This window comes from Salvia splendens, chromosome 9 (genome assembly GCF_004379255.2).
Source record: "Salvia splendens isolate huo1 chromosome 9, SspV2, whole genome shotgun sequence".
Taxonomy (NCBI): domain Eukaryota; kingdom Viridiplantae; phylum Streptophyta; class Magnoliopsida; order Lamiales; family Lamiaceae; genus Salvia; species Salvia splendens.
Window position 1 is genome coordinate 25352534 of NC_056040.1, and position 104140 is coordinate 25456673.

At 37.9% G+C, this 104140-nt stretch overlaps 9 protein-coding genes, 3 long non-coding RNA genes and 1 pseudogene across 16 annotated transcripts; 9 read left to right on the plus strand and 4 right to left on the minus strand.

Annotated features, from left to right (window-relative positions):
* The first annotated feature begins 9554 nt into the window (after window positions 1–9554).
* On the plus strand, window positions 9555–13261 carry LOC121747600. 2 transcript variants are annotated; one of them, XR_006039230.1, is made up of 3 exons: window positions 9555–9673; window positions 10828–10932; window positions 12478–13261. It is a non-coding gene; the product is annotated as an uncharacterized LOC121747600 (long non-coding RNA). The 2 variants fall into 2 exon arrangements; XR_006039231.1 differs by having other exon boundaries at window positions 12999–13261.
* A 3398-nt stretch (window positions 13262–16659) lies between these two features.
* Window positions 16660–17341, minus strand: LOC121749340 (annotated as a pseudogene).
* A 16103-nt stretch (window positions 17342–33444) lies between these two features.
* LOC121749697 (triacylglycerol lipase SDP1-like) lies at window positions 33445–37737 on the plus strand. 2 transcript variants are annotated; one of them, XM_042144288.1, is made up of 4 exons: window positions 33445–33805; window positions 33937–35412; window positions 36136–36279; window positions 36530–37737. In XM_042144288.1, the coding sequence occupies exons 2-4, from the start codon at window positions 33982–33984 to the stop codon at window positions 37541–37543; spliced, it is 2589 nt and encodes an 862-aa protein (XP_042000222.1). In that variant the 5' UTR covers window positions 33445–33805; window positions 33937–33981; the 3' UTR covers window positions 37544–37737. The 2 variants fall into 2 exon arrangements, with proteins under 2 accessions (XP_042000222.1, XP_042000223.1); XM_042144289.1 differs by having other exon boundaries at window positions 33941–35412.
* A 3977-nt stretch (window positions 37738–41714) lies between these two features.
* Window positions 41715–43624, plus strand: LOC121749341 (translation initiation factor IF-2-like). The gene is made up of 2 exons (XM_042143917.1): window positions 41715–42387; window positions 43617–43624. The coding sequence occupies exons 1-2, from the start codon at window positions 41715–41717 to the stop codon at window positions 43622–43624; spliced, it is 681 nt and encodes a 226-aa protein (XP_041999851.1).
* Window positions 43625–45141: 1517 nt separating this feature from the next.
* LOC121749539 lies at window positions 45142–50518 on the plus strand. Its single transcript, XR_006039638.1, has 2 exons — window positions 45142–46006; window positions 50325–50518. It is a non-coding gene; the product is annotated as an uncharacterized LOC121749539 (long non-coding RNA).
* A 4518-nt stretch (window positions 50519–55036) lies between these two features.
* On the plus strand, window positions 55037–55903 carry LOC121749646 (probable calcium-binding protein CML36). The gene has a single exon (XM_042144229.1). The coding sequence runs from the start codon at window positions 55193–55195 to the stop codon at window positions 55802–55804; it is 612 nt and encodes a 203-aa protein (XP_042000163.1). The 5' UTR covers window positions 55037–55192; the 3' UTR covers window positions 55805–55903.
* A 12484-nt stretch (window positions 55904–68387) lies between these two features.
* Window positions 68388–68985, plus strand: LOC121749500. The gene is made up of 3 exons (XR_006039629.1): window positions 68388–68559; window positions 68626–68725; window positions 68808–68985. It is a non-coding gene; the product is annotated as an uncharacterized LOC121749500 (long non-coding RNA).
* A 74-nt stretch (window positions 68986–69059) lies between these two features.
* Window positions 69060–72391, minus strand: LOC121749499 (L-galactono-1,4-lactone dehydrogenase, mitochondrial-like). The gene is made up of 6 exons (XM_042144066.1): window positions 71462–72391; window positions 70951–71201; window positions 70535–70720; window positions 69958–70369; window positions 69742–69882; window positions 69060–69547 (listed from the first exon to the last, which is right to left on the minus strand). The coding sequence occupies exons 1-6, from the start codon at window positions 72047–72049 to the stop codon at window positions 69389–69391; spliced, it is 1737 nt and encodes a 578-aa protein (XP_042000000.1). The 5' UTR covers window positions 72050–72391; the 3' UTR covers window positions 69060–69388.
* A 739-nt stretch (window positions 72392–73130) lies between these two features.
* On the plus strand, window positions 73131–75063 carry LOC121747074 (lycopene beta cyclase, chloroplastic-like). 2 transcript variants are annotated; one of them, XM_042141055.1, is made up of 2 exons: window positions 73131–73257; window positions 73472–75063. In XM_042141055.1, exon 2 carries the CDS (start codon window positions 73476–73478, stop codon window positions 74976–74978), a length of 1503 nt encoding a protein of 500 aa, XP_041996989.1. In that variant the 5' UTR covers window positions 73131–73257; window positions 73472–73475; the 3' UTR covers window positions 74979–75063. The 2 variants fall into 2 exon arrangements, with proteins under 2 accessions (XP_041996989.1, XP_041996988.1); XM_042141054.1 differs by having other exon boundaries at window positions 73137–73257; window positions 73457–75063.
* A 97-nt stretch (window positions 75064–75160) lies between these two features.
* Window positions 75161–77886, plus strand: LOC121747073 (putative UDP-glucuronate:xylan alpha-glucuronosyltransferase 5). 2 transcript variants are annotated; one of them, XM_042141052.1, is made up of 4 exons: window positions 75161–75302; window positions 75601–75779; window positions 75867–76609; window positions 76840–77886. In XM_042141052.1, exons 2-4 carry the CDS (start codon window positions 75769–75771, stop codon window positions 77691–77693), a joined length of 1608 nt encoding a protein of 535 aa, XP_041996986.1. In that variant the 5' UTR covers window positions 75161–75302; window positions 75601–75768; the 3' UTR covers window positions 77694–77886. The 2 variants fall into 2 exon arrangements, with proteins under 2 accessions (XP_041996986.1, XP_041996987.1); XM_042141053.1 differs by having other exon boundaries at window positions 75164–75302; window positions 75731–75779.
* Window positions 77887–80302: 2416 nt separating this feature from the next.
* On the plus strand, window positions 80303–82356 carry LOC121747000 (mitochondrial fission 1 protein A-like). The gene is made up of 5 exons (XM_042140975.1): window positions 80303–80515; window positions 81249–81387; window positions 81733–81854; window positions 81973–82036; window positions 82122–82356. The coding sequence occupies exons 1-5, from the start codon at window positions 80435–80437 to the stop codon at window positions 82199–82201; spliced, it is 486 nt and encodes a 161-aa protein (XP_041996909.1). The 5' UTR covers window positions 80303–80434; the 3' UTR covers window positions 82202–82356.
* A 232-nt stretch (window positions 82357–82588) lies between these two features.
* Window positions 82589–84818, minus strand: LOC121746456 (DNA-directed RNA polymerase V subunit 5A-like). Its single transcript, XM_042140295.1, has 4 exons — window positions 84450–84818; window positions 83381–83554; window positions 83044–83157; window positions 82589–82969 (listed from the first exon to the last, which is right to left on the minus strand). The coding sequence occupies exons 1-4, from the start codon at window positions 84723–84725 to the stop codon at window positions 82844–82846; spliced, it is 690 nt and encodes a 229-aa protein (XP_041996229.1). The 5' UTR covers window positions 84726–84818; the 3' UTR covers window positions 82589–82843.
* A 12323-nt stretch (window positions 84819–97141) lies between these two features.
* On the minus strand, window positions 97142–98689 carry LOC121749606 (uncharacterized protein At5g39865-like). The gene has a single exon (XM_042144179.1). The coding sequence runs from the start codon at window positions 98453–98455 to the stop codon at window positions 97349–97351; it is 1107 nt and encodes a 368-aa protein (XP_042000113.1). The 5' UTR covers window positions 98456–98689; the 3' UTR covers window positions 97142–97348.
* Window positions 98690–104140: the final 5451 nt, after the last annotated feature.

The window sequence follows — 104140 nt, forward strand, 5'->3', positions numbered from 1 at the left end:
GGATCCTGAGGAGCGCAGTTCGCACCACTCTGCTTTTTATTCTTCTTTGGCTGCTTGCTTCGGTATTTTTTCAATGTCCCTGCCTTCACAAGAACATCGATACCTGCAGCCAAGTTTCTGCACTCCTCAGTATCGTTACCGTGGTCTTGATGGTAGGAGCAGTAGCTATCCTGTGGTCGGCGCGCGGCTGATTTCGTCATCCGCTTTGGCTTTTCGAATAGGTCAGAGTGCAGTTCGAAAATTTCCGCTCTCGGCTTGTTCAGCGGTAAGAACTGAGCGGGCGACTTCTCGGGATTGAGACGAGGTCCCAATCTGTCTTGCACCGGAGCCCTTTGAATTCTTTCAAATGGAGTCCGGCGAGGATGCCCCTGATCGCTATGATCGGGCTTCCTTCTGTCTCCTCGGGACGATGAGCTGTCTAACGACCGTTTGCGACGGTCTGCCTCATCGGCCCGGGAGTACTGGTCCGCAATGTCCCACATTTCCTGAGCTGTCTGCGGACTGCACTCAACGAGCTTCCTGTAGAGAGCTCCGGGCAGGATTCCATTTTGGAATGCCGAGATGACAAGCAGATCGTTGAGATCGTCTACTTGCAGGCATTCCTTGTGGAATCTTGTCATAAAGTCGCTGATTTTTTCGTCGCGACCTTGACGAATGGAAAGCAGCTGAGCCGAAGTGATTCGGGCTTCCGCTTTCTGAAAGAACCTCCTGTGGAAGGCATCCATTAGATCTCGGTAAGATCTGATGCTGCCCTGGGGGAGGCTATCGAACCACCTTCTCGCGTTCCCGATGAGCAGCTCGGGAAACAGCTTGCACATGTGGACCTCGTTGAGACCCTGGTTCGCCATGTTATATTGATAGCGCCCCAAGAAATCGTGAGGGTCCACGAGCCCGTCGTAAGTCATCGACGGAGTTCGGTAGTTCTGTGGTAGGGGAGTTCGGGTGATGTCGTCCGAGAACGGAGTCTTCAGTGCTCCGTACACGGCGAATCCGATATCTCGTCGGTATGGAGGAGATTGAGTTCTCCTGTGATTCCGGTACCGAGGAGGAACAGGAATATGTCGGGGTTGAGGATTCTTCTTCCTGGAAGACACGGCACTACTGCGGTAGTGACTTTCATGTCTGGATGAGGAAGGAGAATCCTCCGTTTTCGTCTTCGGCTCTTGGCTCTTTTGCAGGAAGGCTAAGAACTCATCCTGCTTCTCAGCCAAGAACAGCTTGACAGCCTCATTCAAATCAGGCTGCTGGGAAGACTCAGTGGGACGATTTTTGGAGCGGCCTGTTCCTTCGCCATGAGAACTGGTGGTGGATTTATCCCTAGGCTGTTTTCCAGACCTATGGGATGGATTGGCTTCCTCCTGGTTCTCACGGGCAGGAATACGGGTACTCTGCGATCTGGTATGCATTTTTTGGGTGGAAAAAATGGATCAAAAATTCGCTTTATCACAAATTTTGTTCTCTGCTTCCCACAGACGGCGCCAGTGATGGATCCGCGAATTTCTGATGTTAGTAAATGCTGGTAGAGAATGAAAACTACAACACACAGAATTTACGTGGTTCGATTTACTGAAGTAAATCTACGTCCACGGGAAGAGGGGAGGGCAAGATTGTATTGCTTGATCTGGGGTTACAGCTTACAACACAGACTTGCTATATGATTTTATCTCTAGAGAGCTTAACCTTCTTCTATCTGATCTAAGTTCTATTTATACATTGAACTGAGATCGTGGCTTGCATCACCACTAAGTCGTGGATGTCGTGCAGGTCATGGCCTAAGATCGTGGATGTAGTGTAGGTCATGGCCTAAGATCGTGGCCTGAGTTGACACCACGTGGTAGTGGGTGTGTTGGAAGTTGTGGAAATCCAGTATGGGTCCAATAACTCCTTGTTCGGTCGAATGCTGAGACCGAACTGCTTTGGTTGCCGATCTGAGAGTAGAGCTTGATGCCGACCTGAGAGCAGAGCTTGATTGGTTGGCTTTTACCGAGCAGTAGGCTGAGGCCGAACTCTAGCTTGATGCCGACCTGAGAGCAGAGCTTGATTGGTTGGCTTTTACCGAGCTGTAGGCTGAGGCCGAACTCCTTGGTAATGCCGAACTCATACTCTTCCTTTGGGCTTGTTTAGTACGCACCCCATCACTATCACTGTTAATTTTTCAAATTATTTACAAAAAATTCATTATTTGTCTGGTCACATTATATGGTGCAAAGCATACTGAATTTAAAAATAAGATATCAAATTATTTTTTGAATTAGAAACCCGCAATAAAGATGTCATGCCACTATTTGAGTTGGAAAATTCTGAAAAAAGTTTGTCTAGGTTGAGACTTGAGTGCATAAAGAAAAGTGCTCTTAGGGGACATAATTGCCTACTACATCTTCATATTTTATATTTTTTGGACGCACTTATTTATTCTTAATTTTAGTTAAGACATTAAAAGATTAAAAATATAATTAAAATGTGCATGATAGTATTTAGAAATACAAATTAACATTATTAATTGAATCATGTTTTATTAGTCGTAATTGAGCATCGGTTTCCAACAACAGGAAAAGAGTAATTGTTCAAGGCCACTTGCTACTTGTATTTAATCACTCCTGTCAAAAAAATTGAATTATTTTCATAATTATATCTTAATTGTTTTGTAATTGTGAGTAAAAAATAGTAGTACTTTCTCCGTTCCAAATAAGTTGAGTCCAAATTTTTAGGCACGGAGATTAAAAAAATGTGTTGAAAAGTAGAAAAGATGAATGAAGTAGAGAAAATAAAAAAAGATTAAAGTATGTAGTAAAATAAAGTAAGAGTAATTTGATTTTTTTTGTCAAAAAGACTCAATTTAGTTGAGACATCATAAAAATGAATGCGAATCAATTTAGTTGGGACGGAGGCAGTGGCGTATGCAGCTAAGAACAAGTTGTACCCCCAAAATAATGTGTTCTTATTTTAATATTTATATTAAAGTTTCAAATATGTTGGGTGCTCTAGTGGTTGCTGAAGCACTTCCACACTAGTTTTAGCCGAGTTCGATTCCTCATCATGGCATTATGGCTTTTTCCCTGCCCTTTTGTTAAAGTAGTAGTAGTATAGTTTTTTTTTGTTTATTATATAATTTAGGTACAAGTACTTATCTTTGCTGATTTTAGGTTGGATTTATAAGTATTAGGTAGTACTACTATATTTGATTATTTTTTATCTCTCATTTATATTTTTAATGTATGTGTATGAATTTGTTTTTTTCTATTTTTCATTTTAGATATTGGTAGTTTCATTTTATTTATTTATAATGAACATTTTACTTCTTTAGTATAAATTTAGAAATTCAACTAGTCACACTTTTTATTTTTTGTTCATTGGCTATATTAACTCTAAGTTTAGTTAAGCTGTAAAATGACTTTAAAATTTGAGTATTATTGTAAGATGCTATTTTAAATAATATTTTATTTTAAATATGTTATACTCTCTCCGTTCCATAATAGATGTCATACTTTTATTTTCAGTTTATCCCAAAAAATGTCACATTTTCTTTTTTAAGAAAAGTTCTTTCTCGCATTAATATAAATATATTATTTTCTCTTTCTACTTAACACTTAAAATAACATCCCCTAAAAATCCGTACCATTACTTAAGTGTGTCATCTACTATTGAACAAATGGAGTATTTTACATAAAATTCGCACCCTCAATCCAAAAAGTATGCATACGCCACTGGACAGAGGATGCATCAGACAGGGTAGCTCGTACAAACTTTGCACGTGAAAATAAATTTAATTTAAAGTCAAGACGCGTCGACGCGAGTCAATAATTAAGTTTGCAATTATATGCACCACTTCTTTTTATAGTTTACGCGGTCTGGTGCATTTGTTTTTTTTTTGTTTTTGTTGGGACATAAATATGGAAACGTATGGAATAATAAGCTTTTAAGTATAAGTCTATATGGACACATTTTTATTATTTTTATACTCGGCACATTTTAAAAACCAAAGAAAAATAGATGAAAAAGTTATTGCAAGATAAGTACTCCTCCCTCTGTCCTACTTAGAGTTTCAGGTAAATTATTTCATAAATAGTACTTCCTCCGTTTCACTATAGTTGAGTCATTTTTCTATTTCGGGAAATTTCTTCATAGTTGAGTCATTTCCATATATGGTAACTTTTTTCCTTTTCTTACTTTACTATCTCTTACTTTATTCTCTCTACTTTTATTCACTTTATACTTTATTATATCTATCTTTTTCCTCTCTCTTACTTTTTTAACTATTTATTTAATACACCCAACATCCCTTTCTTAGACTCCGTGCCCAAAAGTTCCGCCTCAACTATAGTGAAACGGAGGGAGTAATAAACAGTGGCGGAGCTAGAAATTTTATGGTGCGGCTCAAACTACCATTGAAATTCGTTGATATGATTGTGTTCAGTGCTAACGACACAGAAACAACTCGGAGGTGAGCAATATAAAAAAGCACGCATGAGAAATGGATGAGGAGAAAATAAATTAATTAATAGATTTTTTAGAGCATAATACCGATTTTACTGATAATATATGATATATTTACATATTTATTGGATCACAAAGAATTACTTTTCTATTCCAGATTTTTTATAATAAAGTACATCTCATTAAAATTGATTTTATAATATCATATACTCCCTCCGTCCCAACTGGTTGAGTCGTATTCTTTTTTTTATGTCACAACTAAGTCGATTCATTTCCTTTATTCTTACTTTATTTCATCACATACTTTACTCTCCATTTAACTTTCCTACTTTGTTCCTCTCTCCTATACTTTTCAACACAATTTCTTAATATTCGTACCCAAAAGTTTTGACTCAACTTAGTTGGAACAAATGAAATAATATTTTAAAATATTTATAGAAACAAAGAATTATTTTTTATTCTTAAATTACAAAAATCACTTTTTTATGAATATAATTAAAAATGATTTATACAAAATTACTAGTAAAAAACAAATCAATAAAAATTTATAATGTAAGAAAATCCACGAAATATAAATGAACACGAGAAAATCAACAAAAATTACTAATTTGATAAGGAAAAAAAAGCAAATGAAGTACATGCATAGCTTTAAATTTATATTGCTAATTTTTAATAAAAAGAATCTGAAGTAGAAGGAAAATTACTTAAATATTAGATGCTGCTCCAGGTGAGAATCGACCCTGGCACCTCTCAAACAAAGGGCAGGAGCTCTGACCAACTACACTAGGACGTAATATGTTAAATTGTGTATACATATAAAATTATCAGAATGGCTGAGGGGCCAAAGGCCCCCCAATGGCTCCGCCCCTCAGATCATGTTTATCGGCAACCACCCAACCCAACCCAATCATCCACTTTTTCAATATATAATATATTTTTATCTCCTCCACATCATTAATATTCATTCAACCCAACCACACATTTTTTTCATGGTTTATCAATGACCACCCAACCACACTATTATATATTTATTTTTATATTATTTTTTAATACTATTATTATTACATGAAATACTTATTATTATAAATTTATAGAAAACGTAATAAATGACAAACTAAAAATTTTAAAAATAAACAAATAAAAAACATAAATCACAATCATTGAAATACGAAATTGAAAATACATAATTGGTGCTCATACATAAGATGAAAATTAGACATTCAATTGCAATTGCCGAATTTTTCCCATATATGCTCAACCAAATCGTTTAGCAGAGCTTTGTGAGCTTCTCTGTTTTGAAGTTGGGCTTTATTTTTCATGTAAGAAGCTAGACTCGCAATCCTATTCGTAGAATATATGAAATCATTATTCGCATCTCCATCTTCATTCTCACGACTACTTTGTCCAAGTCGATCTTGAATAAATTATCCTGGATCACAATAGTTCGAATACGTGCTTCTTTCGTCTTCCACTATCATATTGTGCAAGATTATGCAAGCAATCATTATTTTCCCCATAATATCACGATCCCAAACAAGACATGGACATTTGATAAAAGCAAAACGAGCTTGCAAAACACCAAAAGCTCGCTCAACATCTTTTCGCGCGGACTCTTGATGTTGAGCAAACAACTTGTGCTTCATCGTTTGTGGACCTGGGATAGATTTGACAAATGCCACCCATTGAGGATATATGCCACCAGTGAGATAATATCCTATATTTTTTTCGTGGCCATTTACTATGTAATTGACCTTCGGTGCTCGACCTTCCAAAATATCATCAAAAATAGGAGATTGATCAAGCACGTTAATATCATTTCTCGAACCTGGAGTTCCAAAAAAAGCATGCCATATCCACAGATCTTGAGATGCTACTGCTTCCAAGATGATTGTCGGACTCCCGCTTCTTCTGGCATATTGTCGGGCACATGAAGTGGGACAATTCTTCCATTCCCAATGCATGCAGTCAATACTGCCCAACATGTCTGGAAACCCACGTTGTTCTCCAATATGCAGAAGTCTTGTCAAGTCTTCTTCGTTGGGATTTCACAAGTACTCATTGCCGAAGTTAGAAATTACACCTTCAACGAACTTGATGAAAGATTTGCGAATGAGTTGTGTGCTCATTCTCAAATATTCGTCGTGCAAGTCGGCCGCTGCCCCGTAGGCCAACATCCTCATCGCTGCTGTACATTTCTGAATTGCAGACATACCAAGTCGACCACTAGCATCACACTTTTGCACAAAAAAGTTGTCGGTGTCGATGAGCTTATTGATTATTTTTTCGAACAATGGTTTTCGCATGCGATACCTTGTTCGAAAAAAATCCGGATGATGGATAGGATCTTCAACAATGTACTGCTCGAAAATAATATCATGACCCTCTTCACGTTTCCTTTCAAGGTATCTCCTTTTAGCTCTAGTCGTCTGGATTGCAGGTGGTGAAGGCAAGGTTGTTGGCCAAATAGCTATATCCTTGATTAGTTGATCAAATTGCTGATTTTGTTCAATAATTTTTTCTTCCCATTCATTGTCTTCAAGAAGATTGACGGCTTCAAAATTAGAACTTGATGACATTTTTTAGGGAGAGTTGGCTCAATAATTGTCAGAAGATTTGTGTGTAATTTTCTTGAAGCATATAGGTAAATATATAGAACAATTTGTTGAGCATAGGATTCCACTACTATCATTTGTGAGCACATGGCATAACTTTGGATTCCACCACCACTTGTGAAAAAAAATGACCTGTTATGTAGTCATTCTTTGATTTCCATAATCACATGGGATGTCATTGGATTCCACCACCACCACCACCACTTGTGATTGAAAATGACTTGTCATGTAGTCATACTTTGATTTTCGTGATCACATGGGTTGTCATTGGATTCCACCACCACTTGTGATAGAAAATGACTTGTCATGTAGTCATACTTTGATTTTCGTGATCACATGGGTTGTCATTGGATTCCACCACCACCACTTGTGATAGAAAATGACTTGTCATGTAGTCATACTTTGATTTTCGTGATCACATGAGATGTCATTGGATTCCACCACCGCTTGTGATAGTTAATGACTTGTCATTTAGTCATTCTTTGGTTTTCTTGATCACATGGGATGTCATTGGATTCTTCCACCACTTGTGAACACAATTCATATGTTCATGCTTTAATTAAAGGGCTTATTACATAAACTGGAAGTTACATAAGCAACAGAAATTAAAGATTACATAATAAGCAACGGAAATTGAAGATTACATACTAAGCAACATAAGTTGAAAGTTACATACTAAGAAACATACATTAAAAATAGATAAACTACGATCATTTCCCAAACAATTCTGCAATGAGATTGCGTTTCAGATCTTCTTCTTCTGGAGTTAAGTCCCTCCTAGCCATCAGCGGAGTAAGGATAGCTGCCTTGATGTTCCGTTCCTGAATATCACTAGCTGCTTTGATCTTCCGTTCCCGAATATCACAATCCATTTCAAGCGTGACTCTCATTTCACGCAGTGCTACAGTGAAATCAATAGGAATTGTATATGATGGTGTTGCAACTTCTTTGCCTTTTCTTTTAGCCTTAGCCTTAGCTTGATCTCTTCCAATAGGACGTTGCAATGTTGAAGAACGACTCTCAGGAGTGGAGTCGATTTGAGGTCCTCCTTCCTCACTAGTCCTCGACCTTTTTTGAGCTCCCATGACTTTCTTCAATACTATCTTCATCTGGTTGGAAACGCGTTGAACCGGTGCTATTCAATTTCAATTCCCAGTTGGGATTGAATCTCATCACCTCCTCAAACACCTTATGGTGAGTAAACTTGCTCTTACCATACAGTTGTTGAGCGGCTTTCTCAATGTCCTCTTTAGACTGGCCACTCGTAGCTCGATCATGCGGTTTTTTATATACACCAACCCATTTTGTGACATTTGCGTTGAGTCGTTTGTAGCGTTGTTTCAATGACTCCAAACTTCTTTGTTCACCAATTCTTAGATTTTCTTTTATTGTCTGCTCATATAGTTTAAGAACATTTTGCCGTAGATGGATACTAGTTTAGTTGGTGCCAACAACTGCATTCGTGCTCACGAAACACCAAGCAGACATTAATGCCATGTCTTCTTGCTCACTCCAACCATGTGGAGTGTTTAAAGCACTCATGTTGGTTTGTGATATGTCTTGGCTTGAATGTTGATTTTGAAATGAACTTTGAAATTGTTCAGAATTCGAAAAATCATCAAAGCTAGGGAAATAATCTTGAGAAGGATTACAATTTTGAGAAGGGTTGAACTTTTGGGAATGATAGAAATTTGGAGAATCGGAGAATATATTATTCTCATCATCCTCCATAGTTAGCAACAAAGGAAACTAAAAAATATGAAATTCTATTAAACAATAAGGATTATAGGAGGAGAAAATATGATATTTTTTTGTATGCAAAACTATAGCAAATGTGGTCTCTATTTATAGAGGAAGAAAAATTATGAATTTTGATATAATTTTTTAATATAATATATTAAAGATATATAAATTATTAAAAAAATAATATCAGCCAATGAAATTGTGCCATTTGGCACAATCTCATTGGCTGAGTGGTGAAATGGGAGGAGAGATGTAACATCCCGAATTATAGGGCTCGATGAAAGGTTGGGATATGTGGTGAGGAATAGTAGTTAAGTTAAATCGTAAGGTATAAATTTGATACGAAATGCCGATGAGTCAATTTTCGGCAATTTCTTTTGTCGTGTAAAATCATAAATCGAAGCTAAGGGCTAATAATTTTATAAATTATAAATCATGGCCTAGAATAACTGTAAATAATGTAAGGAATTATTTTGGGCCATTTGAGAGTAATTGGAATTTTTATCACCGATTATTTCGGTTTTTCGCAAAATCGATCATCGAAACATTTAAGGTTTCGGACGGGAGTAATTTTAGATTAAACTAGAACTAATGTGATACCAGATGGTATATAGAATTCATAAATATGGAATCATATGATATGGAAATAAATTAGCACAAGAAATTAAATTAATTTAACTAAGTAAATAACTAGAAATTAAAAGAAATTTCTAGAAAAGTTGTCACCTATTATTATCTATTAAGTTTGACTTTTCCTTTATTGGGGAAAGAGGATGAAAATCAGAAGCCATGGGAGAAGAGAGAACCATGAGTTCTCATGGAAATCCTATGTTTAGATTTTTCGTTGAAATATCGATCCAATCGCGTAAACGTTATGAAATCAAGTAAGGCCTTTCTTCTTATACTATTTTTATAGCATAAAATTCAATATATATTAAGGTTAGAAATCTGAAAATTTCGAGCTCCATAGGTGTTGATGGATATATGGTTTTATGTTCGATTAATTGTTGAATACGTAGTGTAGGGACGTCGTATGCCACGTTTTGATGGGTAATTTCAAAGTTACATTGCCATGGTATGAACTTGATGTTGAGATTGAAAATATACTTTAGGGTTTATGGTTTGGTGGTTAGATGTTCGTTATAGATGAAATAAATGATTTAAGAGTTGATTTAACATGAATTAAAGTAGAATCTGATCAACAAGGTTTAATCCCCTGTTTTTCAGTGACCAGTTCCGAATTGTTTGGAATGAGTAGAATAGTTAACACTTTGGTATAATAATTTCTATAATAACTATAATGGGTCTAGAGGATCCCTGATATTTATGGAGAATTTAGGATTTCGTTTACTATGTGTATAAATTGTTTGAACCACATGACCATAAACTGTCGAAATTCTAGTAAACCGCCTTATTTTCGTATGTTTTATTTGAATTATTATGGGTACTTTAACAAGAGTTAAAATCGAATAAATATTGTTTATATTAACTATATGGTGTCCAGGTGTTCTGGGAATTTTATGATAAATTAAAGAGTACAAACACCATTTATAAAAATTATTTAGAAAATACTGCCAGAAATTGTCTGATTTTGGTAGTCTGTGGGGAAATGGTGGTATCTCTTAAACCATTAGGAATTTTTGAATAAATCTTGTTGGATTATAAACTGGACTTCTCTGGGTACTTAAAAATATTAGGTCAAGCCTTTAAATCCTTCTGAATGAATATAGAAGTTTTATGACAAATTAGTCCAGTGCAGTTGGTATAAGTGAGATATTAAGATAATAGAGAAAATGAATTCATTTAAGATGTTTGATCATGAAATTGTGATTTAGAATGAATATGAGTGTTAATGTAAATTTTGGGAACTTTCTAATTGAGGTTAGCAATTTTAATACATTAATTATATGATTATATACTTTCTATGAATAGTATTCCGTGAATAGTAACAGAATACTTAGTGATTTTATTTGGAAGACTTAATGAGTTGAAGTTGATGAAAATAAGTATATGTTACTAATATTTACGATATTTATAGTATAAGGCATAGAAGCTTGTAACACGAGTCGTGCAAAAATGAATGGACCTGGAAGATAGCTAAGGGTCGAAAGGTGAAATAGGCTTATGTTCATAAGCCTGCGAGGTAGCGTATCCTCTCTATGGTTTTCGATTCCTTGGTTGAAATGATGTGTGCTATAATGTGATTATTTGTGCGATAATAATCAAACAATGTGCTTAAATATGCTTATAATTTAATATGTGGATGTTGTGATACTTATTAATTTTATTATGAATGATCCGTAGAAATAATGGTACGAATATGAATAAAAGATAATGGATATGATATGCAATGAAATGTAATAAATTATGAAGATCTGAATAATGTGAAATATGTCTGAATAGATTATGAAAAGATATCTGAATGTATATGAAAAAGAAGTGATCTGATAGGTAGAGCCTGAATAAAATGAACACAAGAGAATAATATGAAAAGGTTATAAAAGTATATACTAAAAGAATGTCTGTGAATTCAATAAAAATGATTATATGAAGTGATATTTGGAAATGGAATAAATGTGAAAAGGAGATTTGAAAGAAGAATATGAAATAAAACATCCTGTTTGCTTGGTCATATGTGTTGGGTACAATTGGCATGGCATAGGACAGCAGCGCTGCATTATCTGTTATCACTCGTCTTTTGGATAACCGAAGCGAGGATCGTCTGTTATCTGATGGGCCCCTATCTGATCTGTCTGATATGCACCCTCATGGGTGGTCTGATTATCTGATATGCACCCTATGGGTGGTCTGTGCGGAGTCCTCTCGAGGACAAAATCCGCATCTGCAGCTGATTATGTTTCTGATCTAGTCCGTGCACCCTACCTGAAACCAAGCAGATATTGGGGCTATATGATAAGATGAGATAAAATAATATTTGATGACTTCTGAATAAAGGATCTATAATCTGTGCTATATGATAAAGATAAGATAAAATAATATCTGATGACTTGTGAATAAAGATATGTGATCTGTGACATATATAAAATAATATCTGATAACTTTAAAATAAGGATCTGTGATCTGTGATACATAAAATAATATCTGATAACTTGGAAATAAGGATGTGTGATCTGTGATATATATAAATAATATCTGATGACTTAGGAATAAGGATCGGTGATATGAGATATATAAAATAATATCTGACGAATTGTGAATAATGATCTACGATCTGTGATATGTGATTTGTGAAAAATGATATATGATGATATGCGAAATCTTGAGAAAACCAGAACTATAAGATACAATGAAAATGTGGTAGTATAGGAAGAAATAAGTGAGTCTGTTATCAGGAGACCATAAGCCAAATATGACAAGAAAGATATGATGAATATGTGTGGGTATCTGAACAAGTATGCTCTGGCGTGAAAATTATGAGAATTTGGAATATATATATATATAGGGTAGTGATCTATGGCAAACACCTCTTAACCAAATAACTAGAGAACAAATAATAGCCACAAGATCAAAAAAATCAAGGGCTGGTATTAATTTTTGAATTTAAGGAGAAATTAGTTCCCTCAATCACAAATTTAGTCCATAATAACAAGGCGGGGGTATTATGGTCATTGCATAGAAAAAATAGGTTCCCTAAATTCTTATCTCTCGATCTCTTCTGCAAATTCAGCGGCCTAGAGCAATCCGAAAACAACGTAGACACATAGGGCGGCGGAATCCGGGAGGAAAACCGACTACAGAGCCGCGACCGCAGCGTAGCCGGAGGAGACGATCAGATGGTGCGCGAGGCGGTGGAGAGGGGGGAAACTGAGCGCAGCGGCGCATGCGAGGTAGTTCAGGGCGGAGGTGGCGACGGCGACGCGCATTGCGATTGGATGCGTGGCGAATGGGGACTGGCTGGGATCGTGAATCCACTGGGATTTGAGCTGGAGGAAGGCTTGGAGCTATTGAACTCCTCCATCTACAAAGTCATGTCCTATTAGCAACCTACCAGCCTTTCTGGCTTAATTGATCATATTAAAAGAGAGAATTATTCAACTTGAACTCGATATCCCTTTGTTCTTCTGGAAAAATACTACTCCAGTTCTCCTCTCTCTTGGGAGAGAAACTGAGAAAATGTTTATTCTTTTAATAATTTTTCTGATACAGTGGCGAGCTTGTAGTTGAAGAGAATTTCCTCGGTATTTGCAGTAAGGAGTCGCTTGCTAGAGGAGGAGAGCTCTTGAAACGAACGCGAAAGGGTAAAGAGCGAGGATTGCGGAGGTGGTGAGCTCGCTGGAGTGCGGGCTGGGGTGATCGGAGATGTAGCATTGTGCGGCGAGAAATGCGGCGGCGAATTTGCCGGAGATGGAGACGTAGAAGGCGGAAAGGACTCGGAACGACGTCGTTGTTGGTGTGGTGTTTACTGCGTTTCGTGGCATTATGCGTGTGTTAGAGAGAGAGAGATGGAGGAAGGGAAGATTAGTTGTGTTTAAGTTTGAGATTATGATGTTTCTATTCTATTTTTAATACTGTTGATTTGGAAAGTTCCAATATGATCTCTCATTTTTTATTTAGCATTTTTAAAGTGTAATTTTAATTAGGAGTGATGTGTTTTGTAAACAAGAGTGAAATAAAATCGTAATAAAAGTGATGTATTTTGTAAACAAGAGTGAAGTAAAATCATGCTAAGAGTGATGTATTTTGTAAACAAGAGTGAAGTAAAATCATAATAAGAGTGATGTGTTTTGTAAACAATGAAGTAAAATCGTAATAAGAGTGATGTGTTTTGTAAACAAGAGTGAAGTAAAATCATAATAAGAGTGATGTGTTTTGTAAACAAGAGTGAAGTAAAATCATAATAAGAGTGATGTGTTTTGCAAATAACAGTGAAGTAAAATCTTAATAAGAGTGATGTGTTTTGTAAACAAGAGTGAAGTAAAATCACGCTAAGAGTGATGTGTTTTGTAAACAAGAGTGAAGTAAAATCTTAATAAGAGTGATATGTTTTGTAAACAAGAGTGAAGTAAAATCATGCTAAGAGTGATGTGTTTTGTAAACAAGAGTGAAGTAAAATCATGCTAACAGTGACGTGTTTTGTAAACAAGAGTGAAGTAAAATCATAATAAGAGTGATGTGTTTTGTAAACAACAGTGAAGTAAAATCATAATAAGAGTGATGTGTTTTGTAAATAAGAGTGAAGTAAAATCATAATAATAGTGATGTGTTTCATAAACAACAGTAAAGAGTTTTTATAGTTTGGTGTTGTCTCAGATTGAACCAATCAATAACTCAACAGGTTTTTTATCACTCTCACCCTTCGTTCCACAATAGAAGACACTCTTATTTTAGACATGAATTTAAAAAATGTAAAGAATAATGGATTAGAAAAGTTAGTAGAAGATAGTTCCACTTTTCTGTATTGAGTTCCACAAAGCTTAAGAAATTTATAAGATAATATGAAATTGTTATATCTGTATCATATTAATTAATATAATATGAATAATAAATTGACAAAATTATCTTTAAAGAAAATTATTCAAATGATGTACTGCCCCAAATTGAAGTCACATATTTTTATCGGTTGCTCTATATCAATTTCAGGAATCAGTTGCCCTTCTGCGCAAGCTAAGAAACACGCACGGCACATAGTAAAGCTTCGATCTTTTCCTCACCATACTCACCCGCTACCATGCAAAATCTCTCTCAAAAATCACAAACACACGCAGAGAGCTGAATTGAGTAGCTCCGCGTCAATGGCGTCAAGCAGCTACACTTCTTTGTGTTCTTCTTCCCCATCTCTCCCCACCAGACTCTCGCCATCCCCAAAACAAAGCGCCACATCTCTGAAGCTCAATCACACCAAATCCGCCTCATCTCATCGCATCACCCCTGCCAAGAGTCTCCAATTCCTTGAATCCCAGCTCCAGAAATTGATCCCATATTTAAATTTCATAATATAATTTACGAAAATACCCTTTGCCTATTTTATATTATTAAAATAAATAATATTGGTTCCATTAAGATGTGTAGCTGAGATTTGTTCTCTAGTTATATGCTTAAGATTAGTTATATCTTGATCACTACCCTATATATATATATATATATATATATATATATATATATAGGGTTGTGATCAATGTCGAACCAATTTTAAAGACCGAACTAGAGATCAAATCTGGGCCATTAGATCTAGTTTATTTGATGAGATGTGCTGCTGTGTAAATTTTTCGGTCTTCATTACAAGTCCATTTTACTTCATTGTATAGGTTTATTACTTCATTCCATACGTAATACCTTGAAACTACAACATGTTTTTACTTTCTTCCGGTAGGTTTTGAAATGATTCAACATATGTTTCATTTGAATTCATTGACCTGAGTTTTTACTTTATTTACATTAAAAAATGCAATTTATTCAAGTGCGTTTATTACTTCATTCAGAAACGTTATTACTTCATTGGATAAGGTTTTTACTTCATTCCAGTAGGACTTCAAATGCTTCTACACATACTTCATTCCAATAATTTATTACATCATTCCATGTGTTTATTACACCATATCAGCGTTGTGGCGGTGGTGATAGATATTGTAGAGAGAAAGAACGGCACGCGACGGCGAAACCGCATTTACGTACTGGAATGAAGTAATAATCCTACTGGAATGAAGTTAAATCTTTGTAACATGTTTGTATGACTTATTTACCTTCGGGTGAATTAAAATAGGCTCGTGATGAAGGCGAAAATAAATGATAAATTTGTGCCTCTCATCCATAAAAAACTAGATCAAAAAACCCTAATTTGGTATGGTTCGGTGGTTCGGTCTTTAAGAGTGGATTTGTGAATAATGGGACTCTATATATATATATATATTGGGTCCTGTTAGGTTGAGATTATTTAGCTAAATTGAGAAATGAGATGCAATATCAGCCACTAATCCACAAGATTAACTAAATGTCAACAGCTATCACATTATGTCAACACAGGGGTATAAGTGTCATTTTATTTCAATAGTCAGAATATCAAATGTCAACAACTCGTATTAAAATGTCAACAACTAAAAGATAACACTTACAATTCACGTATCAATACCGAGAATATCAAATGTCAACAACTCGTATTAAAATGTCAACTAAAAAATAACACTTACAATTCACATTTGAATACCGAGAATATCAAATGTCAACAACTCGTATTAAAATGTCAACAACTAAAAATAACACTTTTAATTCACATATCAATTACGAGAATATCAAATGTCAACAACTCGTATTAAAATGTCAACAACTAAAAAATAACACTTATAATTCACATTTGAATACCGAGAATATCAAATGTCAACAACTAAAAAATAGCACTTACAATTCACATTTGAATACCGAGAATATCAAATGTCAACAACTCGTATTAAAATGTCAACAACTAAAAATAACACTTATAATTCACATATCAATCACGAGAATATCAAATGTCAACAACTCGTATTAAAATGTCAACAACTAAAAATAACACTTATAAGGATTCACTGAATGCTTCGATCTGATCCACACAAGCAACAACGTCACCAAATGCTTCGATCTGATCCAACAAGCAACAACGCTTTTGCGGAGCTTCAATTCCAAATCTATTTGAATTTCTTACAATTCAATTACCATTCCCAAACGTATGATGAAATTTCTCAATTTTAAAATTACCAATTCAAATTTGTTTATTTTTAATAAACAGCAGCTTTTTTTATAGCACAATGCAAAACAAATTTTTCGGCAGTGGGAATTGAAATAGAAAATTGAGCTCAATTGAATCACAAATTCAGATTATGAACTGCATCTACTCATCTATTTCCAAATTCAGACGAAATCGACCAGAAATCAAAATTCATTTACCGCACAAAATTAGTCGATCGAAATTTCCTCTGCATCGCGCTAAAATGAAGATCTTCGCGCCGGCCTCCTCGAGCTGCTTCTTCGCCTCCTCCTTCGTCACTCTTTCCTTGAATTTCTACGGCAATCCTTCAATCAATTTCTTCGCCTCCTTCAGCGCCAGGCTCGTCAGAGCCCTAACCACCTTAATCGTCGCGATCCTTGAGTTGCTTGGCACGTCGTCGATCACCACGTCGAAGGGGGCGAAGGAGGCGGCGGAGACGCCGAGCTTGTCCTGGAGGTACTCGACGAGCTTCTGAGTGTCGGCGAGGGTGAGGTTCGAGATCTGGTCGCCGAGCTCGACGACTTTCTCCGGAGCATCGACGACGGCGAAGGGTGGAGGTGTGTGGTGCGGCGGCGGAGGGGGGAGGTTTTGAGGGGAAATTCGATGGTGTGGCAGGGAATGTGGGGGTGGGTGAGCGGTAATCTTAAAAAAATATAGAATTACTATTCTGCCCTTTCACAATTAATTAATGTAAAAATATTTTCTATGTGGCAAATTCTTGACCACTCATTTAATAAAAATGAGTGGCTGAGATTGCATCTCATTTCTCAATTAGCTTAAAAAATCTCAATTGATCATGAACATATATATATATATATAGGGTCATGAGCTATGACAAACACCTCTTAACCATATAACTAGAGAACAAATAATAGCCACAAGATCAAAAAAAGCAAGAGCTAATATTAATTTTCGAATTTAATGAGATATTAGCTCCCTCAATCACAAATTTACTCCATAATAACAAGTTAGGGGTATTATTGTCATTGCAGACCGAATTAAATCCAAAATCATGTTAGGTGCAAAATTGAATTCATTGAGAAATTCATTGAGAAACGGCGATGAGAGGGAAGGCGAGTAGGAGGATGAGGCTGCGGAGGAGGCGGCTGACCTCGATCGCCACGAGCATGAAGTAAGGGAAGGAGGAGCGGGAGATCAGGAGCGTTCCGTCGAGATCCGCCGCGATTGAGTGGCGGTTCGAGCTGTAGGTGGTGGAGCCGTAGACGATGGAGGTGCAGTCGGCGTAGACGGTGGCGGCCCTCTCGATGAAGCTGATCGGCATAAGCGGCCTTGAATTGAGCGGACTTGGCTTCAGCTGATCCATTTGATTTTGGTTTCTGCGAAAGCTGTGTACAAATTAGTTTTTAATTAATATCGTAATAGTATTGTTGATACGCTTAACCATATTGTAATTGAAGTCACTTTAGCTATTCATAAAAAAACATGAAAAACATAAAAACACCAGGTGCGAAGAAGCGAAAATCTACCAAGAAGAAGAAGGAATATCAAATTCATTCCAACAATCACTTTTGTAAACAAGAGTGAAGTAAAATCATAATAAGAGTGATGTGTTTTGTAAACAAGAGTGAAGTAAAATCAGAATAAGAGTGATGTGTTTTGTAAACAAGAGTGAAGTAAAATCAGAATAAGAGTGATGTGTTTTGTAAACAACAGTGAAGTAAAATTAGAATAAGAGTGATGTGTTTTGTAAACAAGAGTGAAGTAAAATCAGAATAAGAGTGATGTGTTTTGTTAACAAGAGTGAAGTAAAATCAGAATAAAAGTGATGTGTTTTGTTAACAAAATCACAATAAGAGTGATGTGTTTTGTTAACAAGAGTGAAGTAAAATCACAATAAGAGTGATGTGTTTTGTAAACAAGAGTGAAGTAAAATCAGAATAAGAGTGATGTGTTTTGTAAACAAGAGTGAAGTGTTTTCTGAACAAGAGTGAAGTGTTTTGTGAACAAGAGTGAAGTAAAATCAGAATAAGAGTGATGTGTTTTGTGAACAAGAGTGAAGTAAAATCAGAATAAGAGTGATGTGTTTTGTGAACAAGAGTGAAGTAAAATCAGAATAAGAGTGATGTGTTTTGTGAACAAGAGTGAAGTGTTTTTTGAACAAGAGTGAAGTGTTTTGTGAACAAGAGTGAAGTAAAATCAGAATAAGAGTGATGTGTTTTGTGAACAAGAGTGAAGTAAAATCAGAATAAGAGTGATGTGTTTTGTGAACAAGAGTGAAGTGTTTTCTGAACAAGAGTGAAGTGTTTTGTGAACAAGAGTGAAGTAAAATCAGAATAAGAGTGATGTGTTTTGTGAACAAGAGTGAAGTAAAATCAGAATAAGTGTGATGTGTTTTGTGAACAAGAGTGAAGTGTTTTATGAACAAGAGTGAAGTGTTTTGTGAACAATAGTGAAGCTTGGTTTTTCTTTCTTTCTTTTAAATAATAATTCTTTTATATTATATAAATAAATCTGTAGAAATCATTTAATCTAAATTGAAGTAATCACAATTCACATATAATAATTGATTGCCTTCATTTCATACATAATCAAAACTAATGCAAATAAACCTGAATGCCTCAAACTCAGAGCAATCAAAACTCACTGCCTTTTGTGAATTTTATGAATCAACTTTAAACTAAGCAAAAAAAACATCATCTCATCATCATCGCCCGCCCTAATTTCCAGCATCTCCGCATCGAGATCGGCCAGCAAATTCGTTACAAATCCACAGAATTCGAACTCCACGCCTATTGTTTAGCTAACTGCGCCAATTTCCACCCTACCGCTGCAAGGCATCGCAGTTATCGGGCACCGGCGAGTGCCACGGCGACCGCGGAACTGGCGACGGCGTTGCTGCTGATGATGCATCAAAATCCGCAACTCCTCCTCCAGGCTGCTCCGGAGCTCCCTCTCTAGCTCCACGTTTCTCTGCCGAAGCTCCTCCGACGCATCACGGTGGCGGTCAGAGATCGGCACACGGTGGCGGTCAGATTGTGGAGTAATTTGATCGCATATTTGCATGTTTTGATCGCAGATTTAAATTAAGAAAGCAATTTCCAAAATTACCCTCAGCATATTTTCTATAATTAAAATAAATAATATTTGTTCCATTAAGATGTGTGGCTGAGATTTGTTCTCTAGTTATACACTTAAGATTAGTTATATCTTGATCACTACTCTATATATATATATATATATATGGATGTATTCATTTCCTTTTTGTATCTTTTGTTCTATTGTTCTTTTTAATCTCAGCCTCACAATTTTGTCATCCGACGGTTAGATTGATGCCATGTGTCATTTAATAATGCAGATTTTTAGTTGAATAATGCACACCGACTATTAATGCACCATTATAGTGTAATAATGCAGATTTTCAACTGAATAATGCACACCGACTAATAATGCAGATCATCACAACCATCCAATTCAAGGATCCAAGGGCTGTGATTGAAAAGAAGCTTGGACTGAAAAGCTGCGAAGGACCTTAACACACCCATATATATATATATATATATATATATATATATATATATATATATATATATATATATATATTGTAACAATAAATCAAGATGATAAGGAAATGATAAGAATGAAATATCTGAAGAGACATAAGTAAGAAATATGGAAAAGTTGTATGACGAAAGTACAAATAAGTTTGATATGTGAGATTGTAAGAAATTTTTGGAAATCTGTGAAATTGAAATAAAAACAAGCAAAAGATTAAAAATGAAATAATATAGTTATTATAGTTACTATTGTCATAACTGATAGGGTTGGATTCTATAGTTTGGATATTGCTACTGGGCTTTCGAGCTCACTCCCCCTCCTTTTTCCCCCTGCAGGTTAGAGTTGATATTCTGTCAGTGGTCTTGAGCAGCTTTGCACATCTTTGACGGGTCACTGGTGGTCAACTTGGTTTAGTAGTCGTGGCATGTTGTGTAATAGTTAAATCTTTAATTTTCCGCTGGATAAATATAAGTTTTTTTAATGTAATAGATTTTAATTATTCTTTTAAGCTAAAAAGAAAAAGGAAAACTTCAGCATGGGTTTTCGATACTGAAACGTGACATCACTTATTCGTTGGGTTTACCTACCCGGTAAGGGGTGTTACAAGAGACCGTTCGGTCGGTTCAACTCAATCAGCCGACCTATGTCAAAGAGAGAGAGAGACCCCATGGATTGATATATATATTTTTTTAAATGCATTGCTGATGTGGCGGTCGGCCTGAGAGACCGATAAACTTGGTCTCATAATAGGTCTCACATTCTACCAACTTTTTTTCACTCACATTTTATTATTAAATTAAGTATATAAAAATATGACTCACATTCAATTATCTTTTTTCACCAACTTTTTTCTTTACATTGCTTAAAATTCATGCCGAACTCAAATGAGACTCCTAAAATGGGACGGATTGAGTAATAGTTTTCTTCACTAATTAATCTATACATGAGTGTGTTATATTACTAACTCACTCTTAAATTATTAACTACAACTAAATGATTGATATTGGATCATTAAATCAAGGCACAAGATCATTCACCTATGGGTATCAATACAATGTACAAAAAATGTCAACTAGAGATGTTAATGTCAACTAACAAAAAAATAGTTATAACTAACTTTTAAAAAATATTGCAAAACTTTAAATGAATATAACTATCTCAATGTAAATTATTTTTTGCACAACATATCAAAATAAAGATAATTTTATAAGAATTTTAAGGAGATCTCACTTGCATATGTTCTAATGTCAAAATTTAAAAAGAATTCTTGAATTTCGTATTTTTCAAGAAGCAGTTTAATGTCAACATAGCTATCATAATATATCAATATAATACATGTACAATGTTAATGTTAAATTGTGTTGACATATTTAATGAATCGTAATAATATGTTTAATACAGTATATTGACATTTTGATCCAAACCCTAAATTTTGTGTAATACCCCAACTTTTTCTACCTTGTTATTTGTTTTTGAAAAGACATCGTTTGTGCATCTGATTAACTTTTGGCCTTTATTTCTTTTGTCAAGAGACGGATTTTAAAATTTTGGGCCTATAGAATTTATTCAATTCTTTTTCAAGAAAACCCTTTGTTATGAGCCCAAGACATTTATCAATTTTTCATCTTTGAGCCCATTTTGAATATCAGGATTTAAACGCATAATACTTTCACAAATTTTCTGTTCCATAAAATCCCGAACAAATCAGTTTCTACCTCCCATGATTCCATGAAATTAGTTACCGTCACATACATATAAGCCCACAACTCCACGTTTATCTCATTCACAATTTGGAGAGAAACCGATAGTTGAGCGAAGAATTAAAGAGAACAAAGGTTTGAATGCAAATTGAGAGAGGTCAGTAAGCTTGGAGTGGAAAGAATCCCCAATCCTATCTCACAAATTTCCTAGACACCGAGCAGCTGCGGCAGAAATTGAGACGGAAAAAATGGAGAGCAACAGCGGATTCCGGCGACGGCTCTAGGCAGAGAGCAGAGTGAGATGGATTCGGTAATACTTGGATTTCGGGCAGATACTGCGGGGAATTGCAGCGGCGATGAGAGAAGAAGATAGGTGGAAAGCTGAGCCTTCGAGTTAGCCGACGACGACGATGGAGTTCAGATCGGAGGAATTGAGAGATGAAGGAGGGAAGCGAGTTCTCTTTTAATTTTGGATCGGAGATGTCGACAAATCTGAGAGAGGGGTACGCCGGATGCAGTGGCGCTGATGGAACAAAAAGAGAGACAGAGAACAGAGAGTGAACCGGAGATGGAGGGAGAGATCGACTACGTGGCGGTGACAGTAGGCGGAGACACCGGCGGTGCTTGCTGCAACAGTGAACAGTGGCGGACAGCAGCTTGCGTCGGTGAAGAACGGTGGCAGCGGCGATGCTGAGTTTTGCCGGAGAGAATGAGTTTTAGAGCGGGAATGGCGTGAGCAAAAGAGAGATGGGAGTCAGATTTGTTCCTGATTGGAAGAAGAAAGTGAAGGATTTGAGATTTTAATTTGGGGAAGAAGATGATAAAGGGCTCGCTGTTTTCATTTTACAAAAATGAGTTGATTCATTTTGCATTTGGGCTGCTCTATCATTTCTTTGATTGGGCCACTATACTAGTTTTTATTCGGACCCTGAGTAATTATATTTGTGGGTTGTGGCTTAATTATTTGGTATTGAGTGACATAAATGGGAACAAAAGAAATGGATCGAGAGGATGGGAATGAAAGTGCGAATGGCCTGCTGACGTCGTCGCGACGTCTAAGGCGTTCTCGAAAATAAATGAAAGAGAAGAGCAGCGTGGACTCAAAGGAGGGGTTTTCTCTGCAAATAAAATTAGAGTCGAAGTAAGGAATTCAAATTCAGAAAATTAAACGAACGAGGTGGGCTTTCGAACTAAAGTATTTTTAAGAGCTTCGATTTAATATATTGGTTTGAGCATCATTTTATATGACGAAATGCATGTGATTGTGATTATTATTAATTTAACTTCCATGATTATATGATTTATGTGCTTAAAGTGAAAGTGATTGTCATGTGTTGCGCTGTATAGTTTTTTGAGTGGTTGTGAATTGCTCGACTTGTTGAAGTGATGTGAGATGATGCTCGACATTTGCAGAAAAATTATTTATGTTTCAAATATGTCTTATAAGAAAAAGGGAGTTTGCAAAGGGTATGTCATGCCATGTTTTTGTTTTGAGAAATGCCTATCTGTTTGTTTAGCAAGGGAAGTGTCCCTACTAGACCTATTGAAATTGAGTTCGTGTATGACTAGGGAGTGAGTCCCTACTCAGGCTAGTGTACACCATTGGGGATCGTGAGCCGTCTTATGGGTCGGCCGGTCTAGTGAACGAGTTTGAGGCCATATTCTCGTTTCACATGATGTTGAGGTTGTTGAGACGTTGAGGTTGTTGAGATGATGATGTTGATGATTTCTTAGTGGGGAGCGAGTCCTTACTATGAGTTTAATCGAATTCGGGTCCTAACAAGGGTGCGTCCCTAGTTGGACTAGTGTACATGATGAGGATTGTGAGTCATCGAATGGGTTGATCGGTTTTCGTGCTCGTGGAAAGTAGCCCCTTACACGGCACCCTAAAGAACAGATATGGTAGTTTCTTAAATAATTCAAGGAGAAATGGTTGTGTTTTGAAATGATGAGGAAAAAAGATTTGAGGATGAGTTGAAAGTTTGTGTTTGAGATAATTTTAGTGTCTCGGGTCTTTTCAAGTTAAAACCCTGAGGTCACTCAATGGTGGCATGACATAACTGTTTTTATAAGATTGTTTTGGCATTTGTTCACTAAGTACATCAAGTACTCAGCCCTGCATGTGCTTTCTCTATGTGCAGAATGAGCTTTGACGAGCGCGGTGGTTGTTGAGCATATAAGTGAAGAATGTCTATCAAATGTTCAGAATATGTTGTGTCTTCATACATAACATTATTCTACTCTCGCAATGCTTCCGCTGAGCAGTTATTTTTCTTTTGAGTTCTGGTATTGTTGAGATAGTGTTCTTTTTGAGTTGTTGTTTGTTAAGATACTCTGATTTTATTCGAGTTATTCCCATTTATTTCGAACTATGGTCGAATTGTGTTGTTTTCCCCTTTCTTTCCCGCTTCTTACTAGTCGCGATTAACCGTGTTATCTATCCTTAGGAAATGTGAGCGTGACATTTTGGTAGTTTCCTTATCTTATTAAATTTAAATAAAAATAAAATAAAATTACACGTGACAATTTATAGACCATTGATCTCTACAAATCTTATGATTTTAAATTAATTGTAATTAGTAATTAAAGATTGAGTTAACAATTGCTCACACCATTACATATATAAAGGGGGAGTTGGGGAAATAAAAAATCATTATTGACTAGCTTTATGTTTTATAAGCTATCCCACAAGTGTATGGACTAATGCGTTGTGTCAACTTAAGTCCCATAAACCAACTTCAATTACTCTCTTGACAATCCAAAAGGGTTTTTGTTCTAAAACTAATACTTTAACGAAATTCAGTTAAAAGCCATTAAAACTTCAAATAAAACAAAAACAATGTAAATATGGTTTGAAAATATCATATAGAATTGATGCAGAATTCTAGGATACAATGCACAACAATAAGTTATTATCCAACTGATGACCTAACATCATCTCCTATCACTAAAGTCACTATGTGGATTTAAGAAGACCATGAGTAAGTTCTAGAAACGTATAACACAACTAATAATATAGCACACATGAAAAGATTAAGGATCAATTCTCACTCATATAATAACATGAATTAAGACAAACAAACAATTCATTAGTTATGCACCTATTATTCTAACTCTTTAGTCAATGATCATGATAGCTTAAAAGATAGATAGTTTTCATATCATTAGAAACTACTCTTTACCTCAAGAATTTCAAATTTCAGCAAGTTCAATTTCAATTTGCAACCAACCCAAACCAATGCAAACTCCAGTGGAATCCCAACAAAAAATAGCAACAAAACAAAAGCAAATAACAACTAAACTAAAACAGTCCAAAAACCCAAAAATAAAAAATATAAAAAAACAAAAAATAAAGTTGTAAAGGTATATCATAAGACTCACTTTCCACCATATCACCCCTTACAGCTATGCAATGAATAAGTTTAAAGAGTTGGCGGAGAAGTAAGACTTACATCACTCACTGAGGTGGTGGGCGCAGGGGATAATTGGAGAAGAAGTGCTCTAAATATGGAGCCGGATCCTCTGCTGTGATAAAAAAAACGTCATTGTTTCCCTCCATATAAAATAATGCATTTTATTTAGTTTTTAAATCCCTCCAAATCTGCCAACAAAGCAAAAAACGTGGTTACGATTTCTTTCTTCTATCTATTTATGGACATAAACTGTATATATTTTGCATTCCCTGTCCTTGTAGATGATTGAAGGCATCAAAATATTTTTTTCCAAAATTTTGCTAAAGAACACCCATCAATTGCTCGATGAAATGACTAAGACAGAAGATACTTATTGTGAATTGAGTTGGGAAATTGAAAACTTGGTGCTGTATTCAAAATCTTAATTTTGATCTTAGCAACTTAAAATTTACTTCATATATCTTGCTTTGTATCTAATAATTGTTTGATGAGTATAAAATAGTTTTGACAGCTTATGCATTATAGATAAGATTGGCTACATATACTTAGCAGTAATTCAGTTTTTACTAAATTTTTTATGAGCATAAATTGCTTTGACAGATTATGCATTGTAGATAATATTAACTGATATAGTTAGTATTAATTCAATTTTTTATCTTTAAAGGCAACGACAAACATGGCTACGGCAAGGACAAAAAGAATACCTCTTCAAACTAAAAATAATTAGATAAAAACATCAGCAAATATAATCAGATAAAAACAATCCAAAAATACATTAAAGGGAATATCTATGCTCTCATTTCTCCAAAACAACACTGGCAAAAGGGAATATCTATGCTCTATATGGATATGTAGTGATTGAGTAGTATGAGCTTCCTTGTAGAAGGTTATGTAAGGGGAAGATATCATTGTTGTTAATGTTCCAACTATCTATCGACCAAAAAGGAAAGAGTTTCTTTTTTTTGAAGGCGAATGGAGTATATAAGAATATGATTCACCTTCCACTAATTTTTTTTACCCAATTTTCACTACATTTTTTAAAACATGCGCCAAGTTAAATGATGTCAATTAATGAAAAACGAAGAGAGTATGTCATAGTATCAATGTTTTAAAAATCGGACAGGCAAGCGAACCGGCGACGTTACTGGTTCACGGTTCAACCGGTCCAACCGGTCGAACCACCGGTCTAACCGTTTTACTGTTGCAAATATATATAAAAATATATTAAATTTAGTAAATGATTTACAATTAATAATATATCACAAAACATTAAACCTTATAGATAATTAGTGATGTATAAATATAAATAATATTAAAATTTAGTAAATATATTCGGATATATATATTTAATATTAGTTAGTCTAGATAAAAAATTTAATATTTCATGTATTAAAATAAATAATGTTTATATTAATTTAAGAAAATTTATTTCGTAAAATAATATATAATTAAATACGAATTAAGTACTTATTAATTAGTTTAGATAAGATTATTAAGATTATTCATTAATGTCAATAGCTAGGGTATATAAATTAAGTATGTAATATAAAAAATTTATTTATAGTAAATAATGAATCTTATATGGTACTAATAATAATATAGGTGGTAAGTGGAGCATCATTAAAATATAAAGGATGCTAATTATATATATTATAATTAACAATTATATTAAAGAATAATAAAATTAAAATGAATTATTAGTTTTTGTAGATAAAATTAATGGTTACTGTATAAAAATATTTAATGTTAAAATTGTTCAATGAGATCATGTGGTGGAGTGGTAGAGGTCTTCTTAACTAGAAGAGATGTCATGAGTTCAACCTCTACCAACAACAAATTTTAAAAAATTTTGAAAAAAAAAAAAATAGAAAACCGGTTTCCGGTTCACGGTCCAACCGGTCCGACCGGCCGGTTCACGGCGGTTCAATGCGGTGGTGGTTTAAATGGGTGAACCGGACCGGACTACCTACCGGTTCGCGGTCCAACCGGTCGAACCGGCCGGTCCGGTCCGATTTTTAAAACATTGCATAGTATCAATGACATGAACCAAAACTAAGAATCTGTCTACAACCCTCTATCATTGTTAACATATCTCGGAACTAAAGTCATCTGTTTTTTCATGGATGCATCACACGCATCAATCAAAAGTGAGAACTTATGAATTTTAATACTCCCTCTGTCCCAAGTTACTTGAGTCGTATTCCATTTTAGGTTGTCTCAAGTTACTTGAGTGAGTCATTTATCTTTTTGACTAAAAATAAAACATCTAATCATACTTAATTTATTCTTTCTTTTACTTTACCCTCTGTCCTCTCTCTTAATTTATTCTCTCTTCTAGTACTTTATTTAACTCACTAAACACAACTTTCTTAAATCCCGTGCTGAAAAGAAACGTCTCAAGTAACTTGGGACGGAGGGAGTATTGTTCAAATAATTTTTGTGATTTCAATTAGGCCTTCTTATTCGGCCGGTTCCGATTCTACCCGGTCCGGTTGACCAGGTACCCGGTTACAAATTTTCATGAATCCTGGAACCGGAACTGGAACCGGTTCGGAACTGGTTGGGTAAGAACCGGTCGGTTCCGAACCGGAACTGATTTATAGTTTTAATTTTAATTTATTTAAATAATTTAACATCTAGAAATATAACAAATTAATGCCAAAAAATTTAAATAAACGCACAAAAATACAAATCAAAATATTGAAAATCTAAAATAATACAGTAACTTTTAACATGGAGTAAAAATATAGTTCTTGACCACTAATCATGTTATTTATGCCCAACTACGTCTCAAAAGTGGTATACAAATTAAGCCTAGTCCACAGATTATGGAATTTCAATTCTTTAATATCTTTATTACATTATTATTCGTATTCACTCAGCAAAATGCCTTCCAACAAATAAAACTTTAAGAAGGAAAAATGAGTCATGAAATTGATTACTTCAACGATTGAGATATTCACAAAACTAGTAGTTTTGTTATTTTTAATTTTCTATATGCTAGCCTATTTTCACCCACGTATATGTATATAGTCTATGTGTATATAAGGCTTATAAATCAATATAATTTCAAAGTAGTAGTATTTGATTTTGTCGTATATTTCTTAACGATATATATGTGTATCAAAATATACAATATATATGTTAATCGAAAAAAATTTGATAAACTATACAATATGTTAGTAATTGAAAGCATATCAAACAAATTTATATTTGAAGCACATTCTTTTGATGTATTTCTAACTCAATTGAATACAAAAAATGAGGAGATATCAAATGAAAAATATGTACTCCATAGTTGCTGTTGCTGGCTAGAAAGTTAGGATTAATTTTAATTTAAGTAAAAAAATTAAATTTTATTAAAACTAAAATTAATGATCTGAAATTATTATATTATTCGGTTCCGGTTACCCGGAACCGAAAATTTTGAAAAATATTAGAACCGGTTCCCGGTTCCTCAATTACCCGGCCGGTTCCGGGTATCCGAGAACCGGAGAACCGGTTAAGCAGGCCTAATTTCAATAACGCAACAATTTGTTATTTTTTTAGTATGAGATTAATAATCTGATTATTACTATTAGCTTTTTAATGTCTACTACGACTACATCAAATTTATATTCACCATATCAATCTAGTGTCTCTATAGCTTAGTCGTATTCTTTTTTGGGTTATCGCATTGTAGTTAAGTCATTTTCTTTATTTGGTAAAAAACAACAACTTTTCTTTTCTCTTACTTTATTTTCTTTTACTTTACTTTTTCATCACTTTCCTACTTTTTTCTTTTCTATTTTATTATCCATTTACTTAATAAATTTTTCTTAAATCCCGTGCTGAAAAGAAACTCCTTACTCAAACAATTTTGATATTGTCATGACTGGACTAATAAGTAAAGACAAAGTAATTATTTCCTTCAATAAATGCGAGTTTCTAAAAATTTGACTCATACCAACTTAAACCCAACATATCTTAAATTTTTTACTGAAATAAACCGAAACAAATTATTAATACTCCATTTGCAATAAATTTGAAGATCTAAAAACTAGATTTTCGAGCGATTGCCCTTCTATATTAATTTCATCACTACATTTTATTATTTTATCGAAAAAATAATGCTACAGTCTCTGCAGATGAAACGAACCTATTGAAATCGAAGGAGTAATAAAAACCGAGCCTTTTCAACAATCACATACCAATTTCTGTTATATTCGAAACTACCAAATCCAATTACAAACGAAGGAAGATAAACGAAGAATTAATAAAGACAAATTGCAATAGATATGTCTACGCATGCACACGGGTCGGAACCCGCCGGTTCCGGTTCATCATTCCCATGAACCGGAACCAGCCCGCCAAGGGTCCCAGCGGTTCCGATTAAAAAAACCGCCCGTTTTTGGCCTGAACCGCCGGTTCCGGGCCGGTTCGGCGGTTCGTCAATTTTTTATTTTACTTGCATTTTTTTATTTGTTTATCTATGAAATGTGCGTAAATAAAATTCAAAAAAACACGATGAAAGTTGCAATTTTATTGAGATTACAAGTTACAACAATTACAAATCACAAAAACTTTGAGGTCTTGAAGTCATAAACAAAAATTTAAATACAACGAGACTACTAGTCAACAACGAAGCTAATTACAAATTACAAAAAAGACTTAGAAGTTCTGAACAATAAATTAATAAGTATATATACTCTTAGTCGGCGAAGGAGATGTTTCTACATAACTAAATTGAGGACACATTTAGCAATTCAACTTTAAATGTTGAGTTTAGTCTAACAATCAACAATTATAGTAGAATTGTCAAAAGTTTCTCGGATTTAGCCTTATAGAGAAATCTATTTCATCGACTAGAGTATATACAAATACAATTATTTAATTGTATTTGCATATTTTTAAAATAGAAACAAATGGGAAAAAAGAAATAAAGGAAAAATGACTTGAGCTCAACTTAAATTTAGTTCCTACGTATCCCTAATGCTCATTTGCATTAGGGAAACAAAGCTCACGTAGTTCTCTTACCTTACTTACCTATTTGGCTTGGCCGGCGGTTGACGGTTGGCCTACGATTCATCCCTGGTGAATTCTTCTTGTGATCCCTCTTGACGATCATCCCAATCATTTTCTTGTTCTCTCACGTCAGCTTTGGCCCAATCATCAAGTAACATCACGGCTTCCATATTTTTCGCGGAGAGCTTACTTCTTGATTCATCCAACACACGCGAGCCAACACTAAAAGCGGACCCGACGACGACTATGGAAGCCGGAACAGAAGAAATCTCCTTGGCCATTGACGCAAGTACGAGAAAATCTTTCTCGTGTGTTCCCCATCAATCGAGGACGTCGATTTGGGCGGGAGGAGTAGGACCTTCATCACCAAAGGAAAAGAATGAATCGAAATATAAATCTAATTCACTTACCATACCTGAGGACCTTCCGCCGGTGTTGTAGTTGTATAGGTCGGCTAATTGGGATTGCGCGTCGGGGTCATCATAATCGGCTTGAAATGCGAAGCCAAAGTTATGTTGTTGAGGAGGGGAGGTCTTCTGACTTGGTGGGTACTGTTATACTTGGTTTCATATTCGGTATAGAGAGCACGCAAGTTAAACTCGAATGTTTGTTGGATAATTGACCGGTTCGAGAGGTTTATTTGAAATGATTATGAGAGGTCTACTCCGAATTCGTCACTGGTATCTGATTGCAATGCTTTAAGCGGACCAAGATCAATAGAACTCAAATTGTTTTAATAAAAATCTAACATCTTGGAGGTACCGGCTAATTTCCATTTTGGATCCAAGACCTTTACAATCAAAAACACCGTTGGAATCTCACTGAAATACTTAAGCCATTTATCAATCATATAATATAAAACACACATCAATTCAGGTGAAGAGTAAGTATTTTTCATTGCAGTTTTAAAACCAAGTGATATATACATGCAATGCTCTAAAACACGAACATCAGTGCAATAATAAACACCCGATAATTCAACAGTTGCATTTTTGAAATATTTGAACAATTTAAATAAAGTCACGATATGTTCCCAACAACTATGCGAAAGATATAAATCATAAACGGGATAGGTTCTAAAAAAATCACATAAAGAATCTTTATGCGTCAAAGTAGAATTCAGACAATCATATGTCGAATTCCATCTATGAGACACATCCATAGTAAAATTCGTATATCTTACATTCTTTTGATGGCAATATTTCTTCCAAGCTTTGCCAATGGCTGGCTTTTGATGGATTAATCTAACTGCAGTTCTAATAGGACTAACATGTTTTTGCCATAATTCAAGCGCATCTTGTACACATAAATTTAAAATATGACATATGCATCTTTGATGAAAATACTTACCTCCAATAATCGGAGCACAAGCCGCAATCAAATCACTAATACTTGCAGTGTTAGCAGTTGCATTATCAAAACCAACAGAAAATATCTTATTGCATAATTGAAACTCATTCAAAACTTGAATAATTAAAGAAGCAATTTCGGGTGCAGTGTGTGGTGTCTCAAATTCTCTAAAACCAATTAAACGCTTGTTCAAAGTCCAACCATTGTCCACAAAGTGAACCGTAATGCCCATATATGAATGCCGGTTAAAACAATCAGTCCATACATCTGAGCAAATGTTCACTTTGTGGCCCAAGTTAAGTAAATAACATGATAATTCAACTTTTTTTCTCTAAACATTGTCTAACGGTAGATCGTTGAACGGTCATTCGACCTACTCTTTTGATAGCTACGTTTAAACCACTTTGCATAGTAACCTCAATTTTTTTATCATCATAAACATTAAAAGGAAAATGCTTCATTGCAGCCTATCTTGTCATAACGTCAGCAAAATATTTTTGATCATATTTAAAAAGAGGCGTACCTGACGAACCTGAGCCACCAGGTTTGAAGTTTAGTTGGTTTGGGTAGAGATAGTGCCATATTCTACCGGATGCTTTGTCACCAAATGACGACGAAGGGTGCCATATCCCCCACCACTCGCAAATTTTTAGACTTTATCACAATAGTTACAATATGCATGAAATGGCCGATGTCTCTTCTTGAGAGTGCGGATCATGAGAACTTGGAATCACCACAGGGACCTTCTTGTAGTGTTTAACAAAAATATCAGATTTCAAAACTTTTGTAGTGTTAGTAGGTGGAGGGGGAGGAGGCATCTCCTCATTTCCGCCGGTGCTAGACGGAATACGAGAATGAGATATATCATCATTGTTGTCCGAGTCCGACGATATAGACACGTCGTACTCGTCATCTTGTTGTTGGGAACTACCACCGCCCCTCCCCTCCACCTCGATGCATTTCAGCGAGTAGTATGGCCATCCTATGATCTTCTTCTATCTATAAATATTATATAAGTTGAAGTTATAAGTAGGAACACAAAAAAAATTTAAAGACTCAATCTTATGAAATTATGAATTCTAAAAATAATTTTTTAGAACTTACTTGCATGCGTTCAGCCGCCACTCGGGAAACCTCTTCCATAACTTCTCGACGACCAGGTCGCCTTGATTTTGAGGGACGACTACTTTGATCTTGGGCAATTCCTTTGCCCCGATCACCACGTCCCGGTTCACCACAAGAAGAAGACATAGTGATAAATGAAAGTAGTATGGATGGAATATGAAGTATTGAATAAATGGTAAATTACGAAAACAACAACAAATATAGTAGTAAGTAGTAACTAGTAAACAACTTGAGCAATTAGAGAGAATGAGGAGAGAATAGAGAAATGAAGATTGAGAAGGAAATCTTTGTTAACACAAGAATGTGGTGAGTAAAAATGATGAGGGAAGTGGGGTATTTATAGGAGTAAAATTGGAAGAAATAAAAAAAATCAAATTTCAAATTCGGCCAGTATACCGTCTGAACCGGCGGTTCAGTCCACGGTTTCTGACGAAAATCGGCTGTTTCTGACCGATTTTCAGGCCTATACACTACCACCTGCGCTCTTCCACCTGAAAAAGCACCGGAACCGTCGGAAACCGTCGATTTTTCTACACACCTCGCCTGCAACCCTATGCCCTAGCCGGAATTTGCCCGTTGTGGCCATTGAACCGCCGGTTCAAACCGGCGAACCACCGGTTACGGTTCGTCATATTCCTGAACCTAAACCGACCCGCTTGAACCGCCGAACCGTCGGTGCCGGTTCCCGGTTCATGAACCGGTGGTTCCAAACCGCCAATTAACCGCCTGGCCGGTTCGGTTTGTGCATGGTTAGATATATCGTGTCCTTCCTATCCTCTTTTCATTTGAAGCAATTCTCGATTCACTCATAAATTTTATTATTATAAAATTAGAACGTGCCGAGCCCATTTTGTTGATGATTAAACGTCAATTTTAGCACGATGTCGTTTTCTAAACGGATCCTCTGCTCATAGCGTAATTTGATTAACAGTTTTATCTGCACACGCATTGATTCGTTTAAGCTTCAGCTGCTTGCTTCGTTTCCTTTCCGTATAAGAAATAAAGATTTACTAGTTTGAGTTTATTCAAACCCCTTTTTTCCATCTCTTCGCATTTTTGTCGAGTGGGTGGGATTTTAAATTGATTTGAGGGCGACCCTTTTGAAGATTCATCAAGAGGGGCCGTCAAAGATTCAATCTTGATTTGTGGGTCCTTCGCGATCTGGGCGTCTCTGTGTTCGAATTTGGTGTCGGAGAGTTCAAATTCAAGGTATTGGCTTTTGATTCTTTGTTGTAATCTCTGTTTTCTCAAGTTATTTCTTGATTAACTGTGTTATTCAGTTCTGCATTCTTTGAGCTAGTACAACTAGGGTTGGATCTAATTTGGTTGTTGATGTTTAGATAGGGCTTTAGGGGTTAACTTCCCTCTTGTTTGGCTGAAGAAAAATGGATATCAGTAATGAGGCTCGGGTTGATTCATTCTTGATTGGGCCGTCTACGCTTTTTGGCCGGACCATTGCTTTTAGGGTGTTGTTCTGCAATTCTATGTCACATTTGAGGCATCAAATATTTGGGATGGTGTTGCTGTACATTTACAAGTTCAAGAATTGTTTGAGGGACTACTTATCCCCTGTGATCTCATGGCTCCATCCGAGGAATCCACAAGGGATTCTCGTGATGGTGACAATGATCGCCTTCTTGTTGAAACGCTACACGAATGTTAAGATGAGGGCGGAGATGGCTTATAAGAGGAAATTTTGGAGGAATATGATGAGGGGTGCGAATAACTATGATGAGTGGGCTCATGCAGCTAAAATGATAGATAAAGAGACTCTTAAGATGAATGAATCTGATCTCTATGATGAGGAGCTTGTGAGGAATAAGCTTCAAGAGCTTCGCCATCGTCGCCAGGAGGGCTCTCTTAGGGATATTATATTCTGTATGAGGGCTGACTTGGTTAGAAATCTTGGCAATATGTGCAATCCAGAGCTCCACAAGGGGAGGCTCCACGTGCCGAAACTCATAAAGGAGTACATAGATGAGGTCACGACACAGTTGAGAATGGTGTGCGACTCTGATTCCGAGGAGCTTCTGTTGGAGGAGAAGCTCGCCTTTATGCATGAAACGAGGCATGCCTTTGGTAGGACAGCTTTGCTTTTAAGTGGAGGTGCTTCATTGGGAGCTTTTCATGTTGGGGTGGTAAAAACATTGGTAGAACATAAGCTTTTGCCGCGGATAATTGCTGGTTCTAGTGTGGGGTCCATAATGTGCTCTGTTGTTGCAACTAGGTCTTGGCCTGAGCTGCAGAGTTTCTTTGAGGATTCCTGGCATTCGATTCAGTTTTTCGACCAGATGGGTGGGATTTTCACCGTTTTCAAGAGGGTCATGACGCAGGGTGCGGTTCATGAGATTAGACAGTTGCAGGTGATGTTGAGGCACCTTACAAATAATCTAACTTTCCAGGAAGCTTACGATATGACCGGTCGCATCTTAGGGATCACGGTTTGTTCCCCGAGGAAGCACGAACCTCCGAGATGCCTCAATTACCTGACTTCACCTCATGTGGTCATTTGGAGTGCCGTGACTGCTTCTTGTGCCTTTCCTGGTCTTTTTGAGGCTCAAGAGCTTATGGCAAAGGATAGAATCGGAGACATTGTGCCTTTTCACCCACCGTTTCAGCTGGGGCGTGAAGAAGCTTCAGGCACGTCTTCACGTCGTTGGAGAGATGGTAGCTTGGAGATTGATCTGCCAATGATGCAGTTGAAAGAACTTTTCAATGTAAATCATTTCATTGTGAGCCAGGCAAACCCTCATATTGTACCTTTATTGAGGCTCAAGGAGCTTGTTCGAGCATATGGAGGCAACTTTGCTGCAAAGGTATCCTTTATCTCAAAAGTTATGCCGTATTCAACTGCTTATGATCTCACATTTTGCAATGCAATTAGCTAACACGGGTACCTTGAAACCATAAGACATGAAACTGAATAATAAATTGAGTCTCTTTTCTACAAGTCACATGCTGTAACATAATTCAGTGTGGTCTCTATTTCTGTTCGTAAGGCCAAATGAGCTCGACTCTGTATTTAAGTTGTGTCCACTTCAGAGCTTTCAGTTTAATCAGGCCACATTGTCGATCTTTGTAGATATAAAGATAGCTTTATGTTACAAAAAACTGTATACATTAACTATCAAGACAAACAGAGATATAGCATGGATTAAAAAAGATGTGCTTTTTTAATCTGAACTAGTCTTCTCTTTTATAAATTTATGAATATGCTGCAGTCTTTATTCTGTGATTGATTGTATCTGCCAAGACTGGCAAGGGTGTATCCTGTTCAAGCTTTCTTCAAAAACTTGAGGAATCTGCTGCATTTTGAATCTTCCTCTCGCTCGTTACAGAAGATAGTTAACCTGTTTCTATTCTTGTTTGCATGATGATGCACCTAGTGCCATTCACAGTCACTTTATATTTATTTCCATCATTCTTTTTTCTGTTGGAATAAGCTCAATTTTGTGTAACGGGTGTCTCTCGACTCTCCCCTTTTCTTTTTTCTGTATATACATGAATGGTTTATAGCTAACATATATCTCACAATGCAGCTTGCTCATCTAGCTGAGATGGAGGTAAAACACAGATGCAACCAAATATTGGAACTTGGTTTTCCATTGGGGGGACTTGCCAAGCTCTTTGCTCAAGATTGGGAGGGTGATGTCACTGTCGTGATGCCTGCTACTTTAGCACAGGTACAGTCGATTATGAAATATCGTTTGCTCAAAAGATGCTTTCAAATAAGCAGACAAATGTTCTTTAACCAAAATCGAATCTTGATAGGAGGACCCGATGATCTTTCTATCATCTTCAGGCTTTTGTCACTTTCAATAGCTTCGTTTACGTTTATGTTTCTGAGTAGAACTGGTTGCTTAGTCATGTGAATTGTTATGGAAGTTCAATAAATCCAAGTTACTGAGATGCTTTCTGTTTTTGTGATTTCAGCTATCAAAGATAATACAGAATCCATCATATGTAGAGCTTCAGAAATCAGCAAACCAAGGCAGGAGATGCACTTGGGAGAAGCTGTCGACTATAAAGGCGAATTGTGGGATTGAACTTGCCCTAGATGAGTGTGTCGCGATTCTCAACCACATGCGTAGATTGAAGAGGAGCGCAGAGAGGGCTGCAGCGGCAGCTTCGTCTCACAGCATGCCTCTTCCTACCACAGTGAGGTTCAACGCGTCGAAGAGGATTCCTTCTTGGAACGTCATTGCTCGAGAGAACTCGACTGGGTCTCTGGAGGAAGACCTACTCGCAGAGGCCGCATCCTCTCTTCACCAGGGCGCGGGTAGCTCGGCCGGGCAAGCCTCGAGGAATCTGCGGAGTTACCGGTACATGCAGGACGGAAGCGACAGCGAGTCCGAGACTGCTGATCTGAATTCTTGGACGAGATCGGGTGGCCCGCTGATGAGGACTACTTCAGCCGATCAATTTGTTGATTTCGTACAGAATCTCGAGATCGATACCAGAATGAACAGAGGGGCAATGGGACACTTGAGCAGTGCCGGGATCCAGCTAGCGGTGCGCGATCAGGTGCATCACAGCCTGAGGGTCACAACACCGGACAGGACATCGTCGGACACAGAGTACGATCAGTCTGGCAGCCGGACACCGACTCCTGTAGGGAGTTCGAGCATCATGGTGGCGGAAGGTGATCTTCTGCAGCCTGAGCGAATCCAGAACGGTATAGTGTTCAACGTCGTGAGGAAGGAGGTGCTGACCCCGTCAAGCAGGAGCATCGAGTCGCCCTCCGAGCAAAACAGCTCCACTCACGAGTCGGTCGCTGAGTGCGTGCAGCTCGACTGCCCAGAGAAGGAGATGGATGCCACCTCCATCTCCGAGAGCGGAGACGACGTGAGGGAAGACATTTGTGTCGCCGGAGATGCCTCGGATTGCGTCCCGGAAAATCCTTCTGGTGATGATATATGCGATAAGCACGTTACCGGCGGCGAGTAGAATGGCGTTTGCTAATTGAGCAAAAAAAAGAAAAAAAAGGAAAATCAGCTTTATGTGATCAAGTCTCATTACATGCTGTGTAATATCTGAATCTTTCAAATGAGGTAAGTTATCCACATATTTACAATCCAAATAGACCTACTTGTAAACAAAGAGATATTGAAATGTAGGTATAGTCTAAAAAAATTTGTAGATGTAGCCTGATTTTTACTTAAAATACTGTAGTTTGGGACGAACTGAAAAAGACAAGTGCAAGTAACATGGGACGGATGGAGTATAAAACAAGAATGAATAGATAAATTTAGGAATACGACTCAGTGACAGGTAAACATCAACATGTCTCAACTATGTATGTGATATTATGTCGTTTTAAACTTGCTACTATCATTCTATCTTTATGAAGATAATATATCAATTCTTAATTAATTTTCAATAAAAAAATATTAACTATAAATAGAGAATTGGGTAGAATACACATTACTAGTGTGCTCATCAATAAATGATAGGCATCCTATAATATGACAATATTCATCTGTCGACTTATAATCATAAAAAAGTGTATATAAATTGCATATAATCGATCCACTTGAATAGCTCTTGTAGTGTATCAAATTCAAGGGATAGCATTAACCCGCGTGTTGGAATAAAGAGAATATGTGCGTTTAAAGGAAATATTAGAGCCTATTCAAGAAAAGAAGGAATAAATTTAGATCAATCAAAGATAACCAAGACATAAATAAATTATTTATTTTCCTTGTTAATATATAATTGATCTCTATATAAAGAGTTGATTAACACTAGTATAATACAATGTAGTCATTACGGTTTTACTAGAGGCATTACTCTTCTATTTTTCGCATTCTACATTCTATCATAAATTAATATGGTTTGTAACAAACTGATGTTTATTCAATTTTATATATTAATTATAATATTTTTTTATTTATCTGAAACAACGTGATTTTTTTGTCATATCAATATAATTTTAACTATTGTAGAATAATTGCGAAAATTTATAATTTTATATTTTTATTTCAAAAGTTATGAGATTCACATTAATTTTTGAGTTGTTTTAAACTAGTTGAGTCATTTACGCTTTAACAAAAAAATTTAATATATTAACTTTTACTCTTTGTTTCTTTTTTAAACTAATTGAATCATTTTCACTTCAACAAAAATCTTTAATATATTAAGTTTTACTCTTTGTTTCTCTCTTAACTCCTATACTTTATTTTCTTCTATATTTTCATATTTATAAATAAATTTCTTAACAAAACTAATTTAGGTTGAAATGACTATAACGATAACTAGCCCAGTTGCATCAAAACATTAGATTTTATTGATAAATAAAATGGGTATAGATTGAGTGCAGAAAAGGAAAGAGTTGACGAAATATATCATGCAAGGTGTGACAAATGTCTTTTGGGCTTGACCAAATCATAATTTTATAACATGAATCATAATTATTATGTTGATCTTACTTTAGTAAGTTTTTCGTGCAATTTTTTGGCGTCACATTTGCGTACCATCTCTTTTTATATTATAGTTTAGCTCAATATTATAAGTAATCATTATATGGTTGATTATAGAGTTAGGATATACAGAATTTTAGGGTCTAATATTTGGTAAAGATGTTCATTACATTTTTTATTAGTATATTATTATAACTCATTTTTACAATGAAGGAATCTTATAAAGTTAGACTAAAATATAAAATTGATCCCATATACTTGTCTATAAAAAATTTGGTCCTAGTGTGTTAGTAATTTTTTTTATCTCAACCATTACCTTTTTGGTCCATAGTTAACAGTTTCATTGACAATTAACAGTCAACTTCATTTTGACTACATTAGTGAGTTATGCATCATTCTAATTAACTCATTTGAATGATATTTAATTAATTAATATGATTAACTAATTAATATGGTAATTCATAATAATGATTAATTTATTAATCGGATTAAAAATTGAAGTTAATTGTTAATTTTTAATGGAACTATTTAACTATGGACCAAAATATATATTTGGAACTAGAAGCTATTACACATACTCCTTTCGTCCCACAAGAATATGCATTTTTTAATTCTAAAAAATCTTTTCTCTCTAATGAGGTGGGACTCATTTTCCACTAACAATACTTTAATTACTTTTTCGCTCTACTTCTCTCTTATTTTATCAATTTTACATTAAAACTCGTGTTGAACCCAAAGTGCGTATTCTTTTTGGGACAGAGAGAGTACTATATAAAATATTAAAACGTTGTTTCGGATAAATGTAGAGTATCAATTTTATGAGGAATGATATACTATATACCTTATGTGAGCATCACTCTCGTTTGACGCACATTTAACGTTGTTCGTTTCGATTTATATATTTAGTTTGATTCTAATACATTAAAAAATGTTATTGAAACTTGTAATTTAAAAAAATTCATAAAAATCAAAGCTCGATTTGTTCGTTTTCTCTATAATTTCAAATAAATTAATAAAATAACAAATCGATCTTTGATTTTTATGAATTTTGTGAAATTAAAATTTTTGATAACATATTTTAATGTATTAGAATCATACTAAATATATAAATCAAAACGAACAACGTTAAATGCGCGTCAATGAAAATGGTGCTTACATAAGGTATATAGCATATCATTCCTCTCAATTTTAGAATTAAATTTATCACTCCATATTATTAAGTTCATTATAAAAATAAGTTATTACTATTATAATAATAATTTAATTAACATCATTACCAAATATTAGACCCTAAAATTCTATATATCCCTGTAATTAACCATATAATAATTATAAAACTAACTAAACTATATACGTATAAAAGAGATGGTACGATGATGAGACGCCAAAAAATGGTAGTACAAAAACATCTCTAAAAGTCTATAAACAACATAATAATGATAATTCATGTTAGGGCATCCGCAGTAGTGCGGATGTCCCGGCGGAATTCCCCGCAGAATTCCCAAAAACACCTCCTGCCACGTCATAAGGATTTCTCACTGCACTGCCACGTCATACGAACTTCCCACTGCACAGTGGCGGAATTCCCGACGAAATTCCCACATTAAAAAAAATCACAAATTCACAAATTAAACAATTTCCGGAAGTAAACAATTTACGTAATTAAAATTTCGACGAAAATAAGGAAAAAATTCCATTAAAATAAGAAAATTACATTTCACCAAATAAAAAAAATACATTTCAATAATTAAAAATTACATCAACGACGACCCCTACGCTGCCACACTTCTTCAATAATATTGTTCTGGAGTCGAACGTGTGCTTATTTTTGGCGGAATAAACGAAATAAAGTGGAATTCCGCGTGGAATTCCGCGGGAGTCGATGCAATGGCGGATGTCCCCACAAAATTCCACGCGGAATTCCGCTTAACGCCGCGGACTTGCGACGTCCTCAGCCCAATTCCGTATCCATGGCGGGCACGCCTAATGACGGACGTCCGCGACGGAATTCTGGGACGTCCGTGGGAATTCCGCGCGGAAGTCCGCTATTACGGATGCTCTTAGAAGTTGTAATCAAATGACGACAAAATTATAATTCACGCAAGCCCAAAGACATTTTTCTCACCTTGCACAATTCTTTTATTTATTTTAAGGTAGTGCAATCACCTTGCAAATTGTTAAATTTATTAAGTACTTGTACGATTTTAGGAAATGAATCATATCCGGAATTAGAGCATCCACTATGGGACCACCCCGCCTATAGCCCCGGCAGGGGCGGTCCCGGGGCGGACGCGTAAATGGGGCGGTAGGACGGCGGACGACGGATAGGCGACGAGGGGGCGAGGACGCGGCAGGTGTCCGTTAGCCGCGCCTATAGGCCCGCCGACCATAGTGGCCGGCCATCCGGCGCGGCGGCTGTTAGCCGGAATTTTTAATTAATTTTTTTTTTAATTTCCTCTATAAATATCACTCTCCACCACCTATTTTCTCACCATTTTCACAAAATTCCTCCATTCACTATCTAGACTTTCACTCTCTGTAAAATGCACGGTGGAGACGACGAATCACCCGACTCGCAGGAATCGGGCTATGGCGGCAATCCTTCACAGCCGTCCGCCGGCTATCCTTCAAATCCATCGGGATATGGCGGATATCCTTCTCAGCCGACGGGATATGGCGGGTCTCCGTCTCAGCCGTGAATGTGGAGTCAATCTCTCCCGCCGTGGGCATCGAGCACAAACCTACCTCCATCTCAGCCGTGGAGGTCTTCTCCAACGCCCCCACCTATTCAGTGGAATCTTAGTCGCTCCGCATTTGGAGATTACAGACCCAACCTCGATACGCTTAACCAGCCGCGTCCGGAGTCCCCTTTCCAATACAACCAATCTCCTTTCACCGAAGCAGATCAAGACGCACTGGATACTATAATGGGTCTGCTCAGTTCCGGCGTCCCGGATACGCCGACAGAATGGGTGGAAACGTCGGCTCCGGCCCGAGGCGGCGGTGGTAGGGGTGGAGGCGGTGGCGGTAGGGGAGGAGGAGGTGGAGGTGGAGGTGGGGGCGGAAGCGGCAATGGGGGCAGCCGTGGCTCGGGGAGCGGCGGTGGCGGCTCGGGCAGCTGCGTCGGCAGTGGCGGTGGCGAGGGCAGTGGCGTCGGCGGTAGCGGTGGCTTTGGCTTCAACCGGGGCAAGTTCTACACAAAAGATGAGCACATTGCCGTGGCGAGGGCGTGGGATGCCATCACATCGGACCCCGTGGTGGGTACCGATCAGCCCGAGGGGAGCTTTTGGAGGCGCGTCATGATAGCATACGAGGACTTCAAACCCCACGGCGCTGATAAGCGCGACCCAGAACAGCTCCGAAAAAAGTGGGGTATGATTCTGCGAGGGACCAAGCGGTTCGCGTCCATATACCAGAACAACTTTCTCCACACTGAGAGTGGCCGAAGCGAAACAGACGTGAAGGCCCTGTTGATGGGCAATACAACACGGAAGGCGGGCCGAAGTTCACACTGTGGGAGGAGTATCTGGTCCTCGCGGATTGTCCGAAATTCAAGGCCATCGTGCTGCAAGAGGTCAACACAGCTCTTGGGCCGAAGCGTACAAGGCACAACCTTGCCGGGGACTAAAGCAGCGGAAGCGGCTCGCACGAGTTCGAGCAGCCCGACGAGCAAGTCGAAGAGCCAGCCGCTACACACACTAGGCGACGACGGCCCCCGGGACAACAGGCCTCTATCCGCAACGCCAGAGGGGCTAGAAGTGCATCCCGCCTATCGGCTGCCGCGTCTGGATCTCACATCCCCCCCGCCCGCCCCAATCCCATAGCACATGGTGCAACCCCACGAGGTCTTGAGAGATAACATATATGTGCAGTTGATGCAACAACTGCAAGACGTATGCAGCAAATACGCAGCGGAATCTGACCCGTACGTCAGGAACGTCTACAAGAGGCTCATCTCTCGGATTGAGAGTTGGCTGGGGTTAGTTGATGATGCTCCTGGGGAAACCGCGGCCGGCAGCAGCGAGGGAGGAGGAGGAGAAGAAGAAGAAGAAGAAGAAGAAGAAGAAGAAGAAGAAGAAGAAGAAGAAGAAGAAGAAGAAGAAGAAGAAGAAGAAGAAGAAGAAGAAGAAGAAGAAGAAGAAGAAGATGAAGAAGAAGAAGAAGAAGAAGAAGAAGATGATGATGAGGAGGAAGCCGACTCCGACACCGAGTAGACGGTGGCAGAGTTTTTAGTTGTATTTTATTTTAATTATTCGTTGTATAATTTTACCCGTTTGCAATACAACGAATATTCGGCTCCAATTACCTCATTTTCTAATTATTTACACTGTGATTATTTTAATTATACATGATTAAAACTAAAAACATTTTAAAATGAAAATTGATTATAAAATTTGGGGGCTATTGGAAGTGTCCACCATAGTGGTGGAAACAAAATTTTAGAGCTATGGACAAAAAAACTAGGACTATGGATAAAAAGTGGGGCGGGGCTATTGGGGTGTCCGCCCCTTAAGTGGCCTATAAATAGTGGCACACGGAGACTACGCGGGCTGCGTATGTCATGCTACAATTTAACTATTACTTTCAACGAATATGGATAGGTCATTGATGGGCGCACGGAAAAATTGAGATACAATTATGATATCATTGTTACTTTAAGAAAATAAAATATACTAATAAATTAAAAGTAACGAGAACATATTATCTAGAAAACTTTTTTCTGTTCATATAATATGAAGGATATGAAAGAAGGGATGTATTAATATGATAGTTCTTTTTATTTTTATTTTTGTTCTAGATGTATTTTTACGAAATGATACTAGATTGCAATGTTATGCATTGGATATTGCAGTATTACCACGACGATTTTGCAGTTTACATATTGTGTTACTTTATTTTTTGGGGGGACAGAGAGTTGCGCTAAATTTGGAGGATATTCCAAATTTGATTCAACTGCAAATTTTCAGAAATGACTAAAATGCCCACGCCTGCAATTTTGAATAAGGTAGACTGCAATCTGCACTCTATTAACGAAAACTTAATCCTAGGCGTCCATCTTATAGATCTAAGCGCTATGATTAGTGTTATGGTGCCCACTCTAAACATGGTATCACCCTAATGCTCCCATGTGAAAAAAAACTAGTTATATTTGAGATCGCTGAAAAAGAATACGAATCATATCTCATGATTCTTACGTCAGTATAATGTTTAAAAGCTTTAGCATGAACGATTCCAAGAACCCTTTTGGCAGTGAATTGTGCTAACTTACAATGATTTCACCGAAGTTAGTTGGCGGTCAGCGAAGTTTGTACTAAGATTATTGTAGATGTCCACTGAGCATAACCATTATGTTTTTTACTCCCTCTATCCACCATTACTTGTTACTAGTTTCCTTTTCGATCCGTCCGTCAATACTTGTCACACTTACTTTTTACAATTTTGGTAATGGATCTCATATTCCACTAACTCATTCCTCTCACATTTTACTACTATAAAACTAATATATAAAAGTAGGACACACATTCTACACATTTTGTGCAAGTCTTGACACGTATAGTTCTCCATATTCATATGTGCACACAATGTCACCCATGTATGTCCCTTGAACGACCATCGATGTGTACCATGTCCAAATACATCACGCCTATATTCACACTTTGCACAAGTCAAACAAAAGTTCGTGAAAGAGGCTTATAATGTCGAAACTCTACAAGATCGGGTAGACTTAACTATGCGTTGACTCTACAAGATCCCCACTGCAGTTTGACTATGCCCATAAATAGGGTAGTCATTCCATGCATTTCAACACCATATTCTCTGAATAGCATACACCCTCTATATCTCCGCATACTTAACTGTCGAACCTCTGCCTTTCACATTCATTAATTCATCAGAACTCGTTCTATTTGCAACGCTTTTCAAAGTCGTTTCATCTTTGAAGACTACACGCCTGATCCAAGAGCACTACTAAATCATATCTTGTCTTACGGAAATATGACTTATCGATTTAACTTATTATTATTGTTCTTTATTTTATTTAGTTGTAATTTAATTTTGTAACACCCCGAGTTTTCGTGCACGGATTTTTGGAGTATAAAAAAAAATTTTGGACGAAGAGAATTAAAGTGCAAGGAATTTAAATTTTTTTTAAGAACTATAATTGTTGGAAAGAGGAAATGCCAATTAATCAAATAGAATGCTCTACACCTTATTATACACAAGAAATGAATAGCTATATCTTAGCTATTCTAAAGGACAAAGTCTACAAGTTTGACTCTAGCTATAAATGGTAATGGAATCAAGGAAAGCTTGAGCATGAGTCATCTTCTCTTTCCCTCCTCGATTTTAGCACCCACAATACTCCAAATGTGCAGCCTTTCATCTACAAAAATAACACAAAAATGAGGTTAGGAGATGAGCTCATACATTAAAGAGAAAGGAGGCACAAGCCCAATTTAGAAATAGATGAAATAGACTACACAAGTAGCCAAGAGGCTGCAATAGAGGGCCTGAGGTCAGCCTCCAATCAACCCCAAGACTTACACCATTTTGGAGTAAACAACAACATCCCAAGGCTCAAAAAGAGAGCAAGCTGGCAGCCAAAAATAGGAGACTTTGTCCCCAAGATTTCAGTCACAAACAGCCAAAAAAGGCCAGCCCAGACATTCACCAAAGTAGCATGAAGAACACAATCACAAAAGCTTGAAAGGAAGCTAAGAGAAAGCCCAAAATAGGAGGCTTCCTTCCCCAAAATCTGGCACAAAATGCCAAAATTTAGAGCTATATAAGCAGCCCCCCACCACCTCCATTTCCCTTCACTATTTCATCACCCCAAGCTCCACCACACAAGCAAGAACTTAGAAAGGAAACGAGCGAGGCAGTGGCAGCGAAGGAAGCGCCACAGACCGAGAAGGTTTCACCAAGCGAGGTTATCTCCGCGAGTTAAGGGTGGAGTCAGGAGAATTCAAGTTAAGGAGTTTAAGCAAACGAGGTGGGCTTTCTGGTTACTATACAAATTTTACGAAAAGTATATTTGTGGACTTTCTGTTAAAATCACAGTTTTAAGAAGAGTATTTCCGTATGCTTCTATTTAAGATGTGATGTTAAGTGCGAGCTTGCTATTTAATGTGAAGTATTATGAGAATAAATGCTACGTGCGCTTGGTGTTATTATATGATGTTATGTGTTGCTTTATGAGTACTTCTGAAGTAAAGCCTTCGTTGAAAGATTAGAGTTCGGCTTTGACCGATAGAAATGAGTATATGTTTCAAGAATAGTTTTGAGGAAAGAGAAGTTTTGAAGTCATGCCAAGCCATGTTTTGTTTTGAACTTCGCCTATCTGATTGCCTAGCAAGGGCGATGTCCCTACTAGACCAGGAGTTTCGTGAATTTATTTCTCCAGGAGTTTCGTGAATTTATTTCACCAGGAGTTTCGTGAATTTATTTCACCAGGAGTTTCGTGAATTTATTTCACCAGGAGTTTCGTGAATTCATTTCACCAGGAGTTTCGTGAATTCATTTCACCAGGAGTTTCGTGAATTCATTTCACCAGGAGTTTCGTGAATTCATTTCACCAGGAGTTTCGTGAATTTATTTCACTAGGAGTTCTGTGAATTCATTTCACCAGGAGTTTTGTGAATTCATTTCACCAGGAGTTTCGTGGATTCATTTCACCAGGAGTTTTGTGAATTCATTTCACCAGGAGTTTCGTGAATTCATTTCACCAGGAGTTTCGTGAATTCATTTCACCAGGAGTTTCGTGAATTCATTTCACCAGGAGTTTCGTGAATTTATTTCACTAGGAGTTCTGTGAATTCGTTTCACTAGGTGTTTTGTGAATTCATTTCACCAGGAGATAGTTCAGATACGGCATATGTTCCAGGAAAATAAGATCGGCGCATCGCTTTTAATAAAAGAAGAAGGAAAATGTTTAGTGTTCTCGGACTTCTCCTAAAACCCCGAGTTCACTCAAAGAGTGGCTTGACATAATCAGATTTTATGAAAATATATTTCGGCACGTGTCCACTGAGTACACCAAGTACTCAGCCCTGCATATGTTTTAAAAATGTGCAGGTTGAGCAGTGATGACGGCGGGCGGTGTTGAGCATAGACGATGAAGATCCTTCGATAAGAATAGTACTCGGATGCGACGTGTCTCCATACACGACGTCATCTACTCTTGACTCTTCCGCTGCAATGTAAAAAATAGAGTTTGCACTCTGTATCATGCACTCTGATATATACTATTTGAGTTATTTCGGTTCAAGTTTCAGTTGTGACACAGTATTCCCCTTTCTTCCCCGCTTCTTTCATCCTCCCCTAGTCGCGATCAACCGGGCTTTCTATCCTTAGAAAGTGCGGTCGTGACAGAGTGGTATCAGAGCAATTTTCTTTCTGCTCTGGACCCAAGAGTCTTCTTTTAGTCTTAGTCTAGAATCGTACCTCTAGACTAACAGGTTAAACGTCGAAGGCTCAACACCCCGACTCGTCACGCTCAACCAGGAAAGGAGGTAACTTTTTTTTTCAAAAAAGAGGGGATATTGGAAATGTTTTATGTAGTAGAGAAAGTATATTCCCTTTGTGGGACAGTTTTCAGCTTTAAAGGAAGGTGTTAAGTTTTCCCTTTAAGGGACAGTTGCAGTTTAAAATGAGAAAAAAAAAATACTTTGTTGTGTTTTTCAAAAAGTGGGTTCTGAAGTGAGAAAATAGTTTTGTTTTTCAAAGTGAAAGTCAGAAAGTCTTTCCACAGTGATGTTTACTGTCAGTCAGAAAATTTTTTTTTTTTTTGAAAGGGAATATGATATCTTTTATGAGTTGAGTTTTCAAACAGCGAGGCCTGTAGAGTAGAGAACTTAGACGTTTCTCTCAGAACATAGAGTGCTTTAGGATGCATGCCTTCTAGAACATGGTTCGACCTCGAACTTAATGGAATAATTTCCAAGGTCACTATTGCTTTCCCGAGCGATAAAAAGAATGAGAATATCAAAAGGAGTGGAGTATGAGAAAGAACTCAAAAGGAAAGGATAAGAAAACCAGATTGGAGTCATGAAGAGAAGCCTGAATTGATTTTAGCCGAGGGGCGCAATAGTTGAGGAATTGGTCAATTCCTTCAGTAAAGATGTGCTAAGAAAACACCACGATTAAGAAAAGGAAACATGAGAATTGGGCGAACGAGAATTTGAGAAGGGTTTGAAGGAAGTAACCAAATTTCGGGACGAAATTTTTGTTAAGGTGGGTAGAATGTAACACCCCGAGTTTTGGTGCACGGATTTTTGGAGTATAAAAAAAAATTTTGGACGAAGAGAATTAAAGTGCAAGGAATTTAAATTTTTTTTAAGAACTATAATTGTTGGAAAGAGGAAATGCCAATTAATCAAATAGAATGCTCTACACCTTATTATACACAAGAAATGAATAGCTATATCTTAGCTATTCTAAAGGACAAAGTCTACAAGTTTGACTCTAGCTATAAATGGTAATGGAATCAAGGAAAGCTTGAGCATGAGTCATCTTCTCTTTCCCTCCTCGATTTTAGCACCCACAATACTCCAAATGTGCAGCCTTTCATCTACAAAAATAACACAAAAATGAGGTTAGGAGATGAGCTCATACATTAAAGAGAAAGGAGGCACAAGCCCAATTTAGAAATAGATGAAATAGACTACACAAGTAGCCAAGAGGCTGCAATAGAGGGCCTGAGGTCAGCCTCCAATCAACCCCAAGACTTACACCATTTTGGAGTAAACAACAACATCCCAAGGCTCAAAAAGAGAGCAAGCTGGCAGCCAAAAATAGGAGACTTTGTCCCCAAGATTTCAGTCACAAACAGCCAAGAAAGGCCAGCCCAGACATTCACCAAAGTAGCATGAAGAACACAATCACAAAAGCTTGAAAGGAAGCTAAGAGAAAGCCCAAAATAGGAGGCTTCCTTCCCCAAAATCTGGCACAAAATGCCAAAATTTAGAGCTATATAAGCAGCCCCCCACCACCTCCATTTCCCTTCACTATTTCATCACCCCAAGCTCCACCACACAAGCAAGAACTTAGAAAGGAAACGAGCGAGGCAGTGGCAGCGAAGGAAGCGCCACAGACCGAGAAGGTTTCACCAAGCGAGGTTATCTCCGCGAGTTAAGGGTGGAGTCAGGAGAATTCAAGTTAAGGAGTTTAAGCAAACGAGGTGGGCTTTCTGGTTACTATACAAATTTTACGAAAAGTATATTTGTGGACTTTCTGTTAAAATCACAGTTTTAAGAAGAGTATTTCCGTATGCTTCTATTTAAGATGTGATGTTAAGTGCGAGCTTGCTATTTAATGTGAAGTATTATGAGAATAAATGCTACGTGCGCTTGGTGTTATTATATGATGTTATGTGTTGCTTTATGAGTACTTCTGAAGTAAAGCCTTCGTTGAAAGATTAGAGTTCGGCTTTGACCGATAGAAATGAGTATATGTTTCAAGAATAGTTTTGAGGAAAGAGAAGTTTTGAAGTCATGCCAAGCCATGTTTTGTTTTGAACTTCGCCTATCTGATTGCCTAGCAAGGGCGATGTCCCTACTAGACCAGGAGTTTCGTGAATTTATTTCTCCAGGAGTTTCGTGAATTTATTTCACCAGGAGTTTCGTGAATTTATTTCACCAGGAGTTTCGTGAATTCATTTCACCAGGAGTTTTGTGAATTCATTTCACCAGGAGTTTCGTGAATTCATTTCACCAGGAGTTTTGTGAATTCATTTCACTAGGAGTTTTGTGAATTCATTTCACCAGGAGTTTCGTGAATTCATTTCACCAGGAGTTTCGTGAATTCATTTCACCAGGAGTTTCGTGAATTTATTTCACTAGGAGTTCTGTGAATTCATTTCACCAGGAGTTTTGTGAATTCATTTCACCAGGAGTTTCGTGAATTCATTTCACCAGGAGTTTTGTGAATTCATTTCACCAGGAGTTTTGTGAATTCATTTCACCAGGAGTTTCGTGAATTCATTTCACCAGGAGTTTCGTGAATTCATTTCACCAGGAGTTTCGTGAATTTATTTCACTAGGAGTTCTGTGAATTCGTTTCACTAGGAGTTTTGTGAATTCATTTCACCAGGAGATAGTTCAGATACGGCATATGTTCCAGGAAAATAAGATCGGCGCATCGCTTTTAATAAAAGAAGAAGGAAAATGTTTAGTGTTCTCGGACTTCTCCTAAAACCCCGAGTTCACTCAAAGAGTGGCTTGACATAATCAGATTTTATGAAAATATATTTCGGCACGTGTCCACTAAGTACACCAAGTACTCAGCCCTGCATATGTTTTAAAAATGTGCAGGTTGAGCAGTGATGACGGCGGGCGGTGTTGAGCATAGACGATGAAGATCCTTCGATAAGAATAGTACTCGGATGCGAAGTGTCTCCATACACGACGTCATCTACTCTTGACTCTTCCGCTGCAATGTAAAAAAATCGAGTTTGCACTCTGTATCATGCACTCTGATATATACTATTTGAGTTATTTCGGTTCAAGTTTCAGTTGTGACACAGTATTCCCCTTTCTTCCCCGCTTCTTTCATCCTCCCCTAGTCGCGATCAACCGGGCTTTCTATCCTTAGAAAGTGCGGTCGTGACAAATTTGGTAGTTCCATTTCATTGTATTTCTTCTTTTTTGGTTTATTTAGATTGTAGTGCATGTGCATCCGTCAATTTATATCTATAATCAGTTTGATAAACTAGACATGGAACTATAACATAAATATAACTAAACTGGTAAATATCCTGTGAGTAACACTCAAATTTTAGTCCCTCGTATTTCCTTCTTTCAAGGGAGACAATAATTTTACTATGTGGATTACAATGTTTAACAATTCTTTATTATTATAATTTTATTTTATATTATACTTGTAAAGGGATATGATCAAATCCAAACTCTAAATATTGTACAAACTTCAAACTATGATATGGACCGTTAGAAAATGTCAACAGATGGCAAAATAACAGCAACCCAAAAAGTCAACACGCTGTTAACGGTTGATGTTGTGTTGATATTTTTTGTTGCTATTATTTTGTCATCTGTTGACATTTTCTAACGGCACAGATCATAGTTTGGAGTTTGTACAATATACTCCCTCCGTCCATTAAAAATAGGGCTATTCCATTTTTATCCCTCGTTTTGAAAAAATGATAATAAATAGTAAAGTGGATAGAAAGAAAAGTAAGAGAGAGAATAATATAGAGAAGTTCTCTATCTTACTCTATATTATTCTCTCTCTTACTTTTATTTCCGTCCACTTTAACTATTTAATATCATTTTTTCAAAACGAGAAATAAAAATGGAATATCCCTATTTTTCATGGACGGAGGGAGTATGAGTTTGCATTTTATCAGTACCCTACTTGTAAATTACTTGGAAAGTTTGTATTTATGTGAGACTATATGTTAGTACTATATATATCAAATTTCTGGGAAGCTTCTTGTTAGATCAATAAACTTTTCAAAAACTATCATAAAATTGGCCAGCTGTGATGAGTCATATTTTCATGCATCACAACGAATAAAATTAAATCATGGTACATAATTTGTTCCCTCATTTTTGGAGAAATTATGGGTTTTTATTTGGCTCCATTGTTTGTTGATGGTAATGTTTCATAAAATCTTTTATGAGTACTCGAAAACGACTTGATATATATTTGCCAGTGATATTTCATTTTTACGCAAAACTGATTGTTTTAATTATTTAATACGTGAAAATTCAAATAAATATTTTTGTTTATTGTTAATATTGGTCCTGCCTTATGCTTAAGGTAATTAATTAATATAATTCCTAAACCATTAATTGGTATACTAATGTATTAAGTAGATTTAACAATGTAATTACTGTAGTAATATTTTTGTGATGCATGGACTATTCTTTTGTTTTGGGTGGAATTTACCCTCTACATTAATTTCAATATAACCGGCTCTAAAAATTGAATATTCAATCAATTTGCTTTGGGCTTGTTCAAACAAACCAACTATTCTGAGACTGAGAGTGATTGTAAACATTGCTAATTGTTGATAGTACATTATAATATGTCGTTAAGAATTATATAAGTATATGGTAGTCGGCCAAAAATGACTTGTTAAGCACTTAGATTTGTTAGGATTTGTTCACATGATAAATTTGCAAGTTATGAAAAAAAAATTAAATAAATTATGAATTAGCCTTTGCTTTACGTCCTACAGATAACTTCCAAAATTTTGCTGTGTGAATTCACTTTTTGTGGTCTCCTCGGTCCTCATGCTGACACTATAGTCAGGTTTTAAGCAGAAGAGTTATTTACAGAAAAGTAAAATATATCTAATGTTTTGATCCATATATATATTGACCGCCACTACATCCTAAACTCAGAGAGTATATTTTCCTTTTTTTATTAATCTTGTTTTTTTTCTCTTTGTGAATTGATTGTTTTTTATACTTCACCTATTAATTTATAATAGGATTAAGGAAAAGTGATCGCATATTTTATCTTTTTTTTAATTTGTTAAAAAATGAAATAATTCATCTTAGTTGGGACATAAAAAAGGATATGTCTCAACTTAGTTAGGGGCAGAAGGAGTACTTACTCAACTACCCTACTTAAAATCTCATGATCATTTAAAAATTTGAACAACTTGAATGAAACGGAGGAAGTATGTACTAACGGCAATAAAAGTAGGTGAGGCTATTTAAGGGGCTATACTATAGAATTTACTTCCCCCGTTCGCGATTTAAAGTCGCATTTATTTTTTTTCTATTTTAAGCAAGTGGACCTATCATTCGACTAAATTATTGTCACGTTTTGACCGGGCATGAGTTTTACGAAATGTAATAGAAGTGGGGTGAAAAAATTAGTGAAATGTGGGTCCTACTTTTAAATATTAGTTTTATAATAAAATGTGAGTGAGAATAAGTTAGTGGAATGTGAGGTCCACTGCCAATATGGTAAAAAGTGAAATGTGACAAATTTTGTAGGACAGACGGAAATGAAAAAATGTGACAAATTTTTAGGGACATATGAAATATAAAACTAAAACTAATATACTCCATATATTTCCTCATAGTTGAGGCAAGACTTTTCAGCACGAAGTTTAAGGAAATGAAGTTTAATATGTTAAGTAGATAGATAAAAGGAGAAAAAAAATAGAGAGAATAAAGTAAGATAAATAGAGTATAAAAGTGAGATTCATGTATTACTCTATTTTTTTTTAATTTTTTTCACAAAGTCAACAATTTTTTAGAACAGAAAGTTAAATTAAAATAATACTATACGTGGCTTAGAGAAACCCCCTCCAATCAATTTTATCTCATTGATGAGATTCGACACTTTTGTTCGCTTAATCATCTCTTGGCAGGAAATAAATCGTTTGCATGTGGGCATGTAATTTCTTTCGTAAACGCATAGTGTGTGATAATTTTATAAACATTTTTATAGTGTTTTTGTGTAATTTTTTTTGGTCAAATCGTCATTGACTCGTTGACGCAGCAGCTTCTATACATGTAAGAATTAAGATTGTTGTTTTTGCTTTCTTCCATGTTCCTTTTTTAGTTTTTATCTTTCATCAGAATCGGCTTATTATCCTTTTAAAACAGCCCTAAACAAATTAAAATGAGTAGAATATGGAGTATTATTTTTATCTCGTATTAATTAATTAACACCAATTTCCTTTTTATCCGTTTAAAATTAATTAATACTACTATTTTTTTACTCTATCTGTCCTAGCTAAGATGATCATTTTCTTTTACGTACTTGTTTTGGAAAAATAATAATAAATAATTAAAATAGAGAGAAATTAGAGTAAGAGAGAATAATGTAGAAGAGACACTCATGAACTCATTCGATTCACATTTTATAAAATTATATATAAGTAGAATCTACATTTCACTAATTTTTTCACTCATTTATTTTCTACTATATTTCTTTAAATCTGTACGAACTCAAACGACACCAATTAATAAGACCTTTCGTACGATGTCAAAGGAACAACTGAACAAACATTATTCTAAAGAGGGAACAATTTTTTTGGTTCACGAACTTTACCAAAGTATCATTTAAGGTCCGCCAACTATGAGTTAATATCATTTGAAGTACTTTTTACTATTTCCAAGTTTTTTTGGACGAAAATACCCTCAATACCTTAAAGGGTGTATATTTTTAATAAATTTATCATATACTCATATTTTTTATAAATATCTTTACAATATATTTTTGACAAATTTTCTAAATATAATTTAACCTTCAATATTATCATTTAATTTTGTGACATGCAAGAAAAGATCTTTATTTAATTTTTTATTATTAAAGAAAAGTTCTTTATTCAATTTTTAAAAAAATTAATATAAAAAATTAAAGAAGCAATTTTACTTGCATATCACAAAATTAAGTGATAATATTTAAGGTCAAATTATATTTAAAAATTTTGTTAAAAATATATTGTAAAGATATTTATAAAAAAAATATGAGTATATGATAAATTTATTAAAAATATATACACTTTAAGTTATTGAGGGTATTTTCGTCTAAAAAACTTAGAAATAGTAAAAAGTACTTCCAATGATATTAATCTATAGTTGGTGGATCTCAAATGATATTTTCAAAGTTCACGGACCTAAAATAATACTCCCTCCGTCCCGGGCTACTCGCTCATTTCCTTTTCGGCTCGGAGATTAAGAAATGAGTGTATACGAAAGTCAAAAATGACGGCTGTAGGTGAAATTTTTTACTAAAAATGGAAAGAGTGCAAGTAACTTAGGACGCCCAAAAAGGAAATTAGTGCGAGTAGTGCGGGACGGAAGGAGTACTTTGACAAAGTTCGTGGACCAAAAAGATATTCCCTCTATTCTAAAATAAGTATGAATATAAATTTATTAATAGACTGAAATAATTAATGCCTAATAAATAATGCAATTTAGGAAAACACGCAATGCGACAAAAGTAAACCCACCTACCTACCTCAATTTAACTCTAAACCAGTCTCGTCCTTTCCAATAAATATTCTTAAATTTCATTTCTCTCTCTCCCTCCCTCCAATTTTCCTTCTCTTTCTCTCTCCACGAAATTTCGAGGAAGCTCACTCCATGACTTCCCCCAGGTCCCAACCATTTAACTCCCGCTCCTTCCACTCCCCTTCCTCTCAACCCCCAATCTCCTTCCTCTCCCTCCGCTTTCGCTTTCGCCGTGAATCATGAAACTCACCAAGCTCTTCCGATCGAAGAAATCGCGATCTGTTTCCAGATCTGAGGCCGATCCGTCCTCCTTCAGCTCCCACACCACGTCCTCCTCCGCCTCCTCCGACGACGGCGCCGCCAAGCGACCCACCGGCTCCTCCACGCCGACGAGCGTCCTCCCCTCCGCGGATCAGTGGACGGAGATCTCCGTCTCTTTCGAGCTGAAGCAGGCGTTCGAGATGATCGACCGCGACGGCGACGGAAAGATCACCAAGGTGGAGCTCGAGTCGCTCCTGAGCCGGCTCGGCGCGGAGCCGCCGAGCAAGGAGGAGCTGAGCCAGATCGACTGCGACGGCGACGGCTGCATCACGCTGGAGGAGTTCCACGCGATCGGATCGGCGTTCGCGCCGTCGGCCGACGCCTCGGAGCTGAGGCACACGTTCGACTTCTTCGACTCCGATCGCGACGGGAGGATCACGGCGGAGGAGCTCTTCAGCGTGTTCGAGACGATCGGAGACGCGCGGTGCACGTTAGAGGACTGCCGGCGCATGATAAGAGGGGTGGATAGGAACGGGGACGGGTTCGTCTGCTTCGAGGACTTTAGTCGTATGATGGAGCTTCAACGATGAATGAATCATTTCACTGTTTTCGTTTTATTTCTTTAAGAAATAAAATAAATAGAAAAGGAAATGAAATGAAAATTCATCATTTGCCTTGCCCTGCTCTTACATTTTCATGTTTGTTTATTCCGTTTTCTTTTTCTTCTCTTGAATCAGTCAACGGCTAGGATTGGAATTGCCGTTTAAATCAAAAGTAATCAACGTATTTATATTTATCGCCGGGATAATGGGAAACAAACGAATTAAAAATGATTAAATAATGGCACCAGTAATTGGGCCCTAAAATGGGGCAATTGTCAAACGGTGAGTGGCAATTATTGGGAACAGATCCTCCTGCAATTAAATTATAATTTTCCATTGACTTCATATGAATTTAATTGATTACACTATAATTTTTACTAAATTTTTTAATTATCTCATAATAATTTAAATTAAATTTAATATGCATAATATCATAACAGCTACTAAAGTTATGACATTAATATGATTATAGATATTCAAACATTATTAAAACATCTCACAATGAAGTAAACATCTACTCCCTCTGTCCCATAATAAAAGTCACTTCACGAGTTTTAAGAAATGTGAAAAATAGTGGGTTGAAAAAGTTAATGGTACATGAGACTCACTTTTTTATATTGATTTTATAATAAAATGTGGGTGAAGTGAGTTAGTGGAATGTAAACCTATTTACCATTTCTGATAAAAATAATTAAAGAGTGTTTTTAATATGGACAGTGAGCGTCTCTTTATGAATATGTGTAAGAGTGGGAGAGTAGAGAGTGTCGAACGCTGTACATTGGTGCTGGGGTTGTGTAGAGTTTGGGTTTGCAAGAGAGTTGGTGGATAAGATCAGATGGTAGAATCTGAAATTGATTATTTATATGGAACGAACCAAAATGTGTATTTGTATGGGATATATACATAAAAATATGCATATCATAACTCACCTTGTATATTAACTGCAATTATATTATACGATAAAGCAATGCATTACCGTGATAATTAAGTACTAAGCAGAAACTGCAGTAGAGAATGTTGTTCAAGAATGTTTTATTGATCAGTAAGAACTGATATAAAATAACTTGCTTGACCACGTGAAAAAGAATATTCCCATTTCAAGAGATGCACCAAAATGCATGTTACTTATACAAAAAACATTATTCAATGACATTTCTAGATCTTGAGTTTTTTTATCAATCACCTATTTTTTGTGTGTTGAAATCTATAGCACTAAAAACTAATAATACAAATAGTTGATTTGGAAACAATAAGAAAAATTGCATATATTTGTGATATTAACAAAAATTACATGTATATTAAACTATCTTAATGGTGAATAGGAATTTAGTGGAACATCATGGAACAAAAGTAATTGAGTTTGTAATGACAATTCCTTGCAAAATTACATGTACGATGTAACTAATAAGTTGGATGTTGCAACAGAGTCATCCCAACTATAAAAACATACATCGATCGAGAATTTTGGACAGAAACCTATCAAAGATAAAGTACATTTCTTTTAGTCTTTGCTTGAAAATATAGCGAGATTATATTGAAGCCAATATCTTTAGCTAACAAAAAGTTTTAGATATCACAACATTGTCACTTGACTTGTTTATATTAAAATGAAAATTTGAAGAATAGTCATATTTTAAGTAGAGTATATGACATAAAGGTATTCAAAAATTTATATGCCATGTTATACATATCTGTTAAATTTATGGCAATGACGCGTTTGGTGGATTGTGGGCTGGAAAAGTGAAAAAATGGGATAAAAATTGAAATGGCGGTTTGTCGTGATGCATAAGGATTTAAGTCATCCTTTATTTTTATTCTCCTTCTATCTATCCATTTATTTATTTTGTGATATATGCAAACCAACAATTCATAAATCACTCATGTGCTCCACTCCTATCCCACTAACACATATATATGCTCTAATATTCAATATTGACTTTTATATCGATTCCATTTGGAAATCGAGTCTTTAATTTTTGTTTATTCTATAAATTGAGGGAGGAAATTTTGGATTTCATAACTTCCATTTAAGGGCTAGTTTGTAAGAAATAGCGCGATATTTAAAATAAATTATTTTTTTTACATAAATTGTGAAATATTGAAACCAAAACATTATGTATTTTTTATTCAATCACAGCATATTCAATTCAACGATAAAACCACACCATTGCATTAATAAAACAATATTGATTTAGTGGTACATATATGACGATTATTATACAAGACTTGGAACGAAAAAGTATGTGAAAAGCACATATAAATAAGCATTTTGTATCAAACCCCTTTTATTACATTATAAATCATGAATTATAATTAGATAATGGAAGTCATGTAAAAAATTGTTCCTCTTCAGTTGATGATCCAATGAGTTTTTTTTGGATACATTTTCTATGATTATTTCTCAAGAAGACCTACACTTTTATTTAGATAATGGATACCTAACCATCCTTTTCCACGAAATTTCCATTGCGTTTATATTACGTTTGATTTACCATTTGCAAAAACAAAATTGGAAAAAAAAAATGTCTAAAACTGGACTTTTCTAGCTAAGTATTTGGATCTAGGGTGTGTTTTGTGGACCTTGGTGAACATGTAATTTCTGTGTAACTTCATGAATGTTTCCATACATCGTTTCTATTACTCAATAATCCTTTCAGTTTTGTCACAGAGCTATTTTATTTAGGAAAAAAATTGTCAATTAAGTCACAACTTTTGATTGACTTCTGGCCTATCCAATAACATATAAAAGTAGCTAATTAAATCACAACTTTTGCACATTTCTCAATTGTCCCATACAATTAAAATATTAAAGAAATTTGTTTTGATTTTTGTATTTTTCGTTATTATATCTTCACCAATTACATGATAATAATCTAAAATCAATCATCATAATATATGCAGAAGTTAACCAAAAATTATGATTTAAATGATGAACTTCTTTAAAATTTTAATTGTATGTGACGATTAAGAAATGTGCGATTAAATTAGCTACTTTTTTAAGTTATGGGATAAATTTTGAAGAGATCAACACGGCGAGTACGTCAATAACAATACTCCTATTTTTTTTTACTGTATTCAACTCTCGAAGTTATGTTTTCTGTATTAGCCATTGTTAATGGAAGGAGGCACTTCTATGATAAATTTATTTATAATCTAAAAAAGGCAAGACAAAAATGTGAACAAAATGATTAAATGTATTTTTTTCTAAAACTGGGAGAAGTTTGGATTGTTATTTCACCAAATTTATGGTGGAACGGGCCAAGCGCAAATAATTGAGCCCAAATAAGAACGGCCTAAAGAATATTTTTGGCAATCACAATTTTTATTGATTAAGTTGTTGCTTTTATTTTTCTATTGCTTAATACTTTATTTATTGTTAAATTATTTCTTATTGCGATTTCCATATTTATCTCATGAACTCTTACCCGATTATTAATCCATGTATTACTAGTATATTCCTCTACTCTAATTTAAATTCATTGTGAAATAAGTATATATGTAAGAATTAGAAAATTAGATTCATCAATTAACTAATTAGTTGCTTTAATAAAAAGTTATACTACTACTTACTTTAATTAATAATACTTATGAGAATAATGAAATTTGTCAAATAATAGAAGTCCATATGCCAGAAGTTAGAACGGTAAGTTTTATATTCTATTTTTTATTTTATCAATTTTGGAATTCATAATATAGTCCTATGTAATTTAAAATTTAAGATTAGTATTTTAGTATATGTTATAAAATTAAAATAGTATTTGCATACTTTATTTCTCTATTATTAAGTGTTAGGATTCGCACACACAAGGCTTTCACACACTCAATAAGATCACACACACACTCACTGTTGTATGAGATCACACAATGCAGAAAACACACACACTCACACTTTGAGTATTGAAGATGATAATCTTGGAGAGAAAACTGGAAAACTCTTTATTGATTAAACTCTACTCTAAACTACATACACGGTGAGCTATTTAAAGCTCTATAATCAAGTAGCAACTGCTACTAACTAACTACAAGAAGAATCAAGAAAGCAAGAAGAATAACCGCTACATCTCAGCTAACTAACTGCTGCTCCAACGGCTAGTTCGGCTAGGTTGCTTCTTCCTTCTCGGTTCAAGACCGAACTCCTTCCTCGGTTCAAGACCGAACTCCTTCCTCGGCTTACAACCGAACTCCTTCTCGGCTTACAACCGAACTCTTCCTTCTCGGCTCATTCCAGCTCAACGCCGAGCTTCCTTACCGAGCTTCCTTACCGAGCTTCCTTACCGCTGAGCTTACCGACTTCTGCCTTCTTCTTCTCGGCTAGTTCCAGGCTAGTTCCAGCTCGGTAAGCCGAGCTTACCGAACTCCTTTCTAGCCGAGCTTCTTCCAACTGAAATGAGCACTCCATTTTTACAATTCTCCACCTGAGGGCTCATCTCAGTTCTTGCACAAACATTGATCAATTTCTTGCAATGATCAAACTTGTCTCTACCTAGAGACTTTGTTAGCATGTCAGCCGGATTGTGCAAGGTGTTAATCTTAATCACCTTCACTCTCCCCTTTTCAATCTCATCTCTAATGAAATGCAACTTTATGTCTATGTGCTTGCTCCTTTCATGAAAACCCGGATGTTTAGCCAAGCACATAGCTGAGCTGCTGTCACAATGAATCACCATTGTCTTTTGGTCAAAACCAAAGTCAGAAATCACTCCCTGAATCCAAAAACTCTCCTGTACAGCTGCAGTGAGAGCTATATACTCTGATTCTGTTGTTGAGAGAGCAACAACACTTTGCAACCCTGACTTCCAGCTGATTACAGTTCCAAACATGGTGAAAAGATAACCTGTTTGGGACTTTCTGTTGTCCAGGTTTGCAGCATAGTCTGCATCACAATAGCCCTGCACAACCTCCTCAGATTCACCTTCCCAGCCATTGAACACAATCCCCCAGTCCTTAGTTGACTTCATGTACCTCAATATCCACTTAAGAGCATTCCAATGCTCCTTCCCCGGGTCTGCCATGTATCTGCTAGTCACTGAGATAGCATGAGCCAAATCTGGTCTTGTACAAATCATAGTGTACATGATACTCCCAACAACACTAGCATAAGGGATAGCCTTCATCTCATCAGCCTCTTGCTTAGTTTTAGGGGCTTGTTCCTTTGATAGCTTAAAACTCTGGGACAGAGGAGTTGATGCAGCTTTTGCATTTTCCATTTTGAATCTCTGCAAAACTTTCTCAATATAGTCAGTTTGCAGCATCCACAGCTTCTTGCAGCCTCTATCTCTCTGAATATGTATGCCTAGGATCTTCCTTGACTCTCCTAGATCCTTCATTTCAAAGCTTGACTTCAGATCTTGTTTAACTTTCTGAATTTCTGTCATAGAAGGCCCTGCAAGTAGCATATCATCCACATAGAGTAATAGGTAGGCAACGGGAGTCCTGCCTGCCTTCTTGATGTAGATGCAATCATCATATTCTGACTTGGAGAAGCCAATCTTCTTCATCTGTGCATCAAACTTCTTATTCCACTGTCTAGGACTTTGCTTAAGTCCATAAAGACTTTTCTGTAACAGGCACACCTTGCCTTCTTCTCCAATCTTCACATAGCCCTCTGGCTGTTCCATGAAGATAGTTTCCTCTAGATCTCCATTTAGGAAGGCTGTCTTCACATCAAGCTGTTGTAGCTCCCAGTCAAGCTGATTCACCACAGCCAATAGAATCCTAATCGAAGTGTGCTTCACAACAGGTGCAAACACTTCATTGAAATCGATTCCCTCCTGCTGTGTAAAGCCTCTAGCCACCAGCCTTGCCTTGAACCTGATTCTGTCTTTATCAGTGGTCTCTACCTTCTTTTTAAACAACCACTTGCAACTGATCAGCTTCCTCTCCTTTCCATCTGTATTCAGCTTGGATTTGTCCACCAAAATCCATGTTTTGTTCTTGAGTAAAGACTCTATTTCCTCATTCATGGCTTCAATCCATCTTTCTCTATCTTTGCTCTGCATAGCTTCTTTATATGTGAGTGGATCTGCACCATCAATACTTTCAGCTGCACACAGAGCATAATACACAACATCAGAGAACTTTGTTGGTGGCCTTGTTTCTCTTCTAACTCTGTCCCTTGCAAGCTGATAGTCTCTGATAGAGTCTGATATAGACTCACCAGCCTGGTTGCCCTGAGTTGGAGCCTCTTCTTTATCTGAATCAGACTCACTCCCTGAGTCAATAACTCCACCTGCTCCTAGGCCAACCCCCACAGGCTCCACCTTGAAGAAATCACCCTCATCTTCACTGGAGTCCAGCTTATCTTTCAGGTATGGCATCTGATCCTCCAAGAACACCACATCCCTACTCACCAAGACCTTCTGCTTACCGGGCTCAATACACCAGAGCCTATACCCCTTAACACCCCTCTGATACCCCAGCAAGATACATTTCAGAGCCCTAGCTTCAAGCTTACTTTGCCTAGCATGAGCATAGGCCACACACCCAAACACCTTGTATTTTGAGTAGTCACTATGAGCTCCATACCACATGTAATCAGGAGTTTCAGATTTCAGGGCAGTAGATGGGCATTTATTGATGAGATAGGCTGCTGTATACACAGCCTCACCCCAGAATCTGCTGCTCAAACCAGACCCAAGAAGTAGGCACCTCACCCTCTCTAGGATTGTCCTATTCATCCTTTCCACAACACCATTTTGCTGAGGATTACCAGGAACAGTCCGGTGCCTCTTCATACCCTTCTCTTTACAAAACAGATCAAACTCAGCAGACAAGAACTCTAGGCCATTGTCTGTCCTTAAGCATTTAACACTTCTACCCTTCTCTAGCTCAACCTCCTTACACCATATTTTGAACTTTGTGAGTGTTTCAGATTTTTCTTTAAGAATATATACCCACAACTTCCTTGTATAGTCATCAATGATAGCTAGATAATACTTTCCTCCACCAATTGAACACACCGGTGAAGGCCCCCAAAGATCACTATGTATGTAGTCTAAAGGGGCTGTAGAAGAGTGAATACCTGTAGGATAGGGTGCCTTCTTAGCCTTTCCAAGTATACATTGCTCACAGGGGTCCATCTTGTTGAAATCTCCAGAGATCAGACCCTTCTTGATGAGTTCTTTCAAGCTTCCTTCAGCTGGGTGGCCCAATCTCTTGTGCCATAGCATTATGGAATCATCTGACACTGCATTGCTTTCTCCATCAACAGCCTTAGCCTTCAGATAATAGAGAATATGCTCTCTGTCAGCCTCCATCATCACTGCATCTCCAGATTTCACAAACAATTTTCCTTGACTCATCAATATGGTGAACCCTTTCTGTTCCAGCATTCCCAATGAGATGAGGTTCCTCTTTACTTCTGGAATATACCTCACCCCAGTTAGGATCTTTATAGAGCCATCTTGTAGGCTTAGCTTTACCTTCCCTATTCCTTTGATCTGACAAATGTGATTATTACCAAGAACAACCGTACCCGATGCTTCTTGAAGATCATGAAACCAGCTTCTATTGGGGCACATATGGAAGCTGCACCCCGAGTCCATTATCCACCTATGACTGACCCCACTATCACTGATATTCATGAGTTGAGCCGGGGGATCAGCACTCTCCACACAATCAGATTGATTGTGTCCCTCAGAGGCCATCTTTCTCTTCCATGCATGACAATCTTTCTTCAAATGTCCAGGTTTCTTGCACCAATAGCAAGCTCTGGTTTCCTTCTGAGCATCAGAACTTGAGGGTTTAGGGCCCTCAAACTTCTTCTTGAAGTTCTGCTTCTAGAACTTCTTCACATTCAAGGCCTCTGCAGCTTGAACATTGGAGCTTGCAGAGCCTCTGTTGGCTGTCTTCTGGAGTTCTTTGGCCATCAAGGCTGAATAGACTTCTGCATAGGTGATAGGTTTATCTCTTCCATAGATAATTGCATCACTTAGCTGGTCATACGAGCTAGGCAAGGCATTCAATGTGAGAATGGCCTTATCCTCATCTGAGATCTTGACATCAACAGATCCCAGGTCATCAATGATCTTGTTGAACTCCTCTAGCTGCTCAATGATGGACCTATCTCCAGAAAAACTATAGGCATACAGCCTCTTCTTGAGGTACAGCCGGTTAGCCAAGGATTTGGCCAAGTAAACTTCATCTAACTTGTCCAAGATCTCCACCGCAGTCTTGGCTTCTTGAACTTCCCTCAAGACCTTATCTCCAAGGCACAGAATCACTGCAGAATGTGCCTTGAGCTGCATTTCCTCCATCTTTGCCTGAGCTTTTTCATCAAGCACTGGAGCCTTTCCTTTCTCCTCTGGTTTTGCAAGAACTGCCGCCAAGCCTTGTTGAATTAAAACCGCCTTCATCTTCATCTTCCACAGGCCATAATCATTCTTGCCTGTGAACTTTTCTGCATCAAGCCTTGCTGCCATCTCTGAAACCGTTTGATCCTCTGCAAATCAGCTTCAATATCCCTTTCCCACAGACGGCGCCACTTGTTAGGATTCGCACACACAAGGCTTTCACACACTCAATAAGATCACACACACACTCACTGTTGTATGAGATCACACAATGCAGAAAACACACACACTCACACTTTGAGTATTGAAGATGATAATCTTGGAGAGAAAACTGGAAAACTCTTTATTGATTAAACTCTACTCTAAACTACATACACGGTGAGCTATTTAAAGCTCTATAATCAAGTAGCAACTGCTACTAACTAACTACAAGAAGAATCAAGAAAGCAAGAAGAATAACCGCTACATCTCAGCTAACTAACTGCTGCTCCAACGGCTAGTTCGGCTAGGTTGCTTCTTCCTTCTCGGTTCAAGACCGAACTCCTTCCTCGGTTCAAGACCGAACTCCTTCCTCGGCTTACAACCGAACTCCTTCTCGGCTTACAACCGAACTCTTCCTTCTCGGCTCATTCCAGCTCAACGCCGAGCTTCCTTACCGAGCTTCCTTACCGAGCTTCCTTACCGCTGAGCTTACCGACTTCTGCCTTCTTCTTCTCGGCTAGTTCCAGGCTAGTTCCAGCTCGGTAAGCCGAGCTTACCGAACTCCTTTCTAGCCGAGCTTCTTCCAACTGAAATGAGCACTCCATTTTTACATTAAGTATTGCAAAATGGTCTATTAAAAGTTAAATATTGTAATTAGAATTATGAGATAATTAAGTTTAAGAAACAGATAGGACAATTGAAAATTAAAAACAAATGTACTGAATTGCCCTTCCAAGTCTGGGGTGTTTTCGACCTAAAAATGGCAAAAAACCTCATTCCTCTTACTAAGTTAAATGTTAGGATCCACAGTGGGGGCGCCCTAAAGCCTGCCCTATGCACCGTCACGTCAGCATTTTATCCTCCTGCTCTTGCACATGCACTGGGGCACCCTATAGGTTTTACTATTGTTTTGTTAATTAATTTAAATGTTTTCAAATATATAAATGCAAACTAATTAAAAAACCCAACGATTAAATAGAAACGACAAATAATACATTGATTAAAAAAACTTACAATGGTTATAAATAAAAAAAATTGACTATTCTACAAAAGCCCCAACTTCCGGCCCAACTCATCGATCAACCCTGGAGGTATTCGGCTCTGGTTGGATCCGTACACTTCATAAGGACGTTGTGCGTATCCAACAACGTCCGCGCCATCGAGGCCGTTGCCAAATCCGAGTAGGCAATTGTCGCCGGGGTCGGGGTCGGCGATGGGAGGGTGGCGGCCGAGGAGGATGTCGTCTTCGCCTTCCCCTTGTTCTTCGCAGCCTTGACGTCTATGGGACGCCGCCGGGAGGACATCGGTGTGCCGAAACTCTCTTCTTCTGTGCACGTCCGGTTGGGGTCCACCGGACGAGTTCCGCTTTCGCTGGTCGTGTAACCACCAGTGTCGGTGGTCTTCGTCCTCTTTGTAACATCGGTGTGCAGAATCTCGCCTTGGAATTTCTGCTTGTCCCTCAAGAGCACCCAGATGCTGAAATGCTTGAAGTCGCCGTACATGGACTGGTACGACAACAACGCTCTATCGCGCACGTCACTCAAGCTCTCGCCGCTTCCCTGATCCCTCGAGCACTTCTCATACTCCGCCGCGAACAGGTTGACTTGCTTCTTCACCTGATCCCAGTGCTTGAGGAGCTGCTCCCTTTGGCGCTTGTACGCGCTCGGCGGCTTCGCCTCATTGTAGCGCTCGGCGATGCGCTCCCAGTACGCGAGCTGCTTTTGGTTGTTCGCGAATATTGGGTCCTCCGATATATCCACCCAACACCTCGCCAAGACGAGGGTTTCATCCGGTTGGTAGTTCGTAAGATCGAGGGCGTATTCTTCATTCGTTGCCGGAGGTGGCAACTTGTACGCGCGGTGCTTGGTCCGCTTCTTTCTAGCGGGGGCGGCAGCGGCGGAGGAGGCGGGGGCCGAGGGCTCGTCGGCGGAGGGGGCGGCGGGGGGGGGCGAGTTGGAGACGGCTCCATGGCAGAGAAACCGTACGAATCCGTACTGAAGTCGGGGTCGTACTGCGTGTTGTCGTCGAACGAGCGATATTCGCCAGGTTGTGTACCCGGCCACCGTGCGCCATCTCCAAATATCGGACTACCAGGACTGAGTATCCACCGGAATCCATTTTATAGCATAATTTTAGAGTTGAAAAGTGAATCGAAAAGTTACAAATGAAATCTGAGGATGGGGTATTTATATAAACAAAATTTTCGAATTAAAAAAAAAAACTAAAACGTGTTGTATCGTCCGCGCCATCGTCCGCGTCACCCACAGTGGGTGGACGATGGCGCGGACGATGCCCTATCGTCCGTGGACTAAGCTTAGGGCGCGGACGACGCATCGTCCGTCATCCGCGCCCCCACAATGGCGGACGATAGTGCGTCCGATGCATCGGGCGCGCTATCGTCCGCCCCATTGTAGATGGGTGTATGGCGATACTCCCTCCGTCCCATAAAAGTATGGACTCTTTCCATTTTGGTCCATCCTATAAAAATATCTCTTTCTATTTTTGGTAACTGAGACCAATTATCACCTAACAACATTCCAATTACTTTTTTTCTATCTCTCTCTTACTTACCAATTGTACATTAATTTTCGTGTTATATCAAATGTCTTTATTTTTATGGTACGGATGAAGTATTTTCTTTTTGTTAGAGATTTGTGGTGTGAGAACCACAAAGCCTAAGAACTAAACATGTAATTCACTTTTTGAAAAAAGTTCTTTTGCACATTAATATATAGAAATATATTATTTTCTCACCACTTAACACATTAAACAACATCCAATAAAATTTTAAGCCGTCACCCAAATGGCCAAAGTGTCGATCTCTTATGGAACAGAGTGAGTACTACTTTAAAAAAGTAAAACAATGATGAGCAAAGTAGGGATTAAAAACCCTCAACATTTCGAATCTAATTTACTAAGATCAATGATGAGCAAAGTAGGGATTAAAAAAACACTCAATACCTTAATCACTACGTAAATTATCTTCCAAAAGTGAATCGATTTAGTGAATACGCGTTGATGGTTACCGACGGTGGGGAATATATACCGTCGCCTTAATAAAAAATCTTGTGTTTTCATGTGTGAACGGAACTACAACTTTCTTTTTATTCCATTCTTTAATATATAAGGAATCCAACAAAAAGATATTAGTACTACTAAGATAAAAATAGAAAATTAAAATCAAATTACATAACAAAATAAGAAAAATACTATAATCATATAAAAATATTCTGAATCTGTCACCTAACAATCATAATTTATCGCTAATAGGAGTACTATATTCTACAAAACCAGCCTATTTTCATTTATAGAGTTACATTTATTGTATGGCTGTTATAATTAATTATAAATGTTAGGTAAGCGGATTGATTAATGCTTAATTTTTGTATACATAAGTTGATATAGTGAGAAAAAAAATTCTATATTTTTCCAAAAGTAATAGACACTCATAGTCATACGTTAAACCTTTTTTAATTACAATATTAATCAATTGTTAAAAGATTTCACGATAACAAAAATGAAAAAATCAAACGCAAAACTTATATTTTTTTTAAAAAAGACAGTAATAGGAAACAATAAATAAATCAAAACCCAAAAGATAAAAGAAAATAGCAAAACGTATTTTTTCCTAAAGTAAGAAATGAGAGAGAAAATGATCAATTACTAGTAGTATTAAATAGAATTGGGTAGGGGAGTTGTATTTAGTGCAGGTTTAGCTCTTTTATATACCCCTCCGTCCCACTCAAGATGACCACATTCTCGAGTGGCACGCGATTTTAGGTAGTGTTGTTAGGTGGAATAAAGTAAAGAGAAAAAAGGTAGTTGAATATTTTAATGAAAAGAGAGGAGAGAAGAGGTTATTTCCAAAATTAGAAAGTGTTATCTTGATTGGGACAAACAAAAAAGGAAAGATGGTCATCTTGAATGGGGCAGAGGAAGTATATAATAGTATATATACTGAAATAGAAATATAGATACAAACATAATGTGAAAATACTTGGTGGAGTTCAAAGTGAGATAAGAAAGGAAAAATTTCGTAATAAAGTAAAGTAAATACAACTCAAGCAAGATTCGACAAGTATGATATTGACTCTCTTCTTTGCAAATTCTTTTCACTCACAACTGTTTGTCTATATATAAAGTGGTGAGTGAGGCCCTATATAATGTTTTTCATGAGTTGCCATTGAAAAAACCTTCAAAATTAATCATCCAAATCCAAGATGCAATATCAAGATAACCAACCTCCTCCAGGTCTCTCTCTCTCTCTCTCTTATTGATAAGTATTTCACATATAACAAACTAACTATCTGAATGCAGGCTATCCATCTGAGAAATCTCCTCCTCCCCCAGCAGGGAAGAAGAAGACGAAGCGTCCATCATCGCGGAGCAAGGGAGAAAGGGGCTTCATAGAGGGATGGTAAGAAAAACACACACAGCTCTACCAAGTTTAAACACACACTGATAAAGAGTACTAACTGTGTGTTTCTATGTGTCTGCAGCCTCTGGGGTTTATGCTGCTGCTGGCTTTGCGAAGTATGTTTCGACTAATGTCATGAGTAGCATAGCCATATGCTAAACTAGTAGTACTATAATCGTCTACTGAATCTAGTTGGTTTCGTAGCTTCCTATGTATGCACCAGTGCTTTATTGATACATGTATACAACGGTTTGTATTAATATTTTTTCCTCCGAAGCTAAACACAAGAAACAAACCACACTACGCGATAATAATAATATATGACAGGGAACGATCACGGGTAAGCACACATGCTTTATTAATATACTCGGGAACACCATTCGAGTCTACAACAGTTTTCGAAGCACAAAAAATCATTCACGATTATGAAAACAGCAACAAAGAGAAGATGGGAATGATCAAGTCACGCTTCGTATTTTTTATCCATATGAGCACTCGTGGTTCAAGAAAGATGTGATGAATGTCAAACTGAAGCATTTTGAGATTGGATGTGAAATCAATTCAATGGTGGATATGTGCATCTTAAAATAATTCTAGAGATCGTCATAGCTATTGAGCGAAAAGGAAACATTACCAGGGACACGTCGGGGACTTTTATCTTTATCATACAGTCTCAGTGACAGGGAACAGTTTTTCAAGCATGTAGTTCGAAAAGATGTGGTTGGGGTCGAGCTCTTTTCTTGCCTGGTTGTATGCATCAACCGGAAATCTCTTCCTCAGCCTTGCCTGCAGCGCAGCAAGCTCGTCTTTGTCCTTTGGGACCTAGTTAAATAAACTTGTTATAATATCAATGAGGTCCCTATTACAATTCAGAGATCGATGATAGTAACGTAATAAGCCTGTCTTTAAATTTTGGCAGAGAATATTAACCTCAAGAAAAAAATCCATTCACGATTCTCATGTCAAACAAATTTATAATGTTTCACTAATTAAGATTTAGAAAAAATGATATGTACCTCTATCTTAGCCCAGTGTTCATAAGCTGAATAATCATCCCATAATTTTGCTTGAGTCAAACGTCTGTAGTGGAAGAATTCATCGGTAATTTGCTTCCTCTCACGAGCATCCGTAGTAGGAAGATACATAATTATACCAACCTGTGAAAAACAGTGTTAGCAAAGTAAAACATAGCATAAACCTCACATTTAGCATATGAGAATGTTAAATGTTACCCATGAGAATATGTCTTCGGGTGATGAGCTATAAGCTGGACTCATACGGCTCCTGCTGCATCCCGTCCATCTCTGTTCAATGGGTGCTGGGGCAGGTATATCTTCTTGTTCGATCATCTGCAGTAATCTTTCTATATATTCCAAATCTTTCATGCTAGGTTTGGATAGGGTTCCAGCTGGAAAACATGTTTCTGAGACCCATTGTTGCCCACCACAATCGAAGCCCAGAATTTCATCGCTCCAACCCACTCTATACCCCTCCGACTTAGTCCAGAACTCGGCCTCTGCTTGATTGGTCTTCATGATGTGTTCTTTACTAAGAGGATCCAAAGCAAGGAGCTTATCTCTCAGTTCTGTAAATGAAAGCTCATCAACATTTGGCTCCTTTTCGTCCGATGCAACAGCTGTTTTCCTGTAAAAGTTGAAGTAATTCAAAGGGGAGAATAGCTACAGCCATGTAAATGTGCAATATACAGATTTCTACCATTAGCAACAATGCAACAACTGGTTTTCTGTACAAGTTGAAGTAACTCCAAAAGGCTAAAGCCATGTAATATACAAAAGGTACTCAATTTACCTGTACTTTATCAGTGATTCTTTATAAAGGTCTCTTATAGGCTGTATAGCTTCTTCAGCAGTGTACTTAGGTTTATGCTTTGGCAGACCTTTCCACTTCGAAAGAGGATTACACGTCACAACCACGACCTTGTCCGTATAAGGAATGTATAGGTATTTGACATGCTTGTTATCACAGAGAAGTTTCCTGCAAAAGATAAAGAAGTTGAATGAACTTATATTTCAAGAAAAAGAATCTACATGACATGATCATGCACTGTCCAGAATTCAATTTCAATTCTGTCCCAAGCATTTAACAAGAAGATTGTGATCCAAGAACGCACAAGCACCCGATCAACTCCCACGTTGTCTTGATTATAAGAACTGTTTTATCAGATGCAAATTACTAGATCACAAGAATCAGAAAGTGCAAATTACTTGTGATTTTTCTTGATCTCATTCATGGTGGACACATATGTGTGCTCCACGAGCTCCTGTCTCTCGACACATTGCAGTGTAACTTCTGAGACGACGCCAAGCCCGCCAAGACCACAACGGGCCAAGTAAAAGAGCTCGGGATCTTTCTCCTTGGACACCTCAATGGTGCCCTTAGTCGGAGTAACCAGTTTCATGCTGATAACCTGCTCGTCTATCGGAGGTAGCCTCGCACCAGTGCCATGCGCCCCAACCTAAAATCCGGCAACACAAAGAATCCAAAGGCACCATAAGCTCACACATAAGCAAATACTCAAACTACAGCATTGACAAAACCACACAAAGATTTCCACAAAATCAAGCCAAAACAACAAGAAAGAAAGAAGAAGCAAGGTGACTATAGCCAAAACAGATATACTTATAACATAAATAAACAATTCAAGAATTCCATTATCAACAGAAGAAGCAAACCTCAGTAATCCAAAATCAAGAGAGAGAGGGAGAGAGGGCTCACTTGGACAATGCCACCAATCTGCTGCTCTCTAATTGAAGCAAAGTTCTGCAAAGTAAGGCCAAAATCTTTAATCCCATCAACAAGCTGCTGAACCCTAATCCCAGCCTCCACTCTAACCCTCTTATTCTTCTCATCCACCTCCAAAACCCGATCCATCAGAGCCAAATTCACCATGCCATTACGGGTCAGCCCGATCCCATTCGGGCTGAGGCCAGACCCGACGGGCCGGATCTTCTGCTTCTTCTCATTGTACTCCTTCACCACCGACTCCAGCTCGGCGGCGCTTTCCGGCTGCAGGAAGGTGCGAGTCTGGACCTCGTGGGTCCCGCTCCAGTTCGAAACCGTGTGGAGGTCGGCCGGCAGCGGCGCGTAGCGGAAGAGCTCGGCCTTCTTGTGCTTGGCGCTCTCCGGGAAGGGGAAGGAGTAGTAGGTGATGGCGCCGCAGCCAAGGAAGAGGACGCCGTAGCCGATGTATCGGCGGAATTCGGCGTCTCTGGTGGCGGCGGGGGGCGGGTTGGGCACGGAGCAGAAGGGGCGGCGGCGGCGGAGTGGCTGCAGAGAGCGGCGGAGGGTGTGGAGTCGGAGCATTTGGGGATTTTTGAGATTGGGTTTTTGCAAAGGTTTAAGCTTTTTGATGAAATTGAATAATCGAAGAGAAGGAGGAGAGGTGGAATTGATCAAGAAATTTTTGGGGGGTGGATTATCCGATCAATGTGCAGGGAAAGGATTTGGAACGGAAATGGGGCCGCGATTTGGATTGACAATGTTGGAGTTGGACGTGAGAATGAGATTATCACAAGTTTATGTCATTGATCCGCTTTCAAGATTAAACTTTTTCAGAAATTTCAACTCTAAAATGACACAAACAAATTGTAAACAAGAGAGCTAGCATGAGATTTTTGGTGTGGTGTTTACATTTTATCACTCCAACCCTATTGCACTCAATTTGATGACCACATATATTGTCCATAACAAAATATTTAAGTTAATGTCGATAATCTTAATTGAAAAAGCTAGTAGTATCAATACTTAACTGGAATAAGGTGTCTATGAAGTATAGAAGTCCAACCCCATCATTTCTCCATTTCCTGAGAAACAAAATTACTAGTAGGAGTACTAATGATGGGAGTTGATACTAATTAGGGTAAATTATCAAATAGTACTAGTATATTACAAGAAAGTTAATTTATAATTTGCTTATACTTAATGATAGATAATTAAGTTTTAGAATTTTACAATTATCTCATACCTCATTTTTTTTAATGAAAGTCGTGATGTGGTAACCAGATTTATCTACGTGGATAAAACGGCAGTGTCAATGTCAAATGATGGTGGGATCATTGTGAAATCTAGTTGCCAAATCATAGTGGGTTTCATTGGAAAAAACGACTTATTCGATAATTGTGATATTCTAAAAACTTTGGTAATTTATCATTAGCTATTCTTCATGATTTAATTGATATAAGACATAAGTTCATAAAAAAAATCTCACACTAATAATAAGGCTATTATTTATGGAAATATCCTTACGAACTATTTTTCGTGGATAATAAAAAATGACAAATATGGTATATTTTTCGTGAACAAAGACTAATATAATATGGGCCAAAAATAACAGAAAAATAAAATTTTAAATGGGAGGGATGTGGATATTGCATAGCAGTATGCCCACAAAACCAATTTGTGTGTCGTTGAGGAGAGTCCAACCACACGCTCTCAAGATTTCAGCTCCAAAAATCTTCTCACCCCCCAAAAAAGCTGATTTTCTTCTGTTTCACTTCATCTTTGCGCTACAAGTAAGTGAATCATAATTTTATTTTCCTCCAATTTACAAAGACATCTTGCAGTTTTTTGTCGAAATGAACAAGTTACTGTTCGTGGTCGCTGTTCATACTTCATTTTCTTCTCTCAATTCAACATTTTGAGTTCAGAATTGGGGAATTCCTGAACCCCTGCTTGTGTAATTTCAATTAATCAGTGAAATATTCTTGAAAGTTGTTGTCTTGCTAGATTTATGGATACTTTGCTCAAGACCCATAATAAGATTCAGTTCCTCCACCCAATTCATGGGGTTGCTGATAAAGTTAGCTCCTTTGGCTCATTCAAGGGTCGTAGCTTCGAATCAAAGTCTCAATTTAAGAAATTTGGGAAGGGTTTGTGTGTGAAGGCTAGTTCTAGCGCCCTACTTGAGCTTGTGCCTGAAACCAAGAAGGAAAATCTTGATTTTGAGCTTCCCTTGTTCAACCCTTCGAAGGGGGTTGTGGTTGATCTTGCTGTTGTGGGTGGGGGGCCTGCAGGGCTTGCTGTAGCTCAGCAGGTGTCCGAGGCCGGGCTTTCTGTATGCTCGATTGATCCTTCTCCGAAGCTTATATGGCCGAATAACTATGGTGTGTGGGTGGATGAGTTTGAGGCCATGGATTTGTTGGATTGCCTGGACACGACTTGGTCTGGTGCTGTTGTGTACATTGATGATAAAACGACCAAGGATCTCCAACGGCCGTATGGGAGGGTTAACCGGAAGCAGCTCAAGTCGAAGATGATGCAGAAGTGCATCACTAATGGTGTTAAGTTTCATCAGGCCAAGGTTGTGAAGGTGATCCACGAGGAATCCAAGTCGCTGCTGATATGCAACGACGGTGTCACCATTCAGGCTGCTGTGGTTCTTGATGCGACTGGCTTCTCGCGTTGCCTTGTTCAGTATGACAAGCCATACAACCCTGGCTACCAGGTGGCGTATGGGATTCTAGCAGAGGTCGAGGAGCATCCCTTTGATGTAGATAAGATGGTTTTCATGGACTGGAGAGATGCGCATCTCAACAACAATAGAGAGCTGAAGGAGAGGAATGAAAAGATTCCGACTTTCCTATATGCAATGCCTTTCTCTTCACAGAGAATATTTCTAGAAGAAACTTCCCTTGTAGCTCGTCCTGGTTTACCCATGAGGGATATTCAGGAACGAATGGTTGCTCGACTGAACCACTTAGGTATAAAAGTGAAGAGCATTGAAGAGGACGAGCATTGTGTCATTCCTATGGGGGGGCCTTTGCCCGTGCTGCCTCAAAGAGTCGTTGGAATCGGTGGTACAGCAGGAATGGTGCATCCCTCAACAGGCTATATGGTTGCGCGGACTCTGGCTGCTGCCCCGATTGTTGCTAATGCTATTGTCCAGTACCTAGGCTCTGATAGGGACGTTCGTGGTAATGACGTATCAGCAGAAGTTTGGAAAGACTTGTGGCCAATAGAAAGGAGGCGACAACGGGAGTTCTTTTGTTTTGGTATGGATATTCTGCTCAAGCTCGATTTACATTCCACGAGGAGGTTTTTTGACGCATTTTTCAACTTGGAGCCTCGTTACTGGCATGGATTCTTGTCATCCCGCCTCTTTCTCCCCGAGCTCATCTCGTTTGGACTCTCCCTTTTTTATCACGCCTCAAATACTTCTAGGTTAGAGATCATGGGAAAGGGCACACTTCCTCTAGTAAATATGGTCAACAACTTATTAAAGGATAAGGAATGAATTTCTGGATTTTATCTATTGATGTTATATACATTTACTATTTAATCTTTTGAGCCAATGCAATATGAATTAGTATTTCTTGTCACTGCTTTTTTCGAAGTTTCAGCTTTCGATTCTTGCTCATTCTTCCTATATATACGGTGTTGTGTCACATCTCCAGATTTACATTTATGAGTGTATGTAAACCACTTAATTCCTGAGATAAGAAATTTTGTTTTGAGTTCTCGAGTGTACTGGCAATACTGATTTTTTCATGGTTGGAGATCGACCGTCTGCTACAATTCTGCTTCTGAAACAAACACAGGGCGCCTGCACGATATCTTGGTAAGTATTATCTCTTTTACCATATATCTATTGTCTCATTTTACTTATTTGAGTAGCAAATAGTAACAAGAGTTACAGAATTGAATTTTTTCCTTGATTGGGAATATATCTGATTTTGTGAGTGTGCATCCTAACACATAACTACTAAGATATGTCCAGAATGGCATGCTTATAAATTAGTGCAGATTTTGTCTCAAGTTTACAATTTTAGGAAATTTTTCGAGAGATATGTCTTTTGTGATGCGTGATTCTCTCAGATAGTCATGACTATTTGGAATGTGAAAATCGCTTTTTGCAGGAACAAGGAAACAAAAGGGAAGTTCACAATATCTTTGCACGATTTGGTTTTGTAGAAATAAGAAAGAATCAATATGATTAATGTGCTTTGATCTGTAGTTTCGCTTGTTGTGTTAACCTCGTACCTGCAGATATATAGGCGAAGATGAAGAGATGTTGAAGGTTAACAATGTCTTCAAGGTTTGAGTTACTCACTCTTTGTCTCATCGTTCTCTCCGTTGCCATTCTCGTTACTAACAATCTATATTTCACCATCTACTACACCAGGCAGCTTCAAGATGAGTTTCACAGTGTGAACACCGATCTTGAGAGCATGAGAAGCACAGACTGGCTCGAGATTGTGTCACAAGACATCATCAAGAAAAGAGTCGAGATGGGAGTGGTGGCTCGAGATGTGAATCTGATTAGGGGCGAGGCTCCCCGACGTGCAAAGGATACTATCACCCCTTACCTTAAACGAAAGAGAAACCCCGAGTGGTTCGAGGTTGTTACAAGGGAGTTCAAGGATGAAACGATTAATATAGGGTTGGTGAACGTGGATGCGACGCTTGATGGGGTTGAAACGAAGGCGAACATGGTGAAAGTGGATTTCAACCGTGCAGGGGAAGGGCTCCGTTGGTCTGATGTGTCTCCGGAACATATGGATGAGAACTCGACGTGCCCTGACATCCCGATGCCGAGATTTGAAGTTTATCAGGAGCTGGACGTGGTCGTAGCCAGGATTCCACATCGGACTGGGTATGAGCTTGATGGGTTAAAGGATGTTTGGAGGCTGCAAGTGAACTTGGTGGTGGCCAACTTACTGGTACGGAGTCGGAGAAAGGGCAACGGGCCGTTGCTGGCCGTATTTGTTGAATCGTTGGATCCGATGTGGGAGCTTTTCAGATGTGATGACCTTTTGTGGAACGAAGGCAGCACTTGGATTTACAAACCTGACATGACAAGAATAAAACAACTGGTGCTCATGCCGGTCGGGCCGTGCCAACTCGTCCCTCCGGTTTCCCATTTTGGTAAGTTTTTTGTCCTTGAACTCACCGTCTCATATCGTATTTATGGAGGATGGTTTCTACTTATGGAAAATCATATGTTCCACACTTTTGATTGGTAACGGAACGAGCGCAGGCCAAGCCACCGGTTTGAGTGTGAGAGTGTGTGGCTGTGAAATTGATTATTGAAGAGAAATGGCAAAGGTTTTATTTAGGGGAAATGTGCAAATAGTGTTTGATGTATTGAACTGCAGGAGATTTCAATGGCGAACGGGGAAGGCGAACATACAACGACGGTCTCCCTCGGCCAAGAGAGGCTTACGTTACGATCCTCCACACCTCGGAAAGTTACTTGTGTGGCGCAATTGTCTTGGCTCAAAGCCTCATACAGACGAACACGACGAAAGATCTCATTCTTCTTGCCGACGACAACATCTCCACTGAATCGTTGGAGGCCCTCCGAGCAGCAGGGTGGAAAACGCAGCGGATCGAGCGCATACGGAGCCCGTTTTCAAGACAAGACGCGTACAACGAGTGGAACTACAGCAAGCTCCGGATATGGCAGCTGAAGCTGTACGACAAGCTGATGTTCATCGATGCGGATCTCATCGTGATCAACAACATCGACAGGCTCTTCGCCTACCCGCAGCTCTCGGCCGTCAGCAACTACCAGAAGCACCTCTTCAACTCGGGGCTGATGGTGGTGGAGCCGTCCCAGTGCACGTTCGACACCCTCATGGAGAAGATGAGGGTGGTGGAGTCGTACAACGGGGGCGACCAGGGCTTCCTGAGCGAGATGTTCGCGTGGTGGCACCGCCTGCCACACGAGTTGAACTTCATGAAGGTCTTCGTCGATAAACAGGACAACGTGCATCATCTGATTGACAAGGGCGTGAATGTGGTGCACTACACCGGCCTGAAGCCGTGGAAGTGTGCGGAAGAGGAGCACGACTGTAACTGGGACTTGCCGGAATTTCATCGGTACGCGAGCAACTCGGCCCACAGAATGTGGTGGCGCGTTTACCGAACAATCCCGGAAAAACTGAGGCCTTATTGCTTGAGGAATACATACACACCCAAGAATCCTACTGTGGCTATCAAGTTGTGAAGTTTCTATTACAGAGTCTTTTCTCTTTAAATTGAAATTTTCCTTTTTTTACTTTTTGAAAAAGTTCATGTTAGATACGTGGAAACGTTTCTTTTGGCACCACTATTATACGTTATTTATTTTTTGAAGTCGCAAAATAATGTATGCTTTGGATTTCTATTTATTATTTCATGAGATAACTAACATTTGATAAGATGTTTTGTACTTCTAATTTTTACCAATACTATGTTATGGAGTCTAAAAACGGTAAGTGATTGTAAATCTATAGATTTACAAGTGGATTTTGATTATATTTCACTAGTTTATAAGATTAGTTTGTAAATGTTAGATTCATCCAATTCTCGATGAGTATAGAGTGTGAATTTTACCTTTTTCTACTAGTTTACGTGTGCATCGTGTAGGGATTTACAGCGGAAGACTATCAAGATAGTAAAATTTGATTTAAGTACTCCACAATAAATATGATTTACAAAATACCAATATAATGAATATACTTTTAAAGTGTAAATATTATTTTTTGGCATACTATTTTTCCGAAAGAAATACAACTCAACTACCTTGGGACGAAGGAAGTAAAATTTGGTTGGTTAGTGTGTGTTAAGATTTTAGTATTTCTATATATTTTCATTTTTAATCCATTAAATATAGAGCATTTTTTTGTCATTATTATTGTTTTTATCATGTTTTATTAATCTTTTTAATATATCATATAATTTTTTTATTATTTTATACTTAAATATTATTGTTATTAGTACTTTCTTAACCTTAAAATATAAATAATTAAAAAATTTCTAAAATATTTTATCAATAGCATGAAATAAACAATTAAACAAATTCACATAAAATATATGTATAAATTAAAGTTTATGTACTATAGTTTAAAATTTTGGGAAAAAAATTTGGCATTTAGTAAAATTTAATGGATTTACAGCCAAATAATTATATTTAAGAGAAAATTGACATTTAAATCATATTTTTTGTTCTATTTTCTGTTCAATCCTGTAGCACTCATAATAGCAAATTGAACTATAACTTTTGTAGTATATATTAAAATTGTTCGTATAATGTCAAAATTTATTCAGAAGCCAACCCAAAATTATGATTTAAATAAAAAAATTTATCGAAATTTTAATCATATGGGACAATTGTGAAATATACAAACATTATAGTTCAGTTCACTATTTTTAAAAATTATAGAATTGATTAGAAGTCAATCAAATTTATAATTTGAATGAAAAATTTTCATAAATAATAAATAATACTTCATCCGTCCCATAAAAATAAGGACACTTTCCTTTTTTGTCCGTTCCATAAAAATATCTCATTTTTATTTATGGAAAGTTCTCTTAAACTCATTACTCATATACATCAATTTATTTACAACTTATATCATTATGTTCCATTATTAAACACTAAAATAATATGGGTCTCACTATCCGCTAACACTATTTAACTAATCTTTTCATCATCTTGCTTAGTTTATCAAGTATACATTAATTTTCATACTGTGTTAAATGTCCTAATTTTTTGGGACGGAGGGAGTATATAAGTAATAATAATAGTACTCCCTCCGTCCCGTGCTACTCGCACGTTTGCTTTTCGGCTCGTCACAAAGTCCTTACACTATTTATAATTTAAGTTAGAATTAATGCATTTAATTAATATGTTAGTTTAAGTTAAGAACTCTTTTATTAAGTGATGTCTCATTACACCTAAAATTCTTTTTTAATTACACAAAAAAATCAATCTCAAATTTACGGCCTAAAATGAAAAGTGCGAGTAGCATGAGACGGAGGGAGTATAATTTATCAGTATCAATAGAAAATGCATAAAATTTTACTCCGTATTTTCAATTTAATAGATTGTAGAAAAGCAAAATTTTCTAGGGACTTGTTCAAGTTTTACGTTATACCCAGATATGGGTTCAATTCTGCCCCAATTCTAGTGTTCAAGTTCCATGTCTCTAATGTGGAGAGCCTTAGTTAGAATTCTAGGCCCGCACTGTTCCTCTATGATATGTGCATAAATCAATTCCTAGTCATTTGGTGGTAAATGGAGCTGCATTGAAGTCCACACTAAGAAATGAAAATGAATTGACAAATTTATCCCTCCCAAATTTGTTTCTCCCCAAAATCAGATATCTCAGGGTGGATATTTTGGTCACAAGATTTTTAGACCCCTATAAACATATTAAAATACAAAATTGATTACTTCAATAGCTATATTTGCAACATTGAACAAACAATAGAATGATATGGATGACATATATGTGGGCCCTACACGCCCAAAATCCATCCAAATGTATTTGTTACTTTTTCGTAGCAAAGAACCTGAACAATAATAGTATGAATTTTTAAATAGAATGCATTGAAGACATATCTTCTTTATTTTAATATTCTCTCCGCTCATAGGAATATGTACTTTTGTCTGTTTAGTCTGTCTCACGTAAAAAAACACTTTCAAAATTTTAAAATTCTTTTTTTTTAATATTTTTTTATTTTATTAATTATGCATTAAAATTCGTGCATAACTAAAAGTACATTGTTGTGAGACGGATGAAGTATATTTTTGAATTAAAATCGTTTTAAGACTTATATTTCTTTTTTTTAGTGACTAAGCAATCCGAGACTTCTGTATTAAGAATAAGTGAACAAGTATTTCCTAGAGAAATACTACTGCGAAGATCTACGAGTGTTTCTTGATTTTTTTTCCAGGTTTAGCTTTCAGAAATTGAAGGCAAGATGAATCAATTCTTCGAGTCTGTTACTAATTTTTTCGGTGGCGGTGACAACATCCCTTGGTCCACTCCTGATGTTGTCCTCGTACGCATTTTCTCTCCCTCTTTTCTAAGATTTGTATGATTTGTTCGAATAATTTGCAAGAAACTGATTTTCTCCATATTTCTTACATGTTTCTTCAATTTTTCTTCCAAAGTTTCCTTTTTAAAAAAAAATTTATGTTTGTCTTTGGGATTGTGAATTGTTTATGATCAATTTTGCTCTTATGTAATAGTGTGTGTGATCCTTTGAATTTTTTTGTGGGCCTTTTCGATGGTTTAGATTGAATGTCTTTTTAGCTGCACAATTGGTATGAGGTTGGTTGTGATTTGTGAAAGTCTAAGATTTGTATTCACTTTTTGGAGCAGTGTGGAAGGGTTTAGTTTCAATAATTGTGCATAATGAGGTTTGGTTTCTCTGAGAAGTTTGTGGTGGTTGTAGTTTTTGTTGATGATACTCAGGTTTTCTTCCAAGTATATTTGCTTAGATTGTTGAACTCGTCGTTTTGTTTTGGTTTTGAGGCAAAATTCGATGACTGCCTAGACGATTATGAATGTATGTTGAGGAAATGTTATTAGTTCTCATTGGTTGGTGTTGTGAAATGCTGGTTGTATATATTTGTTGGATTCTAATAGCCTCTTTGATTCATGTTTCTTGATATTGTGATGTTAGAATGGCGAACAGATTCTCAGTTATAGGGTGTATGTTACTATCTTCTTTTACATCGTTTCTATAAACTATCTTGGGTCGTAATATCCACTGTTCCGTAATATTGCAGGGCTGTGAGAGAGAAGTTGCAGACGCTGAAAGGGAGGGGTCTCAAGAGCGAGTCAATGACTGTATTGTGAGATTGTCGTGGGCTCTTGTTCATTCCAGACAACCTGAAGATGTGCAGCGAGGGATAGCCATGCTTGAAGGTGAGTTTGAATTCAATTTTTTGCTGAATTTGGCTTAATTGAACTTGTTCAACTGTATAGCTGTCCATAAACATATTTCCTATTCATGCTGCTTTTGTGTGTGTCGTCTTATTATGATTTTGTATATTGCTCTAGCCGGCTGCCATTGTCATTTTCGCTATTTGATTATTACATGTGCAATTGAGTTGCCTTTCCATTGTATGTCATCACAAATTTATGCGAGTAATGTCATTATGATCTCAACAATAGTACTTAGATGTTCGTCAACTCCACAAAGATATTTCATATAATGTGCAACGGATGCAGTCGAATATCTGCTTATGTGTGCATGAATTTTACTGGCAGTTTCACTAACCAACACCAGTAGTCCATTGCAAAAGAGGGAGAAACTTTATCTACTTGCTGTTGGTCACTACCGGAGCGGGGATTATCCAAGGAGCAGGCATTTTCTAGACCAATGCTTGGAGGTTGGTTGCCCCGATTTTTCATTTCCAATGCTCTTCTTTTCCCAATAACCCCGGTTTTATGAATATTACAAGTTCACCGACCCTCTGTTCTTAAAGAGTTGCCATTGTCGCTTACTAGATTGCACCCGACTGGAGGCAAGCTGTGTCTTTAAAGAAGAATGTTGAAGAACGAATCACTAAAGGTAATTCCCAAAGTTTGAGCGGTGAAATCCTTATCGACTATGACTTAACTTGCTTGATCCTTACCTTAGTTATCTCATATTACAGATGGTGTTATTGGAATTGGCATAGCTGCAACTGCGGCTAGTCTTGTAGGAATAGCAGTTGCGTTGGCTCGGAGGGGCTGATCTTTACACTGCTTTCTTTGGGGAAAACTGAACTGAACACTTTCGTTGTGATTCAGCCTCATATGAATAAGTTTTAGCTTGAATGTGAATTAAACTCCACCTTTGCTGGATTTCGAATTTATTTGTTTTAATATAGAAGTTTTGTTTGCATTCAATGTGTCTGCCATTTTTAGCTTTCTTTAACAGTAGAATGCAAATGCGATAAATCAAGAAACAAAGATTTTGATAATCAGTAAGTAGAATAACTTGACAGATGTTGAATAGATTCTTGTATATCAAAATGTAGCAACGGGAGTGTTCTCAAAATTGCTTAATACTTCCTCCGTCCGCCATTAGGAGTCTCATTTCTTGGCGGCTTGGGTTTTAAGAAAAGTGGGTGGAACAAAGTTAATGGAATAAGAGTCCCATATGTATAGAATCATTTTTTGTTTAGTTTTTTTTCTGAGATACATACACAAACACATCCTAGCAAAGTGAAAACATCTTACTAATACTAAAACACGCAGAAAAAAAAAAGATACAGTCATGGTAGAAAGTTCCAAAGTTGTAAGCAGTCAGAGGGCCATAAGTATCTAGTTAAGTCCTAAAATACATGGCAGCAAACGAGGCCCTATAATACTAAAACACGCACTGAAAGCGACTTCACCAAACACAACGGTATGTTACGTGTAGCTGCGTCAGTTCACCACTGTACGTGACCTTAACAACCTGCCCTTTCTCGAGCCCGTAATAACGAGCTATTGCATCTTTCTGCAGCATCCGTGGCAGCTGGAAGAAGTCGAATGAGATGAGAAAATTTTTTTGATCATACGCGTGCCTTAAACAAATTGACAACAGCTTACCTGCTTTTCTTCAATGCTGTACTGCTTCAGTAGTTTTTCCTTCTCTGCATCTGTGAGCACTTGATGCTTTGGCTTCAGTTCGTGCTTTGTTATATTGACAAGCAAGTCGGTGATCTGGCACATTCACATTTTGAGAATCCGTATCAATCTCAGATCCAAAATATTGCCATGACAACAGGTTGAAGAAGAGAATTTAAAACTGAAGATATCATATAATGTCAACTTGATTTCATAGCACGATATTTAATCTGAGGCCAATAAATAATTGAGATTTCAACCAGTTCAAGATAAATAACAAAAGTAGAAAGGGGGCTAACAGCAAAGATTAGAAATTGACCTGAAAAACTTCGACTTTGATATTGAAGAGTTCGACAGCTTTTAAGGCCTGGCTAGTCATTTTACCCTGCACTACTAATATAAGCCTATCCAGACCTTCTTGAACTATCTTTGTTGTAATGCCACGCACGACATTGACTTTAATAATGCCTGGTTCACAGAATAGTACTAGGACCTGCAGTGACGAAACTTAACCTCAATGAATATTCAAATACTAGTACAACACAAATTACTAGTGAAACAGTCATTAGCAAACTTCACGAACTTCAGCTAACTAAACAAGTGAGACTATTCCCGTTCAAAAATCAAGATCGGGCTGGCTTTACCAGTTTAAATCTCATGTGTAGAAATGAAAAGAAACATACAACCACTAGCTCAAAATGGCATATTAGAGCTCAGGTATATGCTTTTTCACCTCAAGATTTCATCCCATCTATAAATCTCTGTATTAAATTATTAGAAATGAGGGAACACAGGTTCCGTAAGCTAATAGTGAGTTCTGGCTTACTCGGAAGTAACAAGTTAACAACTTCAATAGCTTAAACTTCCTAAGCAGCATTACTATGTGAAACTTGACCTTAAAAACACACAGAGATATGTGTTTCATGAGCTTTTACTAAGTGTATCCAAAGTTATGAACTCTTAGTTTCTGTGAAAGCAGATGCAGAAATATTTGGTGTTTTATAACCAGTTGCCAATTTGCTGGAATTAGTATTCACAAATCTATCACCAAGGACTCAAATTTGACCTGATCATTATAAACTTCATCTTCTCAAAAATTATCACAGGGAAAGAAACTAATCTGTTACAGCTTCAAGAATGAATATAATAATTTAGAATTTTAAATTGAGAAATGGGGTACTAACTTTGCAATTCGAAGTGGAGCAGAGGGCAATGTTTGCCTATAAAATGTTAAGCGCAGTAACACAATAATAATAATAATAATAATACTGATAATGCATTATCTATGAATTGCATAATACACACACAACTGAAGCAACTAAATAATTCTCAATCGATTTCCTACTGAAAAGAAGAAGAGGAAACAGAAAGAAAGGGAATTGAGGTACCTTGATAGAAGGATCATCCTTGTGAAGAGAAGAAATCCTGAATCCATCGACATCGAGATTATCGCCATGCTTAGTGCGGAATTCATCAAGGGGAAGCTCAATCTCACAATTGGGGACAGCGAATCCACGATCCCTAAGCATTTCGAGTAGCGTTTTGCGAGCCAGATAGTACCTGTGGCTCTCAACGGAGCCGGTGTCCAGCAAGCTGCTCAAGCAGCTACGGAAGGTCTCATCAGCGCCGTCTCCGTCTCCGTCAACGTTCATGGCTTCTGTCATCTTCAATTCTTCCCTAGATTTTATGCCCTACTTTCTTGTTTCTTCTCAAAGAAAAGGGAATTTAAAAATTCGAAGCCCGACTTTGGGTGCAGTTTGATTCCGTACGATGACGTGCAGTGACATTTCATTTGTTTAAAATATCAAAATAGTACTCCCTCCGTCCCGGACTACTTGCACTTATTTCCTTTCTGGGCGTCCCAAGTTATTTGCACTATTTCCATTTTTAGTAAAAATTTTCACCTACAGCCGTAATATTTGACTTTGCTATACACTCATTCCTTAATCTCCGTGCCGAAAATGAAACATGCGAGCAGTGCGGGACGGAGGGAGTACAATTCATTTTGAAACTTCATCGATTCAAAATTTACTCAACTACCCTTAGGGCACTCGCAATGCGTCTCGTGGGTGTCCCTTATCTCGTCCCTCTGAGACGAGACGGGCGCGGGACGCGTTGTAGGGTCCTGTCTCGTCCCCAGCCCGTCGAGACACTTGTCCCGCTGAGACGGCGCGCGAGACAGCTCGCCACGCGCCTGCGCGACGTGGCGCGCGCTGGAGCCACGCGTGACTCCCACTCGCCGGCCCGCGAGTGGGCGTCGTCACGCTGACGCAATAAATCATTTTTTTAAAAAATTCGAATTTAATAAAAAATAAAAAACGGTCATATGACCGTTCAACGGTCATTTTTAAAAAAAAAATTATTCTATAAATACTCCTCTTTCACACACACAAACGCACATCTATTCTTCTCAAATCATATCTCTTTCCTCTCTAATTTTCATCTCAAATCATCTCTTTTATTCTTCTCCCAAATTTAAGTCATTCATGGATCCATTTGAGCAAATGCGTCGAATAATGGAAGAATCGCTTGAAGAAGATCGACGTAGGGAGGCGGAGGAAGTTGCGCTGCCCCAAAGACGATCCCGGACTTACATCCATCGTAATCGGGAGGAAGCCACCGCAAGGTTAGTACGCGACAACTTCTGTGATAACCCGGTATGGGGAGATACCTACTTTCGTCGCCGTTTCCGCATGCGGAAACCGCTGTTTCTCCACATCGCAAATACATTGGCAGTCGAGGAAGTGTTCTTCCTAAAAGGGTTAGACGCCGTTGGCCGTCCCAGCCACACAACGCTGCAGAAATGTACTGCAGCAATTCGTCAGCTTGCTACTGGACAAACGACGGATTTGTTCGACGAATACCTCCACATTGGAGAAAGCACTGGGAGAATGTGCTTGATGCAATTCTGCAAAGGCGTCCGGGCAGCCTTCACCGACGAATTGCTCCGGAAGCCAAGCACGACAGATTGTTAGTTTCTGCTCCATCTTCACGAAGAAGTGCACGGATTCCCCGGGATGCTTGGCAGCGTCGATTGCATGCATTGGCAATGGAAGAATTGGCATGTGGCGTGGAGGGGGTCATACACGAGCGGCCACAAAGGCACCTACCCCACCGTTATACTCGAGGCCGTTGCCGACTACCGGCTATGAATTTGGCATGCGTACTTCGGGGTCCCCGGATTGAACAACGACGTCAACGTGTTCAACCAATCTGACCTCTTCACCGAAGTTTTGGATGGTAAAGCGTCGGCCATCAACTTCATCGCTAACAACCGGCGGTATAAAATGGGGTACTATCTTGCCGACGGCATCTACCCGAATTGGCCAACCTTCGTGAAGACGTTCAACAGGCAGGTGAACGAAAAACAGGCTCTTTTTGCGCAGAAGCAGGAGGCTGCTCGCAAGGATGTGGAGAGGGCGTTCGGGGTTCTCCAAGCGCGCTTCAACATTATCAAAGCCCCGGCTCGTGCGTGGTTCATGGAGAGTATGGTCGACATCATGTATACGTGCATAATCTTGCACAACATGATTGTCGCCGACGAAGGACCTTAGGCGGGAAATTGGTTCGACCCTGAAACCCCCGGAAGCTCTACCGCAAGTAGTCCGCCTCGCAGTGGAGTGCATCCGTCTTTACAAGATCAGTTGTCTATTCGGGCAAGGATACGTGATTCTACCGCCCACGCCCAACTCCAAGATGATCTAATGGAGCACATTTGAGCAAAATTTGGCAACCGGTAGAGAGAGTGAGCGGAAGAAATTAAATTATGTATTTTTCATTTTTTAGGATTTTTAATTATGTTTTTTTTATTTTTTAAGAATTTTAAGTTGTAATTTTATTTTATTTAATGAAGTGTGTTTTTATTAATTGAATTTGTTGGAAATAAAAATAAAAAATGAAATTGAATGAATAGTTAAAGGATGAGATGGTTAAGAGACGGATAAGAGATGAAGGGTTGCAGGTTCTATCTCTTAGTTAAAAGATGGAGTGAAAAGTACAGTGGGGCACATGAATAGTTAAGGGATGAGACGGTTAAGAGACGGATAAGAGACAGCGTTGCAGATGGCCTTAAACTCCCTCTGTTCTATAGTAGTTGAGTCATTTTACCATTTTAATACTTTCATAGTAGTGAAGTCATTTCCCTTTTTAGTAAAAGTCAACACATTTTTCTTCTCACTTACTTTTCCCTCTCTTAATTTATTCTCTCTACTTTTTCATTTCTCCTACTTTATTATGTTTTTATTTAATATATTATATATCTTTTTTTAATCTCCATGCCAAAAAGAATTATATGCAACATGTGTTTTAATAAAATTAATAAAATAAGAGAAAAAAGAGAAAAAATAGGTAAAATAAGAGAAATATGGATAAACAGTTAATAAAGTATGAAAAAGAGGAGAAAAAAGTGTGTAAAGTTGGAGAAAAACTTTTCTTTTTAGAAATCGACTATTTTTGTGGACATCCCAAATGATAAAATGAGACTTTATTTTTATGGACGAGGGAATATAAGTTACTGAAAAGGCACAAATTTAATTCACAATTTGTAAAATAAGATTAAAATAGAAAATCAATTCACAATTTGTAGTATATTACTAGCATGTAAAATAAATCTACAAATTATATTAGCAAGAAAAAAAACTTGTTCTTTCAAAAAGATTAGATATCAAATACATGCTCGTAATTTGTTTATCTACTTTCAAGTCAAACATTAAAATACGTCATTTACTAATAAATAAATTGGCAGCAATCAAACTATCTCTTCACAACTCTACGTGGTTATTTAATTATTTTTTATAGTAATTCTTTTTTTGCACTCTATCCGTCTCAAGAAAGATGACCTCTTTTTTGGTTGGTACGAGAATTTATGCAATTTTACTTTGTGGGTAAAGTGGAGAGAGTAAAGTAAGAGATAGAGAATAAAATAGAGATATAGGTGTTTTCATTTATAATAATGAGTCATCTTAGTTGGGACAGATCAAAAAAAAAGTGAGACATTTCCAATGGGATGGAAGTAGTGCCATATTTTATGCATGGAACTAATCAAGATTATTTAAATAATACAAATTCAAAGGTCTCATGTTTCATTAAAATTAATCACGCTTTTAAGTTTTAAGAATTCTCTTTATTTGAACTTAAGATTAAAGAGGCAAGCAGCAGGCGTCTCCACATGGTACTCCCTCTGTCCCACAATACGAGTCATATTTATGGTGTGCACGAGTTTTAAGAAATGTAAAGAATAATGAGTTGAAAAAGTTAGTGAAATATAATGCCCACTTTTTTATATTGGTTTTATAATAGAATGTGAGTGAAGTGAGTTAGTGGAATATGAGACCTACTTACTTACTATTTATGGTAAAAGTAAAATGTAGCTCTTATTTTGGGACAGACTAAAATGACAAATATGATTCTTATTTTAGGACGGAGGGAGTATTATTTTATTGGTGCAGTAAAAAATGGTGGATCTATGTACCCCATTCCCCAAGTACTCTCTCTTCTTCAATAGCACATTAGCACGTAGTATTTGTTTCTTCCTTCTCCATTTATGTAAAAATGGTAGACACACAACGCATGCATCTTTTAATTCACATTTCTTCTCTACAACAACCATTTCTCCATTTCTAGACTCGTTTACCCATTTATCTTTTCGTGGCATCATTTTCTTAGACATATATATCAGGGGAAAATCGGGTTTATGGGGGAGTTTACACTAAATATTACGTAAATGTACCCATTTTGTTATCTATTCCACAAATGGGAAAAACGCCAACCACATTGGCGTTTTTATTAGTAAATACGCCAACGTCATTGGCGTGTTTTAAGGTAAATACGCCAACGATGATGGCGTTTTATACTTGTGCCGTATTTTGGGTGTATGCTCTCGGATTGTAATTACGATTAAACACGCCAACTTGGTTGGCGTGTATAAATAAAAAAACGCATTTGTAAATGGCGTGTTTTCTTTGTTGAAACGCCGAACATATTGACGTTTTGTAAAAGACGCCAACCGGAGTGGCGTATTTACTTAATCATAAAAAACGCCAACCTGAGTGGCGTGTTTAATCAGACTGATATACCAGGCGTTCCTCCCCCAAATCGCGAAAACCTCACAACACACAGCCTTCGCGATTTCTCCAGCTGCGCGCCTTCTCTCCGTGATTTCGGCCTACATTCATCAATCGGTGCTATTCTCCCCAAATTCATCTATTTTATTCGGTTAGTATGCTTACCTTTTACATAATTATAGTAATTGGTGGATAGCTAGGGTTTGTAATGGGTTGTGAATTGAGTAGAAATATTATGCATTTTGGATTGGTTGAATGATATTATTGTTGATTATTATGTTGGATTGTGTTGGGTTTAAGTTAATTTGTGTATAAATTTGATTATAAGCCTAAACCCTAGGGTTTTTATAGCTAAAAAATTGGGCAAATTGTTTTGATTTATGTGGGTTTTGGTTGATTAGTTTAGATTGTTAAATTTGTTTATATTGTTAGGTTTGTCAAATTGAAATTGGACAAATTGAAAATGTTAGGTTAGGCAAAATTGAAATTGGTAGGTTGGGCGAATTGTTAATTGAAATTGTTAATTTTGTGTAGGTGAATTGGTTTATGATTTTGAATGTGCAATGTTGTGTAACTTGCTTATTTGATGTTGGTGTTCAATTTTGTGATATTGGATTAAATTGTATCTAATTATTGAAATGGTTTATGGTTGGTTATTGTTGAATTTGGTTTATGAAATTGGATTAAATGTTATGGTTGGTTATTGTTGAATTTGAATTATGTAGGTAAATTATGGCATCATCTTCAACCTCTCGTCGTCGGCTTGCATGTGGTCCTGCGGATCCATCTGTATTATATTTTCAGAGACAACACGTCTCTAACAACATATGGGCAGGAGTTCCATCCGAAGATGTACGCTGCCGACGATTTGAAGGAAAAATTTGGGATGTTCCCATCCAGCAATATGTCTTGGCAATAGTGGACCAGATGGGGTTTGGGGGTATGTTAAGGTGTGGTAAACCAAAAGAAATTGACCACCATCTTATCACAGCTCTGATTGAACGTTGGAGGCCAGAGACTCACACGTTTCACTTTCCAGTCGGTGAAGCGACTGTGACACTGGAAGACGTGGAGGTCTTATGGGGCCTGAAAGTTGATGGAGAGGCTCTGACAACTTACATCCCCCCGACGGACGCGGGATATTGGACGGACAGGTGTATGGATTTTCTAGGATTCATACCGGAAGCATCCGAGTTGAAGGAAATGGCTTTTAAGCAGACGAGCTTATCGCGCCAATTGAGGATTGAGCTGTCTGATGACCACGAACACTACATATATGCTCAGCGGGCTCGTATCTATTGTCTGCTATTACTTGGTGGTCTGATGATCCCCAACGCCACCGGAAATAAAATTCCGTTCTTCTACCTACACTTTTTCATGGATATAGAACGGTGTTCTACATATAGCTGGGGTGGGGCGACGCTTGCTTGCTTGTACCACAATTTGTGTGAAGCGGCCGTTGGTAAGAGGACGGATGTAGGGGGAGCCTTAACTCTATTACAACTTTGGGCTTGGGAGAGAATCCCAAATATTAGACCGAGGATGCTAGATCCCGTGCATACAGACTATCTACCATGTGCAAGCGCGTAAGTTGTTCATTAATTGTGTTTTTAAACTTAATGTTCATCAATTTTCGTGTTCTTCGCTCATAATTTAAATTTTTTAGATGGAATGGCCCGGCGTCATATGTAAAAGCACCCGGACATTGTGTTGAAAATTTCCGAGATCAGTTCTCCATGATGCATCCTAATCAGGTACTTCATATATTTATAAAATGTTTTTGGTTTTTTGTTTTTTGTTTTTATGGAAATTATTTTGAAAAATTTGTATCACATGTAGTTTATTTGGAGGCCTTATCTCCACCGGGAGTTGCCGGAAAGTTGTGATGCCGGTCGTCCTATATGGATGTCGATCACAACGCTTATTTGTTGGAATCTGGCTGAGCCACACCTGCCACACCGAGTGTTGCGCCAATTCGGGATTGTCCAACCGTATATCCCGGATCTCCCCCGGTTCCACGGTTCTGATTTTTTGAAACAGGATCGCCGTGGAAAAGCTGGTCGGAATTGGGTTCAATGGCACGCCAATTATATACAGGAGTGGGACAACAGACACTTTACGATATGGACTGATCTGGAGGACAGTACTGAGCCTGTTGCAACGGAAGAATATATGAATTGGTTTCGCCAGATCACTGTGGTGTATTTAACCAAACCCGGCGTGCATGCTGAAGAGGGATTCCACGAAACCGCATCTTCTCATAACTTTACGGTACATTATTTATACTTAACTAAACCCTGATTACTTATTCAAATTCATATTATGATATGTACTTAACTTTGAAAAATTGTAGGTGGAGACGCTTCACAAAATACGCCACTTTCTAAGTGGCCGAGCTGCGACAGGACATTTCTGTCCGGATATGGAAACCATTTCGAGGATGGTTGAAGAAGGACTGCAGATATCCGGGGAGCCTCAGCTGATGGACTACCCTCCTTCGCAGCGCTCTGCAATGGACGTGGACGTACCCATAAGGCAAAAGGCAAAACGACGAACCAAGCAGAAAACCGTCCGCGGAGAGTCGTCATCTCAGTTCGTACACAACTCCGATGACGATTTTGAGGACCCACCTCCACCGAGCTCTGCACTTCGAGGCCGTCATTCTATTAGCCATACCGGTGGTACCGGAGAAGATATTGGCCTCAGTGATGTCCCCGCTTCTCCACCGCGGTCGTCTGTGCAGGAGGATCTTGAGAACGCTGTTGTTCAAGATACTCCTCCCTCAAGGATCCCTAGATCTACATCTACTATTGGGAAGGGGATACGGCGTCTGTTTATGCGGAAACGTCGTGACGATTGAACTAATTTGAACTCTTGATATTACTGTAATTTGATATTGATGTTTTTTCATTTGATTTGAACTCATTGATTTTAAGTCTTTATGATTAAGTCTTTGGATGTCTGAATTATTATTTCCTAGTAGAAATGAAAATGAAAACAGGCAAATAAAGAGATATTGGCGTTTTTGTGAATGTAAGTCTTTGTGAAAAACGCCAATGCTATTGGCGTTTATAAGTTAGAAGAAATTTTTCTAGTTTTTTTCACGACGGTTCTGAACAAACACGCCAGTCCAGTTGGCGTGTTCATTAAAAACGCCAATATGAATGGCGTTTTTAAGTTAGTTTATATTTTGCCCGTTTTTTCTACAACGAATGCGGACATTCTGAACAAACACGCCATTCCCGTTGGCGTTTTTAATTAAGACGCCATTCCCGTTGGCGTGTTATTTAAAAACGCCAACGCCATTGGCGTTTTTAAGTTAGTTTTTTCTTTGCTCGTTTTTTCTACGCCGAAAGCGGACATTCTGAACAAACACGCCAGCCCCGTTGGCGTGTTTCAGCAATAACACGCCATTCACGTTGGCGTTTTAAAGTGAAAAGACGCCAATTAAGTAGGCGTCTCTTTAAACACGCCACTCACATCGGCGTGTCCTATAAAAAACGCTCCCACAGTTAGAGTTTTTAATCATTTCATCATTATTCAATATATAAGTACATACAAATATTACCCTATACATTAGTCCAAATCTTGCTAAATACAGAAATCCAATATTACACAATGCATACGTTCAATTGTCTCGCCTTTTCCGCGTAAAAAAGCTACGGATCCCCTTCCCGATTCTGGCGGTTGAGAGTCTAGACGGAGGAGTCTCTCGCACAACGACATTCTCTAAATCAACCCCAAAATATTCGTCTCGCACAGAAGACCGAGGTGGAGAATGTGGGACATCACTGAGACCGATGTGTTCGCCTGTACCACCAGTGTGGCTGACAGAGTGACGACCTCGAACTGCAGATCTTGGTGGAGGTGGAGGCATAAAATCGTGATCGACATCATCAGTGTGACTGACAGAATGACGACCTCGAACTGCATATCTTGGTGGAGGTGGAGGCAAAGAATCGTCAGCGGCATCATCTATCAACTGAGTATCCATCCTTGGTGGAGGTGGATGCATAAAATCGTCAGCGGCATCATCTACCAACTGAGTATCCATCCTTGAATGAGCATTCGGGCAGTTGCGCCTGTCGTGACCTGGTTGACGGCAATGTTTACATCGGCGTCGGGCCCGTGGCTGGTCAGCTTCACGGACATCCATCTGATTAGGAATCCTAGTAGTACGATATCGACCGCGACTTTTAGGCATTAACTGAGCTCGTGAACATTGCAAAGTCCATTCAGGCACGGCCCAATAATCTTGGTGTCTGGGTGGATTGAACACCGTAGAATATTGGTGTACCCAAACACTTGTGCGGTATACGGGATCAACAAGCGACAGCATGTTGTCGTTTCTAAAACGCGCAACTGCCGCTGCATGTGAACATGGAAGTCTCCACATCTGCCACTTTTGACATTTGCAGTGCGAGTCCAAGTACTTTACCTTCCACTTATTAGCGCCCTTTCCACCAATTCGACGCTTTGTTCGAACCACATAATGCCCTGCAATTGTGTTGGGTGCTCTCACATTATGCAATTGACCTTTTGCATCATTTTTGCACACCTTTTCATGCGCCCACGGGGTAAGTGGTGTGGCACACTGTGTTGATGCAATTGACCGGTCATTGAACCATTCTATTGTCCTCCAGAATATCATATCAATGCAAGCTTTAATTGGGAGTTGTCTTGCGCCTCTCAACACATTGTTGTAAGATTCCACCATATTAGTGGAAACCTCACCCCATCTTTTGTGTTTGTCATACGCCAGATTCCATTTTTCTAACTCCACGGCATCAAGGTACTGCAAAGCCTCGTTGTTGACGTTTCGAAGTAAACGACGTCTGATCTTAAACTTGCGCTTCTTGGTAGCAATACCAATTTTCCAAACAAGTCTTTTGACCATGATACCTTTGTGATTCTGCAAAACATTCTTTCTAACATGTACCAAGCAAAATCTGTGATGACCCACATTGGGTTCTTCTTTCCATATGGGAGAATTCATTGCATCTATGATTCCCACATGCCTATCAGATATGACACATATTTCATGCTTTGCTACATGAAGTCTAATGCGTTCCATAAACCAATTCCAACTTTCTTTGGTTTCCTCATCAACAATGGCATATGCAACAGGCAAACATTTCTTATTAGCATCAAATCCAACGGCAATAAGAATTTTACCTCGACATCGTCCACGTAGATGAGTTCCATCAACCGTTAAAACTGGTTTGCATAGTTGAAAAGCCTCCACAGCTGGTCCAAAAGCCCAGAATACGTACTTGAATACCTTGTTCATACCATTGCTTAATATGTCATCGTGCATCCATTCCACAATTGTGCCAGGATTTTGTCTTTGCACTTCATTCAAATAAGCTGGTAAAACTTTGAACGACCACTCCCATCCACCGTATACAAGCTCAATCGCTGTCCTCCGAGCATACCATGCTTTCTTGTAACTAACTTTGACATGAAATCTATTTTCAATATCCGCCACAATTGCTTTTACCTTGTAGCAAGGATCGTTTTCTATCTGATGGCGAACACTCAACGCTATCATACCCGACGAAAGATTAGCGTGGCCATTATAGTTACGATCCCCCATGCAAGTATGAGCAGTGCTGAACACTCTAATTTGCCAGTGTTCATCATGCTTCCTCAGTGTTGCTCGGCACTCCCACAAACATTTAGGTAAGGACGTATCTTTCGGATTTCCCTGTGGCCACTTACAAACTGCATGCCATCTCTTTCCTTTACTTTCAACAACTGTATATTGTCGGATTTTTTCCAAATGCCAATGAGTCACAGCTGCCTTCAATTCCAACTTCGTTCTAAATTTAGTATGCAAACCGACATTGGTAGGATCCTTTTCACTCCAATAATGCACACTGGGATCATCACGCTCAAAGTTTTTGGGATCAAAACTATCATATGGACCTGGTAAGGTGCGAAAGTAGTTGATTCCAGGCTGTGGGAACTGTGGAACTACTCTTCCTCCAACTGCCCTTCCACCAACTGATGTTTCTCCAACTGCTGTTTCTCCAAGTGGAATGGATGGTCTTGAAGCAACAAATTGTTCATCATCCGACGGATCACCATCTGAGTCTGTACTAACCGTGTCGGAATCTTCAGAATTATAAGGTGATTGTGGATCAAGAAAGTCGGCTTTATCAGGACCTATTATGTCCTCCACCACATCACAATTGTCACGATCCCCTAAATGCACGCCTCCAGCTTCAAAATCTTGTGTTGCAGCTAAATATGGTTCTTCGGCTCTCGTAGACGTACCAACATCAAAATCTTGTGTTGCAGCAAAATATGGTTCTTGGGCTCTCGTTGACGTACCAGCATCATAACTTATGACATGATGACTATGATGTTGAGTAATTGCCGAATACTCAACATATAATTCAATTACACCTCCAATAACCATACTCTCACTAAACATTAGATGCATGCATACTTCTTCTAGTTGAACACCTATAAACGTGACTCCGGATCCAAAGCATATAGTACGTTTCCATATTATTTGAATATTGTTTTCATATATGCTTATCCCCATCCTTTCACAAATTTTTTCCACAAGGTCATCGTACGAAATTGTTTCATCCAACATAATGAATCCTTTAGCAAAAGGAGGATCATACGAAATAACTGCTCCGGGAATTATCTTTCCACCCCAATATAAATTGACACACCACGTCATACTATCTGCAATAATGTAAAACACAAATAAATATGTATTATTTTTACATTCATCATTATGTAGAGTCAGCCAAAAAATTGACAAAATAATTCTATTAAATACACTACAATATGTATTATCATAACAATCCATAAAATATACTATAACATATAATAGCATAACAATTGGTCAAAATATTTCCATTAAAATATATACTATCATAATAATCCATCGAAATATTAGTGTACCCATAATAATTGGTCAAACTATTATATTAATTACACTACAATATATATTATCACAACAATCAATCAAATATTGGAAGACTAATGTTTAGAAGAATGAGTCTAAAATTTGATAGACTAACCGATTAGAAGGACTAATGGTTGAAAGAATTAGCCAAATTCAAAATATCCACGCTTAAATCCACCACCGGGTCGACCCGAGCGAAAGGTTTTTATGCGTTTGGGAAGGGTTTTCGCGTTTTGGGGAGGGAAAGTGTTTAGGGTCGCGATGTTGGGGGAGATCTGATAAGGATATGGTTCAACAGAAACACGCCGCTCAAATTGGCGTTTTTAAGAATAACACGCCAACCTCAGTGGCATTTTTATTAGTAAATACGCCTACTGCATTGGCGTTTTATTAATTAAACACGCCAACTACATTGGCGTTTTAGCTTAAAACACGCCAACTTCATTGGCGTTTTTTTCCGCCGCTGTATTTGGCGAAAATGCACCTCCAATACGACGCGAAGATAAACGCCAATGAGGTTGGCGTTTTTACTAATAGAAACGCCAATGTGGTTGGCGTTTTTCCCATTTTTGGAATAGATAACAAAATGGGTACATTTACGTAATCTTTAGTGTAAAGTGCCCCATAAACCCGATTTTCCCTATATATCAGCGCCACAACAACAGGGTGGAAACCGTTCGATAAATCAGATACTGAGCACTATACTATGAAGATGTGCAAAATGAAAAGTAAATACTCTAATTATCAATAGACTCATCAAAATCCCCAAGGGGCTTCTACTAAGGCCTATTTACAGGCATGAAACAATCCAAATCCTATTGAAAAAAATAAAATTAAGCTAACAAATGATAATGGTGAGCAAGGAGAAGCATTATCATCCTCGGAATCCAAGGCAAAATCTAAAAGATCTGGAAACAAACTAGACTTGGATATATCTTAAATGTAACAACACAAACAAAAATGTAATAGCTTTGAATCATCCATGACAGGCCATGATCAGTGACTAGATATGGTAAGAATATATGATGAAATCAAAGCATGATAACTCTAACACTCCTTGCAACTAAAAAAGATATTGCACAATTCAAAATTCCAGCATGATATTGCAAGAAAGCATACTAATTAACTTAATTATTTGATCAAGATTTCTCCTAATTAAGCAGCTAGACAATATAAACACTTCAATAAATGATACTATTAATCAAGAGCAAATACTCCACACTAAACACACATCAAATAAGCAAGCATTACTCCTTATAATAACCTCACCAAACAAGCACCTAATAACACTCATTGGTCAAGGGCAGCAACCAGGGCACCGAACCAGTCCATTCTCATTGCAACCCGGACATCTCCTCAGCTCCCCGTCTTCCCCTTCATAAACCTTCCGGCTCCCACTGCAGCTCGGGCATGGTATAAACCTCGCATCCCCACAAGCCTCGCAGACAATTCCTTTATCCGTGATTGGGAAATCCTGCAGCAGCTTCGCCAACTCCCCCGCCTCGTGGAGCTGCGTAATGTCCTCAGCACCACCAATATACTTCCCATTGATAAACAGCTGAGGCAAGCTCACTGTTTTACCCTTCAAAGCCTCCTGCAGCTCAGTCCTATACGACCTGTCCATCGATATATCCCTCTCATCAACGCACACTCTAAAACACCTCATAATCACCCGAACCGCGCAGCAATCCTCGTAAGTCTTCCTTATCCCCCTCAAACTAGTGTAGAACAGCACAATCCTATTGTCACCACTAGGCAAACAGCAAGATCCATCACTTTCTGCATCAGCCACCGCAGAATTCACACTATCCGACTCCAAAGACACAATCTTTATAGGCTTCACAGCCTCTTCACACACATTCTTCCTCCCCAACAAAGCCCTACGGTAGCTAGACGCCACATTCGTGTCCATTTTGGCCAGGAAAGACTCCTCGGACAAGTGCTTCCACAGCGGCTTCGACACCGGATGCTCCACAAACTCATAGGATTGCTCCAATTGATCACCATCCATCTGAATTTCACCCAATTTCTTAGGATTCTCGACGATTTGGTAGCGAAATTCCTCTTCGTCGAGGCCTTCCATGAGCTCCCACGTGTTGATGACAGAGTCCGGCGACGGAGGGTCCTCGGAAATCCCCAAATCTCGAGGATTTTGGGGGGAGGGCAGCGCGAGGGAGCCGTAGGTGGTGGATGTGAGAGAAACGAAGTGATTGGAGTCCCCTTTTCTCAAAGGAGGGTGGTGGATCAAAGGGGTCGGCAGAGAGAGCGTCCTCGACACCGGCGTGGAAGAGGCGTCGGAGAAGGAGTGGTGAGGAGATTGCAGCTGCGAATTGGTGGAGGAATTGGAGTTGGGATCTTCCTGATTACCGATGAAATTAGCTGGGCGTGAAGCAGTGCACCCCATTTTCTGAAATTAACCACAGAAATTGAAACTCGACCCTTTTTTCCCCCTTTCCTCACTTTCCCTTGAAACGGATGTTCAACTACAATGATTGATTGAAGCTTTTCCAAAACTTTATTTTTCAGAAAAGATCTCTTTGCGGCCTTTCTTCAGTAAGTTTGAGGACGATTTAGAGGTTGAAGAAGTGCTGGTGAGAGAGGTTTGTCAATGGAGGACAAAAATTAATGCATTTATAACGGATTGAGTTATGAATGAGACGTGACTCTAAAACTACTTAAGATTCGTATTTCACACTAAATTAATGGGTTAATGTGTGTGGCTGTTCTTTAATCAATTTTAGTTCGGAATGGTTTTAGTACAGTAGTAGTAATTTCTTGTTGAGTAATTTAATAGTAAAATTTAATTTCATATTAGTATTAGTATGAAAAAAGAAAAATGAATACTAACTTTACAAAAGTGCGTTCAAAAACAGCCTATTTGGATGCGATGGTTACTATTATTGTGGTTTGATTATTATTATTATTATTTTTTTAAATTCTGGAAAGGTCATCCATATGCATGCTATTGTATTTTTGTTCAAATATATAGAATTTCTCCTATCTCTGACGGCCCAAATTAATCTCACATGTAGAAATGATTGGTGGAAATATCTATAAAAACTGATCCAATCAATGATACTCCTATAAGAAAATATTGAAAGTTGATTTCGGTTCCAATCAATTATATATGATGATTGAATATGAATTTTTTTAGTTATGAAACTGAATCTTATAATTTAATTTAAAATAAATAAGTATATGATAATGAGTTATAGTGGTTATTTAACTAAAATAATTCTATAATTTAGTCTAAAAAGTTAGGAGAATAATATTATTATAAAGTATTATAGCATAAGAAGGACATCTAACTTTCAAATGACGAAATGTGCTTCGATTTATTTATAAAATCTATTGGGCAGTTTGAAGAAAAGCGGTGAAATGTGTTGAATAAGGAATATAGTTTTTCTTGATAGGAGAGATTAACTTAGATTAATCAAGCACCATTGTTAAGTAATCCACATAGTCAAAATAAATGGTGTATTTGACGTGCATAACACAGCAAAATACTAGGGTGCTTTTGACTTTGGCTTGTATCTTCTTGCTATTCTTCTTCTTCTTACCTCTCTCTTCTCGCATTTCGAAGAGCTTAAATATCCCTCAAGATCGAGTCCGAAATGTTGAAATTTTGGCAAAATATTTGCCATCCCACATCGGTGGGGAGTAGATAGTTTGGTGGTGTGGCTTCCTATAAAAGGAGCTCACCCCCTATTTTGTAATCCATCCCAAATTTGTATTCTCTTCTCCGTCTATATATATAAGCGGGCTCTGCAGAGGGTGCTCGGAGACGTAGGCAATTTGGCCGAACTCCGTTATCAAAGTTTCGGGTGTGTTCTTTCTTTATTATTTATTTTGTTCCGCATTTATTTCTGGCTTTATTCTCTGTTGGGATATTGTATTCAATATTATTTGCGGGTATGGTAGTAGTGTTTTGTACGGTTCTTTTGAGTGTTTTTATATTGTGATAAATACACCGACTGATAAATTCTGTTAGGAATCTGGTATTTAAGAGGGACAGTGTCCTTGCCAGTCCTTCCAAAGAATTTATTTGGAGAAGTAATTTTATCGAGTAGACCCCATTGGGTTAACTCTGAAATTATTGAATCGGTTCATTTCACTATTTGAGAGAAAATTACCCGGTTTTCTCAACAAGTGGTATCAGAGCCAAGGTTCGTCCTTGGTTCTATATGTTTGTAATATTGAATACTTTATTTTGAGTCTGTAATGGCGGGTAATGATCAAGAAAACAAGGCTAGTTCTTCGTCATCGTGGTCGAGGTTTCCACTGTCAAATATGAAATTGACGGTGGAGATATTTGACGGTACTGGCCATTTTGGTATGTGGGAGGGGGAGGTTCTAGACTCTCTTTTCCAGCAAGGTCTTGACATTGCCATTGAAGAAAAGAAACCAGAAGATATAGATGATAAAGATTGGAGTACCATAAATCGGTTAGCTTGTGGAACAATTCGGTCGTGTCTGTCCAGAGAGCAGAAGTATGCTGTCAAAAATGAGACTTCTGCACATAGATTGTGGAAGACACTGGAGGACAAATTTCTGAAGAAGAGTGGTCAGAATAAGCTTCTTATGAAGAAAAGGTTGTTCCGATTTGAATACCGACCAGATACCACTATGAATGAACACATTAATTTGTTTAACCAATTAGTAGCAGACCTGCTAAATTTAGATGTGAAATTTGAGGATGAGGATCTGGCATTGATGTTGTTGTCGTCTCTACCTGATGAATTTGAACATCTGGAGACCACATTACTCCACGGTAAAGAGAATGTGTCTTTAGATACTGTATGTTCTACTTTGTATAGTCATGAATTGCGAAAGACAGATAAAATGAAAGGCAAAGCAGTTACAGATGAAGCATTAGTGGCAAGAGGTCGTCAACAAGGCCGATCAAAGGAGAGAAGAGGAAGGTCCAAATCGAAAAGGCGAGTTGCCAAAGATGAGTGTGCTTTCTGTTATGAGAAAGGACATTGGAAGAAAGACTGCCCAAAGTTGAAGAAGAAAGAAAAGGCTTCGCAAGATGCAAATGTTGCTGAATGCAAAAATGATGCGGAGTCAGATTGTTCTTTGACGGTTTCACCTTCAACATCGCATCCAGACGAGTGGATATTGGATTCAGGTTGCACCTATCATATGTGTCCCATCAGGGAGTGGTTCTTTGATTTCGAAGAACTCAATGGCGGACTTGTTTACATGGGGAATGACAGTCCATGTAAGACAGCCGGGATAGGCTCAATCAAGCTACGGAATCAGGATGGATCCACTAGAATTTTGAAGGATGTGCGGTACATGCCCCAGTTGAAGAAGAATCTCATCTCATTGGGGGCCTTAGAATCTAAAGGCCTAGTTGTGATGATGCGAGATGGAATTCTTAAAGCAACTTCAGGAGCATTGGTGATGCTGAAAGGTGTGAGGAAGAACAATTTGTATTACTACCAAGGTAGTACAGTTGTTGGGACAGTAGCAACTGCAATTTCGAGTAATAAGAAGGATGCAGAGGCGACGAAGCTTTGGCATTTGCGATTGGGACATGCTGGTGAGAGATCATTGCAAATTCTCGCCAAGCAAGGATTATTGAAAGGTACGAAGTCTTGCAAATTAGAGTTTTGCGAGCATTGTGTTCTGGGAAAACAACGAAGAGTGAAATTTGGCACTGCAATCCATAATACGAAGGGAATTCTGGATTACGTGCACTCAGATGTGTGGGGACCTGCCAAGACTCCGTCACTTGGAGGTAGACACTATTTTGTCACTTTTGTTGATGATTTTTCTAGGAGAGTTTGGGTGTACACTCTGAAGAGCAAAAATGAAGTCCTTGGGATTTTTCTGAAATGGAAAGCTCAAGTTGAAAATCAGATGGGAAGGAAGATCAAGGTTCTCCGATCTGACAACGGTGGAGAATACAAGAGTGATCATTTCCAAGATGCATGCCAAGAGTGTGGCATAGTTCGGCACTTCACAGTGAGAAATACACCACAGCAGAATGGAGTGTCAGAGCGTATGAATCGAACACTAGTGGAGAAAGTTCGTTGTATGTTGTCTAATGCTGGGCTAGACAGAAAATTTTGGGCTGAGGCCATCACGCTCAACACATTGTCAATCGTTTGCCATGTTCTGCCATTGATGGCAAGACTCCTTTAGAGGTATGGTCCGGTAAACCTGCAACTGATTATGATTCTTTGCATATTTTTGGTTCTATTGCATATTATCATGTGACTGAATCAAAGTTGGATCCACGTGCAAAGAAGGCTTTGTTTATGGGTTTCAGTGCTGGTGTTAAAGGATATCGGTTATGGTGTTTGGAGTCTAAGAAGACGATTGTAAGTAGGGATGTTACCTTTGATGAATCTTCCATGTTGAATAAGGTAAATCCAAATAGTAGTGATACTTCGCAGCAAGTGGAGTATACACCGAAGCAGGTGGAGTTCGAAGAAGCAGTTGTGATCCCAACTACGAACACCACAAATGACTCTCCTACGGAAGAAGAAGAGTCAGATGATGAAGAGGTTCCACCCCAAGAACCTTCGCAGCAATCAGAGCCAATTGCAGTCAGGCGAACGAGGCGGGAAAATAAGAAACCTGCTCGATTTGCGGATATGGTAGCATATGCGCTTCCAGTTGTTGATGATGTTCCATGTATCTTTTCGAAAGCTATTGAAAGTTCAGAAAGCGATGGTTGGAAAGGTGCTTTGGAAGAAGAGATGCAATCTCTTCAGAAGAACAAGACGTGGAAGCTGATGCCATTGCCGAAAGGCAGGAAGGCAATTGGATGTAAATGGGTTTTTGCAAAGAAAGAGGGATTTCCTAACAAAGATGATGTTCGCTACAAAGCAAGATTGGTAGCTAAAGGCTACGCCCAGAAGGAGGGAATTGATTACAATGAGGTATTTTCTCCTGTTGTTAAACATTTCTCCATTAGAATTTTGTTGGCTTTGGTAGCGCAGTTGAATTTGGAGCTAGCTCAACTTGATGTGAAGACCGCGTTTTTACACGGTGATCTGAAGGAGGAAATCTATATGACCCAACCGGAGGGATTCAAGGTTGCTGGTAAAGAAAATTGGGTTTGCAAGTTGAACAAATCATTGTACGGATTGAAGCAGTCTTCAAGACAGTGGTACAAACGGTTTGACAAATTTATGAAGTATCAGATGTACACAAGAAGCAAATACGACCACTGTGTGTATTTACGCAGACTTCAAGATGGTTCCTACATCTACCTACTCTTATACGTTGATGATATGCTGATAGCATCAAAGAGCCAAGTTGAAATTGACAGATTGAAAGCTCAGTTGAGTAAAGAGTTCGAGATGAAGGATTTGGGGGAAGCCAAGAAGATTCTCGGTATGGAGATTACAAGGGATAGAGAGGGAGGCAAGCTTTGGCTGACACAGAAGCAGTATTTGACCAAAGTACTACAGCGTTTTGGTGTGAATGATGATTCCAAATCTGTAAGTACCCCACTTGCTCCCCATTTGAAACTTAGTTCTCAGTTATCTCCAAATACGGAAGATGAGCGAGAATATATGGCGAAGGTTCCCTATGCTAACGCAGTTGGAAGCTTGATGTATGCAATGGTGTGTACAAGACCAGACATTTCACAGGCCGTTGGTACTGTGAGCAGATACATGCATGATCCAGGAAAGGGTAATTGGCAAGCTGTGAAATGGATTCTGCGGTATATCAAAGGTACTGTAGATATTGGTTTGTTGTTTGAGCAGGATAAATCACTTGGTCATTTTGTAGTTGGATATTGTGATTCCGACTATGCTGGTGATTTGGATAAGCGAAGATCTACTACGGGCTATTTGTTCACTTTAGCGAGTGCGACAGTTAGTTGGAAGTCTACCTTGCAGTCAACGGTAGCTTTGTCTACGACAGAGGCAAAGTACATGGCCATTACTGAAGCTGTGAAGGAGACAATTTGGCTTCATGGGTTGCTGAAAGAATTAGGTGTTGGTCAGAAACAACTTGAAGTATATTCTGACAGCCAGAGTGCTATTCATTTAGCAAAGAATCAGGTCTTTCATGCAAGGACTAAGCACATTGATGTTCGCTATCATTTTGTGCGGGAAATTCT

What these genes read in the sequence shown, in the direction of transcription:
- LOC121747000 (XM_042140975.1), top strand. Translation starts at nt 80,435, where the DNA reads ATGAATCAATTCTTCGAGTCTGTTACTAATTTTTTCGGTGGCGGTGAC. An exon ending in AGGGATAGCCATGCTTGAAG is followed by an intron (nt 81,388 to 81,732) that starts GTGAGTTTGAAT and finishes TTTTACTGGCAG; the next exon opens with TTTCACTAACCAACACCAGT. An exon ending in TTCTAGACCAATGCTTGGAG is followed by an intron (nt 81,855 to 81,972) that starts GTTGGTTGCCCC and finishes GTCGCTTACTAG; the next exon opens with ATTGCACCCGACTGGAGGCA.
- LOC121749697 (XM_042144288.1), top strand. Translation starts at nt 33,982, where the DNA reads ATGGATATCAGTAATGAGGCTCGGGTTGATTCATTCTTGATTGGGCCG. An exon ending in GAGGCAACTTTGCTGCAAAG is followed by an intron (nt 35,413 to 36,135) that starts GTATCCTTTATC and finishes CTCACAATGCAG; the next exon opens with CTTGCTCATCTAGCTGAGAT. An exon ending in TGCCTGCTACTTTAGCACAG is followed by an intron (nt 36,280 to 36,529) that starts GTACAGTCGATT and finishes TTGTGATTTCAG; the next exon opens with CTATCAAAGATAATACAGAA.
- LOC121747073 (XM_042141052.1), top strand. An exon ending in CCCTCCGGTTTCCCATTTTG is followed by an intron (nt 76,610 to 76,839) that starts GTAAGTTTTTTG and finishes ATTGAACTGCAG; the next exon opens with GAGATTTCAATGGCGAACGG.
- LOC121746456 (XM_042140295.1), bottom strand. Translation starts at nt 84,725, where the DNA reads ATGACAGAAGCCATGAACGTTGACGGAGACGGAGACGGCGCTGATGAG. An exon ending in AGGATGATCCTTCTATCAAG is followed by an intron (nt 83,555 to 84,449) that starts GTACCTCAATTC and finishes TCGTCACTGCAG; the next exon opens with GTCCTAGTACTATTCTGTGA. An exon ending in ACAGCATTGAAGAAAAGCAG is followed by an intron (nt 82,970 to 83,043) that starts GTAAGCTGTTGT and finishes GACTTCTTCCAG; the next exon opens with CTGCCACGGATGCTGCAGAA.
- LOC121749606 (XM_042144179.1), bottom strand. Translation starts at nt 98,455, where the DNA reads ATGGGGTGCACTGCTTCACGCCCAGCTAATTTCATCGGTAATCAGGAA.
- LOC121749499 (XM_042144066.1), bottom strand. Translation starts at nt 72,049, where the DNA reads ATGCTCCGACTCCACACCCTCCGCCGCTCTCTGCAGCCACTCCGCCGC. An exon ending in AGATTGGTGGCATTGTCCAA is followed by an intron (nt 71,202 to 71,461) that starts GTGAGCCCTCTC and finishes GCCGGATTTTAG; the next exon opens with GTTGGGGCGCATGGCACTGG. An exon ending in CCGAAGACATATTCTCATGG is followed by an intron (nt 69,883 to 69,957) that starts GTAACATTTAAC and finishes TGTTTTTCACAG; the next exon opens with GTTGGTATAATTATGTATCT.
- LOC121749646 (XM_042144229.1), top strand. Translation starts at nt 55,193, where the DNA reads ATGAAACTCACCAAGCTCTTCCGATCGAAGAAATCGCGATCTGTTTCC.
- LOC121749341 (XM_042143917.1), top strand. Translation starts at nt 41,715, where the DNA reads ATGTGGAGTCAATCTCTCCCGCCGTGGGCATCGAGCACAAACCTACCT.
- LOC121747074 (XM_042141055.1), top strand. Translation starts at nt 73,476, where the DNA reads ATGGATACTTTGCTCAAGACCCATAATAAGATTCAGTTCCTCCACCCA.